A 115,866-nucleotide genomic window follows, 5' to 3' on the forward strand; every position below is an offset into this window, starting at 1 on the left:
ATTTTCCTGCCTCAGCCTCCCGACTAGCTGGGATTACAGGTGCAAACCACTACACCCAGCTAATTTTTTTGTATTTTAAGTAGAGACAAGGTTTCACTGTGTTGGCCAGGCTGGTCTTGAACTCCTGACCTCAGGTGATCCACCTGCCTTGGCCTCCGAGGCATGAGCCAACCTCCTTGGCTCTCAGGCGTGAGCCACCGCACCTGGCCGTCATTACTTTCAATGTCAAAAACTACAATTACTTTTGTAGCAACCTAATAATTTACATTCCCACCAACAGCGTATAAGGGTTCCTCTTTTGCATATCCTTGCCAGCATTCATTATTGCCTTTCTTGAGGATAGAAGCTATTTGAACTGGGGTTAGATGATATCTTATTGTAGTTTTGATTTGCATTTCTCTAATGATCAATGATGTTGATCACCTTTTATAGACCTCTTGACCATGTCTTCTTTTGAGAAAAGTCCTATTCAGATCTTCAGCTCATTTTTAATTGATTAGATTTTTTCCTATAGAGTTGTTTGTGTTCCTTATATATTCTGGTTATTAATACTTCGTCAGACGGGTAGATTGCAAACATTTTCTCCCACTCTGTGGGTTTCTCTTCACTTTGTTAGTTGTTTCCTTTGCTGTGCCAGAAACTTTTTAACTTGATGTAATCTCATTTGTCCATTTTTGCTCTGGTTGCCTGTGCTTTTTGGATATTACTCAAGAACTCTTTGTCCAGATCATTGTCCTGGAGAGTGTCCTCAATGTTTTCTTTTAGTAGTTTCCATAGTTCTATGTTGGGAGCTGAAAAGGCCAAAGGGATCGTGACCAACTCAGCATTCCACTGGAGGCTATATGATCAAACAGAAAACCTTCTATCATGAATGCAGGATGTGGGCAAACTCACACTGCGCCTGCTGCCGGAAGGTTTGCTGAGGGCGGTCACTCCCTGGCACCTGGCTCCCTGAGGTTATCTGCTGGGACATCTAGAGCCTATTGTTTGAGGAATACAGTCTTGCAAGCCTACTCTGGACTGAGCAGCTGACTTTTTCTGCCACCCCACTTCTCACTATCTCTTTTACCAATAAGTACTAAGGGCTGTGGAAAGCCTGGGCCCTTGTCCACTAGAGTCAAGGTGCCCCTGACCCCTTCTTCCAAACATACTTGTTTGTCTTTGTCTTTATTCCTGCATTCATTCTCTTTGTTCAGTCCACCAGGGATTGAGGTCGGTAGCAGTTTTAGGTCTTAAATTTAAGAACACAGTTTCAGTGTTATAATATTCTTTATTTGTCTGTGTACTTACTGTTACCAGTGAGTTTCCTACCTTCAGATGATGTCTTTTTTTTTTTTTTTTTTCTTTTTTGAGACAGGGTTTCACTCCCATTGCCCAGGCTGGAGTGCAATGGTGCCATCTCGGCTCACTGCAGCCTCTGCCTCCTGGGCTCAAGCGATTCTCTGCCTCAGCTTCCCAAGTAACTGGGACTACAGCTGCACACCACCACGCCCAGCTAATTTTTGTATTTTTTGTAAAGACAAGGATTCACCATGTTGCCCAGGCTGGTCTCGAACTCCTGGGCTCAGCCTCCCACCTCAGCCTCCCATGGTGGTGTGAACCACCATGCCCAGGCCAGATGACATGTTATAGGTTGTTAATATCCTTTTCTTTCAGATTGAAGAACTTCCTTTAGTATTTCTTGTAGGACAGGTCCGGTGTTGACAAAATCTCTCAGCTTTTGTTTTTCTGGAGAAGTCTTTATTTCTCCTTCATTTTTGAATATTTTCATTGGATACAATATTCTAGGATAAAAGTATTTTTCCTTCAGCACTTTAAATACATCATGCCATTCTCTCCTGGTCCGTAAGTTTTCAACTGAGAAATCTCTTGCCAGACATATTGGAGTTCTTTTATATGTTATTCTTTTCATTTAAAGGAAGGAAGGAAAGAAAGAAGGACTCACTAGGCCAGGCACGGTGGCTCACACCTGTAATCCCAGCACTTTGGGAGGCCAAGGCAGGTAGATCATGAGATCAGGAGATCAAGACCATCCTAGCTAACACGGTGAAACCCCATCTCTACTAAAAATACAAAAAGTTAGCCGGGTGTGGTGGCGGGCGCCTGTAGTTCCAACTACTCAGGAGGCTGAGGCAGAAGAATGGCATGAACCTGGGAGGCGGAGCTTGCAGTGAGCCAAGATCATGCCACTGCACTCCAGCCTGGGCAACAGAGAGAGACTCTGTCTCAAAAAAAAAAAAAAAAAAGAAGGACTCACTAGAGGGACCCAATAGTTTATTTTAACTAACAGAAGAAAGAATTAGCAAATTTGAAGCTAGGTCAACAGAAATTATGCGATCTAAATAATAAAGAGAAAAAAGAATGAAGAAAGATAAGTAAAACTCAGTGACCCACTCAGAAGAGTGTGGGTCATGGTTAGGCACACCAATGTCAGTGTATTGAGAATATCAAGAGAGGGGGAAAGGAGCAGAAAAAAAGAAATTATGGCTGAAATTTCTCCAAATTTATTGAAAAGCAATAATCTTCACATCCTGAAGCTCAACAAACTCCAAATAGGATAAACACAAAGAGATCTACAGACAGACACATCATAATAAAAATGCTGAAAGGCAAAGACAAGGAGGAAATCTCGAACATAGTAAGTGGAAAATGACTCATCACTTAAAAGATTAAGAAATGACTTCTCAGCAGAAACAATGAAAGCCAGAAGGCAGTAGGATAACATATTTAAAGTACACAAAGAAAAAACCTGTCAACCAAGAATTTTGTATCCAGCAAAGCTACCTTTCAAAAATGAAGATTAATAAAGACTTTCTCAGATAAACAAAAACTGAGAGAATTTGTTGCTAGCAGAACTGCTTTATAAGAAATGCCAGGCTGAGTGTGGTGGCTCATGCCTCTAATCCCAGGACTTTGGGAAGCTGACGTGGAAGGATCGTTTAAACAGAGGAGTTCGAGACCAGCTTGGGCAACATAAGGAGACCTCTTCTCTATTAAAAAATAAAAATAAAAAATAACTACCCAGGCATGGTGGTGCACACCTGTAGTCCCAGCTACTTGGAAGGTTGAGGCAGGAGGATCACTTGAGCCTGGGAGGTTGAGGCTGCAGTGAGCTGTGACCACACCATTGTACTCCAGCTTGGGTGACAAAGTGAAACCCTGTCAGAAGAAAGAAAAATAAAGAGTCTGGGCGCGGTGGTTCACACTTCTAATCCGAGCACTTTGGGAGGCCGAGGCAAGCGGATCACGAGGTCAGGAGATCGAGACCATCCTGGCTAACACGGTGAAACCCCATCTCTACTAAAAATATTTTAAAAAGTGGTGGCTTGTGCTTATAGTCTGAGCTACTCAGGAGGCTGAGGCAGGGGAATCGCTTGAACCCAGGAGGCGGAAGTTGCAGTGAGCCGAGATCGCACTACTGCACTCCAGCCTACATGACAGAGCAAGACTCCATCTCAAAAAAAAAAAAAAAAAAAAAAAGAAGAAGAAAGAAAAGAAAAGAAAAAATACTAAAGGAATATCTTCAGGCTGAAAGCAAGTGGCCCCCAGATGAGAATTAAAATTCCCATGAACAAAAACCAAAATGCACTAGTAAAGGTGCACTCCTTGTAGCTGAATGGCGAGTTTTTTTTCTGAAGGAAGTTCTAAATAGCACAACCCTGTGTCAATACACAAAATTCCTCCTCATTCCTTTTCACAGTTACCTAGTACTTGCTGAGTGATTTTATATCATTTTATTCAGTCAGTCCTTCGAGTTGTTTCCAGTTTTGCTTTTTGCTTTTTGTTTCGTTTTGTTATCTCATTATGGTAACAAATAGTCTTCTTCATAAGTAATTTTTTATTTTTGCAAGTATATCTTTGGCATAGATTTCTACCAAATGGGATAAATAGCTTAAAGGGTAAATGCACATATAATTTTGCTATATATTGCTAAAATTCCCTCCATGAGGGTTGTGCCATTTTGACTTCCGTTAAGCAATTTATGAAAGTGCCTTTTTCCTTGGATCTCCATCGCCAATAATGTTGTCAAACTTTTGGATTTTTGCCAGTCTAATATCTTAATGTAGTTTAAAAATGCATTTATCTTTGATAAGTGCGCTATGTTGAGTATGTTTTCATAAATTTAAGATCCATTTACGTTTTTGTTTTTTTTTTTTGAGATGGAGTGTTGCTCTGTCACCCAGGCTGGAGTGCAGTTGCATGATCTTGGCTCACTGCAACCTCCGCCTCCCAGGTTCAAGTGATTCTCCCGCCTCAACCTCCCAAGTAGCTGGGATTACATGTGCACACCACCAGGCCAGCTGATTTTTGTGTTTTTCATAGAGTCGGGTTTCCCCATGTTGGCCAGGCTGGTCTTGAACTCCTGACCTCAAGTGATCCGCCTGCCTCAGCCTCCCAAAGTGCTAGGATTACAGGCATGAGCCACTGCACCTGGCCTCATTTGCATTTTTTTCTGTGAACTTTTTGTGCATATATTTTGGTCAGTTTTCTATTGTATTAGTGGCCTTTATCTTCTCTTTTTTTGGTGCTTTCTGTATATTAGGGATAATATCTCTCTCTTTTTTTTTTTTTTTGTAACAGGGTCTCATTCTGTCACCCAGGCTGGAGTGCAGTGATGTGATCGTGGCTCACTGCAGCCTTGATCTCCCTGGACTCAAGCAATCCTCCCACCTCAGCCTCCCAAGTAGCTGGGACCACGGGTGTGTGCCACCACATCCAGCTAATTTTTGTATTTTTGTAGAGATAGGGTTTTGCCATGTTGCCCAGGCTTGTCTCAAACTCTTGAGCTCAAGCAATCCCCCCCACCTCGGCCTCCCAAAGTGCTAGGACTAAAGGTGTGAGCCACCGCGCCTGGCCAATAATAACTCTTTAACTATGAAATAAGTTGCAAATCTTTTCCCCAATTTTTCATATGTCTTTTTTCATTTCTTAACAATATGAACTTTTTAATCAAAATACAATTTAAATCTTGATTTTGTCCCATTGTGTTTGAGTGACCTGGATCAGGTGGTCATTTAACTTTTCAGAACCTCTTTTTTTAATTGGTAGAATGAGGATAATAATTGTCTTTTTGCCTTAAACTTTTGCTATAAGGACTAAATGGTGCTTGTTGAAATGCTTTGTAATGAGTTATTCAAATTTAAGTCATTTCAAAGTGATACTTAGCACATCTAATAGTACAATTTATACAGATAAGAGAAAGCTGTTTTCTCTTTTCTCTCTTGCTCTCTGCTTAGAGGTAATCTACATGTAATATAATAGTGGTCTTCTAGAATCAGTAAATAAACCTACCTACTGCCTTGTCCTCAGGGGTAACTAACTTAGAATGAGATAACCCGCTCTGGTCCCCTTCCACGCTGTGGAAGCTTTGTTCTTTCACTTTTCACAATAAATCTTGCTGCTGCTCAAAAAAACAAACAAACAACAACAACAACAAAAAAAAACTAACTTAGAATGAAGGGGGAAAATAATGCCTTTGATTACAAATTACTAAAAAGTAGTAGGCAAGTTTTAGAGCCAACAAACTGCTAACATGGCAGGCTTCATCACTGTTTTTCTCTTTCAAATTATAGTCAGAAATTGATCATTTGATTATGTGAAATCAAGCACTGCTTAAACCTATAGAGTAGAAAAAGAATCCTGTGCTGGTCCAAAGGTAGTGATTAATCTCAATAGATTGTTCACAGTCAGTTACAGATTCAGTTCCTTTTTCTACTCTTTACCCCCTTCTCACTACTGTACTTGACTAGTCTTAATAAATAAATAAATAAATAAATAAAGGGAAAGAGCCCTGGACTGGGTGAGAAAGAGATTTTGAGACTATATAAAATAAAAGACACAACTCCTGTCCTCACTTTGCTTAAAGTCTGGTTGAATGATCTAATATATACACCCTTATAAATAGCTGAGATCTTCTTCATTCGATGTCAGTTAGAATTATTGGTTACTAAAACAGAAGTTAATTTTGGCTAATTTAAGCAGACTGGAAGGAAACTGGATAATCCACAGAATTGACAGAAAACATGAGCTAATGGAGGCAGCAGGAACCACAGTCAAGGTCTTGCCTCATAGTCTTCTTAGGGCATTGCCGTGGACAACGCCAGTAGATACTGGCCTCTGTTCTTGGTTGCCATGAGGTAGGGTGCAGGCAGATCCTCCCCATACCAGCTTTGGCTTCCATAGTGGAAGACAGCACACCTTATCCCCTGCAACACCCCACATAGTGAGAAATCCCTCCAAAATAACAGAGTGGATGTTGACTGTCACCCAAAACGTGTCTAATACACACCTCAGACTTAACTGACCCCCACAGAACTTTTGTTTTCTTCATCTAAGCCTGCTTCTTCCTCACTTCAGTCTACATTGTGTATGTGTGTGTGCGTGTGAGAGAGAGAGAGAGAGAGAGTGGCACTTGGATTTCACTCAAATGAACTATTTCCATACCCTTCTTGATAGCATTTTTAAACACTATCCTTCCAAATCTATAGTGACTATTTTCTAAGTGAAATTGGGAGAGATGATCTGTTACAATAGCTATAATTTTATTTATTTATTATTTTATTTATTTATTTTTTTGAGATGGAGTTTCGCTCTTGCCACCCAGGCTGGAGTGCAATGGTGCGATTTCAGCTCCCTACAACTTCCGCCTCCCTGGTTCAAGCAGTTCTCCTGCCTCAGCCTCCTGAGTAGCTGGGATTACAAGAGCCCGCCACTAACCAGGCTAGTTTTTGTATTTTTGGTAGAGACCGGGTTTCACCATGTTGGCCAGGCTGGTCTCAAACTCCTGACCTCAGGTGACCCACCTGCCTCGGCCTCCCAAAGTGCTGGGATTACAGGCATGAGCCACCATGCCCAGCCTATTTGTTTATTTTTTGAGTCGGAATCTCACTCTGTTGTCCAGGCTGGAGTGCAGTGGTGTAATCTCAGCTCACTGCAACCTTTGCCTCCGGGGTTCAAGCAATTCTCCTGCCTCACCCTCCCGAGTAGCTGAGATTTCAGGCACCTGCCACCACGCCCGCCTAATTTTTGTGTTTTTTTTTTTTTTTTTTTTTGGAGACGGAGTCTCGCTCTGTCACCCAGGCTGGAGTGCTGTGGCCGGATCTCAGCTCACTGCAAGCTCCGCCTCCCAGGTTCCCGCCATTCTCCTGCCTCAGCCTCCCGAGTAGCCGGGACTACAGGCGCCCGCCACCTCGCCCGGCTAGTTTTTTTTTTTTTGTATTTTTTAGTAGAGACGGGGTTTCACCGTGTTAGCCAGGATGGTCTCGATCTCCTGACCTCGTGATCCGCCCGTCTCGGCCTCCCAAAGTGCTGGGATTACAGGCTTGAGCCACCGCGCCCGGCCAATTTTTGTGTTTTTTAGTAGAGATGAAGTTTCACCATGTTGGCCAGGGTGGTCTTGAATTCCTGACCTCAAGTGATCCACCGCTTTGGCCTCCCAAAGTGCTGGGATTTCAGGCATGAGCCACTGTGCCCCGCCTGTAATTTGCATTTTATTTTATTATTTTATTTTATTTTATTTTATTTTATTTTATTTTATTTTATTTTCAGACGAAGTCTTGCTCTGTCGCCCAGGCTGAAATGCAGTGGCGCGATCTCGGCTCACTGCAAGCTCCGCCTCCCGGGTTCACGCCATTCTCCTGCCTCAGCCTCCCGAGTAGCTGCGACTGCTGGGACTACAGGTGCCCGCCACCTCGCCCAGCTAATGTTTTGTATTTTTTAGTAGAGACAGGGTTTCACCATGTTAGCCAGGATGGTCTTGATCTCCTGACCTCGTGATCCGCCCGCCTCAGCCTCCCGAAGTGCTGGGATTATAGGCGTGAGCCACCGTGCCCGGCCTGTAATTTGCTTTCAAATATTTCAGTCTACTGGTGTATTATTAAGTATTTGTCAATTAATTTAAGCTTTAATTTTAGGGGGTGGTCAGCCAATAAGAATACTGGAATGATTGCCTTAAATCAGAAAGAGCTGCACTGTAAAAGTAGCTACCACAAGACCTTCTGCTATTATCATTTTGATAGAAAACCAATGATTTGCAAATTAGCATACTGAATGTCAAAAACTGGGTTTTATTGGTTTGTTATTTAGCATGATGAATGTTAGAAATAAGCTATCATTGGTAAAATGCAGGGTATTCAATAGAGGTAGATTGGCTGAAATAATTCAGAGATTTTCTCCATCCTTGGATTAACAAACTAAAGAATCTATTGAGATTATAACTTATACCCTTGGAATGGCGCCTGAGCTTGGATTCCCTGGCTGTCTTGGGGAGAGCCTTTTCTAATTTCATGATGCCAAGTAGAGGGCATTAAAAATCCTGCCTCGGGGATGTTGTTCTCCTTGAGTGAACCTTTCCTATAAGGTATCGTTAGAGGCCCTAAAAGGACAGAGAGCTAGAATGTCATCAAATGTGCAGTTCATACTATGTACTAAATTGAATCTCTCCCCAAATTTCAAATGTTGAATCCCTAAACTTCAATGTGACTGTATTTGGAGATGAGGTCTTTACAGAAGGAATTAAGGTGAAATCAAGTCATAAGGGTAGGGCCCTGATTGAGGATTTGTGTCCTTATAAGAAGAGAAAGAGATGTTCATTGCGGCACTATTCACAATAGCAAAGACTTGGAATCAACCCAAATGTCCATCAGTGACAGACTGGATTAAGAAAATGTGGCACATATACACCATGGAATACTATGCAGCCATCAAAAAGGATGAGTTTGTGTCTTTGTAGGGACATGGATGCAGCTGGAAACCATCATTCTCAGCAAACTATCGCAAGAACAGAAAACCAAACACCGCATGTTCTCACTCATAGGTGGGAACTGAACAATGAGATCACTTGGACTCGGGAAGGGGAACATCACACACCGGGGCCTATTATGGGGAGCAGGGAAGGGGGAGGGATTGCATTGGGAGTTATACCTGATGTAAATGACGAGTTGATGTGTGCTGATGAGTTGATGGGTGCAGCACACCAACATGGCACAAGTATACATATGTAACAAACCTGCACGTTATGCACATGTACCCTAGAATTTAAAGTATAATAATAAAAAAAAAAAAAAAAAGAGAGACCAGAGCATGCGCTTTCTCTGTCCTCTGCTCTCTCCCTCCCTCCACATGCACACATTGAGAAAAGGCCCTGTGAGCACACAGTAAAAAGGTGGCCATCTATAAGCCAGGAAGACAGCCCTCACCAGAAACTGCTGGAGTTCCAGCCTCCAGAACTGTGAAGAAATAATTTTTGTTGTTTAAGCCACTCAGTTTCTGATATTTTGTGACGACAGCCTGAGTAGACTAAGAAATATGAGTTGTTTTGTGTCTGCTTTTTAAATTATTTATTTTTTATTATTCTTATTATTTTTTGAGACGGAGTCTCACTCTGCCACCCAGGCTAGAGTGCAGCAGCACAGTCTCAGCTCACTGCAGCCTTGACATCTCAGCTCACTCCAGCCTCAAGAGATCCTCCCAACCCAGCCTCCCAAGTAGCTGGGTCCACAGGTGTATACAAACACACCTGTCTAATTTAATTTTAAATTAAATTTAAATTTAATTGGTAGAGACAAGGTCTCACTATGTTGCCCAGCCTGATCTCTATCTCCTAGGCTCAAGTGATTCCCCTGTTTCGGCCTCCCAAAATGCTGGGATTATAGGTGTGAGTCATCATGCTTGGCCTGTGCCTGCTTATTAATGAATATTTGCTTCATGAATGTTTGCATACATGGCAGAATTTGGTCTGGGGCTCGTTTTTAAAACCTCTTTGGTACTGTGAGCCACCTGAAAGTACCTATTTTGGGAACATGTGTCCAAATTGGTTTAGGTTAGCTCACGACATGGTCTGGAGTTGAGACAGTGTATCTGGAAGAAAGATCATATCAGAAAATCTAGAAAGTCTAATTACCTTACCAATAGCTCTAATAGTTTTAGTGTTTCTGATTGGCAAACCTACATCCTGAATCACCTGCTATGTTAGTCTGGGTCATCCAAGAAGGAACATCTCATCCAAGATGAGAATAGACATGCTAGTAATTTTTTTTGGTCTCTTGAAATAGTGCAGTGGCACAATCAGGACTCACGGCAGCCTTGACCTGCTGGGCTGAAGCAATCCACCCTCCTCAGCCTCCCGAGTAGCTGGGGCTACAGGGGCACACTACCATGCTGGCTAATTGTTTGTATCTTTTGTAGAGACGAGGTCTCACTGTGTTGCCCAGGCTGGCCTCGAACTGCTGAGCTCAAGAAATCCTCCCATATCAGCTTCCCAAAGTGCTAGGATTACAGGCATGAGCCACCGTATCCAGCTGATATGCAAGTAATTTATATGAGAAGAAATGTCTGTGAAGGTGGGGAGGGAGCCAGGAAGAGCATGCGAGAGCCTTCATAGCATCATACAGATCTGATCCCAAGTGAAAGAGACAGGAAAGGAAGAGAGGTTGAGTGAAGAAGTGCCTTAGGTTGAAGTACAGTTCTGAGCTTGGCAAGGCTACGGGGGAGGGCTTGGGCTAAAGCTACACATCCGAGGAGTCTCCTGTCTTCCAGGAATAGGCCTGTCATACCATCCCTGCTGTGAGAAATCACTGGCTAAGAGCAGCCCACAGGAGGCATGGCTTCCACATGAGAGCCACGATGAATTTCAGAGCGCTGCAATTGGAGATGGTAGTTACTTGTATTCCCAGCAGTTTGAGATCTGCGAGGTTGTAAGTGTAATTTTTAGATCAGCTTGAGAAAGAAAATCATTTGTTTTCAAAGTTGCATTCTATTCAGTTTGGACACAGACCAGGTGGTATCTGAGGTCCACACTGTTCAGGATTCAAGAACAGAGCAGTTGTATTTGGGGAAGTACGTGCTGCTGACCCACTGCTTTTGCTGAGGTATCTGGGTGTTATTTACTATAGAGGCAACGAAAGGCCTTTATTGGTCTGGCTACCTGTTTCAGCCTGTATGCAAGTTGGGGCCTGTATTTCACCATGCCAGCCCTCCCAATAAAGAAGCATGATGGACTTGTTAAAAAAATGGTATAGGCCGGCCGGGCATGGTGGCTCACGCCTGTAATCCCAGCACTTTGGGAGGCTGAGGTGAGAATCACCTGAACTCAGGAGGCAGAGGCTGCAATGAGCTGAGATCACCCCACTGCACTCCAGCCTGTGTGACAAGAGTGAGAATCTGTCTCGAAAAAAAAAAAAAAAAAAAGAGGTGTAGGCTAGTTTTTCTCAACGTATTCTGGTAAAAGAAAGGGCCCTTTGGGCCGGGCGCAGTGGCTCAAGCCTGTAATCCCAGCACTTTGGGAGGCCGAGACGGGCGGATCATGAGGTCAGGAGATCGAGACCATCCTGGCTAACACGGTGAAACCCCGTCTCTACTAAAAAATACAAAAAACTAGCCGGGCGAGGTGGCGGGTGCCTGTAGTCCCAGCTACTCGGGAGGCTGAGGCAGGAGAATGGCGTGAACCCGGGAGGCGAAGATTGCAGTGAGCTGAGATCCGGCCACTGCACTCCAGCCCGGGCGACAGAGGGAGGCTGCGTCTCAAAAAAAAAAAAAAGAAAAGAAAGGGCCCTTTGATGAAGGTGATGGATTCTCTCCCTCCAAGAGACACAAGCATAGGATCATGTATTATTTCAGGGGCTTTGTGGACTCCCGGAAGCTATTCATGAATCCTGAGGCAAAAAAAGAACTTTTATCTGAGGGTCTCAGTCGGTATTTGTTATTATATAATTCCCCCCTTCATCACAAAATCAACATACATCTCTCCTGATTTAGTATTTTAACATTAGAGTCTCGGTGTTTGTGTGTGAGAAGTGGGGAGAAGAAAAGGCGATAGAGAATTCCTTTAGTATCATAATTAAATCAAATAAGGAGAGGAATAGGGTAGGAAGCTGAACAAAAGGGAATGAAAAGCTGAGGAGCAAAACTAGTACTCCATATGTGAATTTAAGTCCAACAGCACATTCCCAGGGGATCAAGTATTCTGGAGAGAGAGAGAGAGTGTGTGTGTTAAGGTTTATATTACCAAGTTTCAAAAGTGTCCTATACATAGAGCCTTTAAAAACAAGACCATAAAGCATTTTATGCATAAGAAAATTTTACTAAGAAAATATAAGAACACACATCTCATTACAACATGTCACAAAAGAGAAAAAATAATTCACATAATTATGAAGTTTTAAGACTGATTCTTGGAGCCATTTTTAACAAGTCAATCTGGTATAATATGTCCTATACAAGGCATTCCTCTTAAACTAGCATTCCCATAAGCAATTACTACAAGACTACCCATTCCATCATCTTATCAACACAAAGATGTGACAGGCTAAGCAATGACTTGCAATACGTGGCTTCCTTAAGTCAATAATTAGTGCTTGGGATGTTATCAAAGGGAACACACAAATATCAACTGCAAAAGTACGGTTTTAATTTCGGTTAAATTTCAAGGTCATTAGGCAAAGTATAATAAAACATTGGGCAGACATTTTATATGGTCATTTATTCAGCTAAACTAGGTCTTTTAAGAAAGTTCTTATTTCATACATATTTTAATATTACTACTTTCTAATTATTCTCACCTTTTGATGGAATATATATATACAATACATAGATATCACTTAAAATATGCCTTATAATTGAATTGCAAATTGACAGGTAGATTCCTAAAGTGAATATTATAATATATAAGCACAACTGAAACTGATTTGCACAGAGGTGATAACAGTTGTTGATTCTGCGAAGATTACTAAATCAAAAGATGTTAGTGAATTGGCTACCGAGATTTTTGGTGTAATTTATTAAATTCAAAACCAAATATTTAATGTTTGTGTCCAGTACTTACAATGCTGAACACTAAATGAATAAACGGCTTGTATTATATTTGAATTAAAAATGGGAACAAAGTAAAAATCAGATGAACTGGTAAAATGTATTAAAAAGGACCTAAGACTAATCTCATAAGAATAGGTAAGAGTTCTCATCTGAAGTAACAGTTCCTGAAGGTATTAGATAAAATTGCCTACACAGAAGCCTTTCTTCACTGAGAGGGGTCTGAGCTAAAAACCCAGGCTCTGCCACACATCCTAAGACCTTTGACAAGTCACTTAGCCTCTCTGTGCCTCTGTCCCTATCTGTAAATCAGGCACAGAAACAGAGGTTAGGAGTGAGGATTAAATTATGTCAGATCCTTAGAACAGCGTCTGGTATAGAGTAGGTATTATCCATAAACTTTAGTTTGTCATTATTAGCCCATTGTATATACCAAATGTGTTGGTGATAATCCAATGGCTGCATAGGAATCAATGATTTGCTAGAATATACAATTAAAACTAGGAAAGGAAAAATTACTTTTCTAGAACATAAAAGAAAATCCTGAAAACCAATGAATATATACCCACAAGTTTCCCCTAGTCTTAACATTAAAAAGTGTGCTGAATGGAGGAATAACTTTCCCAATTGCAAAGTTTTTATTTGGAAAAAACAAGATCCTATAGCCATATGAAAAGTTTGTTGACAAAATGCTGTTTACCAAAAGATACTAAGCATTCAAATCACTTGACTTAATGTGTCTATTTTATGCAACTGAACTATGAACATATTTCCATATTTACTTTTCTCTTTGTGATGCACAATTTTCCTTATTCAAGAAAGGAAAATGTTTTTAAAATCCAATCGCTAGTCTATCTAAGTAACTTCTGGCAAGAATAGGATTTGTAGTAATAGTCATGTCTTAATTAGGCCCACCTGAACTTACTGAAATTTGAAATAAAGCACTGAGTTTTTTCTCTGCTTACATTAAAAAAAAAATCTTATCCTGATTTCAGATGAGAAAGTTTTCTATGGTCAAATTGCTGTGAATATTTTAAATATGAAGTATGTTACTTCAGCTCACCTGTAGAGAGCTTCATTTTAATAATTAGATGCACAAAGTGGAAACCACGAATCAGTTGAGAGCTACATGAATGCGTGGTACCTGAACACGTGTGGTCTTGTCTTGGATGGAAACACGATGCTGGTGCCATTTCATTCTCAGGACTTCCCTTTAAATGGAAGCCCAGTATAGAGCTATAGGTTTATATTAATGCTCTCGAGTATTACGTAGGCTCACCAGAGCGGACTCCATTTTGGTGAATTCAACAAAGCCCTGGAGCTTTTTTTTTTTTTTTTTTTTTTTTTTTTTTTGAGATGGAGTCTCGCTGTGCCGCCCAGGCTGGAGTGCAGTGGCGCGATCTCAGCTCACTGCAAGCTCTGCCTCCCGGGTTCACGCCATTTTCCTGCCTCAGCCTCCCGAGCAGCTGGAACTACAGGCACTCACCACCATGCCTGGCTAATTTTTAGTATTTTTAGTAGAGACGGGGGTTTCACCGTGTCAGCCACGATGGTCTCGATCTCCTGACGTCGTGATCCGCCCGCCTCGGCCTCCCAAAGTGCTGGGATTAAAGGCGTGAGCCACCATACCTGGCCACTCTGGAGCTTTTTAAGAGTATGAAGAAGTTAAAAAAAAAAAAAAAAAGAAGAAGACAACGTAACATGTCAAAGAAGAAGAGAGGAGAAAAGAGTATTATAACCTCTGTCATAAAGCTAGCAGAAACAAACCAAAAAAAGTATGAAAAAGTTATCCTTGAAGGATACTGACTGGGCTTGAGAAAAAAGCTGCAGGAGCACTTGAAGTATTTTTCCCAAGGAAAGGCTTTCTTCACTCCCCCACCATCCCTTTTGGGTTTTCTGTTATCTGAGAGCCAGTAAATAATGCTTAATACTCCTTAATAATGATGTTTTGGTCTTAATTCATTGGCAACTCATCGGCAAAAATGCAAAATCGTGTTTCTCCAGAGGCTGACAATTTATAGAAAAACGACAAAGGATAAGGTAGGTCATGTCCTAAGAAAGCTGATAACAGAAATAAATGTCCACTTGATAGCTAATCTTTTACAAATGAAAATTGGTTGCTAGGTTCACTAAGTATGCTACAAATCTATAATTTAGAATTAAAGAGTATTCTAGTTTTTATATGTTTTCAGAAAAGTATGTTCAAAAATTCTCTATTAATTTTTGTTCTTGTAAACAGTCTGTAAAAACATAATAAAACTAGATGAAAACGATTTTGTGTAAGAACATAATTTCAGTTGATCTTTTTCATGTAAATTGAAGTATATGGTACATGAACAATAAAGAACTGCTCACTACATGCAGTACCTTGGAGCAATGCCTCTTAGCATGTTGTTCACTGTACCAGCAGCATAGGCATCACCTGGGAGCCTGTCAGAAACGGACATTCTCGGCTGGGTGCAGTGGCTCATGCCTGTAATTCCAGCACTTTGGGAGGCCGAGGTGGTTGAATCACTTGAGGTCAGGAGTTCGAGACCAGCCCAGGCAACATGGCAAAACCCCAACTCTTCTAAAAATACAAAAATTAGCTGGGTGTGGTGACTTGCGCCTATAGTCCCAGCTACTGAGGAGGCTGAGGCGGGAGGATCATCTGAACCCAGGAGGTGGAGGTTGCAGTGAGCGCGTGCCACTGCACTCCGGCCTGGGTGAGAGAGGAAGAGACCCTGTCTCAAACAAACAAAAAAGTAGAATCTGAGGCCCTATCCCAGGTCCCCTCCATCAGCATCAGAATCTTGTTAGTTCTCCAAAAGATTCTGCTGCTTGCTTTAAGGCAGTGATTGTGAAGGCAGAATCGGTGTGTCAGGGGGACCTCCTGAAGAGACACCAGCCAGGACTCTGCCCTGGGGGCCTGGAGGGAAGAGGGGCAAAGGCACCTGCATTTTAAAGCTTCACAGTGATCTGAGGCAACTTCTTGGTTATGAATCCATCCTTTAAAAATATTTTAACTAAAATCTTGGACTAAAACTTCTCATTATTGTCAATAAACCTTACCCTTGCTAGTAATCCAATTTGTTCCATACAACAGGTGGTCGTGGGAGATTAGAAACACATGTATTCTCACCTTTTTCTCTTACTGACACTCTAATCATCAGAATTTCTTCTCAATTCAAAATAGAAGATTCTCTATTGCTGTTATTCAAAATAATTACCTTCTTGCTAGGTAAAGTCTCATCGAAGGTAACATTTTAATTTCTTTTCCAGCTTGATGCCATTCTGGCCTCCCCCGACTTCCTCAATGCTAATAATCCTTCCTGTATTCTTAGCTTAATATTAAGCAATTTTACTTTATTTACATCTAATAATTGATACTTGTTAAAATATTGACTGGTAAATAACAATGAAAACAGGGAGCTTTTAAAAAAAATAGAAGTTTTATTTAAGTAGGCTATATGCCATTTAGCCTATTTTTTTCCTTAAAATACTTAATAACTTCCATGAAGACTGTACCAGACATACTTAATAAGCAAACTTCTTAGTAAAATTACTTTAATTCAGCATATGTTCCTGCCTTCAATAAACATTAAGCAAGAAACAGGTTTATACTTATTATACTTCTTAGGTTGAACTAAAATCAAGATTTCACACAGAGAGTATTTTTAGGCGTGATTTTGTTTTGACAGAGGGAACATGAGAAACAGAAGCCTCTCAGCCAGGTGCAGTGGTGCACGCCTTTAGTCCAAGCTGCTCAGGAGGCTGAGGCAGGAGGAGAGCCTGAACCCAGGAGTTCCAGGCTGCAGTGCTCTATGACCCACGCCTGTGAACAGCCACTGCCCTCCAGCAAGGGCGACACAGCAAAACCCCGCATCTAAAACAAACAAACCAAAACCCACAAACCTTTCATCTTTAATTAAAAGAAAGGAATTGTGACCATATGTTATGAAAAAGACTTCTGACTTTACTCATCTGTTCAATGAATTAACCAACTGCACTTTCCCATACTCCAAATGGCAATGCCATTGCAACCATTTTAAAATTATCAAATTATATTCAAAATTATTATGAATTGGGCCAGGTGTGGTGGCTCATACGTGTAATCCCAGCACTTTGGGAGGCCAAGGTGGGTGGATCACCTGAAGTCAGGAGTTTGAGACCAGCCTGGCCAACATGGTAAAACCCTGTTTAAAAATACAAAAATTAGCTGGGTGTGGTGGCAGGTGCCTGTAATTCCAGCCACTTGGGAGGCTAAGGCAGGAGAATCGCCTGAACTGAGGAGGCAGAGGTTGCAGAGATAATGCCACTGCACTCCAGACTGGGCGACAGGAGCAAGACTGTCTCAAAAAAAAAAAAAAAAAAAAAAAATTGGCCGGGCGCATGGCTCACGCCTGTTAACTCCAGCACTTTGGAAGGCCAAGATGGGCAGATCACAAGGTCAGGAGATCGAGACCCTCATGGCCAATGTGGTGAAACCCTGTCTCTATGAAAAATACAAAAATGAGCTGGGCGTGCTGGCACGTGCCTGTAGTCCCAGCTACTTGGGAGGCTGAGGCAGGAGAATCACTTGAACCTGGGAGGCAGAGGTTGCAGTGAGTTGAGATCACCCTACTGCACTCCAGCCTGGTAACAGAGCGAGACTCTGTTTTTAAAAAAAAAAAAAAAAAAAAGAATCAATTTGTACCCATAGGCAGAAGATGAAAAAAGTGAAGTCTCTTTTTTCCTACAAAGCAATATAAAATACTGTGCATGCTCATATTATCAATGAATATCTGTTGTTGTTCTGTCCTAGAATGAGCATTTAAAAGTTTTCTTCCCTCAAAGCAACCACGGTAGGCAGATACATTTTCCTTTAGAATTCTTCAATATGCAAGCTACACAAGAAAACTGTTCTCATTAGCCATAATTGCCCATTTTACTGGGATTAAAAAGGGCATTTCCTGGATGAACACCAACCTTATTCATTCCCGCTTAGCTCTAAATTAATTTTGGTGGCTTAAAAAAATTAAGTCTGCCTTCAATGGAGAAAGAGATGTCACTACTAATGACATTCAAAGAAACAGTATCATAGTAACGTTCCAAAATTATCTCAAGTAATAAAGAGCATCAGTTCTGGAATAAGGGCATAGTTTCTCCAGTTAAATATGACTCATTTTGATGTGAAGCATGACTAACTTAGATTTTAAAAGTCATGTGATGTTCCCCATATGAGTTACGTATCTTATACTCCCTCCTAGAATCATCTAGAAGTAACAAAAATATGTGTTTTTCATAAGCAAATCTAAATTTCTAGTTGGGCAATAAGATAGCATAACTGAAGCAATTAAATTTAAGATATTTATTAAATAAAAAGGTTACATTATGATTTTTATACACTGTTGAAAACAATGACTTTTATTTATTTAAAGCCAGCAGTAGTTCCCATTACTCTCAAAATGTTATAGTTAAGCCTTGATTTAGTTCCAGAAAATAAATAGGGTAAAATTTTAATGTTTCCCTAGCTCTGTCTGCTATAAGGGAATTTCAGAGTATGAAGGTAAGATGAAGCAGATGTAGAAGAACATTTTTAGATGCTGACAATTTTTCCTTAAAATTTAGTTTCTTCTTAAAATTCTGTACTTCTATCCATAAAAGTAAATTTCTATTTTAGTAGCTCTAAAACAACCAGGCGAGAGAAGATTATTACCCATAATAGTAAATAGCAAATACTTTGGCAAGTCCGAATTAGAATACAAGTGAAGACATTCACAAACACACTTTTTACATCTCCTGGATGTGGTATGGGCTGTATGTTAGAATTAAAGCATCACAACTATCTGATTGTAGGGTGCTGGTGGGCAATGCAATCAATCAACACGTCTACCCCAACAGATGTGGAGACGCATGGAAAAAAATACATCAACCAAAGTGGCTGGGCAGAACAAAACACAGAAAACACCATAAAACTGAGGACATTATCTCTTCTTGTCTGAAAAAAGGGATTCCCTGGAGCACAGAAAGTATTTATCAGGGGAGTGCTTCTATTCTGTTATCACAGGAGGGCTTGATGCAGATTCCGGCCATTCATACACATCTGGCAGCAGGGAATCATATTCACTCCGCCATATTCTTTCTTTAACATATTTGGCCTTGTCTTCAGGTTCTGGGTATCGGAAAGCCATTTTATTAGCATATAGGTATTCTGTAACCTGAAAAATAAATAAGGTTATTGTGTAGGCTCTGAGTATTAACCTATTAGAGAGACAACGTACTATTATAACACAGGAAAATAAGTTTAAAAGAATGGCAGTTTTCTTTTTTCAAAATAAAAAGTAACATTACTTTGACTCCTTTCAAAACATTTGGAAACTATGGAAAGTTTAAAAGATAAAACCAAACACATTTAAGTTCTACTGTGTATGATTCAAGTAAATACATTTAGGTCATCTGCCCGGCCTATGTCATTCCTCCCAGTCTTGCTGAAAGGGTGGCCTTTCTAGAGGGCCACAGAGACTGTTTCCTAATCATAGCCAACTTGACCAGGATGAAAACCCAACCCAAGGTGAGGAGAGGTTTCTACTCTAGAATTTGGATTAAGAGGCATAGTAATTATTATAAATCAGGAGTTAGACACTAGAACTATAAAGTCAAGTAAATTCAGAGCTACAACCTATACATGGGAACTGACACCACTATCACTGACTGCCAGGCATATTCTGTGTGTTTTACAAGGATACCTCCTTTACTCTCCACAAGAACCCCATGAGATAAGTACTATCTTTATTCTCATTCTGCATATGAGGAATGAGAGGAATTTAAGTAATTTGCCCAAGGTAGTTACGTGAGAGCTGTTTCAAACCCAAAGCATTCTGAGTCTAGATATTAGACCCTCAACAGTAAGCTTGATTACTCCCCACCAACGGTGGCTTGAATTTCAAATTTTGCACCCAAGCCACATACCATGATTGGTGGTGAGAATAAGCCCTTGAGCCTCAGTTCTGATATAAAATGAGGAATGTGAAACGCTTCCTCACAGGGTAGCACAGTGCCTCTCACACAGTAAAGTTCTCAAGTCATGGCTTTATTTATTTATTTATTTATTTATTTGAGACGGAGCCTTACTCTGTCACCCAGGCTGGAGTGCAGTGGCGCGATCTCAGCTCACTGCAAGCTCCGTCTTCTGGGTTCAAGCGATTCTCCTGCCTCAGCCTCCCCAGCAGCTGGGACTACAGGCATGCGCCACCACACCTGGTAAATTTTTGTATTTTCAGTAGAGATGGGGTTTTGCCATGTTGGCTAGGCTGCTCTTGAACTCTTGACTGCAGGTGATCCGCCCGCCTTGGCCTACCTAAGTGCTAAGATTACAGGCATGAGCCACCGTGCCTGGCAGGTTTTATTTTAACTTAAAAAAATGTAGTGACATAAGGTAGAAAAAATTCAAACAATTATAAGGTGTCATTCTCCTCCTCTAATTCTCATTCCAAATGGTAACCATTATTAAAGTTTCGTATTTCAACTTTCTAAAAGAAAAATCTCAGAATAAGATGGTGATTAAAAAAATAATCCTTGGTACCAAGAGCTCCATCTCAGTGTATTTTGTGATAGAAAATGTGTTCAATTGTTTTCTGTTCTATTATAGAAAACATATTTTACTAATATTTTATTATTGACTAAGAAAAAGAAGTAGGGAAGGGCTAGATCCTCAGTGGCAGGTAACTGCAATAAAGATCTGAGAAGGTTAAAAACCTAAGGGCTGGCTGGGCGCAGTGGCTCACACCTGTGATCCCAGCACTCTGGGAGGCCAAGGCGGATGGATCACCTGAGGTCAGGAGTTTGAGACCAGGCTGGCCAACATGGTGAAACCCTGTCTCTACTAAAAACATAAAAATGAGTCGGGCATGGTGGTAGGCACCTGTAATCCCAGCTACTCAGGAGGCTGAGGCAGGAGAATCACTTGAACTTGGGAGGCAGAGGTTGCGGTGAACTGAGATTGCACCACTGCACTCCAGCCTGGGCGACAGAGTTAAGACTCCATCTCAAAAACAAACAAACAAACAAAAAACCCAAGGGCCAATAAACATAACACATGTCATTAGTAGTTTGTTGACCAAACTGCTCTTCTCAGTTTTTGTACTAAACAGGAAAAACAGGAATGATATAAAAAGACAGGCAGAGATTTTTGCTTCCAGAAAGATGGAATAAACACACTTTTCCTCATTCCTTCCGACCTTGGAGAGCTGAGCACGTGGCCTGCCTGATGTGAGGGGTGGTGGGAGGTGTTCTGAAGCCAGTAAGCGGTATAATTAACATAAGTAAATAAATATAAATTTATAAACAAATGAACGAAGGAGAGAAGGCAGCAGAGTAGACATACAAATTCTCACTTATGGCACAGCATGGGAGGGAGAATGAGGCAGTGGCCACCATGCATACAATAAGAAGTCAGCTAAAATTTTAAGGAACTGCCAAAGGTCAATGAGAGCTAGTGTTTTATTCCGGAACAACTGCAAGCTTTAGCCATAAGGGGCGCCCACACTCACTGCAAATCTCTTTCCCACAGGCTGCTGGTACCCACAGAAAAAGATTAGGGACAAGGCATGAGATTGGAGAAAGCTCCCCTTGGTCCTGGAGGCATGCAGGAGGTGACTGGTGGCTGTCAGAGGAACACACACAGCCCTGCTCATAGAACCAAAGGGGTGAATCAATGGCTGTTTGAGGTTGGGACAGACACAAAGCTCTGCCTCCTCTACTCACCACTTTCTTCTTTGTTTCTAAAAAGAAAAGCCTATGCCACTGCAGATGCAGCACACTCTCTACTCCTGCCTCTGGGGAAACGCAAGGAGACGTGAACCTGGGCCTGTGTTCCTATACTAATCCCAAGCAGAGGTCTTCTATGACCTCATGTACTACCTCTCATTTGGACATACCAATTATTTCTCTCTCTTTTTTTTTTTCTTAGAGACAGGGTCTTGCTCTGTCATCCACACTGGAGTGCAGTGGTATGATCATAGCTCACTGCAGCCTTGGCCTCCTGTGTTTAAGTGACCCTCCCACCCCAGCCTCCTGAGTAGGTGGGACTACAGGCACATACCACTGTGCCTGGCTAATTTTTTTTTTGGTAGAGGTGAGATCTTGCTTTGTTATCCAGGGATGGTCTTAAATTTACAGCCCCAAGCCATCCTCCTGCCTTGGCTTTTGAAAGTGCTATGATTCTAGGAGTGAGCCACTGTGTCTAGCCCAGTAATCTCTTAACTGACCAGTATCTTCCAAAATCTCCCCCACCTGTAATATCATTCTATAAATTCTAAAGTCGGACTCATCATCCTAGTTCTGGGTTCTAAAATCTTCAATTGTTTTGCAGTAGAAGGTAATCACACTCCTTAGGCTGGCATTTGTATATCTGTACAGCTGTCTTTAATATAACTTTCAAATTCTCTTTTATGCCATTTCCCTACCTGTTCCTTAGACTCCAGGCTCAACTATTATTCCCTAAACATACCATCCTTTACCAATTCCCAATCTTTGCTTAGGTGACAGGCACCAAAATAATGCAATAATAAAACTAATAGTCAAAGCTGGCCACAGTGGCTCATATCTATAATCCCAGCACTTTGGGAGGCCAAGGTGGGCAGATCTCCTGAGCTCAGGAGTTCAAGACCAGTCTGGGCAACACTGCAAACCCCTATCTCGACCAAAAATGCAAAAAAAAAAATTAGCTGGACATGGTGGCACACGCTTGTGGTCCCAGCTACTTGGAAGGCTGAGGTGGGAGGATCGCTTAAGCCTGGGAGGCAGAGCTTGCAGTGAGCTGAGACCACACTGCTGCACTCCAACCTGGGTGACAGGGTAAAACCCTGCCTCAGAATAAATAAATAAATTAGTCAAAATGATAAAATTTTATGATCACCTGTACAGAAGTGAAATTGTGGTTGATAAATTCCATAGTCAATCCTCATGTTTAAGAAAAATCTTAGTAATCTAGAAATAGAAGACTACTTCTTTTAAAAAGAAAATACTTATTTCAATCAAAAGCTAGCATCATATTTAATATTAACATACAAAGATGTTAGCCAGGTGCGGTGGCATGTGCCTCTAGCTACTCAGGAGGCTGTGGTAGAAGGATCACTTGAGCCTAGGAGTTTGAGATCAGCTTGGCCATATAGACTCTGTCTCTAAATTGAAAAAAAAAAAATATGGGCCGGGCGCGGTGGCTCAAGCCTGTAATCCCAGCACTTTGGGAGGCCGAGACGGGTGGATCACGAGGTCAGGAGATCGAGACCATCCTGGCTAACACGGTGAAACCCCGTCTCTACTAAAAAATACAAAAAACTAGCCGGGCGAGGCGGCGGGCGCCTGTAGTCCCAGCTACTCGGGAGGCTGAGGCAGGAGAATGGCGTGAACCCGGGAAGTGGAGCTTGCAGTGAGCTGAGATCCGGCCACTGCACTCCAGCCTGGGCGACAGAGTGAGACTCCGTCTCAAAAAAAAAAAAAAAAAAAAAAAAAAAAAAAAAAAAAGAAAAAAAAAATACAAGAATACCCTTACTAACCTAATTGCCTAAGACTATTCTGCAGTTTCAGCTAATTTATAGTTAGAGAAAAACAGACTATGCATATTAAAAAAAGAAAAAATTACTTGCAGACAAAACAATTCCAAATGAAATGAAAAACTATTAAAATAAGATTGTTCAAAAAACTGGTCATCAAGTAAATTCATAAAAATGAATGTTTTCAAATTAGTATTATTATTCCTAACTTTTCCTATAAATTAGAAATGATCAATGAAAAAATATTTGGAAAGAAAAAAAGTCTTTATTATATTAGAATAACAGAAATTTAAAAATATTTAGGAAAAAGTAGCCATATTCAGATGAAGAAAACAAAATTATACTGAAAAACTTTTTAAAAAATATCTTAATAAACAGAGATAGTGATTAGAGAATACTCAATACTGAAAGACCCAATTTCACCAATTTATAAATGTAACAATTTCATACAAAGTTGCAAAGTTTTTTAAAATTAAAAAAGCAGATACAAAAATTTGTCCAAAAGAAAACAATTTAGAACAGTCAAGAAAATACTGAAAAAGTATAATGATGGGAAAGATGAAGTACCAAATGTTACCACATTACACACATTACAAAATTTAAAACAGTGTCAGATAGTAAACAAAAATGGTCAGGAATAGAAATCCCAGGAACAGATTCAATTCCCAATTAACTGTAAACAACGGAGGCATTAATCAATAAACAATTGGCATTAATCAATAAACAATGCTGGGGCAACTGGTTAACTACTCAGGAAAAAATGTTTCCCTTTCTCATATCATACATTAAAATAAATCCCAGAGAGATTAAAAAAGTTTTATTCTAGATAATGCAAGTAGATAGTTATGATTTTGCGGTGAGAGAAGGCATTAATATTCATAAAAGGTGAGGACAGAATCCACAAAATAAACAAATAATTCCATAAAAAACTTTAAAAAGACATGTCAAACAATTCTATAAAGTTAAAACAAATGACAAATGGGAAAATATCTGCACCACAGCGAACAGGAAGATCACTACACTTAATATATAAAAAGCCCGGGACGGCGGAGGGGGAAGGGATGGCATTGGGAGTTATACCTGATGTAAATGACGAGTTGATGGGTGCTGATGAGTTGATGGGTGCAGCACACCAACATGGCACAAGTATACATATGTAAAAAAACCTGCACGTTATGCACATGTACTCTAGAACTTAAAGTATAATAATAAAAAAAAAAAATATATATATATATATATAAAACAAGCCCTCAGAAATCAATGCCAGAAAGTAGGAAAGCAAATATCCAATATAAAAAAGAGCAAAGGTCATGAAAAAGTAGTTCGTTGAAGAAATACAATTGTTGAATAAACAAAAAATTATTCAATCTCACTAATAATGCCTTAATAATGAGAAACAATTTTACCTAGTAAATATGCAAGATTAAAAAAATAATTGTAAGTATTGGCAAAAGTGTGGAAAAACATACACTCATATCTAATTGCTGCAATGTAAATCAGTACTTTTTTTTCTGAAGAGAGTATTTGACAATATGCATCAGAAGCCTTAAAACACCTTAAAAACCTTTGTTCTTAAGCTTAGAATTTATTGCAAAGAAAAACCATCACAGTACGGGTGTGGTGGCTCACACCTGTAATCCCAGCACTTTGGGAGGCCAGGTTGGGTGGATCACCTGAGGTCAGGAGTTCGAGACCAGCCTGGTCAACATGGTGAAACCCTGTCTCTACTAAAAATACAAAAAATTAGCTGGGCCATGGGGGTGGGCGCCTGTAATCCCAGCTACTTGGGAGGCTGAGGCAGGAGAATTGTTTAAACCCTGGAGGCAGAGGTTGCAGTGAGCCGTGAGCTGAGATCCCGCCACTACACTCAAGCCTGGGCAACAGAGTGAGACTCTGTCTCAAAGAAAAAAAAAAAGAAAAAGAAACCATCACAAATACACACAAAGTACACACAAATATTTAGCTGTAAGGATAAATGTTCACTACACTGTTCTTTCTTTCTTTTTAAAAAACTTTTTATTTTTATTTATTTATTTTTTTGAGATGGAGTTTTACTCTTGTGGCCCAGGCTGGAGTGCAATGGCTGGATCTTGGCTCACTGCAACCTCCTTCTCCCAGGTTCAAGTGATTCTCTGGCCTCAGCCTCCAGAGTAGCTGGGATTACAGGTACCCAGCACCATACCTGGCTAGAGATGGGGTTTCACCATGTTGGCTAGGCTGGTCTCAAACTCCTGACCTCAGATGACTCGGTCTCCCAAAGTGCTGGGATTACAGGTGTGAGCCACTGCACCCAGCCTACAGTGTTATTTCTAACAATAAAAAGCTAAAAACTTAAATGTCCAAAAACAGAGAAATGATGAAACACATTTTGATATAAAGAGAACATCATGCAGCATTAATGATCACATACATGAGAATTATTATTAACTTACATGGAAAAGGCTTACAATATATTAAGTGGAAAAAGTGCAGTAAGAAACCAATTATAAGAATGGGCACAGGCCACTTTGGGAGGCCAAGGCAGGAGGATCACTTCAGGCCAAGAGGTTAGAGACCAGCCTGGGCAACACAGGGAGAGCCCATCTCTATTCTTTAAAATAATTTTTTAAAAAGGCACAAGTGACTACATGCATGTGTATATGCATGTATGTGTTTGCAAAGAAAAAAGTCTAGAAGGCAACAAGCCCAAAATAATCATGTGTGTTATATTCTGGTAGTAAGAATACGGGCCTAAAATTTCTTCTTTGCAGCCTTCTAAATGTTTCAGATTTATCTCTAGTAAACCTGTATTTCTTGTATAAGAAAATGTCATTAAAATTAATGTGAAGAAGTTTAAGTTATTACTTACTTTAATAGCAATGTTAATAGAAACTTCCTGAATATTAGCAAGTGGTGGGTAAAGTCTCCCTTGGGCTAGCTCTTCATCTGTCAATTGGCTTGTCAGTGCCTGAAGAGAAAAACAGCATTTTGCTCTTTGTTTAAATAACAGAATAAGGACCCAGGAAAATGGAAAAAGCATTGGGGAAACAGAGAGTAATACAGGTAATATAATTCCTGTTATTTCTTGAAGGAATACACTTAAACCACTGCAGAAATTAAAACTGTTATCATTAAACAATAAATAACCAGATTTAAAGACTTATTGATTATATTCTACTTTATATTATACATGTAGAGCGTGGCTTAATTGCAGTGGCTACTTTGAAAACAGACATTAATTGTATTAATGCGAGTTCTTCAGAAATACTTCAAAGTCTGGAGCTCCCATAGGCCAGCACTCCAAATAATACCAGTACTTGTCCATTAAAAGCATGCAATGAGTTATCTATGCTGTCAAAATATATCTAGATATATATAAAGCAAGTATAGTCTAAATGTTCTTAAAATGAGAGGATTCAGTTTACAAACATTTGAAAGGTCATGATTAAAAAAATCAATTCTATGCATAAATAGGCAAACCATAAAAGTAATATATGAGTAACTTGCTTTTCATTAATAAGGCAGATTTAACCCATTCTCTCTCTGCTTTTAATTTTCAGATTTATTCACCTTCATAATTCATCCTTTATAAAATAAGCAACATTTAAAACATTTACCTTTGCAGCTTCTAGGAAAACACTGTCACTAATATGCCGGGTGTTACAGAGAATAACAGCTAAAGCCACACCTAGAATACATTTTAAAGTTTACTTAGTAAGGTCACTTTTCAAATTATGAAAGAAGTCAATTTCTATATTCAGGCAAATAAATGGTATTACATCCATATCCCAAACAGCTCCCCCCAAAACAGAAAACAGCCAAGAAAAAACAGAAATCTGAGTTAAAATCAAACGATCTTTAATGATTCTTATTTGTAAGTAATTTCAGAAATATCAAATGGCTTTTCTCAGTTTAGTTTTTACATTTATGAAAATGACAAATACACACAATTCATCAACGCTTGTTTTAACACCAGTTCCCAGCCCACCTCTAACACTCCATTTATTGCTCTACAGAGGCAATGACTTTCAATTTTTTTTTTTTTTTTGAGGCGGAGTCTCGCTCTGTCACCCAGGCTGGAGTGCAGTGGCGCGATCTCGGCTCACTGCAAGCTCCGCCTCCCGGGTTCACGCCATTCTCCTACCTCAGCCTCCCGAGTAGCTGGGACTACAGGCGCCCGCCACCACGCCCGGCTAATCTTTTGTATTTTTAGTAGAGACGGGGTTTCACCGTGTCAGCCAGGGCGCGGTGGCTCACGCCTGTAATCCCAGCAGGTTGGGAGGCCGAGGCTGGCGGATCACCAGGACTTTCAATTTTTTTTTTAGCTGATTGTTTATCTCTCTCACTCTTAAATAACTTGTTTCTTGTGATTTTTTTTCTCTTTTTTTTTTTTTTTTTTCCTTTTTTTGCCTTCTCTTACTGTGCTGATCTTGCATTTTCTGTTTTGGAGATCACTGACTCCTTCCTATAAGAGTAAGTAGTGCTCTTTCATATTTTCAGCTTTCTCTCTTCTTCCCGATATAGTTAGAGCATAATTTTGGTTCAATCAATATTCAATGCTTATATCATAATTACTTTTCGTTTTCTGCACAATTTTGTCTTTCTTGAAGTTAATAATTATCCTTTTTCCTTTACTTTGATTTTTTAGTATTTAACATTGTTATTTCACTCTGGAACTCTCAATTGTCTAAATTTTCTTCTGTTTTAGTTACTTTATATATTCTCGAATTTCATGCTCTAGAATAAATCTGCTAAAGCTCCATTCTGGTCTGGTTGTCCCCCATTCCAGCTATGGAGCTGTCATCCTAGAAAATCCCTTTATCATCATGGGCCTCTTTGCTTCTAAGTTGACTCCATTTCCTAAATTCAACTTTTCCTAGTTTGTTACTCCCTCTTTTGGTAGGGTACATTCTCCCATAGCTTTCCGAAGAACAGTGCATGGGAGATATATATTTTTTGAAAACTTGCATTTCTGAAAATGTGTGTGTTTACTTCTTTCTACTTACATTTGATAGTTTGTCTAGGTTTAGAATTCTGGCTTGGAAATATTTTTCCTTCAGAACTGTGAGGTATTATTCCAATACTGTCTAGCTTCCTGTGCTGGTAAGAAGCATCAATCTGAGTTCAGATCCTGTTTAGGTGATTGTTTTTGTTTAATCTCTGGATGCATGTAGGATCCCTTTAAAAAAATTTTTTTTGGCAACAGTCTCGCTGTGTCACCCAGGCTGGAGTACAGTGGCACAATCACAGCTCACTGCAGCCTCAACCTCCATGGGCTCAAGCGATCCTCCTACCTCAGCTTCCTGAGTAGCTGGGATTACAGGCATGTACCATCACACCTGGCTAATTTTTTTATTTTTTGTAGAGACAGGGTTTTACTATGCTGCCCAGGCTGGTTTCAAACTTCTGGACTCATACAATCTTCTTGCCTCAGCCTCCCAAAGTGCTTGGATTACAGGCATGAGCCACTGTGCCCAGCCAGATCCTTATTTTTATACCTAACGGTCTGCAATTTCTTAACACTGTGCCTTGATGTGCATTATTTTAACTCATCATGTTTAGCATTCAGTGAGTAGGTGCTTCCTATCTGAAAACATGAGTCTTTCACTTTTGGGAAATGTTCGTGAAGCTTTGAGGATTCACTTCCCTCCATTTTTCTGTTCTTGTTCCCTGACATTTATATTTTCTGATACTGTACCTCTTGGATTGGCTAATTTTCTTCTTTATTTTCCTTCTCCTGTCCTCTGCTCTCTTTTTAGGTAACTTACTCATCTTTTTCTTCTAATCTTTCTACTATCAAACTTTATTTTTAGGAGCTTGTTTTGCTAATTTTTTTTTAAATAAAATTCTGTCTTGTTTAGAGGATATAATATTTTGTCACCCTGAGGATACTGATAATTTTTAAATTTTCCCATTATCCTTGTTTTTTTCCCCAATATGTCTTTTTCTGTTTGTCTGCTTTGGTCTTTTATGAAAATCTTTCATAAAGAGACTTTCCTCATATGACTAGTAATCTTCAAGCATTTCTCACATTTAAGGGTTAAGAACTAGAGAAAATGATTGGAAGCTATGAGCGTGAGAGTGGGGTTTGCCTCCCCTGAGCATCACCGTACAAGCCTTTAAACTTCCTATTTTCTAGCACCTCTGTCCTCAACTATGTCTGGTGTCTCCCAGCCTAGAAACACTGTTTTATTCTATTCAAAGAATATCCCAACTGGCTTTGAGGAAGGGTAGTCATCCAATTACCTCATGGCTGAAAAGAACACATGGTTAATAGCATTTTTTTAAGTAGATAATTTGGTCCATCTACATTTAATGTAGTTTTTACCTTTTTTTTAAGTGATTGGGGCAGATTTAGCCCCCAAACACTTAGTCTCATCACTCTCATCTCATCTTGCCTTGCTTATTTTATGTTCCTTTTCCTCTTCTTTCTTGCTTTTCGGATTTTTGTTGTTTCATTTCATCCCAACCTTACCATAAACAGGAAGTCTTTGTAGTGTTCTAATGGTTATCCTAAAATTTATATCATGCATCTTTAACTACCAACATTCCACATTAAATTTTTTTTTTGAGATAAGGTCTCACTCTATTGCCTAGGCTAGAGTGCAGTGGCACGACCAAAGTTTGCCACCTCAAACTCCTGGGCTCAAGTGATCCTCCGTCCTCTGTGTCTGCAGTAGCTGGGACTACAGGCACATGTCACCACACCTGGCTAATTTTTTTTTTTTTTTTTTTTTTGTAGAGACAGAGCCTCCCTATGTTGCCAGGGCTAGTCTCAAACTCTTGGCCTCAAGTGATCCTCCTGTTTTGACATCCCAAAGTGCTGGGATTATGGGTATGAGCCAATGTCCCCCGTTCCACATTAATTTTTAATTTACCTTCCTGCCAATCAATGTAAGTCCCTCATAACAGCTTAACTCTATTTAACAGAGCTACTGTTATTGTGCATTTTAATTCTTTCTATATGTATTTTTCAAAATCCCATGTCATGTTTGTTTCATTCTATATAAACAACATTCATTTTGTTGTACCCACCCACTTATTCATAGACTTTCTTTGCTCTTCATACCTTCCTACACCTTAGAGTTTCTATGTGGGATTATTTTCTTTTTCCCTAAGGAACAAAATTTCCTTTCCTTTAATATAAAAACAGTCTGCCAGGTGGTGAATCCCCGGTTTTTTGTTTTTCTGAAAAATGTCTTCACTTTGCCTTAATTCTTGAAGGATATTTTCACTGTGTAATGAATTCTAGGTGGCAAGTATTTCCCATAAGCAACTTTCATAGGTCATTCCACAGCCTTGGGATCTTATTGTCACTGAGGAGCCTCCCTCCTGTCAGTCTGTTGGTCGCTTCTTTGAAGGAAATCTTTTTGTTCTGGCTGCTTTCATATTCTTCTCTTTGTGGTGATTCTGAAGCCTCACAGTAATGTGCCTAGATGTAGATTTCTTTTTATGCATCCCACATGGGTTTCTGCGAGCTTTTTGAATATTGATTGTCAATCATCAGTTCTAAAAATAACTCAGCCATGAGGCCAGCACATGTTGCCTCTGCTTCATTCTCATTTATTCTAGGACTTCAATTAAAGATCTATCAATGAAATGTATGTCCCTTACCTATTTTTTTTTTTTTTTTGTCTCTCTGTGCTGCATTCTGGATTGTTTCTTCAGAGATATTTTCCAGTTGATTAATTCTCTCTGGTCTAATCTGCCATAAGCCTCATTCACTCATTTTTTTTTTTTTTTTTTTTTTTGAGACAGGGTCTTGCTTTGTCACCCAGGCTAGAGCACAGGGGACCAATCATGACTCACTCCAGCCTTGACCTCCCAAGCTCAAGTGATCCTCCCATCTCAGCCTCCTGAGTAGCGAGGACTACAGGCATATGCCAGCATGCCTGACTAATATATATATATATATATTTAAACTTGTAGAGATGGGGGTCTCACTACATTGCCAGGGCTGGTCTCAAACTCATGGGCTCAAGCAGTTCTTCTACCTTGGCCTCACAAAGTGCTAGGATTACCGGCATGAGCCACTATACCCAGCCCACTCAATTCTTACAGATTACTACATTTTTCAATTTTAGAATTTAATGGTACTTGTCTAAGTTTTCAAGATTGGCTTTTATCTCTATAAATATAATAAGCATATTTGTTTCATAGCGTTTGTGTTATATCTAGGGTTTCAGTATGTGTGTTTTTCTTGTTTTCATTGGTTTTGGCTTCTGTTGTTATGTCTCTTTATGTGCCTCATTATCTTTTTTTATTTTTCCACTTAGGTTGTACTTGAAAATTTATAAAAATAATTTGAGGACTAGGATAGCATTATCTGATTTCAGAGAAATTTTTATTTGCTTCTGCTGGGCGCTTGTGGGCACTGGCAGTCTCGAACAGAGGCCTGAGGTTTTCTAAATCACCCATTGCTGCTGCAAACTATACCCCCAATCCAAGGTATAGCACTTTAGGGTTTCAGTCCAGAGTGGGAGGTGGTGCCAGACTTGGACATGGTGCTGATCTTGTCCACCTTCCATGAAAAGCACAGCTGTACCTCTTAGCCACTTTCTTCCTGGTCTGTGTTTCCACTGTAAAACTGGCTTCAAAAGCTGGCTCTGTGCCTTAGTTCCCTCCCTAACCTTGGTCCAGAATTCCCCAATATTCCATTAGAGTCAGTATCTTATCCCTTTGACCCTTTTATGGTCTTAAAAAAAAATTTCATCCAGTTGTTACAGTTGCTGAACTAGGTCATTCAAATATTAACAGTTTTTTTTAAGTTGCTTTATAAACAGACTTTCAGCCAATCCTCCTATTTTTAGGCTCATTTCTACCTCAAATGCCAGGTCATTTTATTTTATTTTTTTGAGACAGTCTCACTTTGTTGCCCAGCCTGGAGTGCACTGGCATGATGATGGCTCACTGCAGCCTGGACCTCCCAGGCTCATGTGATCCTTCCACCTCAGCCTCCTGCCTAGCTGGGATTAGGGGCATGCACCACCACACCTGGCTAATTTTTTTAATTTTTGGAACAAACAAGGTCTCACTATGTTGCCCAGGCTGGTCTCAAATTCCTGGCCTCAAGCAATCCTCCTGCCTCAGCCTCCCAAAATGTTGGGATTACAGGTGAAAGCCACCATGCCTGGCCAGGTCATTTTTAATGTCCATGTTTATGGTATCCCTGTTATTAAAGTTAGGACTTTAAAGGGTTACATAAAAATAATCAACTGCTAAATTCCTTAATACTCAGATATGATATAAAAAACGGTTTTGCTGAACTTAGAACAACCATTCGACTCAGCAACCCTATTATTGGGTATTACTCAAAGGAATATAAATCATTCTACCATAAAGACACATGCATGTGTATGTTCACTGTAGCACTATTCACAATAGCAAAGACACAGAATTAACCTAAATGCCCATCAATGGTAAAATGGATAAAGAAAACGTGGCACATACACACCATGTATATAAATAAAAAAAAATCCTATGCAGCCATAAAAATGAATGAGATCACGTCCTTCGCAGTAACATGCACGGAGCTGGAGGCTATTATCCTAAGTGAACTAACACAGGAACAGAAAACCAAATACCATATGTTCTCACTTATACATGGAGCTAAGTGATAAGAACTCATGGACACAAAGAAGGGAACAACAGACACTGGGGCCTACTTAAGGGTAGAGGGCGGGAAGAGGGTAAGGATCAAAAAACTACCTATCGGGTACCATGCTTATTACCCAGGCGACGAAATAATCTATACGTGAATTCCCCTGCAACACACAATTTACCTAACAAACCTTCATATGTACCCCTGAAACTAAAAAAAAAAAAGTTAAAAAAAATAGCTTTGTTAAAATCAGCAGAAAATTATTGCCTTTCCTGCCCTCATGCCTTTTAGGCCATAGAAATGTTACTGAATAGAACATATTGATTTTGAACATTATCAAGTTCTAGAAAGAGATCATGGATGACGGGACAGTTTCTATTATAGAAGTTAGGTCTCAAGAGATAACAGGAAAACATGAAGGGCAAAAAAAAGGAGAAAAATATAGAAAAGCACTAGGATATTCACAGACTAAATACCTTCTTTACTCTGACAATAGTTATACATGCTTGCCTGATGCCAGCCTATATAAACTATAAGACTACTTGTCATATCTTAATTAGAGCCTGCTGTCAGCTAGTCAGGGAAAGACCTACCAGAAGAAAAAAGACACAAGTGCAAAAGAAAATCATACAGAATTCCTGTTTTACTCAATATAGTCTTGCTTAAAAGAAAGAGACAACTGAGGATTACCAGAAATTTATGGAAAATACAGCACAAAGGAAGAAATATTAAAAGGTATCCCAATAATTCTCCAGAAAAAGCTGAAAGAATACTGTAGCCGTTTTTATTTTTAAAGTAGTTATTTAGAAAGAGCAATTCTAAAATTAAAAAAAAGGTATTGGGAATAAAAATAAGTTGTTGAACTGAGTTAATAATAAATTATATTAAGCAGTTATTATTAATTTCCTTTGGTGTGATACCAGTATAGTGGTTGTATCTTAAAAAATGAGAACACCTGGCCGGGCGTGGTGGCTCACACCTGTAATCCCAGCACTTTGGGATGGGCGGAATATCTGAGGTCAGGATTTCAAGACCAGTCTGGCCAACACGGTGAAACACCATCTCTACTAAAAATACAAAAATTAGCCAGGTGTGGTGGTGCATGCCTGTAGTCCCAGATACTCAGAAGGCTGAGGCAGGGGAATTGCTTGAACCTGGGAGACAAAGCTATCAGTCACGATGGTAACCACCAGAAAAACTCCCAGCAAATTACTGACAACGGTTCTGGGAAGTATGATTAAGGAGGTACACCAAGGGGAGATAGAGAGGGTTACAGAATTTTGTGCCATTCTGTTCCTCTGCACTTTTACAAATCATGTAATACATTATTTCTATAATAAAAACAAATTTAATTAACAATATGAATAAATTTTCAGAGAAAATGGAGCATGCTGAATTCAATGAATTCCTTCAGTTTCCTTGTACATTTATACCAAAATTCTCTAATACTGTTGCTCATTTTAAATCTTCCATTCCAAAGAATTCCATTAAGTATATTTACATAATTAACTATTGCTCTATAACATAAATAATGACAGCATTTACCTGGAAAAATATATACATTGTTTCCTTGACCTGGTGTAAAGACTCGCCCATCTGCGAGTTTCACTGGCCCAAATGGACTGCCACTGGCAAACAAACACCTGCCCTGTTAAGAAGATGGAATAACTTCAATTTTGTTATTTTCTGTGGATGACAAAATTGGGGTGAATTCATACAAAATCAAGTCCTGGAGTAAAGTAGACCAATATATTACTTGGAAACAAAGCATAATATACTATATAACAATCTTTTCATTACAATCCTTTGTTAGAATGAGGTTTGTTTTATGTGTAGTATACATTCAATAAATAATTAATAAAGTTAAACATCATTTATTACTAAAAATTTAAAAACCAGACACTTATTTTTAAGAAATTTAAGGCCAGGCACAGCGGCTTACACCTGCAGTCCCAGCACTTTGGGAGGCTGAGGTGGGCAGATCACTGGAGGCCAGGAATTTGAGACTGCCTGGCCAACATAGTGAAACCCTATCTCTACTAAAAATACAAAAAATTAGCTGGGTGTGTTGGCCCATGCCTATTGTAATCTCAGCTACTCAGGTGGAGAATCACTTGAACCTGGGAGGAAGAGGTTGCAGTGAGCCGATATCATGCCACTGCACTCCAGTCTGGGCAACAGATCAAGACTCCATCTCAAAAAAAAAAAAAAAAAAAGAAAAGAAATTTAAAATGTAGATAGCCAATAAATATCATTCCATATTATAAAGACCAATATAAACACCTATGAATGAAGGGGAAATACCAAAACAAATGGCCGTCATTTACTGTATAACTGCTAAAACTAATAACCAAGTACTTTGTATGTGTTAACTCAGTTAATCTGCCATCATGAAAACTTCATCATCATCTCCATTTCACTAATTTTAAAAAATCAGAAAACTAAGGCTATTTTCAAATACTTTGTCAAAAGTCACACATCAAAACTGTAGTAGTTAAATCTTAATCTAGATTTTTTTGTAACTCCACAGCCACAGGTTTTCAATGATGCTGTAATACCCAGCAGTAGGCAGTTTATAACACAGGCATATGGCATGACCATAGTATCACTCCAGGAAAGCAAATGGCCTGATGCCTTGTTAAAGAAGAATACTTCTCCAAATTTGTCACATCTATCCAATTTTGATACTATGCTCTATAATGGCATATAATAAATGTTACTGGCATATTCAGTATTTCTAAGATAATTAATTGTATTATTATTCTTTATAGTATTGTAGACCCTTGGCTTTAGTGGATTTAACATTCAAGAATTTGAATCCAGGTAATCTGAAGGTCAACAATGCAGAGTAAGCATTACTTTTACAGGAAATACTTTCCATTTCAAAATGATACAAGGTTTAAGAGTAGAAGCAAGCTAACTATGCTAGTAGGGCACAGCTGACTATCTTAGACTTGCAACTCTATATTGTTTTATCATTTTCTACCTGTTCTATGGATAGCTATTACAATTCTCTATCTGTTCCAAACATTACTTATGACTAAAAATTTTGTTTCTTTGACGATTAAGGTTAGTTCATGGTTAATGTCATACATGTTATCACAATAAGCACATACTTATTTTTCTGGCACCATTAATTTTAATAGTCTTATAAGGTAGATTATACAATATAGCACGTCATGGAAAAAATGTTCTCATGATATCAGTTAAGTTTGGAAATTTAGAAAGATTTTGGTTGGCCAGGCACAGTGGCTCACACCTGTAATCCCTGTACTTTGGGAGGCTGAGGTGGGTGGATCATGACGTCAGGAGATCGAGACCATCCTGGCTAACACGGTGAAACCCCGTCTCTACTAAAAATACAAAAAATTAGCCAGGCCTGGTGGCGGGCACCTGTAGTCCCAGCTACTCAGGAAGCTGAGGCAGTAGAATGTCATGAACCCAGGAGGCGGAGCTTGCAATGAGCTGAGATGAGATCATGCCACTGCACTCCAGCCTAGGCAACAGAGCGAGACTCCATCTCAAAAAAAAAAAAAAAGACAGGTCTTGGGAATCTCTTCAATAATGACAACATTCTATAGCAGTTCACGTTCTCCAGGTCATTATCCCTGCCTCCCCTGCCCATTTAACCCAATAATTAATCCATGGCTTAAACGTGGCCAGGTTTTAATAATAGTATATTCTTATTCTGAAGTCCAAGTTGCCCTATGTAAGCAGCTGACAATTCAACTATGAAGATTTTTTTTTTAAAGTATTTTTCTCGCTGAGCAGCAAAGGGTGTTGGAATAACATCTCCACAGTGAAAACAAAAGGGGACTAAAAATTTAACAGGTGATGACTACTCAAAATTCTATGCCATTATTTCATGTAACACTAAGAAATAATTTATGTAAAAGTAAACTATGACACAATGCTCTTTTTATTATTACTTTTTTTGAGACAGGGTCTCATTCTGTTGCCCAGGCTGGAGTGCAGTGGCACAATCACAGCTCACTGCAGCCTCAACCTCCTGGACTCAAGCAATCCTCCCACCTCAGCTTCCCAAGTAGCTAAGACCACAGGTGTGCATCACCATGCCCCCCTAATTTTTAAATTTTTTATACAGACAGGGTTTCACTATGTTGCCCAGGCTGGTCTCAAACTCATGGGCTCAAGTGATCCTTGATCTTAAAACTGATGAAATACAGTATATCAAACTAGTCTTCTTGGGGAATTTTTATGTATTCCAATAATGTACATTTATTACAATATTTATTCAAAAAATAAAATTCTTAAATGAGCAGTCTTCTGGTGATACACTACTACTGCTCGAAATACTTAAATTTTTTATATTTTGGAAATGTCAATGATCCATGATGCATTTAATATACTTACCAAATAGTCATTGTAGATGACTAAGATTTAATTTGGGGAGCAATAATCATTAGTTTTAAGTAATGATTGGTGAAGCCTGGTGAAGAGGACAGGCAATCAAACTAAAAGTAATAAAAAGATAAGACAGTATACTAAAGAGACTAATTTTTAAATATCTGTATGATGATTCTGTGATTTATTTAGAAGAAGAGATTTCAATAATTATTATATCAGTTGGAAACCAACAGTCACGTCACGAGAATTTATTCATCACGAGAATTTATTTTGACTAACAGAGTGGCCATATGGAAGCAAAAGAATTTTGAGAGAATACATGTGTCAACATAAAGTTTTTTTTTTTTTTTTTTTGAGACACTTGCTCTGTTGCCCAGGCTGGAGTGCAGTGGCATGATCTCGGCTCACACAGCCTCTGCCTCCTGGGTTCAGGCTATTCTCCAGCCTCAGCCTCCTAGGTAGCTGGGACTACAGACGTGAGCCACCACATCTGGCTAATTTTTTTGTATTTTTAGTAGAGACAGGGTTTCACCATGTTGGCCAGGCTGATCTTGAACTCCTGGCCTCAAGTGATCTGCCCACCTCGGCCTCCCAAAGTGCTGGGATTATAGGCATGAACCACTGTGCCTGGCCTACACAGTGTTCAACAATGGGAAAAAGAGAATGCCAAATATATCAAGAGTATGAATATTAAGTTCAAGAAGTTCTGAGAGTTCTGCTTTGGCAATGATTTTCTGGGTTATTTCATACCAATTTTTCCTCTGGTTACAATTTTGAAAACCAGATAAAATACATTTTTAAAAATTTTTGTAAGGAAGTAGAGACCTAACAAGATAGTGAGAGTTTGGTGTTGGGGAAGAGTGGTTTCCAAGATCCAAGAGAAGAGGGAAGCAAGATATAGGAGCCTAGCATTTGAAGCTCTTCCCCTCAAGATGACTGCTGATTTCCAAATCAAAAGCTGTGGCTGAGACCCTGAACAGCAAAGCTACCCAAAGTCTCATGATGACAGAGAGGAAAATGGATGTTCAGGGACCATTAAGGATGAGAGGTGCTGATAAATACCTCAGGACTTTTGATGATTCATACCCAAAGCAGTGGATACCAGGAGAAAGGGCAAACTGGAAATACCCCAGGTCTCATGTGGACCACATCCTGACTGGATTAAGGTGATCTACTCGAAAAAGTAAAGTCCCTTTCTCCAAAGATAACTTTATCCTCAGCCTTAAATTATTGCTGTAGTTCTTTTTCTACACTATCCATCACTCAATTAAAAAAAAACAAAAACAGGCTAGGTGCGGGGGCTCACGCCTGTAATCCCAGCACTTTGGGAGGCCAAGGCAGGCAGATCATGACGTCAGGAGATCGAGACCATCCTGGCTAACATGGTGAAACCCCGTCTCTACTAAAAATACAAAAAAATTAGCTGGGCATGGTGGCAGGGGCCCAGCTACTCGGGGGGCTGAGGCAGGTGAAAAACAAAACAAACAAACAAAAAAACAAAACAAAAAACAAAGTACAAATTAGCCTCATAAACAAACCTGATAACCAAGACAGAACAAAAGATAGATAATAAAAATGGGTGAGATATTTGTTACCATCAGAAAATTTTAATTGTAATTCATATATTCAAGAAATTAGGTGGGACACAGTGGCTCATGTCTGTAATCCCAGCACTGTGGGAGGCTGAGGCAGGGAGATCACTTGAGGTCAGCAATTTGAGACCAGCCTGGCCAACAAAGCAAGACCTTGTTTCTACAAAAATAAAAATTAAAAAATTAGCTGGGTATGGTGGTGCTTGCCTGTAGTCCCAGCTAGTGAGGAAGTTGAGGCAAGAGGATTACTTGAGCCAGGAATTGGAGTCTGCAGTGAGCTATGATTGTGCCACTACACTCCAGCCTGGGCGACCAAGGGAGACCCTGTCTCAAAAAAAAAAAAAAAAAAAAATTAAATGACAAGATATAATTATTGTTCAAATTATAAGGTATAACAGTACTGTGGTTATACATATATACACACACACATATATACATACACATATGTGTGTGTATGTATATTTATATATTTTTGAGATAGAGTCTCGCTCTGTCGCCCAGGCTGTAGTGCAGTGGCGCGATCTCAGGTCACTGCACGCTCTGCCTCCTGGGTTCACGCCATTCACCTGCCTCAGCCTCCCGAGTAGCTAGGACTACAGGCACCCACCACTACGTCCGGCTAATTTTTTTTTTATTTTTAGTAGAGACGGGGTTTCACCGTGTTAGCCAGGATGGTCTCAATCTCCTGACCTCGTGATCCGCCTGCTTCAGCCTCCCAAAGTGCTGGGATTACAGGCGTGAGCCACCATGCCTGGCCCTGTGGTTATATTTTTAAAAGAATCCTTAGCTTTTAAGACATATACTATAATATTTTTCTATTATAAAAATCTTTTTTTTAAAGGAGTGAAGATTAAAAAATGTATCAGATTTATTACTTAATCTCAAGGATGTAATCTAGCAATTACAGTTGCTAGACATCATTGTAAACAAGCCTTTAAAAATCACTTCCTAGAGCCAGTTAGATCACTTACCAGAACAATATAGAAAGTAATTGTGGAGATTAAAACTACATCCTTACAGACTGGTAGGAAAAAAACCCAAATGTCAAGTGATTTATAGGCAGATATTTCTAATTGGGCTATAACCCATGCTAGTGTCAAAGATCTAAAAGTAGTCAATCTTAAACAGTTTGGATGTAAATAAAAATTTGTTCTCCACAGCTGTCAGATGACTCAAAAAAAAACAGCCCTAGAAAAGACAAACACTGATGGTGATGACACATTTGAAGAGAGTAAAAAGAAATGTTTCATGAAATGTAAGTACAAAAAGGCAATATTTAGAAATTGATTGTTTCTACAGTACATGATTTTAAGTCTGTTACTAAATTAATAAATTACTATACAGATAAAACAGAAATTCTACAAATGAAAAAAACACAGTAACTAAAATTAAGAACCTAACAACAGATGAGCACAGCTGAACACAGAATCTGCAAACTGGAAGATAGGGCCAAAGGAAATCACCAGATTGAAACACAGAGAGCAAGAGGGATAATATATATAGAAAACAGTGTAAAAGATATGTGAGATATATCTCTGACCATATAGTTAGAGTCCCATAAGAGGAGAAAGAGAATGTGGCCAAAGCAGAGATACTGGCTGGTATTTTTTCAAAACAGAAAAAACAAAAACCAAAAACAGACATCAAGCCACAGATTCAGAAGCAGTATAATCCCCATATGGAATAAATACAAAGAAAGCCACCCAAAGGTCTGCCGTAGTCAAACTGTTAAAAACCTAAGACAATGATATGTCATCAAAAACAAAACAAAAGTCAGAAAACAGTAAAATATCTTCAAAATGCTCAAGTATTTACCAACTTTTACTTCTATGCACAGTGAAAATATCCTTCAAAATGAAGGCAAAACAAATTACCAAGAGAATTCATTAGATCTACACTTAAATAAAGGAATTCTTCTGGTAGAAGGAAAATGGTCCTAGGTAGAAGCAGACTTGCAGGAAGAATAGTGATAAATAAATTAAAATGTAGGTAAATCTGAATAATTTTTGTAAAATATAACAATCATGTATTTTGGGTTCAAAATACATAGAAAATTAAAATTTGCAACAATAATGCAAACAGTGTGAGAGCATTTCAATGGAGTTATAAAGTACCTGTTTCCCATAATTGGCATAAGCAATGATTTATATCAGACTTTGATCATCCATAGATGCATGCTGTAATCTCTAGGGAAACCACTAGAACAACTGTGTAAGAATGTATAACTAATAAGCTAGTGGAGGGAAAATAATACACATATCAATTCATGTGATTAGTAATACCTCTGTAAGTGTATATGCTTCTTCAGCCGTGCACTCTGCCTGTGCTGTAGGATTACTTAATGCAAATATTACAGGCCTTTCATTGATAGAGGCCATGGCTCTGATTACATCAGGAGTGAAAAGACGGCCAGCACCTGCAACTCCTGTAGTAAGAGGGAAAAACAGCAACTTCATTATAGGTATAAAAGCAATGCTTATCAATAGCATTTCTACAATAGGCCTGCAATAACAAAAACACAGGTAATATCTCATCACAAAGACAGCACTATCTCAGCAATGCAAAATCTATGAGAACGCAATCTCAAATCTGAAAAGAAAAAACAAGATGCTGAAAGTTCTCACTTAAATATTTATTGTCTACTATACACACAGTAAATTATGAGAAATTTTATTCTTTTAACTTTTTGTTTTTTGAGACAGAGTCTCGCTCTGTCACCCAGACTGGAGTGTAGTGGCACAATCTCAGCTCACTGCAACCTCCCCCTCCTGGGTTCAAGTGATTCTCATGCCTCACCTTCCCAGGTAGCTGGGATTAAAGGTGTGTGCCACCACACCTGGCTAATTTTTGTATTTTCAGCAGAGACGGGGTTTCGCCACATTGGCCAGGCTAGTCTCAAACTCCTGACCTCAGGTGATCTGCTGCCTCGGCCTCCCAAAGTGCTGGAATTACGTGAGGCACCATGCCCAGCCAATTTTTAAAAAGAGTATACAACTATCTTCATCACTCTAATTAGGAAGATAAAACTTGCTACCTACCACATGGATGAAACTTGACATTATGCTAAATAAAATAAGCTGGTCACAAAGAGAAAAATACCATGTTATTCCATTTATATGAGGTAGTTAAATTAATAGAGACGAAAAGTAGAATGGTGGTTGTTAGGGGGTGGGGGGTGGGGAAAATGGGGAGTTGTTTATTTTTATTTATTTATTTTTTGAGATGGAGTCTCACCCACCAAGGCAGGTGGATCACCTGAGGTCAGGAGTTCGAGACCAGCCTGGTCAACATGGTGAAACCCCATCTCTACTAAAATTACAAAAATTAGCCAGGCATGGTGGCAAGCACCTGTAATCCCAGCTAATTGTGAGGCTGGGGCAAGAGAATCACTTGAACCTGGGAGGCAGAGGTTACAGTGAGCCAACTCCAGCCTGAGCGATAGAGCGAGACTCCATCTCAAAAAAAAAAAAAAAAAAAAAAGAAAAAAAAAAAAAAACAACTTACAGCTATATAGAAAATTAAATAGCTCCTCTTTTAAACATTTTTACATTTTCTGCTGAGAAGGTAATGCCATGATGGCATAGTCTGATGGCAGCTATGCAATGTCACACTCAAAGTTTTCAGCTTTGTTGCCCACGAAAACTTTGAGTCTGCACAGAATTTCCCTGGTAAAATCTGCAAATGGCTTTGGTCTTTTTCATGTTTTGAGTCCAACAGTCATACCAACTCTAAAAGCAAAGCATGATCGACCGCACAGTGTCTAGGACCTAAAAGTATAAAGCAACATCTGGTAACTGAATTTCATGCATGGTAACCAAAAAGTTATCATAGAAAAACATTGTACAAGCTGAAATCTAGGTAAAACATAAAACTGCCAACTCATTTTTAGTAATCCTACATGGTAATTATGACTGGCAACATACAGTTAGGAAGTAAAATTATTTAACAGAATAACTTTACCTACCGATTATAGTTGAAGGCTTCAGTATATTCACTGCATCTTCAAAAGTATCAGGTATGCTCTCTGGGACTGGGTGAGTAAATGGTTCCTGATAACTATCTATTTTTGCTTTCCGCCCCTAAATTTTGAGATAAAATACAGTATTTTTTTAGTCAACGCATGTTAAGGATGAAATAAAAAGACATCATTATGAGTTACACATTGTTTCTACAATAGAAATGTCTTCTCATTTTCATTTACTTTCCTCTTCAACCTGTATCTTCCAATTCTATCTTCATCATGTCCATAAACTCAAATATAAAACAAAAATCCAATCTCCCATTATTCCTAGAAACTTTCTGGTTCCTCTAAAAAATGCATTTACTCTATGAGGTCTTCCTAAGTCCAATATGGCACAAAAGCCTACAATCCTTTATCTGAGGTAGATGAGTTTTGGAATTAGGAATTTTTCATTTTAATTTAATTTGGTTGGTTTGAGATGGGGTACCACTCTGTCACCCAGACTTGAGTGCAGTAGTAGCCTCTACCTCCCTGGGCTCAGGTGATCCTCCCACCTCAACCTCCAGAGTGGTTTAGGTACACTAAACTACTTATAGTTTAGGAACTATAGGCGCACACCACCATGCCTGGCTAATTTTTTTTGTAGAGATGGGGTTTTTCCATGTTGCCCAGGCTGGTCTCAAACTCCTGGGCTCAAGCTATCCGTCCACCTCAGCTTCCCAAAGTGGGAAGCTGAGCCACCACAGGCATGAGCCACCACTCCTGGCTGAGAATTTTTCATATTTTAGAAATACAATATGGCATATATCAAATATTACATATTCTCCCTCCCAACAGATACTCCACAACTGAACAAACTTACGAATAGTCACATCAAGTACAAAAGGTTAAGATTACCAAGAGCTTCTTTGTAGTGTGAGTCAGGTTTTGCTACTAGGTAAGTTCAGGGCAATCAGATTGGTCACCAAAATAAATTTCGGAAAAAATTTTGGAATTTCAAGGCCTTTAGGATTTCAGAATTGCAGACAGCCACCACGGACTTGTACTACCAAGAGTTCAGAAACAAGAGGAACAGGGAATTCTGGTTAAAGATGGCTGAATGAAGAGACATGCTTTCTTTTCCAAATCCCAGGTCAAAAACCATAAACGTTAAATTCTTAGTAGTGCCACAAAGCCAGAAGAGATACCACTGACAGACTAGAACAAGGAAGAGTTTCTCAAAGATCTGAGGCAGACAAAAACATACTGAATGCAAAAACCACCTGAGAAGTTCATATTCTTATTTTGGTAAAAAAGAAGACTTCTCCTGAAAAAGTGTGTTTCCATCAGAACTCCAAGATAACCCCAGACTGCAGGGGCTAGAAAAGCAGCACACTATCATCAGTCAGCTCAGAAAACCAGGCTGAGCAAACAGTGACATAAGAAGTCACTGTTTTCAAAGTTTCAAAATGAAGGGCAGTGTTTAGGGTCACCAGGAGACACTGGAAGCCTAATGCCCATAGGCCAAGCTACCTGCACACTGGAAAAGAAATATATAATCTGATAACGAATATGGAGATGGACAGGGTTCTCACTTTGTGCTAAGTAAACACATTGTAGCTACCAATACCGTGTTAGACCTGACCTACCAATAAGCTAAAGAATCACAACATATTTGATGAAAACCAACATTACAAAAAGTACCAAACTAAACTGTGTACTAGTCAAAACATACATCCCCCAATAGCCTTCTAAATATGTGATGTTTTATCCTTGTGCCTTACATACTAGTAAATATGGTAGTTAAATATGGTAGTTACAGCCTCTTTGGGAGGCAGCACAGTTTAATTATTCAGAGCACAGACTTCACAGTCAGGATACTTGGTTTCGAATCCTGCCTCCGTCACTTATAAGCTGATGACTTTGGATAACTCCCTTGACCTTTTAAACTGTTTCTTCATTTGTAAAACTTCACAGGGGTTTTTGAGATGATTAAAGGAGATAATACATGTAAAGTCTTATAACAATGTCTGATATATAACTACTATTACATTTTAAATTACATGTAGTTTAAGCACTCAAGATTTTTCATTCACATACGTCAATTTTTCATTTTATTTTTTGTACTAATAGAATACTCGTTCTAATTAAGAAGAAAAGATTTTAGAACTGGAGTAAAGTACATTTAGATAGCTTGCTCCACAGACATAAATGCCAAGGAACAGCTATACCATTATATTTTAATGTGTACATACAAAAATATAATAGCATTGTGTACTGGATTGGTTTATGAAACAGTTACTTATATTTCAATGTGTTACACAGTAGAAGATATATGACATTCTTAAGCTAGTGAAAATGGTAATCAATGCCAACAAAGATAGTCAGGCCCAAAGGTACTAAGTTAATCTGGGAGATAAGCTCTTTATTATCCATAAATTGGTTTCAGGAGCACATGCTTTTTTCCTGGGGAAAGGGTCCATAGATTTTTACTAGATTGCTTCAGGGGCTTATCATCTCCAAAGGGTTAAGAATTTCTGCTCATGGCTAGGCACAGTGGCCTCAGGAGGCTCAGGCAGGAGAATCACTTGAACCCAGGAGGCAGAAGTTGCAGTGAGGTGAGATCGCACCACTGCACTCCAGCCTGGGTGACAGAGAGAGACTTCATCCCCCTTCCCCCCCAACAAAAAAAATTAAGAAAATTAAAAAAAAAAAAATTCTGCTCAAATATCAAAAGTTCTGCAATACTGTAATTTAATCAGGAAATTCTCAGTTCCTATTAAAAACCTAGTTTTAAGAGTGTCAAACACAATCATACTTGTACAATGGCCATTTGATCTCTTAAGAGCAAGAGAACAAAGCAAGAAAGAGTAAGTCTGATGCCAACATACAGATTAATTAAATATGAAGCAGGAGTCTTTGTAAAAGACAACAAGACTGGGGACATTTGTTAAAAAGAGAACGGAAGGTCCCAATTGGTATAATTTGGAGACTCCAATGAGAAATAAGATTTTAAGGAATAATATTTTTAAAATCCAACTAAAAATATAATACACTCTTTTGCTTCTCCAAATTTTAAATACCTTACCTTAACTAATAAACCATACTTGTCAAACATCCAGATTTTCTTTTGTGCCTCTTGTTCTGACAGGCCATTTTCTACCATAGACATAACTATAAGATTTGCAATTCCAAGAGCAGCCTGTTCAACAAAACATAAATTTCAATATATACTAGAGTATGATGCAATGCTTGAATTACTTTATATATGAAGATTATATAGCATATAATCTTATATAATCTTATATATATGCTATATGCTAAAGAATCACAACATATTTGATGAAAACCAACATTACAAAAAGTACCAAACTGTGTACTAGTCAAAACATACATCCCCTAATAGCCTTCTAAATAGCAAACTTATATGCTATAATAAGAACTATTTGGTTTATTTTTCCCTTACGAATCAAACAAAAATTATTTGTGATATTCTCTCTAAACACATTTTAAATTACCTGTTTTACAGAAGAAGTCTTGATTTCATACCCTCTATCTCAACAAAATTACAGGGTCATTATGCTCTTTTATAAATATCAATATTCTGCCCATTTTCCAATTCTAGAAGAGAGGATGGCTTAAGTTTTAAAAAGCCTACAAAACTTACCTCTCCTGCTCCAAGGAATAAGATTTTGTGTTCGGAGATTGGTTTACTAATAACTTTTTGTGCTGCAAGAAGACCTGCTAGAGCTACTGCAGCTGTCCCTATAAGAAAAACAAAGAGTTTTACAAATAAAAAATGGGCACATTAAAAATGTTTAAAAAGTAGGAATCCAAACCCTAAAGTTTTTTTTTTTTTTTTTTGCTTTACCTTGAATATCATCATTGAAAGTACAATATTTTTCTCGGTACTTTCTCAAAAATCTGAACGCATTATGATTTCCAAAGTCTTCGAACTGAATGAGTGTGTTCCGGCCATATCTAAAAACAGCAAAACCCACAATAGTTGTGATGAAAATAATACTATTAAACAGCTTTCCACCTAATATTCCCTACAATAGCATTCCAAAATAATGTATTATGTTAATTCAATTAAGGCCATCTGAAAAATTTTAGAGCCTGTAAAAGACTAGATCCAAAATGTAGAAATTATTCAATAAAAAAAGTATGAGGTGTTTAAAAAGAACGTGGCACCATGATAAACCCATGGGATATCAATCTATGTAAACTATTTTCAAGTGTCCAGGAGACACTTCCTTTGACTCTGAACCTCAAAAAATATATATTTGATATGCATATTCTCATTACATTAATAGTTAAACAGCAACACAAGAAAGTATATATTAAATAAGTAACTGAAAAATAATTGCTATTTGAGTTCACTGACATTCAGCAAAAGAAGATGTCAATCGTTTAGGTGAGCTAAGTAGTAAGGGAAGGCTTGAAAAGGAGGTGGGCCCTGAAAGAACAAAAAGTAAAGAGGTAGAAAGAAAAGCAGGCTATTATTAGGGTGACCCTGAATTTTCAACAGTCTGGCTATACATTTCATGGTTTACATTAAGAGATAAGGGAGAAGTTGGTTAATGCAGGTTGGGACCAAATAAGGGAGAATCTCTAATGCTAAATTAGAGAAGAGGGACTTTCTTCTGCATCCCATGTAGACACAGTGAAGGCTGCCAAGAAAGGAAAAAATTCACATATGACTCCCTTTAGGAAGGATAAACCTGCCAGTGATACGTAGCACATACTGGTGTGGGGAGAGATGCGAGTGGCAGAAGCAACTAGGAGGCTACTGTGATACGAAGACAAGAGATCTGAAGCAGAAGGTGCAGGAAGCAAAAGGAGTAATTATGAGCTATTAGGATGAATAAAAATTGATAAGGATCAACTGGGAAATGAGGAAGAAGCTGTTACAATGTCAAGGTAACTGGGATAACTAAGAAGATACTATTTGGTTGTCCAAGGTAGGAAAGTGAGAGGAAGAAGGAGAGATGACAATTTCCGGGAAGATGTAAAGTTCAGTTTTAGACTTGTTAACTTCGACTCTGAAAAGGAATTAATTTTTAAATACCTTCTACATGCCAGCAATTTTAAAGGTAGGCCAGGGTTAGATCATTAAGGTAAAGAGTTTGACTTTATCCTATGGCAATAGGAAACCAATGAGAGATTTCAAGCAAAAGAATGACATAATGAAGTACATGTTTCAAAACAATTAATCTGGTATTAAGGTGGAGATGAACTGGAGAGGAGAGAAACTAGAGGAAGAATTAGAAAACTTCAGAAGAGACATAAGGAGAGAGCAAGATTGTGGTAATGGAAAACAAGAGACATTTAAGTGGTAGTACCCACTGAATTTGAGGAATATCTGACTGCATGGGAGACTGATGGAGAAGGCAGAAGGGTCAAAGATAACACCAAGATCAAAGTTTTGGCAATAGGATGAATGTTACTGCCAATAATAGAAGGTGGGAATACAGAAAATAGGTTGTTTGGAAAGGAAAGGAGTTCAGTGTGGGATATGAATATGCACACACAACAGAATATCCAGATGGAATATTCTGATTATTAGAAATGCAGGCCTCAGAAGAGCAGGGGCACTACAGATGGGTTTTTATGGGTTTAGTAGTAACATGCATAAAGGTCATAGTTGATCATGGCTGAAAGAGAAGAGGACTAGGTGGTTATCCACATTTAATAAGACAGCAAGAACCTGTGAAGATGACAAAAAAAAAAAAAAGAGAGAGAGAAAGGTGGGAGGAAGACCAAGTTAGGAGGAAGCTGTTTAGCAATCAAGAGAAGAGAGAGTTCCAAGGACATAGAAGTGGGAAAACCTTAGTCGATGTTGCAAAGAGGTAGAGAGGTGGGAGGACCAAATGGTCAGAGAACTTAAAATATGAAAGCAGCACAAGGTCAAGGCTGAAAAAGGTACTGAGCAGTAAGGGTTTGACAGGAGCAGTGAGGGCAGACTTCCCTCAAAATGTCAGGTAACTCAAGAAAGCAAGGCAGACCATGGGTACCACCTCAAATCAGCACATCTAATCAGGCAGAGACAGCCAGTAGAACAAAGTTCTCAAAAATTTAATCGCCTCCTGCTTATCTTCACAAGAAATAAAGGAAAACAAAACAAAACTTTAGTTTTTACCCCGCCCCCACCCCCATTAAAAGTGCTTTCATATACTCAAACTTTTAAAAAATACCTGTCAGTAATAGCTTTCATAAACTCATCAATCAGGTCATCATACTGTTGTGTGCGATCTCGTTTCTGGTACAAGCCCATGTAAAATGGGTCTTTTAAGAGTGCCTACAAAACAAAACAAATGTAAAAATAAAATAATTTATATTATATAATCAGTTTAAACACATACAATAAAAATTGCAAAATAAAAAAATACTAATACAATTTTTTAAATGTATTGCCCTTCAAGAAACTTTATTTTTTCTTTTTTGAGACAGTCTCACTCTTGTCACCCAGGCTGGAGTGCAATGGCATGATCCTGGCTCACTGAAACCTCCGTCTTTTGGGCTCAAGCGATTCTCTTGCCTCAGCCTCCCAAGTAGCTGGGATTACAGGCTTGTGCCACCACGTACGGCTAATTTTTTTTGTATTTTTAGTAGAGACAGGGTTTCACCATGTTGGCCGGGCTGGTCTCAAACTCCTGACCTCCAGTGATCTGCCCGCCTCGGCCTTCCAAAGTGCTGGGATTACAGGCAGAAGCCACCATGCCCAGCCCAAGAAACTTTTAAGAGACTTAATTTACTATTATTTATATAAATATTAAAAGTGGAGTTTAAGAAAAAAACTAACATTTAATCATAAAACTTTCCCTTCTTAAATTATCATTTTCAAAAGAGGGATACTATACAAATTTTTAAAAATACAGGAGGAAGATAAAGGGGGAAAATGATGTTACTCACGATATTATCAGTTCCCACATCAATACACACTGGCAGGCATCTATCAGGCTGTATTCCTGCACAAGCTGTATACAAACAAAGTTTTCCTACTGGAATTCCCATTCCATAGACACCCAGATCTCCAAGACCCAGAATTCTCTCTCCATCAGTCACTACAACAGCCTTAAACACAAAAAAATGCAAATTAAAAGTTGTCAAAAATGGGGCACTAAAGAAAAGCATTTTTAAAAAGATTGAGTCACTTCACATATATTTACTCTTTGCTCTTAAAAACAAAATTGTTTCTTGGCTAATTTCCAATATAAACCAATCAACCATACTTAAAATTCTAGGATTTCTGACTATTATGAGACATTAACTAGATTTGATTTCCCTCTGACTTCGGTTTAGGAATAGAATTCTTCTGACTAAAGGACCAACTTAAATATCTTCAGAAAGATTAAATATGGCAGAGATGAACAAGATGGAGAGATTACCATAAGAGAAAAATAAGAGTTTAGAAATAAACAGTATGGTACTCCAACACAATAACCTAGGCCAAACAAGAAAAACCTTAGCAACTGTGGAAAAGAAAAGGTCTAGAACAAAAAAAAACATACCTACTTATAAGGAAGGTCTTAAGATGATACTGTCAGTTTAATTATTTGACCAAATTTTTGCTAGATTATTCAAACCAATGATCATTCATCAACGTTTATTTTGGAAAGGAGTATAAAGGCAGGTAAGATTGTTGCCTATAATAAAATTTACAAAAGCCTACCCAAAAATCTTGAAATAAGTTATTACATTTCACTTTATGAAAGATAACTAAATAGGCCAGGGCTTCTATTTGCTATATTTAACACTTTCATATTTGCTAAGGTTCTCAATCTTAGATTTAAAAGAAAAAAAGGCATAATCAAACTTTTCTAACACCATAAACAAAAGTTTTTATGGTATTTTAAAGTATTTTCTTTACCTAGAATAATATTAGATAAATAGGAAAGGATATTGAGAGGGCAGGAGACACCAGTGGTGCCGATACCGACAGGGCTCACCTTGTATTCTAGCTCCAATTTCTTTCTCAGAGTCAAACTCTATACCGGTAGCCCATTTTATAACTACTACTATTATCATCGCCTCAGCTGCAAAGCACTAAATCTGCATGTATATAAGTGCAAAATAAATCAGAGCAACAACGAAAAACTGTTCTTGGAGATTTAGAGGTAATTTACAAGAAAAGAGAAAACATTGTGAAAAGGAGGGTTGCACTATTAGTACCTTAACATGATTTTCTGGCCAGTTATCCACAATTGATCTAACATGACCTCTGTCTGAGATCGAAATAAATAATCCCCTGCAACAGAACAAAAACACCTTTGCATTTCACAACAGCTTTGTTTCTAAGTTTTTGTTCATAATTGAAATATTTTGATATTTTAATAAAATATCAAGACATGGTATAATTTCCAAGCAGATTTACCTAAGTCACATTGGTTTATTTTCAAACATTTTCAAGTACTTCAAACTGTAATTACAATGTTCACAGCAGATGCAACAAAGATTATTGTTACATGATACAATCATTTTACCCAAGAAGAAATATATCCACATCTCATGTTCAAATAAACTCAATACACCAACAGGAAAAAAAACAAAAAAAATCTGAAGCAAGCCACCAATGCAGGAGAGCATTACAAGGCCAACTAAACTACTGTTAAAACTTACTGAAACTGAAAATTTGAAATTTGAAGGAGCAGGAAGGGAAAGAAGAAAATTACAATAAATTCACACAAAAGATGAGCTACCTGAAGCATAAGGAAAAAGTGAAAAGTTACTTTTACTTATTTAATATTATTTTTTTGACAAAAATTGGATATACGGTTGACCCTTGAACAATGTGGGTGTTAGAAAATCAAGTCAAAAATTTACATGATAAAAATTTACGTACAAAAATTGTATGATTTTCCAAAAACTTAACTACTAATGTTGCCTACCACTGGCCAGAAGCCTAACCAGTAACACATAGGTTGACTAAGAATTTTTTTTTTTTTTGACTTGGAGTTTTGCTCTTTCACCCAGGCTGGAGTGAAGTGGCATGATCTCGGCTCACTGCAACCTCTGCCCCCCACGGAGGGTTCAAGCAATTCTCCTGCCTTAGCCTCCAGAGTAGCTGGGATTTTACATGCCCACCACCACGCCTGGCTAGTTTTGTATTTTTAGTAGAGACAGGGTTTCACCAGGTTGGCCAGGCTGGTCTCGAACTCCTGACCTCAAGTGATCCACCCACCAGGAATGAGTCACCATGCCCAGCCAACTAACACTATTTTATATGCCATATGAATTATATACTGTATTCTTACAATAAAGTAATCTAGAAAAAAGAAAATGTTATTAACAAAATCAAAAAGAGGAGGAAGAGGAAGGGTTGGTCTTGCTGTCTCAAGGGTGGCAGAAGGACAAGAAAACCTGAGTAAAAATGGACCTTCACACCTGTGTTGTTCAAGGGTCAACTATATTTATCATGTAAAACATGTTTTGAAATCTGTATAAATTGTGGAATGGCTAACAAAAAGTCATTTTAAACACAGTATGTTGTTACCTAATTCAGATAATCAATCCAGATTTCAAAAGAGAAAGCAAAGAAGGAAGGAAGAGAAGGAGGAAAAAAAGAAGAAATGCAGGTTCAAGAACACAGTTCAGGCAGACATGAGGGCCAACGGATCCTCATTGCTGTCAAACTGATCTTATGTTTAACTGTCTCATTGGTATCTTAAATTTGGCACCACTATTACAGTTCAAATCAGTTTAGTTCAGCAATATCTCAATCATGGCTATATAATGGAATCATCTGGTACGCTGTAAAATGCCAGGGTCCCATCTCCAAAGATTCTGATTTAATTGGCTTAAAATTTAGATCAATCAACCAACCAAGATTTAATGACCATCTACAAAAACAAAACGAACAACAACAAAAAAACCCATAGCACAATACATTGCATAAATAATAAACAGTATTTGCCCTCACACATAAGCCATGCTCTTCATGTTTCAAGTCAGTTCTCAACTCTGGGTACACATCAGAATCACACCAGGCTCTTTTGTGAAACTCCTAAGTCTAGACTAACTGAATCTGAATCTCTGGGGGTGGGGCTCAGGCATCAGTATTTCCAAGTTTCTCTCTATCTTTTAATCATTCTAATAAGGAAACTATAAAATAGCTGAACAGCATGGTTATGTCACAGAAATGTTTTAGTTACAGTAATTGTTGGCAGCATATAGGTTAGAACAGTCTGCTTCTCAGTGTCTTCCAGGGAATACCTGCAACACAATCACTGAGGGTGCTCACTAAAATCCGGACCTCCAGACCTTTTTTCTTTTTCATCAGAAATCTTGGGGATGGGGAGGAGAGGAAAGTTGGCAGAGATCAACATTTTGAGTAAGTCCCACAGGTATTTCTTATACACATTAAAGTTTGAAAGCCACTAGACTAGATGACAGGAGACTGAATATAAAAGCTGTCATACATTGTTTGAATTTCCACACGTGGAAGAATGTGTTAATTGGGCATGGGGAAAATATTATAAGGATTGAGAAAAGTAATAATAGATTAGAGGAATAAGACAAGAAAACTCAGATTAAGTAAAAACAGCATGCGTGTGTGTGTGTGTGTGTGCATGTATGTGCGTGTGTGTGTGTGTGTGTATATATATAGAGAGAGAGAGAGCTTATAATTTTCCAAAGAACTGTCACATTGGTTTCTCTAATAGCTCTTTGATAGGTCCTGCTATTCCCATTTTACACAAGGAAACACATTCATGGGGATCATGTGACTCATTCAAGGAATACAGTCAGTTCTTGCCATTTCAGTACTCTTCCCATTTACAATGTTTGTAGGTGCTAGAACTATTTGAAATGAAAATTCATTAAAAAAAAAAAAGGAGAACAGGCTGCAGTGGCTCGTGCCTGTAAATCCCAGCACTTTGGGAGGCTGAGGCAGGCTGATCACCTGATGTAAGAAGTTCAAGACCAGCCCAGCCAACATGGCGAAATCCCATTTCTACTAAAAATCCAAAAATTAGCAGGCGTGGTGGTGTGCACCTGTAATTCCACCTACTAGGGAGGCTGAGGTACGAGAATCACTTGAACCTGGGAGGCGGAGGTTGCAGTGAGCCAAGATCATACCGCTGCACTCCACTCCAGTCTGGGTGACCAAGTGAGACTCTCTCAAAAACAAAAAACAAACAAATTAAAACCGATCAAAAAATGAGAAAAAAAATCTCTTAATTTGGCTTTATTGACAAAAATTTTAATAATTCCGGATTCTCTCCCACCAGAATTAAGACTTTTTTTGGTGGGGGGGCAGGTTCTAAAAGTATATAATTACTCTAACAATCACAATAATTTAAAGAAGATTAGAAATGAATGATGCTATTTTTACAAAGATAAAAGTTATGAATATGTTGGGTTTTTGTTAATCACTTTTAATAAAAATTACATTTTTGTGAGGTAGGAAAGTGATTCGGCTAAGATATCTAAAATAAAAATGTAATAGCTGTTATGGAATGATGTTTTCCTTATTCAATAACCATTTACAAGTTTTCTTTTTTAAATAAGCCTTACTTAGGTCTTCTAAAGATGTGTCCATACTGGGAGCAGGCAAGACCAACCGTTGGTGTATATACAATTGGCATTAAACTCTCAATGTCATCTTGCAGTATTCTATAAAACAATTTCTCATTTCTTTCTTGTATTCCCATTATGTAGATATATCTGAAATTAAGCACAGTAAATAATGTCTCAGTCAGCCTGCATTACATTAAAAGTCTTGGCTTATGAAAGTTAAACCTAAAATTGAAATTGAGCACCGCTCACATCACATTCTAAAAAAACCCAAAACCTCAGATTATCACTATTTAACACCCAGGACTAAAAATTAACAAAAATATGAGGGTACTTAAATGGTAGATGATGATGATGACGATGAAGTAACAATAGAAACAATGTTTACTGAACCCTTACTGTGGGTCAGGCTCTGTAGAAGGCACTGGAAATGCAAAGATCACTATGAGGTCCCTACCCTTAAAGAATCATTCTTCAAGGACACTGACATATAAACAAGGAAGCAAAATAAAGTGGCATTAATTCAAACATTTGCTTAACACTATCTGCTTGGCACTATTTTCCAGAGATATAAGAAGTGACCCCTGTTTTCAAGGAGTTTATAACCCAGGAGGGTTAGAAGCATTATAAGGTCTACACAGAGTGCAGAAGCAGCACAAAAAAGGCAATTGTCAATTGATGTCAATAAATATATAAATAACTTCTTTTTAAATTTAGAGAACAGGGAACTATCGGCTTGAAAGCTTGAAAGTCAGTAATCATCTTGAATTAAATATGTCTAAAGCAGACTTATCTTTCCCTGACCTTGTTTCTTCTGCTATCATATGACCAAATGCAAAACCCAGATTCCATTCTTGATTTCTTCCTCTCCTACCCTCCCCAACACCAATCCTATAAATCACCAAGTCCTACAGAGTCTACCTGCTAAATAGCTTTCAAATACATCCATTTGCTCCTTCCACCGTCACACAGTACAAGCTACCACCATTTCTCAGCTGGGCTACCTCAAAAGCCTTCTTACCAGTCTTTATAAATACAATTTTCCTCCTATGCTTCAATTCATTCTTCTCTTAAAAACCTAACTGTGATCATTTCGCTTCCAAATAAATTGTCGTAAAATAAGGCTCAAGCTCCTAAAATAGTTAACAAGACCTCTGCCTACTTTTCAGCCTCATCTTCTTCATGCTGACTTACTTAGCTCCTCAAAAGGATCACAACTCAACCTGGACTTGCTGTGTTTGATGCACCCTTTGCCTGCACTCTCTCTCCAGGCATAGTCCTATACACGTGCGCTCCAAATGCAGCTCAGGTGGCGTGCTCTCTGGGGGCCCTTTTCTATCCACTCCCCTCCCCTATCATGTATACATACACGTTTTAGACTTTCCTGTTTTCAGGTCCCATGATACGCTACTTCCCTCTGTAACTCTCACTCCACTTCTTGACTTTCTGGATTCCTCCAGTCTAGACAATACCGTAAGTTAGAAACGATCACCTCATATACTTCTATAGGTCCAGGAACTATTAATAGCAATATGTGGCATACAACTGGTGTGCAAATATTTGGTGAATAAATGGGGAGAAGTGATCCCTTCAATTATATTTTCTACATAGCTAATAGTGGAAGCAATGGTATCAATAGATAGAAATTAAAGGGAAGAAGATTTCTCTGCAGTATAGGGAAGTAAACAAACTGGGCTGCTAAAATGGAATGGATGGCTTTGTGAGATGGAAGTAATGTTAAGGGAAGAACAGATGACCTACGAGGCATGTGATAGAGGGAAGCTGTGCAAGTCATGGATCTCTTCAACGTTACCATTTTCTTTATTTCAGTTTAGTCACTCTTCTGTGTACCTCAGTGATGGGCAGCACTCACCTAGGATTGCTACAGCTCAGTAATGGTGAATGCCCTTATCCACTCTCGGATCACAATCCTCTACCACTTTGGGTAACCATATGATGCCCTCACTTCATCATCCTTCAGAGGGATCTCTAGCTCTGACTGCTTCATTCTCTCCCAATTCTATGGGCTCCCTTGGGGATTCTCTTTGTTTCCTCCTCTGAATCCCAGGATCAAATCTCTCACTCTGAGCAAATATCTCCCTGTCATTCCTGTTTAGGAATCCCCACATGATTTTTCACTGTACTCTCCTTCCACAGTGTCTGCCTTTCCACCAGAGACAGTGAACTCTCTGAAGAGAAGGGCTGAGTGTTTTCATTTTTGGAGTTCCAAAACTTAGAACAGTGCCAGGCACATAGCAGTCCTGAATATTAACTGAATGAATTGATGTAACCTTTGCCAGCCCAGCAAACTCCAAGCCTGAATCAATGTTACATTTCATCCTTTCTGTGGAAAAATAACATTGCTGTGCAGAATGGCACCAATATAAACAAGATCTTGCCACCAGGCCATCAGGGTCCGCTCTCATCCCTTTAACCTGCTCTTGTTCGGCCTTTCTCTTTTCTTTTTTTTTTGAGACAGGCTCTCACTCTATCACCCAGGCTGGAGTGCAGTGGTGCAATCATGGCTCACTGCAGCCTTGACCTCCTGGGCTTAAGTTATCCTCCTGCCTCAGTCTTCTGAGTTGCTGGAACTATAGGTGTGTAACAGCATGCCTGGTTAATTTTTTTTTTTTTTTAATTTTGTAGAAACAGGGTCCCACTGTGTTGCCCAGGCTTGTCTGGAACTCTTGGGCTCAAGCGATCCTCCCACCTTGACCTCCCAAAGTGCTGGGATTACAGGCATGAGCCACCAAGCCTAGCTTTTGTTCAGCTTTATCTTATAGCTACGTGGCTCTTCCAAGCATTTATCACTCTCTTCACCAACTCTACTCAACCTTGGCCCTTCTACATTTGAGTGATGACTTTCATATTCTATTTCATAAAGGAAAGCAAGGTCATCAGCTAAACTGAGAGTTCATTACTTCTGCTCAATCATCTCCATACTTATCCTTACTAATATCTGTATTTATCTTTCCTCCAGCTTTGGAGAATGAGCTGTTCTTTGTTCCTGCTCAAGGCCAGCCACTCTATCTCTGCATTTGACCCTATGCCTTCTTCCTTTCCCTGAGACCTTGCTCCATCAATTATCCTTTCTCCTGGGCTCATTCCTCATAACTACGATGAAACATTAAACTTTCTCCCAGCTTGAAACATACTTAATCCCAAGTCTTGCTTTACTTATTGTTTAATGTCTTCCTTCCCTCCTTATCTGAACTTCTTGAGAGGGTAGTTTACATTTATTTCCTCCCCTTCCATTCATTTTTCAGTCTATCACAGTATCTCTTTTGCTCCATCACACCAAAGAAACCACTCTTACCAGTCACCAATAATCTCCTATACTTAACAAACTCAATTGATACGCTTAGTTCTACATGCAGACTTATCCCTCTACCCAGAATACTTGGCCTGCTACCTGTAACATGCCATTTACAATTCAGCTTAGGCATCATTCCCTTCAGGAAGCTTTTATCTGATTCCCCTAAGTTGAGCTAGATGCCCTCTGCAGGCTCTCAGAATATATCTGCATGTACCTTTTTCTCATTGTACTGTACATTGTGGTCTAGAGACCAATAACAATCATAGCATAACTATCTGTTGATGACCTTTTAGAAGACAGGGCTGTGAGTTACTCGGTTGGTCATATATATTAAGTTTGCTGCCTGGTGCAGTGGCTCAAGCCTGTAACCCCAGCACTTTGGGAGGCCAAGGCAAGTAAACTGCTTGAGTCCAGGAGTTCGAGACCAGCCTGGGCAACACGGTGAAACCCTGTCTCTACTAAAAACTACAAAAACTAGCCGGGTATGGTGGTACACTCCTGTAATCCCAGCTACTTGGGAGGCTGAGGTGGGCGAATTGCTTGAGCCTGGGAGGTGGAGGTTACAGTGAGCCAAAACTGTGCCACTGCACTCCAGCCTGGGCAACAGAGTGAGAACCTGTCTCAAAAAAAAAAAAAAAAAAAAGAAAGAAAGAAAAAGAAAAAGGCTAGGCGCAGTGGCTCACGCCTGTAATCCCAGCACTTTGGAAGGCCGAGGCGGGCGAATCACCTGAGGTCAGGAGTTCGACACCAGCCTGGCCAACATGGTGAAACTCCATCTCTACTAAAAATACAAAAATGAGCCAGGCATGGTGATGGGTGCCTGTAATTCCAACTACTCAGGAGGCTGAGGCAGGAGAGCTGCTTGAACACGGGAGGCAGAGACTGCAGTAAGCTGAGATCGCGCCACTGAACTCCAGCCTGGGCAACAGAGTGAGATTCCGTCCAAAAAAAAGAAAAAAAAAAAAGTTTGCCAGGGATAGCTTTAGGTACACCTCTTTTTTATTCTCCAAAGTATCCTGGATTAGGTGATATAGCATATGGTCACCCTATCTATTACCCACTTTATAGCCTCAGTGGCTGGTACAGTGTCAACACAAAGTAGGTGATCAATAAAAGTTGTTGAATAAAATGATTGCAAATTAGATGGTATCCTTTCCTTCTAATATTCCATTGAAATCTGAATTGCTCTGACTGTAAGCATAAAAACTAATTTGTTAAGTTTTACAACAGTGAATACTTGTGAAGTATTCACTGAAGTAAAAGAAACACAATCATTATAAAAGTAGTTAACTGACAAAACACAAACTTATATGAGATTGTATATTTCTCATGCCATAATAACCATAATGCTCACAAGTTTTCTAATCAGAATACCAATAAAAAAATGAAACAGCTAACCAACTCTTACTTTTCCAAAGGGCTAGTCATTTTCTTTAAGTTTCTATGGAATCGTAAGGCTTGAATATCTTGTGTCTCTATTTTGGGAGGTAGAAGTCCTTGAAGACCAAGCATTTGTCGTTCTTGTAAAGTAAATGCCATTCCCTAAAGAGGAGAAATAAAAGGATTAAAAATTATTACTTACTGGGGTAGCAACGACATTGTTCTTCAAAACATAATCTAAATGCAAATTTGAAAAATCAATGACATATTATTTTTGCCCAGGCTTTCAAAACTTTGTAAGACTGATGTCCAGTATTGGTCAGGGTGTGGAAAAGAGATATTCTCACAAACCACTGCTGGAAATATAAACCAGTTTAGGCCTTTGGAAGACAGTTTTAAAGTATTCTTAAATTTTTTTAATGCACATATTATTCATCAAGCAATCTGACTTCCAGGTAGCCATTCCAGAAAAACATTCTTAATGGCATACAGAGGCATATACAAAAATTTAGTTGTAACATTGTTTCTAGTTCTCTTGGCTATTACAAGCTAACAAAAGCCCATTAACTATGAAAGAGTTAAGCATACTATAGTATATTCATACCATGAAATACCATAAAAAAGGGGATAGAAGAAATGATGCTTTAGAAAAAATTAATCTATATCATAAGAAAATCTTTTTCAATTTCTGGTATTTGACTATGGGTTAAATTCTTCATATCAAAACAATGTCAGTGAAAATGCTGGAGCAAGGCCTTTGGAAAATCTCTTCCTCCATAAAAGCAACAAGAACACTGGACAAATAACCAGAAACAACTTCTTCAACATTCTGGAAATCTACCAAAGGAATGTAGCAATCAGGGAGCAGTTATTCAGGAAAAATGGCTGGATTTCAGTAAGCAGCAAGTTTTGTGCCAGTTTTAAATTGAAAACTAACACCTCACAATTACTGTGAAAATCAGCAGCCTGGAAGCCACTGGAGCAGGGAGAAGGGGCTGGAGATTCTTCTAAAACCCCATTCCAGGAAAATGTCATTATTTGACCTGTCAGGTGGCTTCCTGGAAGACCCCACTTGCAAGGCTGTCTTCATTTGACCTAACTTGGTGCTCACCCAGTGTGAAAAGCCATTTCCCCAGAAGTGCTTGTTGGAAACAATCAAGAGGCAATAATTTAGCATAGCAGCTGCCCAAGACAGTGGATAACAGTTGAGGAAAACAACAGGGTAACCAAAAAGCTGACAAGGAAAAGCTAAAGAATGAGATGACCATGGGATTGGAGCTTTGAAAAGCCATGAGGTATTACTGGGACTCTAGAAGGTCACATACATGAGCTATGGACACACCCAGGAAACACCTGAAAAAGACCCTAGCTCACACCTCTGGCTAACCTTGAGGCTCTGTGCAAGCAGGAAGTGAAGGCTTTTGGGTAGTTGTAAACTGCCTGGCTCAGTGCTGGAGGTATGCCGCAACATGCACACAGAGCCGCTTGGCAAAAAATGGGAAATTTACTAGTTCCAAGCATTTAAGTCTTTGTCTAATTATCAGCTGACCACAAAACTAACCAATCAGAGACTTCAGTGGGCATGTACAAGGATACAGACTTTATAAAGAATTAGTTTGGAGGCCGGGCACAGTGGCTCATGCCTGTAATCCCAGCACTTTGGGAGGCCAAGGAGGGCAGATCACCTGAGGTCAGGAGTTCGAGACCAGCCTGGCCAACATGGTGAAACCCCCGTCTCTACTAAAAATACAAAAATTAGCTGGGCATGGTGGCACGTGCCTGTGGTCTCAGCTACTTGGGGGGTGGAGGCAAAAGAGTCGCTTGAACCTGGGAGGTGGAGGTTGCAGTGAGCCAAGATTATGCCACTGTACTCCAGCCTGCACAAAAGAGCGATACTCCGTCTCAAAAAAAGAAAAGAATTAGTTTGGAAATATCACTAAACAAGCAAAAGGAGCAGCAATACAACAAACCCTGGGAGGAGTATTTGATTTCCTGAGCTGCTACCCTATTTAAAATGTCCAGTTTTCAACAAAAATCATTAAACTGTCCTTGAGGAAGCCTAAACATTGTACTTACTAGATAAAGACTTTAAATTCACATCTTTGAATACATTCAAAGACCTAAAAGATGTCTATGTCTAAAGAACTAAAGGAAAGTGTGAGAATAATGTCCCACCAAATTCAGACTATCAACAAAGAAATTAAATGGAAATTCTGGGGATGAAAGTACTGCAAACCAAAAATAAAATTATAAGGTCCCCCAACCACCTGAATGGACTTCCTCCTTGACCAGGGCACTCTAACATTTAACCTGAAAAGACTGGTTTAGGTTATGATAGCAAGTGGGGGGTTGGACATGCCTCACTGTACTCCTACAGCATTAACATCAACACAGACCTTAAGCCTGATAAGAAACACTTACAATCTATTCTCTGAAGCCTGCTACCTGGAGGCTTCATCTGCATGAAGAAACTTTGGTCTCCAAAACCTCCTATCATAATCCAGACATTTATTTCTATTGATAGTAACTCTTTCAACCAACTGCCAATAAGAAAAAATTTGAATCTACCTATAACCTGGAAGCCCCCACTTCGAGTTATCCCACCTTTCTGGACTGAACCAATGTGTATCTTAAATGTATTTGATGTCTCATGTCTCCTTAAAATGTACAAAACCAAGCTGTGCCCCCACAACCTGGGGCACGTATTCTCAGGATCTCCTGAGGGCTGTGTCACAGGCCATGGTCACTCATTATGTGGCTCAGAATAAATCTCTTCAAATGTTTTACAGACTTTTAATCTTTTCATCAACAGTACAATAAATGAAAATAAAAAATTTACCCGAGGGGTTCAACAGTAGATTTGAGCAAGTGGGACAAAGAACTAGCAAACTTAAAAATAGGTCGCCCAAGATTATCTAGTCTAAGACAGAAAGAAAAAAGAATAAAGAAATACGAATTGCCGGGCATGGTGGTTCATGCCTCTCTCTAATCCCAGCACTTTGGGAGGAGGCTTAGTTGGGCGGTTCACGAGGTCAAAAGATCGAGACCATCCTGGCCAACATGATAAAACCCCATCTCTACTAAAAAAAACAAAAATTAGCTGGGTGTGGTGGCGTGTGCCTGCAGTCCCAGCTACTCAGGAGGCTGAGGCAGGAGAATTGCTTGAACCTGGGAGGCGGAAGTTGCAGTGAGCCGAGATTGTGCCACTGCACTCCAGCCTGGGGACAGAGGGAGACTCCGTCTCAAAAAAAAGAAATATGAACAGAATCTCTGAGACCTGTGAGATACCATCAAGTATGCCAACATATGCATAATGAAGTCTGAGGAGAGAAGAGAAAGAAGCAGAAGAATATTTCAAGAGATAATGCCCCAAAACTTCCCAAATATGAGAAACATTAATCCAACAAGCTCAACAACTCCAAGTATGATAAACTCAAAGAGATCTACACCTAGACAAAGACAAAAACAAGTTTGCAGATGGAGCATAGTTAAATGCATTACCATACTTCTCTAAAGAAAATAACGTCGGCCAGGAGCAGTGGCTCAAGTCTATAATCCCAGCACTTTGGGAGGCTGAGGCAGGCAGATTACCTGAGGTCAGGAGTTTGAGACCAGCCTGACTAATATGCAGAAACTCTGTCTCTACTAAAAATACAAAATTAGGCCGGGCGCAGTGGCTCATGCCTGTAATCCCAGCACTGTGGGAGGCCGAGGCAGGTGGATCACAAGGTCAGGAGTTCTGAGACCAGCCTGGCCAATGTGGTGAAAAACCCTGTCTCTACTAAAAATACAAAAAAAAAAAAAAATTAGCCAGGTCTGGTGGCAGGTATCTGTAGGCCCAGCTACTTGGGAGGCTGAGGCAGGAGAATAGCTTGAACCCAGGAGGTGGAGGTTGCAGTGAGCCGAGATTGCACCACTGCACTCCAGCCTGGGTGACAGAGCGAGACTCTGTCTCAAAAAAACAAAAAACCAGAAAAAACAAAACATAATCCAATTATATGCTTTCTGCAAGGGACACAATTAAGTGGAAAGTAAAAGGATGGAAAAGGATATACCACACAAATTGTAATCAAAAGAGAGCTGCAGTGGCTATACTAACAACAGACAAAACAGACTTTAAAATGAATGCTGCTACTACAGAGGACATTTTACAACGATGAAAGGGTGAATCTATTATGAAGATATAACTATTATAAATATAGACATACCTAACAACAGAGGTCCAGAATACATGAAGCAAAGCTAACAGAATTGAAGACAGAAAGGCAATTCAACAAGTTGGAGACTTTAATACCCACTTTCAATAATGGAGGAGACACTAGACAAAATAAGGAAACAGCAGACTTGAACAACAGCATCAATTAATGAGTCCTGACAGATACACAGAACACTCAACAACTGCAGAATACATATTCTTCTCAGGTGCTCACAGAACAGCCCAGGACAGATCACGTGTTAGACCATAAAACAAGTTTCAGAAAATGTAAAATAATTTAAGTCATTCGATGTGTGATCTCAGACTACAATGCAAGGAGATAAGAAACCAATAATATGAGGAAATTTGAGGAATTCACAAATATTTGAATAAATAACATACTCCTAAATAACCAACTGGCTAAAGATGAAATCACAAGGGAAATCAGAAGATACTTTGCATTAAAACATAACGTATCGGCCAGGTGCGGTGGCTCACGCCTGTAATCCCAGCACTGTGGGAGGCTGAGGTGGGCAGATCATGAGGTCAGGAGATTGAGACCATCCTGGTTAACATGGTGAAACCCCATCTCCACTAAAAATACAAAAAAATTAGCCAGGCGTGGCGGTGTGCGCCTGTAGTCCCAGCTGCAGGGGAGGCTAAGGCAGGAGAATGGTATGAATCCGGGAGGCAGAGCTTGCAGTGAGCCGAGATTGCACCACTGCACTCTAGCCTGGGTGACAGAGCAAGACTCTGCCTCAATAAAAAAAAAAAAAAAAAGAAGAAACATATCAAATTATTTATTAGTTTAATATTAAGCTGAAATGATCATCCTCTCACCTACTCTTCTCCATCTCCCTTTGCCACTTCTCCCAAGTCTCCCTTTTTCTCATCTATGCAACAGCAATTCCCTCCCTCCCAATTTACATAGCAGAGGTGTACTTCTTCTGGCTGATCCTGAAAGATCCTGAACTATTTTCCTTTAGGCACATGCAGTTTCTCCACAGGAGTCAATACCGACACAAATCTCTTAAACAGACACTTGAATATTCAGGTAAACATGCTAGGGAGCCAGTAAGGGTGTAAAGTGGGAGTCTCATCAGCCATTGGAATTCCAAATCCAATGACTATTACACTATTATGTACCCATGTATTTATTATATGGCTTATGAAACATTTTGGGGATATATTTATAATATACTTTTCTCAGTGGTAAAATTGCATATAAAAGTATATGCTATAATCTTAAAAGTAAGTATACTTTTAAGAGAATCATGGCCAAATAAAAATAGATGATATTTTTTTTATCTTTTATTAGTCATATTATTTGCGTAAATAAGAACCAGAAGAAAATTCTAAATTTATTAAAGAACTAGCCAGGAGAAGTTAAAATAAAAACAAATAAATTAACAAAACCCTCAGAGAACTAATAACCAGAAAACCAGAGTTCCAGATACAAAGCTTGAGCATGTCCTTAAATCTTAGGGATGGAATCTACAAAATAAAGGAGTTATTGATTCTCTTCAACACTCCTTCTTGAATTAAGTTAATGGTTTGCATAGGTATTTACTATGTACTTAGCTCTTTTAGTTCTGGCAATCTATGGTTCATTATTCTAAATAGAGTCCATTAGGATATTTTAATTTGGCTGAAATAAATTAAAAATCTGTAGTAAAATCTCTTTACAATCTTACATCTTGAAGAGAATATTTGGTTTAAAAGAGATGCTCAGTACTATTATGGGAGGAACTGGAAAAAGAAAAAAATGTAGATAGAAGGAGTGATTTGAGAATTACTAGCTTCTATCAATAGTGTTCAGGTGTTTTTAAAAAAAATTTCAGAAGGACTCTTATACCTTTAAATCACTGGGTCATCAATAAAAATGCTGGCGTCTCTCTTGCTAAGGCAGCCAACACAGAGGTAGGAAGAACAAAAGTGAAAAAAAAAATTGAGGGTAGGAGGCTATGTACATAGTTTAGAGTTGGCTCATCTTGTAATCAAATAATTGTACACTTTTACAGTTGTAATCATAATAAACTTCAGCCTGAATCCTCTCCAAATTTCTTGTTTGAGAACTCTACTCTATGGAAGCATTATTAAAGTGTAAAAGAAAGTATCACTTTTATCTACCTCTAAAGGCTTTAAATCCACACTAAAAATGAATAGCCAATTCATTTATTATATATTTTATTATCTCTATGATTCAACCAAATATTTATTTACTGGTACTCATTTCATACTTTAAAGCACATTTTATCTATATCTTTAAGCCTTTTACAATCTAATATAAGACATATCATGAGTGTAATAGAAATAATCTAAGACTAAAACAACTTTTCAGACTCTTTAACACTGATTTGGGTTTGTACTGAGAAATGTAAGAAGGCAAATGATTCAGGAGATAGAATCCATTTATATACATTTATATGCAGGAGATAAAATGCATTCCCTTAACCTCAATACGGATAGGCACTACATAGCCAGTGCCTCACTAGCATTCAAATGCATGTTTACATTTCTGAAAATGTGTTAACTGAGATGAACTTGCACTAAAAAGGGCAAATTATAACTAAGTGGAAAGCTCTGTTCATCACAAATCCACAATTACTCACATTGCATGTTCTATTGCTTATGTTGTTTTGGTATAGGAATTAGGTCTTAATACATAAATTTGAAATAAAATATACTCATTGTATCAGCCCATTCTTATGCTGCTATGACGAAATACTGAGACGGGGTAATTTATAAGAAAAGAAGTTTAATTGACTCACAGTTCCACATGGCTGGGGAGACCTCAGGAAACTTTCAATTATGGTGGAAGGTCCCTCTTCCCAGGGTGGCGGGAGACAGAATGAGTGCTGAGCGAAGGGGGAAGTCCCTTATAGAACCATCAGATCTTGCGAGAAAAGCATGGGGGAAACCACCCTCATGATTCAATTACCTCCACCGGGTTCTACCTTTGACACGTGGGAATTATTAAAATTCAAGATGAGATGTAGGTGGTGACGCAGAGCTAAATCATATCACTCATCAACTGAAAACTTTTTAACGTAATTTAAAATTATTCTTACTTTTTTCCTTCTTCTTCCTCCTATTCTTATTTAAAAAAAAAAAAAACTCTATCACTCAATTTTTAAGACTTTGTAAGATGAAGTGGGCTTAAGAAAAACACAAAAAAATGACAAGAAGACATATAAATCAGTACATTGGGAAAAAAAGGTGTGAATAGGGGTATTTCCTAACTTGTTTTACAAGAAGTAGGTAACAAAATTCCTACCTAATCCAAACTTCTTTTCTGAAAACAAAACCCATGTTTAATTATCTGTGAAACTCTGAGCACCAATCATGTCAGATTTTGTTTTCCTATGTGTTCATTTGTTCATGCATTCATCCATCTATCCAGCATGTACTGAGGCTCTGTGTGTGCTAAGTACTCTGGGGTAAGATATTGAGGATACAGACCAAGATATGGTCCTTGTCCTCAAGGGAGGAATGAGATAATTCCAACTGAGTATGATAAATGGTATTGACAGAAGTGAGCACAAGAATGCTCAAAGAACAAACAGGGAAGTAACTCATCCAGTGTGGTGAGGAAGTAGAAAAAAGGGTCAGTGAAAACTTCCTAGAGCAGTGGTCCCCAACCTCTGGCACCAGTGACCAGTTTCATGGAAGACAATTTTTCTTTTCTTTTTTTTTTTTTTTTGAGACAGGGGCTCACTCTGTCACCCAAGCTGCAGTACAAGTGGCACGATTTCATTGCAACCTCCACCTCCTGGGCTCAAGTGATCCTCCCACCTCAGCCTCCTGAGTAGCTTAAACTATAGGCATGCACCACAATGCTTGGCTAATTTTTCTGTATTTTTGGTAGAGACGAGGTCAGGCTGGTAGAGACCAGGCCAGGCTAGTCTCAAACTCCTGGGCCCAAGCAATCCACCTCAGCCTCCCAAAGTGCTGGGACTACAGGTGTGAGCCACTGCACCCGGCCGAAGACAATTTTTCTTTTGATGTCTTAGCTGTTATTGAAGTCATTGATGATAGTTATATTTTCATGAGTTTTTATCTTGTTGACTATATTTCAGGGGGTGGGGAATGGTTTCAGGATGAAACTGTGCCACCTCAAATCATCAGGCATTAGATTCTCATAATTAGTGCACAACCTAGATCCCTTGCATGCACAGTTCACATTACGGTTTGTGCTCCTCTGACAGGAGGCAGAGCGCAGGTGGTAATGCAAGCCATGGGGAGTGGCTGTAAATACAGATGAAGCTTCACTTGCTCAACCACTGCTCACCTTCTGCTGTATAGGAAAGGATGCAGAGCTGAATTTCAGAAAATTATTAGAAAAGTTAGCCAAATGAGCACGCAGAGAAAAGGAGAAATACAATTTTATACTTGTATAGCACTTTAAATGTTTCCAAATGCTATTACCTATATTATTTACATGAAAAAACTAAGGCCTAGAGAAGTTGAAGGGTTTGCCAAAGTTTTATGGCTAGTAAATGGTAAAGCTCAAATTAGCACCTAAACTCCTGCTTATAACCTAGCATAATGGTGCCCCACCTTTTAAAGTATAAGAAATTTTGGCCAGGTGTGGTGGCTCATGCCTGTAATCCCAACAGTTTAGGAGGCCAAGGCAGGTGGATCGCTTGAGCCTAGGAGTTCAAAACCAGCGTAGGCAACATGGCAAAACCTCGTCTCTACAAAAAAATACAAAAAGTAGCCAGGCGCGGTGGCATGTGCCTGTAGTCTCAGGTACTCGGGAAGCTGAGATGGGAGAATCACCTGAGCCCAGGGAGGTCAAGGCTGCAGTGAGCCGTGATAGTGTCACTGCACTCCAGCCTGGGCAACAGAGTGAGAACCTGTCTCAAAAAAATATCATAGGCCCGGCGCAGTGGCTCACACCTGTAATCCCAGCACTTTGCGAGACCGAGGCGGGCAGATCACGAGGTTGGGAGATCGAGACCATCCTGGCTAACACAGTGAAACCCCATCTCTACTAAAAATACAAAAAATTAGCCGGGCATGGTGGCGGGCGCCTGTAGTTCCAGCTACTCAGGAGGCTGAGGCAGGAGAATGGTGTGAACCAGGGAGGCGGAGCTTGCAGTGAGCCGAGATTGTGCCACTGGCTCTAGCCTGGGTGACACAGCGAGACTCCATCTCAAAAAAAAATAAAACATAAAAAATAAAATAAAATGAAATAATACTAGGTTTCTACTTGGGATAATAAAAAAGTTCTGGAACTAGATAGTGATGATGGTTGCACAACACTAAATGAATTTAATGTCACTGAATTGTATACTTTTAAATGGTTAAAATTGTCAGTTTTGGCCGGGCGCGGTGGCTCAAGCCTGTAATCCCAGCACTTTGGGAGGCCGAGACGGGCGGATCATGAGGTCAGGAGATCGAGACCATCCTGGCTAACACGGTGAAACCCTGTCTCTACTAAAAAATACAAAAAACCAACCGGGCGAAGTGGCGGGCGCCTGTAGTCCCAGCTACTTGGGAGGCTGAGGCAGGAGAATGGCGTGTACCCGGGAGGCGGAGCTTGCAGTGAGCTGAGATCCGGCCACTGCACTCCAGCCTGGGCGACAGAGCATGACTCCGTCTCAAAAAAAAAAAAAAAAAATTGTCAGTTTTATAATATGCTTCCTTTACCACAATAAAAAAGTTTTATAAACAAAGAGCAGGTATACCTTGAGTATACAGTGATTACAGACATACATTTAAAAAGATTCAGAATTCAATACTGCCTTTAATTACTATTTTATTAACTATAGCAGCAACATATCCTTAAAATAATATTTACAAAAATGTGAAAAGTTATTAAGTCTACAGTGTTTGAAGTGCAAACTTGATTTCTTTACATGGTAAGTTCCTGAGGAGTCTATAACCTATGACTTGGGAATCACTGGTCTATGTTCTTCAAACAAAAATTAAACTCTTCCTGATGTTTAAGGGGTTTCCAGAAGTGGTCCTTCAATGATGTGACCATACAGATGCTATTCAATCTTAGAGATTTCAGAAGGCCAGATGTTAGACATTATCTTCTTTTTTCTTTTTCTTTTTTTTTTTTTTGAGATAGAGTTTCACTCTTCTTGCCCAGGTTGATGTGCAATGGCACAACCTAGGTTCATCGCACCCTCCACTTCCGGGTTCAAACAATTCTGCCTCAGCCTCCCGAGTAGCTGGGATTACAGGCATGCACCACCACGCCCAGCTAATTTTGTATTTTCAGTAGAGACAGGGTTTCTCCATGTTAGTCAGGCTGGTCTCGAACTCCCAACCTCAGGTGATCCACCTGCCCCGGCCTCCCAAAGTGCTGGGATTACAGCCATGAGACACTGAGCCTGGCTGACATTATTTTCTTTAGAGAAGTATGGTAATGCACTTAGACTATGCTCCATCTGCAAACTTGTTTGCCACTCAATGTACTTTATAAATTTCTTATAATCTCTAAATCCCCAGAGTAGGTTTTAAATAAATTATTTCCATAAGGATAACAGATAAAATAAAACCAATATATTTATCAAATGTACCCATAGCACTATAAAAGATACACAGAAGTATTTGAATGGTCACTGCCCAAAAGGAACCAGAAATATAGTCAAGAAGATATAAATTCATGAAAATGTAACTACCATAAATGACTTCAATAACAGCTTAAAACCATGAAAAGAAGCACAAAGCAACACATATTGATTACTTGCCACAGGTACAGGAAGAAACTGCTATGGGTTTTCAGAGAAGGGAGTAATTACTCCTCCAGGGTGGTATAAAAAGGTTCTACAGGAGAACTGGATTTGAAATGAGGTGCATCTTAAAGAGCAAATGTGATGTGGAGAGGTCAAGCACAAAGAAGAGAGGATTAGAATATCCTTCATTAAGCTTCATTTAACGCACTAACTGCTTGCCGAACTCATTCTGTGTCACACACAAGAATACAAAGGTGAGGTGCTCTGTGTTACCCATGGTCAAATTCCCCTTTGTAGGCCTGAAACCCCTCATTACTTATCATATGATAACAATAAACTATTTTCCCTGATAGTGGGAAACAAATGGGACTGACAAGTTTTTTATGACTGCTCTTTTAAAATAAGTCACACCTTTCATTTGAATTTACCTTTCCCCCAAAGGTAAATTTCATATATTGCAATGTATCCTCCTCTTGCAAGCTTCTTGTAAAAAAATCTCTTCCCAGAACTTTTACTTACCATTTAATATTGCCACTAAAAAACAGACAGGCACTTGTCCACTGAACTAAACACCGATGAAGGACGAAGTCATGACTGGATCTCAATACTGCGCGTCACTTTTGTCCCAAGAGTATAATAGAGTCAAGAGTCTCTCTCTTTTGAAGCCGTCATCTAATCATTCTAACTAAGGGGGAAAGTTTTTTGTGTGCAATGGTTTGTGTCCAAAAAGACAGGTGGAGGTGGGGTGATGTGGACTTTACATAGAGGTTCATTTCACAATTTTGACCCTACCTTCCAAGGACCTAACTGATTAGCTCAGGGTGAGTACCTGATGTGAGCTGGGGAAATGTAAATATCTCACATGTGGCCCAACGTCCTGGCCAAAGCACTATTCCAAGTTTTTATTTTTTATTTTTTAAAGCTAGAACTAGGAATCAAAGTCAATCCTTTTCTGGTGGTAAAAGTCATGAGGATGAAATTTAGGGGGTATAAAGCAACCACGATTTTGCCATGTAGAGAAGCGTAAAAAGTTCATGTAAACAACTATCTCTGAACAGCCTTAGCATAAAGCTACAAAAATATGTCACACCTTATCAGTCTTAAATATATCAAACCTTTAACAGGAAGAGAGCAAATGTACGTTGGTATTAATGTTACCACCTTGTTGGTTCTCGGGTTCAGCATAAGTGGCTTGCCTTTTTCTTTTATGTGCAAACGTCGACACGCCAAAGTGCAAGTGGTAGAAACTACTCTTAACCGGGACAACATCTTTTCTTTCACCTGAAAAAAACAAACCAAATAAACCACTGTTGAGAATCATATTATAGGCCCCCATGTCCACTGGGTATCAGTTTTCAAAACACATTCATGTTTCCATAGGCTGCAACTGTTTTTTTTTTTTTTTTTTTTTTTTTTTTTTTGAGACAGAGTCTCGCTCTGTCGCCCGGGCTGGAGTGCAGTGGCCGGATCTCAGCTCACTGCAAGCTCCGCCTACGGGGTTTACGCCATTCTCCTGCCTCAGCCTCCCGAGTAGCTGGGACTACAGGCGCCCGCCATCTCGCCTGGCTAGTTTTTTTTTAAAAAGGTAACAAAAGGCGAAGGTGAAAACTTAACTTTTTCTGATAACACTCTTATGTTCTTGGGAAATAATCACTGCTACTCTTTATGTACCACCTACTATGTATCAGACACTGCAAAAAACATTTAACCTCTTTCTAGACACACAAGTGTGGCAAGGTATGCATCTCCTACTTGTGAGAGAAACAAATTAAGAGGTTAAGAAACAAGGTAACATAGTAAATAGCAAAGTGAGTTTCATTTTAGTGAGTGAGAGTTTAGCTTGAAGGTAGAAAAGTAAATAATAGGAAAGTGGAGACACACACAGAGGAAGAAAAACTATCCTGATTCTTAATCTAGACCTAGAATTTCAATGTACTATGTTTAATGTTTAAATTTAATATACTAGAATTTTTTGTCTTAGCAAACCTGTTATTTAATATAAATAAATAATATAAATTGGCTAGAAAACATATAAATTGTGTATAATTACTTTATATGAAATAATGTATAAAATAATTGCATCCATCATAAACATGGACATTTTTAAAGAGAAAACTATACATTAAATATAAAATATTTAGTGACAATAGATTCTTCTGCTTACCAATTACCTCACCAAAAATCAGAATTTGAAATGCCTATTTATTTCTTTAAACATTACAAATCATTGCAATGATTATGCTGTTAAGTTTTTTTAAATGGAATTTCTATTTGTGGAGAAATCCATGATCTGTGTGAGGGGGCAGCAAAACCATTTACATAAGGATTTTTTTTTTCTTTTTCAAGCTCATATACCATAAAAGTAACCATTTTAAACTGAACAATTCAGAGGCATTTCAGAAATTCTTTTTTTGTTTTTGTTTTTGAGATGGAGTCTCGCTCTATCGCCCAGGTGGAAGTGTAGTGGCACCATCTCAGCTCACTGCAAGCTCCACCTCCCGGGTTCACGGCATTCTCCTGCCTCAGCCTCCTGAGTAGCTGGGACTACAGGCGCCCGCCACCACGCCTGGCTAATTTTTTTGTAGTTTTAGTAGAGAAGGGGTTTCACTGTGTTGGTCAGGATGGTCTCGATTTCCTGACCTCGTGATCCGCCTGCCTCGGCCTCCCAAAGTGCTGGGATTACAGGCATGAGCCACCGAGCCCGGCCAGAAAATTCTTATAGTTGTACAACCACCACCTCTATTTATTCCAAAATAACTTTTTACCCCAGAAAGAAACACTATACCCATTAAGCAGTTATTCCCCATTCCTCCTTTTGGTCCGTTACAACATAAACTCTTTATTACCATTATTCTGTATATTTATGCTTTACAACAAAAGTTTTGCCAAGCTCTACTATAAGTGTTACAAATCCCTGTGACCCGAAAGGCAGGAAGGAAACTATCCTGCCTGTGTTGTACACACACACACACATATGAGGTGGGGGGGTTGTTCAGTGGCAGCATGATTTCTGGATTACTTTTACGCATATTTCAATCCAGAGGTCAGTGAGAACTTCAAAAAAGGGAATTTATTTATTTATTTATTTTTGAGAAACAGTCTGGCTCTGTCATCCAGGCTGGAGTGCAGTGGTGCCATCTCGGCTCATTGCAACCTCCGCCTCCCAGGTTCAAGTGATTATCCTGCCATCCTGCCTCAGACTCCTGGGTAACTGGGACAATACGCACATGCCACCGCGCCCAGCTAATTTTTTATATTTTTATTAGAGATGGGGTTTCACCATATTGGCCAGGCTGGTCTGGAACTCCTGACCTCATGATCCACCTGCCTCAGCCTCCCAAAGTGCTGGGATTATATGCATGAGCCACCGTGCCCAACCAAAAAAGGGATTTTTTTTTTTTTTTTTTTTTTGAGATGGAGTCTCTCTCTGTCGCCCAGGCTGTAGTGCAACAGCGCGATCACAGCTCACTACAACCTCTGCCTCCTGGATTCAAGCTATTCTCCTGCCTTAGCCTCCCGAATAGCTGGGATTACAGGAACCTGCCATCATGCCCGGCTAATTTTTTTTTTTTTCTGTATTTTTGTAGAGACAACATTTTTACCATGTTGGCCAGGCCGGTCTTGAACTCCTGACCTCAGGTGATCCACCTGCCTCAGCCTCCTAAAGTGCTGGGATTACAGGCGTGAGCCGCCACGCCCGGCCAAAAAGGGATGTTTTAAAGGTGTTGCATGATCACTTATTCCTGGACACTGAAACACTCCAGTTTGCAAGTAACTATGCTGAAGTTGTTTTCTGCCTCCCATACCACTTCCATCCACCAACCTTTGAAATGAAGTGCGATTTGATGTTTCAAGACCACCTGCATGAGGCTTAGCGTTTCATCAACACATCCATGTATGGATGGTAAGCCTGATATTAAATATGACGCAGTCAGAGTGAGAAGTCCTTCAACATTGCCAAGAATGTTTCACTCACATTAAATAGTCATTGATGCAATTAAACTAAATAATCAAAGCATTAAGGACATGAATGAAAAGAATGTGTGAATGATTTAAAAGGTTTCCTGTTCTTTGTCAAAAAAGTGAAAAACACTGTACAGGTAGCCAGGCCAAGATAGTAGGGATGGTTTTGTTCACAGCTTCAAAGAAGAAATTTAAGAATTAATTATGAGCCTTAACAAAACACTGACAAAGAATGTAGAAAATGGGAAGAGCAGAAAGAGTAAGAGGAAAAGGCAGTAATAGAAAATCTTCAATGTACTGTTAAAAAAAGATTTAATTTCTGAATATGTTGTTAGTAGAATAAAACTACAAAATCACACATAGGAGATTTGAGACCCTTTTAAGAAATATTTGAGCTGTTCAAAAGACAGTAAGACAGAAAAATAACCAGTAGCTGAGCCTACACAAACCTTTTGAGTCAAACACAAGCAAATTACTTTCTCAATTACCAAGGCTGACTACTGGGGAGGCATCAAACTCTAACAACTTCCTGATAGCCTTTTCAGGGGAAAGGTAACACAAATTATTGAAATTATGTATTTTACTCATCTGACTGGTTTTATTCATTAAGCAGGTGCTACATCATTATCCTCATCCTTTTTCATTGCTGCATTTCTATTATAGTCATAATAGAGTAGCAAAAATAACCATGATGAAAAATAAGTGTTCAGGTTATCTTTTTAGAAATTAATTTATGCTACCATCTTGATGCTTTAAGTTCAAAATACTATAAAATTACGATTTTGCATATACACTATTACTATTATTCTGTATATTTATGCTTATTATTTTATAATAACTCAAGTATTCAAGCAAATTTAAAGGGTTGTTTTTTTTTTTTTTGAGATGAAGCCTCACCCTATCGCCCAGGCTGGAGAGCAATGGCATGATCTCAGTTCACTGCAACCTCCGCCTCCCGAGTTCAAGCAATTCTCCAGCCCCAGCCTCCCAAGTACCTGGGATTACAGGCATGTGCCACCATGCCCAGCTGACTTTTTGTATCTTTAGTAGAGATGGGGTTTCACCATGTTGGCCAGGCTGGTTTCGAACTCCTGACCTTGTGATCCTCCTACCTCAACCTCCCAAAGTGTTGGGATTACAGGTGTGAGCCACCGCGCCTGGCCTTAAAGAGTAATTTTTTTACTATACTTTTCACTTCATGACTCCACTGAATTGTTTTTCTTAGAATAAAAAAGCAGCATTATTTTGGGCCCATTTACAACACAGGTCTAAAGCTGCAGATGATATAACTGCCATCTAGAAAATCTGAGACAGTCAACCGAAAAAAATACTAGAACTAATAAGAAGACTTCAGCAAAGTGGCTGATTATATCAGCAATAAGATCTTTAATAGGATAAAAGATTCTATTTATAATACTAATACAAATTATAAAATACCTAGGAAGTACACCAACAGAGAAACTAATAGACATAAAGAAGTCCTAAATACATGGACAGAAATACCCATTTCTGGATGGGAATAGTCAACAGTAAAAATATCAGTTTCCCCTGAAACAATCCACACAGTTCTAAGGCAATTCCAACAAAAATTCCACGAATATTTATAGAGCTTTGTTTTTTATTTTTTTAGAGACAAGATCTCATTCTGAGCTCAGGCTGGAGTGCAGTGGCCCAATCATAGCTCACTGCATCCTTGAACTTTAGGGAGCTTTAGACTCAGCTTGAACGAATATTTGAAACAGCAAATGTGAGAAAATCCAAGAAATTTTGAAAAAGAAGAGGTAGAAGGATTTGCCATTACAGTTAGCAAAACCTTTCAAACAGATTAAAGATGTTAACATTTTTTCAGAAAGTAAAGAAACTATAAAGAATTACGAGTCCAGGCCGGATGCAGTGGCTCACCCCTGTAATCCCAGCACTTTGGGAGGGCAAGGCAGGCAGATTGTTTGAGTTCAGCAGTTCGAGACCAGCATGGTCAATATGGTGAAACCCCGTCTCCACCAAAACACACACACACACACACACACACACACACACACAAATAAAATTAAGCTGGGTGTGGTGTACACCTGTGGTACCAGCTAAGGTGGGAAGATTGTATGAGTCTGGGAGGCAGAGGTTGCAGTGAGCCAAGATTATGCCATTGCACTCCAGCCCTGATGACAGAGTGAGACCCCATCTCAAAAAAAAAAAAAAAAAAAAGATGTAAGTCCAATTCCAGGTGGTCCAGGTAGGCCTCCTGGTGTCATGGAGAAACGGGTCTGTGACTAGTGCCCCCCACAAATTTCTGTGATACTGGAGACACCATGAACAAACACCATCACTGTCTATGGCAACAAGAGTCTTCTGCTATCTTAGCCTATTTGTGGGAGTGAATTCTTTTGGGGATCATGCGGAAACACATCTGTGCCATTTAAAAAATGTCACTCATGTCTATGGTATTCTAAACCTGCAGAGTTACCTCTGGGACTTTCCATGAAAAAGGCTCATTGGCTTAGGTACTTATGAAATAAATTAATTGGCTGTATTTATGAGAAAATTTTTCAGAGACCTCTTATCTTTTCAGAGATCTATGAAAAGATACAAAAGGAAAATCGCAAGCAGAATTCAGATTTACAACAAAGTAAAACTTCTTTGTATGCTCAAACTGTCTGCTTTGGATCCCCTGTGGGATTTATAAAGAAGACCACTCCACCTTGTAGTCTGGTAGTTCAGATTAACCTTCCTCAGTGTCTCCTCTGACCTATCCAAACTCCTTCTTGAAAAAGCTTAAATTCTATTTGAAATAAAGCTAGTTTAAAAATTGTTGGTAAAATAAGAATGTCTCAAAATTGTCAGTATTAAATATAATTCAGACATTTTTGCCTTGGGTCTACTGGTCAGATTTACAGTTTCTTCTTCGTTATTTTAAGGTCATCAAACTGTCGCTCCTGAGATATTTTAAATATTTGTTTGATTTGTCTGAACTTACGTTTTTGGTTTTGAGCCTTTAAATTCTGCAGTCTACACAGGTGACCATGGTGAGGCCCAGGTACATACATTTATCTTCAGTACCTGGGCCACCAGCTGCAGGGCAGAGCCAGGCCCTATATGGTCCTGCCCTCCTGGTCCAGTAGTGCCTCCTGGCCATGCTAGAAGGGGCTGGGTCCCCCAGACAGACGTAGTCTTAATAGCTCTGTCCAGGACTCTGTACCTGGTACATAGCAATTAAAATTGCTTCCTGCTAGGTTTTATACTGGAAATTAGTAAGAGTCAAAATTGCAATATATGTAATTAAAACAACTAGATATAAAGAAAATTATTTTACAAGAAAGGCAGGATGCTTTTTGGTGAGGAAAGTTATAAGAAAGACAAAAGATGTGTTTTTTGTTTAAAAAAGTAATTCCGTCTAGTTTAGAGGTTATTTAAAAGTTTTACAATGAAGGAAAAAAATGATATAGATAAAACTAAATTGATAAAATAAGTTAGAGAAGAAAAAAACCTGAAATAATTTTGTAAGTAGTTGTAAAAAATTTACAGAAATCTTATCTTGTGTGGTCAAAGTTGACTGAGATTGAATTTATTTATAAGGCTTTATTAAAATTCACTTTAATAGTACTACATTGAGGCCCTGCACAGTGGTGCATGCCTGGAATCCCAGCACTTTGGGAGGCTGAGATGGGTGGATCACTTGAGTTCAGGAGTTCGAGACTAGCCTGGGCAACATAGTAAGACTTTGTCTCCACAAAAAGTACAAAAAAGGAAAAATAATAATAATAATAATATATTGAATTTGTTTTTCTCTTCTGAACAAGATTTTTGTGTAGTATTAATAAAAAAATAACAAAAGACTATAATTTGCCTTTTGAGTAAGCTGCAAAATAGAAGAAACATTCTGTTTGCATCATACTGTCTTTATTGAGCCTTTTGATTTTTTTGGAAAATGGGGTTGCTTTTCTTTTTTTTTTTTTTTTTTTTTTTTTTTGAGACGGAGTCTCACACTGTTGCCCAGGCTGGAGTGCAGTGGCGCAATCTCGGCTCACTGCAAGCTCCGCCTCCCGGGTTCCCGCCATTCTCCTGCCTCAGCCTCCTGAGTAGCTGGGACTACAGGCGCCCGCCACCACGCCCGGCTAATTTTTTGTATTTTTAGTAGAGACGGGGTTTCACTGTGGTCTCGATCTCCTGACGTTGTGATCTGCCCGCCTCGGCCTCCCAAAGTGCTGGGATTACAGGCTTGAGCCACCGCGCCCGGCATGGGGTTGCTTTTCTATCAAAGAGTGAGGATTCTTGATTTTTGAAATCTCTAAACTATCACCAAATCAAATTTCAAATTCCAAATTATATCTTTTTGACCTTAAACCAACTCTTGGACATTCCAAAAGGGCACGCAGAAGCCCAAGCGAAACACATTAGGCTTACTGGGCATGTTAAATTATATGGGAAGCATTATCAAATAAGAATAATGTTTAACCATGTCCTACAGTCACATTAACATGAACAGGTCAATATGTGTTCCAAAACTGCATGAGATTCCTGGAAATCTGATACGTCTTAGGAAATGTAGTCAGTCATAATTCTAATGCTAAACTGTTGTATGTCACAGAAATAACTAAATTTCCTTGTCAATTGTATCATTATTATTATGAACTCTTATCAAGTCTTTAACCATGGCCCATTTTTAAGTCTTATTATCCGTGGTAAATTGCTTTTTCCTAATACATCTTCAAAAAGATCCCCCTTTATTACAAAGGATACAGATGAAGAGCCAGATAAAGAGATGTAGATGGCAAGGTATTGGGGGCAAGGGGATGCAGGGCTTCCATGCCCTCTATGGACATGCCACTCTCCCAGCGCCATGTGTTCAGCAACCCAGAAGCTCATCAAATCTTGTTGTTCAAGAGTTTTATAGAGCTTAATGTTCAGCACCCCAAAGCTCATGGATAGGGCTGAAAGTTCTAACCCTCTAATCACTTGGTCTTTCTAGTGATCAGCCCTATCCTGAGGCTGCCTAGGGGCTCTACCTAGGCAGAGTAGAGTCACCTCATGTGACTAGCATACACTCAGGTGTGATCAAAAGGGGATCATTATGACAAAAAACATGCCTATCATGGGGGGGAGGGGATTAATGGATACAAATATACAGCTTGACAGAAGGAATAAGACCTAGTGTTAGATCAGTAAGGTGACTATAGTTTATAATAATCTACTGTACATTTTAAAATAGTTAAAAGAATGTTTCTAGCATAAATACAAATATTGAAAGTGATGGCTAACCAAAATACACTGACTTGATCTTTACAAATTATATGAATATATTAAATTATCACATGTACCCTGAACTATGTACATCTATTATGCATCAGTTAAAAACATTTTTTTAAAGACATTCCTATCATTCAGGAAATCCAAGGGTTGGAGGAGCTCTGTGACAGAATTGGGAAGATCAATATATTCAGTACAATACCACACTATTTAATGCATCTTTATGACCCTGATACCCTTTATAGAGCTTCCTTCCTAAAACAGTATATATTACCAAGTACATAAACCTTAAACTAAATAGTGCTTTATTCTAATTAGATTTACATAGATTTTTCTTGAATCATAATTATAGTTATCACAAGTCTTAGACATCACCTAGTTTAAATATCTTAATTTAAATGAAAAAAACCCTAAAGCCCAGAGATAGAAATGGACAGTCCAGTATCACTCAGCTTATTAGTGGTAGTCCATGGTTTTTATTTGCTTTCCCTTCCTCTTCCAAATTTTTCAGCTTCTGAGCCTTTGGTTATATTGTTTTTGTTTCATAAACGTATTCCCTCCCATTCCTTTCTAAATTCCATTTTTAAAGACAAAATTTCATTTCATTTATTTTCTTTTATTTTGAGACAGGATCTTGCTCTGTTCCCCAGGCTAGAGTGCAGTGGCATAATCACAGCTCACTGCAGCCTTGACTTCAAAGGCTCAAGCAATCCTCCCACCTCAGCCTGTCAACTAGCTGGGATGACAGGCATGTGCCACCATGCACAGCTAATTTTTGTAGGTTTTTTTTTGTTTTTTTTTTTTTTTGGTAGAGAAAGAGTTTCACCATTTTGCCCAGGCTGGTTTCCAACTCCTGGGCTCAAGTGATCTGCGAACCTCAACCTCCCAAAGTATTATGGTTACAGGCGTGAGCCACTGAACCCGGCCTCATTTCTTGATTAAGCAATTTATCCACCATCTAACTTCTTATACAGCTCTTTAGTTATCTATTTCTGATATTCCATTTTTTCACTTCAATTATTTTATGTCTATATTTCTATTTGGTTCTGTTTTACAGTCACCAGTTCATGCTTCATAACTTTAAATTCTGACCTCATTAAATAGATATTTTTTATTTTTATTTTTTATTTTTTTGAGATGGAGTCTCGCTCTGTCGCCCAGGCTGGAGTGCAGTGGCCAGATCTCAGCTCACTGCAAGCTCTGCCTCCCGGGTTTACGCCATTCTCCTGCCTCAGCCTCCCGAGTAGCTGGGACTACAGGCATCCGCCACCTAGCCTGGCTAGTTTTTTGTATTTTTTTTTTTAGTAGAGACGGGGTTTCATTGGGTTAGCCAGGATGGTCTCAATCTCCTGACCTCGTGATCCGCCCGTCTCGGCCTCCCAAAGTGCTGGGACTACAGACTTGAGCCACCGCACCTGGCCTAAATATTTATTTTAAAGACATTTTCTAATGTCTTTAGTGCCTGAATATAAATTTTCAGTCTCTTTCAATGGCATAATTTTTGTCTGTAAGCTCACTTTAAAAAAAAATAAGAGCAATCTTTCACGGTGGTCCCATACATGTTGTATGTTGTGGAAATCAACCCTTGGGGGCAGTTTTAAGTTTGCCTCTATATGAGATCTAGAGGGTCTACAGGCTAAAACTAGCTTCTACGTTAGTTTCTGTGTTAGATGGTTACATACCTCGGGTAGAATTCCAAAGTCAAATTCAAACAAGTTGAGGCTTAGGATTCTACCTATGGTGTGGGATGGATGGTTTAACTCTTGTCTCAACCCCAGTGAGGATACAGTCTTCATTCATGGAGAGAAAAGTGTTTCCCCATTCTCAGCTTCCCAATATATGTCTAATTTTGGTTCTGAATGTTGAACAGGCCTTGGGAACTCAGTTTCCATCTCCTGGCAAGCAATAAACACTTCAGACCCTAAGTAGTATTTATGTACTGTATTTCTTCCCTGTCTACCCATGGAACATTTGTCTTCAATCAAGCTCACTGCTATAGGTTCTTTCTTCATTCCTGCATGCGGAGATTTCTCTCTTGCTTTCAAACTTGGCTCTGTGTTGTTTCAATTTTACTTACCATCTCTGTGTTTTTAGAGCAAGAAAGGGAGATTCTGGCATGTGACTAATTGATCACTTTAAACTGGAAGTTGATTCAGTTTAAACCTATATCATAATTATTTACTCATCTATTGAGCACCTACCACACGCCAGGGCCGGAATGAGGCCTACGGTTAGTATTGCTCTCATAATCCTACTTAACACTACAGGAATCCATGTCTTTTTAGCCTCTATGAAACTTACACCATCAGATTTGGTTTTCCTTTTTCTTTTTGAGACAGAGTCTCGCTGTCACTGTCACCCAGGCTGGAGTGCAGTGGCACGATCTTGGCTCACTGCAGCCTCTGTCTCCTGGATTCAAGTGATTCTCCCGCCTCAGCCTCCCAGGTAGCTGGGACTATAGGCACACACAACCATGCCTGGCTAATTTTTTTGTATTTTTGGTAGAGATAGGGTCTCTTTATGTTGCCCAGGCTGGTCTCAGACTCCTGGCCTCAAGCAATCTGCCAGCCTTGCCCTCCCAAAGTGCCAAGATTACAGGTGTGAGCCACTGCATCCAGCCAGATTTGGTTTTCTTTAGGTAAACATCAAAAGCATTCAACAGAATCTATTAAATCACCACCATGCAATATATTCTGTTAATGTTCTATTACCAGGAAGTTATAAAGTCCTATATAAAGCTCACCTTTGTGCTTTTTAAAAGAACTATAAACATGAACAAAACCAAGAAAAAGAACTTGGCCAGGTGCAGTGGCTCACACCTGTAATTCCAGCACTTTGGGAGGCTGAGGCGAGCGCATCACTTGAGGTCAGGAGTTCAAGACCAGCCTGGCCAACGTGGTGAAAACTCACTTCTACTAAAAATTCAAAAATTAGCCAGGCAGGGTGGTGCATTCTTATAATCCCAGCTACTCAGGAGGCTTAGGCATCAGAATCGCTTGAACCAGGGAGGTGGAGGTTATAGTAAGCCGAGATCATGCCACTGCACTCCAGCCTAGGCAACAGAGTGAGACTCCATCTCAGAACAAAATCTAACTCACCCTTTCTCAGTTTTAAATTAAAAAATAGACATATATCTGTATAGGCTTCCCAAGTGTTCCTTTTTTAAAAATTTTAAATTTGTATGGGTATTCAGACACACACACACACACATAGAACCAGCATTGTGTACTTACAAAGTATCTTCGCTATCTGAATCTAATAATTGATATCTATTAAATACGTACAATCTAGAAGGAGAAACAGTGGCAGAGCCTGCTTCGAACAAACTCCGTTGATTTTACTTTTAAGAGAGAGAATTTGCTATATAAGAGAATTCTTCACTGGATTTCTTTAAATAGCAAGATTTTTCAGGCTATTTTTAAATTTCAAGTTACTCAAATTTGACTTTTATACATCGTTTCAGGATTATGTTGCATGAAAGGTCCATGGCACTTCATTTCCATTTATTAGCGTACTCCAGAAAGTACCAGCAGTTGGTTCTACAAGTACAAATTCTATATACATCATGTTTCTACACTTTTAAAATTAATCAGTATCAAATTACTAATAATGTTAATTATATCAGCACAGTGTTAAAAATATGCACACCAAGTAGCTTTCTCCCCAGAATCCCCAACATGGCGACAAAAGTATTATTAACAAAATTGGGATGGTTGATACTCTGCTAAGTGGTGAAAAAAACCTATTTAAATTTTAAAAATTGTCATTTAAAAAAAGTTTTTTTTTTTTTTTTTAAGAGATAGTATCTCACTCTGTCACTCAGGCTGGAGTACAGTTGTATAATCATAGCTCACTGCAGTCTTGAACTCCTGGCTCAAATGATTCACCTGCTTTAGTCTCCCAAGTAGTTGGGACTATAGGCATAAGCCACTGTACCTGGCTGATTTTAATATTTTGTAGAGCTGGCATCTCACTATGTTGCCCAGGCTGGTCTTGAACTCTTGGCCTCAAGCAATCTTCCCACCTCAGCCCGTGAGTTGCTAGGATTACAGGCATGAGCCATCACATCCAGCTAAAAAGAAGTTCTAAAGTAATTCATCATATGTTTGTGTGGCTCTTCCGGGAGAGACAGCATTATTTACTACAGTTACAACTTTGGGCCTGGCGTCGTGGCTCAAGTCTGAAATCCCAGCACTTTGGGAGGTTGAGGCAGGCAGATTGCCTGAGACCAGGAGTTCGGGACCAGACTGGCCAAACCACGGCAAAACCCTGTCTCTACTAAATATACAAAAAAATTAGCTGGGTGTGGTGACAGGCACCTGTAATCCTTGCTGCTCGGGAGGTTGAGGTGGGAGAATCGCTTGAACCCGAGAGGCGGAGGCTGCAGTGAGCGGAGATCATGCCACTGCACTCCAGCCTGGGCAACAAGAGCGAAACTCCATTTCAAACACACACACGCACACTTTGGTGATTAGTACTGCAAACTAGGTAAATCTAAAATGGTATGGAATACATTTTATTTTGAATCAAAGGCAATCCCCCAAAAAATGCATTTTGGAATCATCAGTTAAGATCAGGTTTCTGATATATGAAATATTCTATTTTCAACTCCTAGTTAAAATCTTGTTCCTATCAAATAATGAATTTGGGCCCAGCACAGTGGCTCATGCCTGTAATCCCAGCACTTTGGGAGGCCAAGGCGGACAGATTACGACATCAAGAGATTGAGGCCATCCTGGCCAACATGGTGAAACCCCATCTCTACTAAAAGTACAAAAATTAGCCAGGCGAGGTGGTGCGTGCCTGTAATCCCAGTGACTTGGGAGGCTGAGGCAGGAGAATTGCTTGAACCCAGGAAGTGGAGGTTGCAGTGAGCAGAGATTGCGCCACTGCACTCCAGCCTGGTGACAGAGTGAGACTCTGTCTCAAAATAAATAAATAAAATAATGAATTTGGCTTGTATATAAAGACAACATCACCTCTCAAATCTACCTCACAGAAAACTGTGATGATCAAATAAGAGAATATATGCAAAAGAGTATTATAAAGATAAAACATATTATTCAAAGTATTAGAGAATTTAATTTTATTAGCAAGTGATAGAGTAAAATAAAATATAAAAGTAATTTTAACAGTGTCTTTAGTAGGCATAAGCAAAAAAATAACTTAAGGAAAAAACCAATCTTTGCAGAAATCAGAACTCAGAACACTTACAGAGAGAAACAGACAGGTGGGCTTAATATCTGCTGGAGACAAGACAGAACGCGGAAAACACACACCTAACTCCTTATGTTACACAAAGATGACAGAAGGAGAACTACAGGAGCGAGGGAAGTAAAAACAGCAAATAAAAGAAGGTGGGGATTCTAATTTTGAATAACTAAGTAAAATCAAGCTATTCACTGGAGTTTCTTTCTTTTGTTTTTTAGACAGAGTCTTCCTCTGTCACCCAGGCTGGAGTGTAATGGCACGATCTTGGTTCACTGCAACCTCCACCTCCCGGGTCAAGCAATTCTCCTGCCTCAGCCTCCCGAGTAGCTGAGATTACAGGCACCCACCACCATGCCTGGCTAATTTGTATTTTTAGTAGAGACAGGGTTTCACCATGTTGGCCAGGCTGGTCTCGAACTCCTGAGCTCAGGTGATCCATCTGCCTCAGCCTCCCAAAGTGCTGGAATTACAGGTGTGAGCCACTACACTTGGCCGGAGAGTTTCTTGAATACTGGAATATGCCTGTGGTTTCCTGCCCTGGTATGGCCACTGCCTTGCTCTTTCCATGAGTAAGCATGGACAAAAGAACTACTTCAAACAGGGAGGCAGTGGAACTCACCCTCTGGGTGGTATTTATAAACTGCACTGGGACTAAAGCTGTGAAGACATTGGCTGTTGGAGACTATTCTCCCTGGCCCCCTACCTGGGGGGAGAAGGAAACAGTCAACACCTGAGAAAGACTGTTCACAGGAGACCAAAACCCTAGACACTGTTCACTAGAAAGAGCTCAAGACAGGGCAACAAGCACAGGCCTTGCGGTCAGACAGAGTGGAGAGTGAATCTGGACTGGACTCAGCTAATTACCAGTTCAGAATCAGTTGTGTCACCCAGGCATTCCCAAATGGTCTCTGAATTGGTGTTAGTTTAGGACATGTTTTTGACTGGTCTATGACCAAATGAGGAAAAACTAACACAACGTAATACAGTTTTTCATAATATTATTCTGTTTTTATGTTGTAATTATGACCTTCCTACCTTTGTGGTGGTAAAAATGTCCCTTTTTAAAGAAAAGGATCAGGACAGTAGATTAAGTAGGTTTTTTGTTTGTTTTTTTGAGACAGAGTCTCAAAAATCACTGTCGTCCAGGCTGGAGTACAGTGGTATGATCTCGGCTCACTGCAACCTCAGGCTCTCAGGTTCAAGTGATTCTCCTGCTTCAGCCTACTGAGTAGCTGGGATTACAGGTGTGTGCTAACACGTCCAGCCAATTTTTGTGTTTTTAGTAGAGACGGGGTTTCACCACATTGGTCAGGCTGATCTCGAACTCCTGACGTCAAGTGATCCACCCACCTCTGGCTCCCAAAGTGCTGGGATTACAGACATGAACCACTGCGCCCAACCAGATTGCAGTAGTTTTTAAGAAGGTTCTTAACCTTGACATAACTAAAAGTTGGAGATCTTATGTCTGGTCCCAATTGTCCCCCACACATACAGTTTTTCACTTGTCCACTAAGTCCAAAAGTCTGGAAGCCATTGACTTAGATGTCCCATTTTTCTCATCAATAAAGTGGGGGAGGGGAAACTTACAGAATTCTGTGTAGTAATATCGATATACATATTATTAATATACTCCTTAGAGTTTTACAATAGTATCAGTATAAAGAGCTTGACTACTTGACTTGAAAGTTTGCTTAATAAAACCCATACCAAATAGTCTAGCAGAGTGGTCAAAGGGCGAGTTCTGGAGTCAAACTGCCTGGATTTAAATCCTGTGGCTAACACCTGTAATCCCCAGCACTTTGGGAGGCCAAGGAGGGTGGGCTGCTTGAGCTGAAGAGTTCCGGGTCAGCTTGGGCAACATGACAAAACCTCATTTCTACAAAAAATTCAAAAATTAACTGGGGGTAGTGGCATGCGCCTGTAGTCCCGGCTACTTCAGAGGCTGAGGCAGGAGGATGGCTTGAGCATGGGAGGTTGAGGTTGCAGCGAGCCATAATAGCACCAGGGCACTTCAGCCTGGGTTAGAGTGAGACCCTGTCTCCAAAACGAAAACAAAACAAAACAAAGCAAAACAAAATAAATCCTGGCTTTGCCATTTACTAGCTCTGTGATGCTGAGTAAGGCACAACCTTCCCGATTCGCATTTTCTCATGAGTAAAATGGGAACATTAAACAACAAGACCTATTTAATAGGCTGTTTTAAGATTTAAATTAGATAATCTATTTAAGATGCTTATCACAACACCCTCTAGGTGCTCTAGAAGCTAGTTATAAGCATTACTATTAGCAGTTATAGACTAAGGTGGTCGCAAGGTGCCTTCTAAATGCCTGCTAGTTTCTGCATCAACATCTTTTAATGATGAAATTAATATAAGAGACTGAAAGGATAATCATGATTAACATTTATTTAAAATATTTCAAATCAAATCTCTAAGTCAAGAATGAGAATTTGGATGGCATACAGATACAGGCAACATTAAATGTCATCCTAAACAAGTATATACAGAATCAATGTATTTTTTATCACTTTTGAAATCTGTACATATTGATCAAAGGAGGTATAATATGCTACCATAAAATCAAAATGGTAACTTTCAAATAAAATAATTTCTAATAAAAGATATCTTTTTATAAAGTCAATGTAATTTTTAGTGTGAATTTTGTCCTCTAACATTAATCCCTAGTAAATATAGGTTTTAATGTTATTTGTGTTTCAAAATATGGCTCACGCCTGTAATCCCAGGACTTTGGGAGGCCGAAGGAGGTGGATCAGTTGAGGTCAGCAGTTCGAGACCAGCCTGAAAAACATAGTGAAACCCCGTCTCTACTAAAAATACACACACACACACACACACACACACACAATTAGCCGGGCGTGGTGGCGCATGCCTGTAGTCCCAGCTACTAGGGAGGCTGATGCATAAGTGCTTGAACGCGGAAGGCGGAGGTTGCAGTGAGCGGAAATCACCAACACTGCACTCCAGCCTGGGCAACAAGAGCGAAACTCCGTCTTAAAGAAAATAAAATAGGTCTAGTTTGTCTGAAATTCACCAAAATCAATTAGAGTTTTTAACTTAATATACAAATTATACATATATAACTAGAAGTTTTTAATTTTACAAACTAAGATCCCAAATGGTAAATGGGTTTTTTCCTTTATGAATATTTTGTTTTCATAAATATATTAAGACAAAAACATACAAACACCCTCTAAGGGTGTCACCCATAAGCAGTTCTCAGGAATAGCTATTAAGCATAAATATATTACTCTCAAGAGAATATTTCTACAGAAGCATAGCCCAACATTTGCTATTAATGCCCGATAAAAGTCATACTGGGAGCCAGGCGCAGTCGCTCACGCCTGTAATCCCAGCACTTTGGAAGGTCAAGGTGGGTAGATCACTTGAGGTCAGGAACTCGAGACCAGCCTGGCCAATATGGTGAAACCCCGTCTCTATTATAATTACAAAAATTAGCTGCCCTCAGGTGATCCACCCACGTCGGCTTCCCAAAGTGCTGGATTACAGGCGTGAGCCACCGCGAACGACCTATATGTATGTTTTTAAAAACAACCGTTTCTCTCATCTAACAGAATATTTGCAAATTGAAAATCAAAATCATGGGTACAATATCGCAATTAGCTTAACAACATGAGCAATGCTTAAGGAACACGCACGTTTATGGGAGTGGGGGTGAAGGATGCAGCTATGAAGTTATACCACTTGAGTTTGAATCTAGGCTTTGTCACGTTAAAACTGTGGTCTTGGGCAAGTTACTCAACCGACATAAACCTTAGTTTCCTGGTTTGTAAACTGGAGACAGTAACAGTATCAACCTCAAAAGGGTTATTTTGAGATAATCCGTGTAGAAACTAGCGCTCTGCCTGTCACCAGCGATTAACACATGCTACTATTGTTATCGTTATCAACTGCAACACTAACAGAAATAGCAATGCTATTAACCGCTTTGCTTAGAGGTGATAGCCACAAGCATCAGGAAGGTAAATCCACAGACAGAAGATGTTAAAACCTTTTGTAAGAAAGCACATGTTAATTTGATCACGCTTCTCACCACAAGCAACATAAATTTTCTAGAATTATCTCTGGAACCAAAAAAGAAAGTCGAAACCTAGGACCACCTAGATAACACCATATGCAGAGATAGTTATCTCCAGCGTGGAAGAAACACGTGCCAATCCCGATCCACAGATGGCATTTCATAAGAATAGACGAAATCAGTCCAATCTTATAACTCTCCAGCCCGCAGCAAGTCTTTTTTTTTAAAGGGAGGAGCCACACACAGCCTAACTCCTGCCGTTAACTCGGCCCGACTGAATAAAAGAGATAGACTTGCCAAAGGGGTTTCCAGCCACAAAAGTCCTTCTGCGGAGGGGTGCAGAAAGAGCGAGAAAGAGATGCTGGCGTTTGGGAGGCCCAGGGCCTCGCTCCGGGGCGAGACGGGGGCGCCCCGGCATCAGCGTGCGGAGGAACCTGGAAATCGCGCGCAGGGATGAGCCGCGGTCGCTGGAACCCGGGTCGCCGCGACGCAGCCGGTCTCTCGCCCTCAGCGCGGACTCCGCGGGCCGCTTCCCTTCCCCCAGCCCCCACCGCCAGGCCGGGACCGGCTGGGGCCGCACGCACGGAAGCCGGAGGCGCGGCAGCGCTGGGCTCTCGGGGCCGGGCCAAGGGAAGCCGGCGCGCGCTCCTCTCCCGGACCCCCGCCCGGGCCCCACCTCGCCGGGCCTTACCAGAGGTCTAGCGCCGCGACAGGTGGTGCTGCCGGCGGAGAGGCTGCGCCCTGCCGCCCGCCCTGGCGATGCTCAGCTCCCGCGCCGCCCGGCCCTCCCCTTCTGCGAGCCTCCCGGAGCCGCCGCCAGCTCAGGCTCGCACAGGCGCGGGCGGCCCCACACCCCGAGGTAGCCCGAAGAGCTGCAGGGTGAGAGGAGGGCGAGCGGAGCCGGCTAGGCGCGGGGCCAGGAAGGCAAGGCCCACGGAAGGCGCGGCCCACGGCGGAGACGGACGGGTTCGCGGGCCAATGGGAGGCAGGAATCGGCCTGAGGGGCGGACTCCGTCTGGAGGCTTAGCGAGCGGCGCCGGGGTTCCTGCCCTCAGCGCCTTCCTCAACTCAGCTCTTGGAGGTTACGGTTCTGAGGCGGGGCGGGTGCCTTCGTGAACGCGATGCTGCGGGTGTGAGAAGTGCAGTGCAGAGTAGGAGGAGGAGCTCCGCCGCTCCCTGAAGGAAGCCGGGGCTGGCCGACCGCGCCCCCAGCACTCCCGGCCCTGGGGTCCTAGTCTCCAAACCCGCCGAGGCCAGGGAAGCTGGGAGTTGGGGTCCGTGCTGCCTGAGCCACAGAGGAAGGGGGAGGACGGGAGGGCAGGACACTGCAAAGGAAGGAGGAAGAACACCCAGGAAATGCGAGGCTTCCGCACTTCAGCGACGCTTTCACTTTCCGAGCTGTTTTGTGTGCGGAGGACTTGCTCTTCCGCAGAATTCTTTGCCACTCCTTGTGGCTGCTGGCAAGATTATTGGCCTGCGGGGAATTTACCAATCACCTTCACTGTCACAGTCACCATACATAGATGTTCAATGTTCTGCCTCAGAAAAGCAACGGAACACTTAATTGTCTTGTCCTTGAAAGCAGCAGGGACCGTGCCTTCCTACATCCCTACCCCCGCCCCCGCAACTGTTGTGACATGGGAGGATATTTCTTCACCCTTAATTCAGAAAATGTTATCACCCAAAACTCTTTACTGTAATGAGTTCGTGTACTCTTAAAACAAGGCAAGGTAATGTTAATTTCAAAAATAAGATGTAAAATATAAAAAAGAGGCAAGGCAGAATAAAATGAAAAGTGTTGGAAATGTAGGTTTAAGAAGATGGAGTGGAAGTAGAGAAGAGTGAATTTCTCCCTCCTAAACTCTGACAATTATGTAAAATCTGGGGCAGCCGCCCCTCTCTGAACATTGAAGGGTGGGGCGGAAACTCCAGTTAGGTGATAACCCATAGGTGTGGTTGCTATAATAACCACCGCAGGCGTGGAGAAGTTATAAATATGCATGACCTAAAGTAACCCTGCTTGCCAGGAACTTACAAGATGCAGCAGGTTGGAGGAAGGAAACGAAACATTTCAAGTATCTTTCTACATAAACGCTTCATTAGTCGAGGTGAAATTCTTTTGTCTTTGAAAGACAGTTGTGGGGGTGGGGAGGGTGGACGGGAAATGGGGAGATGTTGGTCAAAAGGTAAAACGTTTTAGTTAGGAGTAAGTTTTAGAAATACCGCACAGCGTGGTGACTAGAGTTCATAGTGTATATTTCACAATGGCTAAAAGAGTAGATTTTAAATAGTCTCACCAAAAATAAATAAGTATGTGAGGTAATGGATATGTTAGCCTAATTTGATCATTCCACAACGTATTGAAACATTACATTGTACACCACTGCATAAAAGTATATACTTTTTTTTTTTCTTTTGAGATGGAGTCTCGCTCTGTCGCCCAGGCTAGAGTGCAGAGTGCAGTGATGTGATCTTGACTCACCGAAACCTCTGCCTTGCTTGTTCAAGCGATTCTTTTGACTGAGCCTCCCAAGTAGCTGGGATTACAGGCACCCGCCACCATGCCCGGCTAATTTTTCTGTTTTTAGTAGCGACGGGGTTTCTCGCCATGTTGCCCAGGCTGGTCTCAAACTCCTGGCCTCAAGTCATCTGCCTGCTTCGGCCTCCCAAAGTGCTGGGATTACAGGCATGAATCATCCGCGCCCGACCATAATTATATGCAATTATTGTTTGTCCATTTAAAAAATTTAAGGACAGTTTATTCTACATTCAAATACTCCCAGGTTGAAGGTTGTAGAGAGCTATCATGGAGGGAATTTATTTTGCTTAAATTGAAGTCAATTCATTCCTTATTAAATACCTGCTACTGTCAAGGAGGTAGACACTGCTGTTTTCTGGTCTGCTCTGACAATTTATTTCCCCTTAGCCACTTCCCGTGATTGGTCAAAGACTTTCTAATGAAAACAGAACTATATCCTGGCTAACACGGTGAAACCCCGTCTCTACCAAAAATACAAAAAATTAGCCGAGCGTGGTGGTGGCCGCCTGTAGTCCCAGCTACTCGGGAGACTGAGGCAGGAGAATGGCGTGAACCTAGGAGGTGGAGCTTGCAGTGAGCCGAGATCGCGCCACTGCACTCCAGCCTGAGTGACAGAGCGAGACTGTGTCTCAAAAAAAAAAAAAAGAAAAGAAAAGAAAACAGAACTAACTTTTTCTGCTACTGTGCACACACAGTCACCACAGAATACAATACTTCACCTCTAGTCACCAAAATGTGTATAGGTTGCTCCTCACTAACAACCAATTCTTCAGCTGTGACCTGGTGGGTGTCCTATCATTTAACTCCATTCTGATACTATCTATCAGGAGATAGTGTCTCATCGCACAAGTTGAGAGCTCAGTCTCACAAGAGTGTCCCCCACTTTGGATGCCAGTCACAAGTCCCAGGTTGCCATTACCCTGTCACTGGGTTGTATTAATTTGCTAAGATGGCTCACAAAACTCAAGGAAACGCTTTACTTACATTATAAAGGATGTCATAAAGGACACAGATGAACAGCCAGATGGAAGAGATGCATGGGGCACAGTATGTGGCAAGGGGTGTGGAGTTTCCATGCCCTCTCTTGGCTTCCCACCCTCCAAATGCTTCACGTGTTCAGCAATCAGGAACCTCTTTGAACCCTGTCCTTCTGGAGTTTTATGGAGGCTTCCTTACATAGGTATGATTTATTACATCGTCGACCATTGGAGATCAATTCAACCCCTATCTCCTCTTCCTTCCCAGGAGTTCAGGGGGCAGGGGATGGAGCTAAAAGTTCCAATCCTCTAATCACGTGGTTGGTTCCCCTGGCAACCAGCCCCCATCCTGAGGCTATCTAGGAGCCCACCAAGAGTTGCCTCATTAGAACAAAAGATGCCCCTGTCACTCAGGAAATTCCAAGGGATTTAGAAGCTGTTTCTCAGGAACCATGGCAGAGACCAAATATACATTCCTATTCTATCACAATGTCACAGGCTTCTTTTCCTATCCAGTATAGTGACATATGGCTACTGAGTACTTGCAATGTGGCTATTTTAAGTTGAGATATGCACTGGATTTGCAGACAGTGCAAAAAAAAATGTAAATAATGGAAATAACTTGATTTTTAAAATATTGATCACACGTTGAAATAATATTCTGTATATTTTGGGTTCATGCGATGTATTATTAAAGTTATTTTTTAAATCTCTTTTACTTTTTAAATGTGGCTACAGAAAATTTAAACTTATATACATAGTTTCCATTTGTGGCTTGCTCTGTATTTCAGTTGGACAATGCTGGTCTAAGGTGACCCTGTTAGAAACACATACAAGGAAGCCGATGGCTGGGGCTTCTGGAAAGGCTTTTTTTTTAAAAAAAAAGAACAGATTCAACTAGCATGTGTCTTTGGCTTTTTTGCTTCATCTCACTTTTTGCCAGAGATGTTTAGTTGCATGGCACTCATCATTGGGCCATAGGATGACAAACAAGAGAATGAAGGCCTGCACTCTAAGGATGTCAGAGGAGTAGAAGAGCCCGGGTTCTTCTCCTCAGTGCACACACATACATATGGGAAAAGTTAATATAGCAACCTAACACGTTCCTTTTGTGTAACAGCTGCTGAGTGACATACTACATGTATTAGGATCTGAGCAGTGAAAAGGCAGGAAAAAGACACATGTAATTGGAAAACATGAGTAATCATTAGTAGAAACATAATGTCTAAAACCTTCTGAAATTTCCCTCTGCTGGTTTCTACAGGCAAGAATTACACTGCAGATATAACTCCTGGGTTAAATAAAGTGGTCATTACCCTGCAACTGGTTGTGAATTTTCTGCGTGATTGAAAACAGATGTGCGGAAAGTCATTCACATACTTTAAACACAATACTCATCTTAAGCTTTGAAAAATACTGTGCTTTCTTGCATTTACCTTTTATCCCCTATCTGTCCAGCATTCTTGCTTGAATTGAGCTATTTCATCTTTAAATGGTGATATTTTGGGCTGGGTGAGGTGGCTCACTCCTGTAATCCCAGCACTTTAGGAGGCCGAAATGGGCGGATTGCTTAAACTGGGCAAGATGACAAAACCTCATCTTTACACACACACACACACACACACACACACACACACACACACACACACACACACACAATTAGCCAGGCCTGATGGTGCATGCCTGTAGTCTTAGCTACTTGAGAGGCTGAGGTGGGAGGATCACTTGAGCCCAGCAGGCGGAGGTTGCACTGAGCTGAGATCGCATCCCTGCCCTCCAGCCTAGGTGACAGTGAGACACTGTCTCCAAAAAAAAAAAAAAAAAAAAAAAAAGAAAGAAAAGAAAAAAGAGAAAATAAAGGCTGGACACAATGGCTCACATCTGTAATCCTAGCACTTTGGGATGCTGAGGTGGGTGGATTGCCTGAACTCAGGAGTTCAAGACCAGCCTGGGCAACATGGTGGAAACCCCATCTCTACTAAAATACAAAAAATATATATATATATATATTAGCTGGACCTGGTGGTGTGCACCTGTAATCCCAGCTACTCAGGAGGCTGAAGCAGGAGAATTGCTTGAACCCGGGAGGCAGAGGTAAACTGGAGTTGCAGTGAGCGGAAATGGCACCACTATACTCCAGCCTCAGCGACAGAGTGAGACTCTGTCTCAAAAAAAAAAAAAAAAAAAAGCTACTTTGATCCAGTAATAGTTATAGTGAGACACTAAAATGTCTCATCAGTTAATGCTTAAAGGACCAAGGGGAATTATATACATCCCTAGGTCTCCAGAAATAATGTAAATGTGTAGTTATTTTTCAAGTGTAGAATTTTTTAAAATGAATGTTAAAGTCTAATATATAGTAGGTCGGGGCACACAGAACCAAAACAGTACTATGAGTATCCTTACTACTATTAATACTACTCAACTACTAGCAGTTTATACTTGACATCCTCAATTTGACCTAATAAGAGTTAATGAGCTATTTTAAAGGAAGAAGTATAAATGAAGATACTATGACAGGTACAAGATTTTTGTGCATTTTAACAGTAACTGTTAGAAATTATTTTTAGCTCCCAACAATGGAAAACCCAATTAGAGTTGATTTATACAAATATGGGCTTTTTCACAAAAATATGAGGGTAGGATTTAAGGCTAAACATGGCTCAATCACTTTCTGGATAATCCTTGAGAGAAGGAAAGAATCTCTTCTAAATACAAGGTCTCTCCAGTAAATGAAGATAAAACCTGACAATTTTCGACTAGAACTATGGCTGAGGAAGAAATATAACTCCAAGCAGAGTATAAGTTATCCACAAATTAGACATCCCCATTATAGATAATCAGGGAATGATAGAAGGAAGGTTATTTGGATTCTTAAGGGATGGGGGTGGGAGACATGGAGGGAGTGTTAGAAAATTATCTGGACAAATGCCTCAGTTCTTCAAACTTTTTTTGCTTTTGTTTTATTTTTGTTCATTTAATTATTTACATAGAAGGAAAAAGCACACTTTGGGAGTGTGGAATACTTGAATTCTAGGGCTAGCTCTCACACTGTCTTAATAAGAGGCTGGATGTCTTTTTCTCCTGTTAGGTGAACACAATTAAACTTTCCCTACATATCTCAAGGGGCATTGAAAAGAGGAATGAGACGAAAAAAATATGCAAGGGTTTTGCAAAGTTTAAAAGGATACAAAGTATTCTTATGCAGGCTCTCTGCCTGGTATGTAGATGATGTTCCATAAATAATAATTACCATTCACTGAGCACTTACTATTTACTAAGCGTTACTCTAAGGCACCTAATGTATTTTATTTATTTTTACTTTTTTTTTTTTTTGACACAGAGTCTCACTCTATTGCCCAGGCTGGAGTGCCTGGTATGATCTCAGCTCACTGTAACCTCCGCCTCCCAGGTTCAAGTGATTCTCCTGCCTTATCCTCCTGAGTAGCTGGGATTACAGGTGTGTGCCACCATGCCCCGCTAATTATTGTAGTTTTGGTGGAGACAGGGTTTTGCCATGTTGGCCAGGCTGGTCTTGAACTCCTGACCTCAGGTGATCCACCCTCGGCCTCCCAAAGTGCTAAGATTACAGACATGAGCCACTGTACCCTGCCCACCTCATGTATATATTAAAATTATTTAATTGTCCTAACAACACTATCAAGTAGGTATAATTATTTCTGTTTTCTTTCTTTTTTTATTTTATTTTAGAGATGGGGGGTCTTGACATGTTGCCCAGGCTGGTCTTGAACTCCTGAACTCAATGAATCCTCCCATCTTGGCCTCCCAAAATATTGGGATTATGGGCATGAGCCACCTGTGCCACTCCTGTTTTTGCTGTTGTTGTCGTTGTTGGAGATAGGGTATTGCTCTGTCACTATTGGAGTTGGACAGTTGTATTGGAATTGTTGGAGTGCAGTGCCAATTGTAGCTCATTGCAGCCTTGATCTCCTAGGGTCAAGCAATCCCCCCGCCTCGGCCTCCCAAGTAGCTGGGACTACTGGCATGCACCACCACAACCAGCTAATGTTTTTTATTTTTAGTAGAGACAAGGTCTCGCTATGTTGCTCAGGCTGCTCCTGAACTCTTGATCTCAAGCTATTCTCTCACCTTGACCTCCCAGAGTGCTGAGATTACAGGCATGAGCCACTGTGCCCAGCTGGTAGGTATAATTATTATCCCCATTTTACATGTGGGAAAACTGAGGACTTAGAGGTTGATTCATCCAAGGATACCACTAATAAGTGGAAAGAGGATACAAACTACACTGTACGGACTGAATATTTTAAAATATGTTTATGTACAGTTCAGTGTCTTGGAAAGATTTGAAAGTAAGCTTGGAGCATTATGTCACCCCACTCCCCAACCTGGGAAAGCCTTCCCCGCTGTAAGCTGTCAATTAAAAATTGCTTCATAACTCAAGGACAAATTCTAATCTCACCTCTTCAGTGAACACTGGTGTAATAGTATGTAAATGCACACTGGAATCACCAGGGAGCTTTAAACAAATTGATGCCTACCTTATACCCATAAAATAAGAATGTTCTGATGTGGGTCTCCAAAATCCATGTTTCTTAATAGTTCTCGTGTATTTCTGTTTCATATACTTTTTGTACAGCATATTAGAAACTCCATGAGAGTAGAGATTTATAAAAAGTGTTTCTTCCTGTATTCCTAAGTCCTCACATATGATTGATGCTTGATTAAAGGATAAAACTGTCTGTTTTACTGTGCAAGTCACTCAATGTTGACATCTAACGCAGGAGTTCTCACAGTGTGGTCCCAGGCCATCATCATCATCTTGAACTTGTTAGAAATGCAAATTCTCAGGCCCCACCCGACAGCCTCTGAATCAGAAACTCCAGAGTTGGGGCCCAAGGGTCTTCCTTTTAACAAGCTCTCCTAGTGATCTGGACATACACTCAAGCTTAAGAACCACTGTTTGATGTGCATTCATCAAGCATTCCTCAGGGCATAATTTATTTTCCTGTATTAAATTTCCTGCTGAGAAAAGGTAATTGGGAAATAGGAATGAAAAAGACACAACATTTACCATCAAGGAGTCTACATTACAATATGGAAACAAAGTATTTACTCATGTAAGTATTTAAACAGGCAGTGTGTTATTAAATAATTAAATATGTACAGGTGAAGTGATACAATCATTATATTTCTAATGAGACTGTTGAGGTTGGATGAGGTTTTGTTGTTGTTGTTTGCTTTTGTTTTTTGGTTTTTTTGAGACGGAGTTTCACTCTTGTCACTGAGGCTGGAGTGCAGCGGTACAATCTTGGTACACTGCAACCACTGCCTCCCAGGTTCAAGCAATTTTCCTGCCTCAGCCTCCTGAGTAGCTGGGATTACAGGTGGGCACCACCACACCAGCTAATTTTTGTATTTTTAGCAGAGAGGGGGTTTCACCATGTTGCCCAGGCTGGTCTTGAACTCCTGATCTCAGGTGATCTGCCACACACTGGCCTCCCAAAGTGCTGGGATTACAGGCATGAGCCACTGCACACGGCCCCAGATGAAGTTTTCATGGGGTTCATTATACTACATTTTCTACTTTTGGGTTTAATCAAGCATTTCATCGTGAAAAGTTGTTTTTTTTTTAAAGTCACCATGTGAAGAATAAGCTCAAAGTGTGTAGTAGTTCAAAAGAAGTAGTCACTTCTTAAATTTGGATTACCTCAGAAAGCTTTGTGGAGAACATGGATATCAGAATGAGCCTTGCCTCAAGCAGAAAAGTCCCTTAAATGATATATTATCAGCTGGGTGTAGTGGCTCACACCTGTAATCCCAGCACTTTGGTAGGCCCAGGGGGGGCATGGATCACTTGAGGTCAGGAGTTCGAGACCAGCCTGGCCAATATGGTGAAACCCCTTCTCTACTAAAAATACAAAAATTAGCTGGACATGGTGGTGCATGCCTGTAATCCCAGCTACTCAGGAGGCTGAGGCAGGAGAATCGCTTGAACCCGGGAAGCAGAGGTTGCAGTGAGCCGACATCATGCCACTGTACTTCCGCCTGGGTGACAGAGCAAAACACCATCTCAAAATAAATAAATAAATAAATATAAATATTATCTACTACAGGTCCACAAACTATTATCTATACTTCCAAAATCCAAAAAGTTTTTTTTTTGTTTAGTTTTGTCATTTTGGTAGTGCCAGAATTTATTTGGTGACAAATAAGAATTTGTCACAAGGCTATCTATAGTCTTTATTTCCCCAACATAGTGTAAGTATCTATTTATTTCTCTTCAAAAATGTGAATGTGTTAATAGGCACTGCTCCGGATCCCACAGTGGGTATTATGTAACAAACAGTATATGCTCCAAAAGTGTCTAAATTCTGAAACCCAGCTGGCTCCAAGGGCATCATTCATTTGTATGATCAAAAAGTAAAGCTCTTGTGGTAAAAGAAATTAGGAAAAGGTTTTGTGTAGTTCTCAATTTCAGTTTTCCAATTTCTTAATTAAATACTGCTTATTATAATGCTTGAAACCTAACTTTATTGTGAATGAGAAATAATTATCACATTTTATTTGCTATTGTGGACACAGAAATGACTCATTTGAGTTTTAAGAACTTAACCTTGGCTGGGCACGGTGACTCACACCTGTAATCCCAGCACTTTGGAGGATGAGGCGGGCAGACTACTTGAGCTCAGGAATCCAAGACCAGCCTGGGCAACATGGCAAAACCCTGTTTCTACTAAAAATAGAAAAATTAGCCAGGCGTGGAGGCACGCACCTGTGGTCCTAACTGCTTGGGAGCCTAAGGTGAGAGGATCGTTAGAGCCTGGGACGCAGAGGGTGCAGTGAACTGAGATCACAGCATGCCACTGCATTCCAGCCTGGGCCACAGAGCGAGATCCTGCGTAAAAAAAAAAAAATAGTCTTTAAGGTAATATTTATGATGACAGAAGTCATTAAATTGGTTACCGTTAAGATAGGTTGGCTGGAAAGAGACATAAAGGAAATTTCTGGAGGCTGAAAACATTCTATCTTTTAGTCTGGGCAATGGCTACATAGGTGTGTACATATGTAAAAATTCATCATGTTTGAAATTTGTGTACTTTGTATACCTCACTGCATAAATTTTATATCCACCCCAATGAATATATAAAACAAGCCATTTACATTGTGCATTGCTGTTTCTTTGGGAGTAAAGGTTCACTGCAACTCAGTTGTGAATTCAATATCTTCCTAATGGACTTCCTCCTTGGTGTCTGATACTAAACTCTCTGAGAAAAGGGAAAGAGCCATCCTTGGCACATTCTTGATTGCCCAGAATAAAGCTCACAGGGCTTTGTCAGCGTGGTCAAATGGCATTGCAAACAATACAAACAATGCTGGCCCCAGAAAGAAGACACAAGCTCTTCTTGGAAGAAAGATGGATTACAACACAGAGGATCAGGTAAAACAAGGTGCCAAGGCCCAAATGAACATGAAACCAGAGGAAGAAATAGGTGTTTGGTTTGATAACCAAACAGACAGAGGAAGGCAGGGGTGTGGATTAGTTGTATGAATTCTGTACTGTTGGAAACTGAGGCTGCTATTTTGGGCTTTGTTTTCAGTTCAGCCTATTCACCTGTGAATGGGGAGGAGTCTTAAAGTGGCAGTCTGCGGGCACACACCTGGTCATGTGACTTCCCTGTAAAATCCTTCCATTGGCAAAGTGTAAAGCAGTATATGTGCCAGTTATCTCAAGATGGGCATATATTCACAGCTTTTCTTAAAATTAAAGGAAGATGCCTAGAAAAACTTTTGTATCAAGTATCAGTTGCTGTGAGAATGGAGCAGACTTATCTCATCCAAGCACCATGATTCCTTTTTATTAATTTATTATTATTTTTATTATTTTTGTGGCAGGGTCTTGTTCTGTTATCCAAGATGGAATGCAGTGTCCCAATCATGGCTCACTGGAGCCTCGACCCCCCTGGGCTGAAGCGATCCTCCCACCTCAGCTTCCTGAGTAGCCAGGACTCAGGCGCACACCACCATGCCTGGCTAATTTTTACATATATATATATATATTTTGCCATGTTGCCCAGGCTGGTCTCTTACTCCTGAGCTCAAGAAATCTGCCCTCCTCAGCTTCCCAAAGTGCTGGGATTACAGGCATGAGTCACCCTGCTTGGCCAAAATCCATATTATTGAGATTTCAGAGACTTACAGAAGGTTATTCTCTTTGTGATGAGAGTAGTATATGAGTAAGATTGTTGGCTTTAGGTTGACACATTATCTACTGCAAAAGCAGATAGATTGTGCTACTCACATCTTTACAGTTGTATAACTCCATCTGCTTTAGAATAGAAGATATTAATAATGAATACTGACTGCACCACTGAGAATTATTCTCTAATAAATTAGGATCTTTAAAAATGCAAACTCTAAAAATACAGGAGTAAGTAAACAGTATATCTAAAGGCATTTTTTTTTGCTAGACATACTGCAAAAACAAACCTTTTGTCAGCTTAGTCTGAAAGTGAAGCATAAAAGCATTTGATGTAGGTAAGTACGATCATTAAGAAAAAATCATGTTTTCCCCAAATACGGTGAAGTGCTGATGGTGGTAATTACCTCCAAAAAAGTACTAACAATTCTTTATATAATTAAAATAAATACAGCTTTCAAGCTGCCTAAAGAGTAAACTAGTGCCATAATAAGCAGTGTCTTCATTATCAAAATATTTTAAGATAAGTTCTAGAAATTTTTGTGAAGAATAAAGAAGTTAACATGACAGGCTTATTAACAATAGAAGAACCTTTATTCCTTAAGGAAAAATAGCATGTTGATATTTATGGATAGTATTGTACTACATTTGATTTTTCTCTTTGGGCTTTAGGTAACCCGGAGGGAGTGAAGGAAAAATTGACTAGCATCATGGCATAGTGGAAATACCCTCTTCTTTTATAAAAAGTGATTCAATCTTGCTGAAGCCCCACCCCTAAAATTTTCCTGAGTTGTAGGCTGCTTATTGTTACTTATTCTAAATCCTAGTCCTGGCTCCATCATTATCTGGAAGTCCTTACCTGAGGACTCCAGAAACAGTAATTTGGCATCACTTGGCAGCTTGTTAGAAAAAGCCACTCCAGGGCCTGGCGCGGTGGCTCACGCCTGTAATTCCAGCACTTTGGGAGGCCGAAGCGGGCGGATCACGAGGTCAGGAAATCGATACCATCCTGGCTAACACGGTGAAACCCCATCTCTACTAAAAATACAAAAAAAAAAAAGAAAGAAAGAAAGAAAAAAAGAAAGAAAAGAAAAATACCTGGGCATGGGGCGGACACCTGTAGTCTTAGCTACTCGGGAGGCTGAGTCAGGAGAATGGCGTGAACCCGAGAGGCAGAGCTTGCAGTGAGCTGAGACTGTGCCACTGCACTCCAGCCTGGGCGACAGAGCGAGACTCCATCTCAAAAATAAAATAAAATAAATAAATAAATAAATGAAAAGCTACCTCTGAGATTCTATCTCTTGGGGGCAGTACAGGGACATTTTTCTGTAAAGTGTTCATAATTTCTCTGGCCAAGAGAGCAGTTACAACAGGTACAGTAACTTAAGGACACCAAAATGGATAAATTATGTTTGATTATCCAATATCTTTTCCTACTAAGCAACAAATGGTAAGTTCTTTTGTGCATGGGATATCAGAACCCTAAAAACAGCTTTGACATTGTACATTGAATCTTTCAAATATTTTACATGAACAAGATGTGGTCGAACCACAAAAGGAACCTCCTAGGTGTGCCTTTCCTTCCAATAGGTTTTGTTTTGTTTTGTTTTGTTTTGTTTTTTTGAGACAAGGTTTCACTCTGTCACCCAAGCTGGAGTGCAGTGGCACAATCTTGGCCCGCTGCAACCTCCGGCTCATGGGTTCTTCTGCCTCAGCCTCCCGAGTTGCTGGGATTACAGGCATGTGCCACCCTGCCCAGCTAATTTTTTGTATTTTTATTAGAGACTGGGTTTCACCATGTTGCCCAGGCTGGTCTGGAACTCCTGGGCTCAAGAGATCTGCCCACTTCAGCCTCCCAATGTGTTGGGATTACAGGTGTGAGCCACCATGCCTGGTCCCAATAGTTTTTTACTTTAAACTTGCTAGCCTTCTGAAGTGCTTTCTGAATTGAATTACCTCCCACAGCAAGCTGTGCTCCTGCACTGAAGATCCTTCCAAATGTTCTTCTCATGGCCATTAGCTACCTTAGGAATGTCTGTGGGACTCCAAGACCTCTTTAGAGGTTTGACTCAATTCCAGTGTTTCACCTTGGGACTTGGCCATTTTGGGGTCTGTGCCAGCCCCAGAAATTAACTGGGAGCATTCCTGAATAACAGGCATCCAAAGGAAAGTGGTATGTCTTTCCTTCCTTGCACTGGAACCACACGTTCTGCTTAAACCATGAGCAGTACAATTGTATTGTACTATTCACTAGATGTGTAGTAATGAACAAGGCACGAGGTAGAAGGTTTCACTAAATAGGATAGAGGCAAAGTCTCTGGCTGACATCTGGAAAAAAATCCCAGAACGGGAATTGTACTTAGATTGTAAAACCAAAATTGAACCAAAATTGTAAATTAGATTATACAGAAAGACATAGATTATTCCTAAATAATACTACTTTGCAAAAAGGATAATCTAGATTCCAACTTATTAAGGCCACCAAACGGTGCAAATAGAATTTCTTGTTCAGATCTTTGTGCCTGCAACTAAAAGATGATGGCCTAAAAACTTTATTCATAAAGTCCTAGATCAAGGGTTTCCTAACCTTTTTGGTGTGCTGGACACCATTGGCGGTCTGATGAAACCTACAGACTCCTCAGAATGTTTTATTAAATTCGTAAAACAAAATACATAGAATAACCACAGAATCCAATTATAATGAAATAAAGTTACCAGAATAATTTTTTAAACCCCAAATTTCTGGTGTAATAATATATATGCTACTTTTTAATGCATTAAATAACAGTGGCTATAATAACTAGTGATAAAGATATTTCAAAGTATTAGGTTGGTGCAAAAGTAATTGTGGTTTCTCCTCTTACTTTCAATGGCAAAAACCTCAATAACATTTGCACCAACCTAATATCTGCAACAACCGTAAAGTGACATAAAAAAATCTGTAATTTCGGCTGGCTGTGGTGGCTCACGCTTGTAATCCAAGTACTTTGGGAGGCCGAGGCGGACGGATCACCTGAGGTCCGGAGTTCGAGACCAGCCTGACCAACATGGAGAAACCCCATCTCTACTAAAAAAATACAAAATTAGCTGGGTGTGGTGGCACATGCCTGTAATCCCACCTACTCGGGAGGCTGAGGCAGGACAATCGCTTGAACCCAGGAGGCAGAGGTTGTGGTGAGCTGAGATGGCACCATTGTACTACAGCCTGGGCAACAAGAGCAAAACTCTGTCTCAAAAAAAAAAAAAACAAACAAACTGTATTTTTTGTTAATTCTAGCAGTTTGTTCCCTACATTGAAAATTGAAGAAAATGTTAAATTCCAGTTAGAAATTAGTGTAAATAAATACAGATACTCGTCAGCCTCTAATAGGGCTATACCCTGATAAACTCATCATAAAAATATTGTTAAGTTGATAATACACTTAATTCACCTAACTACCGAACATTATAGCTTAACTTTATTTACCTTCAGTGTGCTCAGGACACTAACATTAGCCTACGTTTGGGCAAAATCATCTAGCACAAAGTCTTATTTTATTTTATTTTATTTTATTTTATTTTATTTTATTTTTGAGACAAAGTCTGGCTCTGTCACCCAGGATGGAGTGCAATGGCATGATTTCAGCTCACTGCAACCTCCACCTCCCAGGTTCAAGCAATTCTCCTGCCTCAGCCTCCTGAGTAGCTGGGATTACAGGTGTGCGCCACCAGCCTGGCTATTTTTTGTATTTTTAGTAGAGATGGGGTTTCACCATGTTGGCCAGGCTGGTCTCAAACTCCTGATCTCAAGTGATCAACCTGCCTTGGCCTCCCAAAGTGCTGTAATTACAGACGTGAGCCACCATGCCCGTCCACAAAGCCTATTTTATAATAATGTGTTGACTTTCTCATGCAATTTATTGAATACTGTACTGAAAGTGAAAAACAGAATGGTTGTATAGATGCTTGAAGAATGTTTTCTGCTGAATACGTGTGACTATCCCAGCATCATAAAGTTAAAAAATCTAAAGTCTGGGACTGTTTGTGTATTTTTCCCAGTCCAAGTTCACATACCACCTATGGTTAAGAACTCTTGTACCAGACTATCAGTTTTTATCTAAGTTCAACTAGGAACCCTGTTTTATCTGTCAGCAGTTTATGAGTTCAACTTGTGATCATGGAAAACAATCTGCCGTAGCAATTTCTTTTGTCAGATCCGCAATTTCAAGGTGAAGTGGGGACATTCTCCGTCAACAGGTGTTTTGTGACTTTCAGTAAACTCCACTCTTTCAATTTGTTGAGCTTTGCCAGGGACAATGTTACATTACCTGGGCTTTCCAGTTACTGGGTGAATCCACACTATGACACAAATGCAGGTTTAACTGATTAACATTGCAGAGGTTACTTTCAAGTTGAAAACTGGACAAATTTACCAGCCTCCTAGGTTTATAATTTAGGAAACTTGTCTTAGCTATCTTCTGTTCCATGTGAAGAGGAATTTGTTTATGTCTTTCCTTCTGCCAGGGGCACATATTGTTAGGTCAAGAAAGTAATTTATTACTGACATACGGACTTTCAGAATAATTGCTGTAGAATATGTTTTTGAAAGCCTCCCACAGAGGAATTTTTTAAAAAGCAGTTTACAACTTTATTTTTGATACAAAAATATATTTTAACTTCTTTTGTGAAGAAAAATGACATTTATTATTATTATTATTATTATTATTATTATTATTATTATTATTTTGAGACAGAGTCTTGCTCTGTCACCCAGGCTGGAGTGCAGTGGCGTGATCTCGGTTCACTGCAACCTCCGCCTCCCAGGTTAAAGCAATTCTCCTGCCTCAGCTTCCTGAGTAGCTGGGACTACAGGCATGAATCACCACGCCCAGCTAATTTTTGTAATTTTAGTAGAGATGGGGTTTCACCATGTTGGCCAGGGTGGTCTTGAACTCCTGACCTCAGATGATCCACCCGCCTTGGCCTCTCAAAGTGCTGGGATTACAAGCGTGAGCCACCGCACCTGGCCTCAGTTGTGAAAATAATATTCAAAAAGCATTATGCCAACAGTGAGGAAAGGGAAATGGAACTGTTCTCAGGTCACAAACCCTGTGACTGTCAGTTCGTTTTGTACTTATTGGGGCAGAAAGGAGAAGTGAGAAGAAAATATGAGAAATAACATTCTGGGGCTCACTGTACTCCATCCAAATGGGGGAGCTTAACTCACCTCCTTATTGCCAAACCATTTCCACAAGCAGCCTACAGACTCCTGTGAAAGCAGTTGCATCTGCAGCTCAGGGAATCTGGCTTCTATCCCCACAACTTTTTCAAAACTGTGCAAAAGTTCCTCTTTTTTGGTGACATTCAAACCTTTTCTCAGTCCTCAATTTCCTGATTCTTTCAGCCAAATTTGGCCCAACTGATCTTCCCTTCCTTCTGGAGACACTTTTTTTTTTTTTTTTTTTTTTGAGGTGGGGTCTCTCTCTGTTGCCCAGGCTGGAGTGCAGTGGCTCCATCTTGGCTGAATGCAACCTCTGCCTTCTCCGGGTTCAAGCCACTCTCCTGCCTCAGCCTCTCAAATAGCTGGGATTACAGGTGCCTGCCACCATGCCCAGCTAATTTTTTTATTTTGTAGAGATAAGGTTTCACCATGTTGGCCAGGCTGGTCTCAAACTCCTGACCTCAGGTGATCCACCCGCTTCAGCCTTCCAAAGTGCTGGGATTATAGGCGTGAGCCACGGCGCCTGGCCTGGAAACACCTTTTTTGGTTCCCCTGGCCTGGGACTCTTCTGGATCTCTTGCCTCATCTTTGCCATCTCCTCTCCCTCTTTTTCATAATTAGAGGTGATCCGCAAGGTTCAATTCTAAACTTAACCCCACTGAGAGGACTCTAACATCTGGGTGCCTCACTGTGAGTTTTCACTTTTGATCCAGTCCTTTTCCCCCAGTTGGCACCATTCTCTCAGCAAACACCTTTGGAGTGCCCACTTGGTTTCAAACAAATATATGATTGCCCCTGACATGACAGAGCTCTCAGGAGATGGCAGAGAGGTGAAGAGAGGTGGGAGGCAGATACATCTACCGATAATTATAATGTCAGTGCGATAAGAGAAGTGTTACAACCTGGGCATGGTGGCTTACGCCTGTAATCCCAACACTTTGGGAGACCGAGGTGGGTGGATCACCTGAGGTCAGGAATTCAAGACCAGACTGACCAACATAGTGAAATCCAGCCTCTACTAAAAATACAAAATTAGCTGGGCATGGTGGCACATGCCTGTAACCCCAGCTGCTCGGGAGGCTGAGGCAGGAGAATCACTTGAACCTGAGAAGTGGAGGTTGCAGTGAGCCAAGACTGCACCATTGCACTACAGCCTGGGTAACATGAGTGAAACTCTGTCTCAGAAGAAAAAAAAAGTGTTACAGTGTATAATGGGGACACAAAGAAGAGACACCCACCTAACCCATTTGGGATGGGGGTAGGGAAATCCACTAATTTTTTTTTTTTTTTTTTTTTTTGGAGACAGGGTCTTGTTTTGTCCCCCAGGCTGGAGTGCAGTGGTGCAACCAGGGTTCACTGCTGCCTCCACCTCCTGGGCTCAAGCGATCCTCCACCTTAGCCTCCTGAACAGCTGGGATTACAAGTTCATGCCACCACGCCCAATTAAGTTTTGTATTTTTGGGAGAGATGCAGTTTCACAATGTTGCTCAGGCTGGTCTCGAACTCCTGAGCTCAAGCAATTCTCCTGCCTTGGCCTACCAAAATGTTGGGATTACAGGCAACAGCCACCGTGCCCAGACAATTGCAGAACCGAGGACTGGAGGTGGGTCAAGCAGGAAAGATGACAAGTTCTGTTTGTAGCCTATTTAATTTGAAGGCCATCAGGGCGGACGTTCCCAGAAAGCAACTGATGAAGAAATGTGTCTAAAACTCAGAAGAAAGGTCTGCATTGGACAAATGGATTTGGATGTCATGGGCATATAGGTAGTGGTTGGAAGCGTAAGGGTTTATTCCTGGAAAATTGAGACCTCTCCTAGAAAGTGAATTTAGTGAGAAGAATGGTGAACCCAGGACAGAGACCCAGGCTCGTCATCTGTGTATTGTCTCTTGGCTCCAAATCTGTCCTTCTGGACTCTGTTCTTTGAGGCTATGATTGAGGTTTGCAAACTGTTTTCTCCAGTCTCCCACTATTTCTGGATGTGTCGGTGAGGGTGTTTCAGGAAGACATTCACATTTGAATCAGTAGGGTCAGTAAAGATTTGCTCTCACCAGTGTGAAAAGGCATCATCCAATCTGTTGAGGGCCCGAATAGAACATAAAGACAGAGGAAGGGAGACTTTACTCTCTGCTTGAGCTGGGACATCCAGCTTCTCCTGCCCTTGGATGTCCATCTTCTGCTCCTGGATATCAGAGATCCTGAGTCTTGGGCCCTTGGACTCTGTGACTTACACCAACCCTGGCACTCCCACTCACCCTTTCCCAGCCTCCCATTCACAGGCCTTTGGCCTCAGATGGAATTATACCATGGGGTTTCCTTGCTGTCCAGCTTGCAGATGACACATTGTGGGACTTCTCTGCCTCCACAATCGTGTGAGCCAACAAATTCTCTCTTCTCTCTCTCTCTCTTTCTCTCTCCCCTATTTGTCTGTCTGCCTGTCTGCTTGCCTCTGCCTTTCTTTCTTTTCTTTCCTATCTTTTCTTTTCTTTTTCCTTCCTTCCTTCCTTCCTTCCTTCCTTCCTTCCTTCCTTCCTTCCTTCCTTCCTTCCTTCCTTCCTTCCTTTCTCTCTCTCTCTTTCTTTCTTCTATCTATTTTTCTCTCTCTGTCTCCTGTTGGCTCTGTTTCTCTGGAAAACCCTGACTCTAATTCTCTAATTCAAGGGTCAAAGCCCAGCTGTGCAGTAAGGGAGACAGGTCTCTGAGAGCCTCTACAGGTGGGAGTGAACCTCACCTCTTTGTTTTTCAGCTGTAGGAGTGGGAGTGACTTCCTGCAGTTATTGATCTGGGCTATCTCAACACTCCCCTGTATATTCTTTCAACTTTCCAATGGCTATTTCATCAATTCCCTGTATTGAACACCTTCTTTTTATAGGGAAACTTCTGTTTTTCTGATTGTACTCTGATTCAGACCCCTATGGCAGGCAGAGGGAAAACCTGCAGAGGAGGAGACGGAAGGGTAAGAAGGGTGCCAAGAGAACTGGAGGTGAGAATAAGGACTGTGTCTCATGGAGAAAATGTAGCAGGGAGCTTCAGGAAGGAAGCAATGATGGCCTTTTTAAAAAAAAAAAAATTTTTTTTTTTTGAGACAGAGTCTTGCTCTGTCGCCCAGACTGGAGTGCAATGGCACAATCTTGGCTCACTGCAACCTCCGCCTCCTGGCTTCAAGTGATTCTCCTGCCTCAGCCTCCCAAATAGCTGGGATTACAGGCACGCACCACTATACCCGGCTAATTTTTTTTTTTGGTATTTTTAGTAGAGACAGCGTTTCACGGGTTGGCCAGGCTGGTCTTGAACTGCTAACCTCATGATCCGTCCACCTCTGCTTCCCAACGTGCTGGGATTACAGGCATGAGCCACTGTGCCTGGCCTAATCATGGCCTTTAAAACATGGAGCAGCTGGGTGCAGTGGCTCACGCCTATAATTCCAGCACTTTGGGAGGCTGAGGCGGGTGGATCACCTGAGGTCGGGAGTTCCAGACCAGCCTGATCAACATGAAGAAACCCCTGTCTCTACTAAAAATACAAAATTAGCCAGGTATGATGGTGCATGCCTGTAATCCCAGCTACTCAGGAGGATGAGGCAGGAGGATCACTTGAACCTGGGAGGTAGAGGTTGCAGTGAGCTGAGATCGCGCCATTGCACTCCAGCCTGGGCGACAAGAGCGAAACTCCATCTCAAAAAAAAAAAAAAAAAGAAGGAAATGATAACACATCCCATGACATGGATGAACCTTGAAGACATTATGCTAAGTGAAATAAGCCAGACGCAAACAGATAAATACTGTATGATTCTACTGATATGAGGTATCTAGGATAGTCAAATCCACAGAGATAGAAAGTAGAGTGGTGGTTGCCAGGGGCTGGAAGAGAGGGGAGAGTGGGTAGTTGTTGTTTAATGGGTTTGCACAATAATGTGAATATATGTAACACTACTGAACTGTACACGTAAACATTGTTCAGACAGTAAATTTTATGTTATGTGTATTTGACCAGAATTTAAAATAAAAATTTTAAAAAAGGGAGCAGAGTGGCCCAGGAAGATTAAAATAAGATGTGTCAATTAGGAGGGCATTTTAGATCTTAGGGGTATAGTTTCTTTTTTTTTTTTTTTTTTTTGAGACGGAGTCTCACTCTGTCGCCCAGGCTGGAGTGCAGTGGCCGGATCTCAGCTCACTGCAAGCTCCGCCTCCCGGGTTCACGCCATTCTCCTGCCTCAGCCTCCCGAGTAGCTGGGACTACAGGCGCCCGCCACCTCGCCCGGCTAGTTTTTTGTACTTTTTAGTAGAGACGGGGTTTCACCGTGTTAGCCAGGATGGTCTCGATCTCCCGACCTCGTGATCCGCCCGTCTCGGCCTCCCAAAGTGCTGGGATTACAGGCTTGAGCCACCGCGCCCGGCCAGGGGTATAATTTCAAGAGCTAATGGAAGTGAAAGTCAGACTGCAGCAGGTTGAGAAGCAGGTGTGAGGTGAGGAAGTCAAGGCTTTTTCTCTTTTGAGAAGTTTGGAGAAGCAGGGATGGAGAAGTTGTGGGGTGTGGAAGGAGAGGTTGGAGCACATTAGAAGCTGACAGAAAGGAGGCATCAGAGGAAGAGAGATGACACTCAGTGGTGTGAAGAAGCAGAATCCTGGGAGGCCCAGGAGGGCAGGTCCTGGCCTTGGGCAGGAGGGACAGTGGCTTCTCTGCTGAGGGGAGGGAAAGCAGTGGCAAGGCTATGGACGTTGCTACATTTATAGGTAGGAGGGTGATGGAGAGAGAAGGTGTGAAGCTCTCAGGCTTTTTCTATGAAATGGGAGGCAATGAGGGAGAGACTCTGGGCAGGGGAAGAATTGAGGGGTGCTCAGGGCCCAGCTGAAGTTGGAGATTGTGAGTGTTCTCAAGAAGACTGAGAAAGTTTCCCCTGGCAACTAAGTAAAGGTGAAGACAGGTTGTAACATCCAGCCAGACTTGGGGTATTGTCTTGAGAGATGTTACAGAGTAACATCTGTACTTCTCCATTGGGGTACTGGGAAATCAAAGGCAAAAGTAGGCTTTGGATAATGAGCTAAGGCATCTGGGGTTATTTGGGGAGATAGAGATGTCTGGAGGAACTAACAAAAAAAAGACTGGGGCCGAGCACAGTGGCTCACGCCTATAACCCCAGCACTTTGGGAGGCCAAGGCAGGCAAATCATGAGGTCAGAAGTTCGAGACCAGCTTGATCAACATGGTAAAACCCCATCTCTACTAAAAAATGCAAAAAATTAGCTGGGCGTAGTGGCCGGTGCCTGTAATCCCAGCTACTTGAGAGGCTGAGGCAGGAGAATTGCTTGAACCCGGGAGGCAAAGGTTGCAGTGAGCCAAGATTGCGCCACTGCACTCCAGCCTGGGTGACAGAGTGAGACTCTGTCTCAAAAAAAAAAAAAAAAAAAAAAAAAAAGACTGGGAAACCAGTACTTTGGGAGGCTAAGGCAGGAGGCTTGCTTGAGCCCAGGAGTTCAAGATCAGCCTGGGCAACATAGTGAGCCCCTATCTTTACAAAAAATGAAAATATTAGTAAAATTAGCCAGGAGTGGTGTTGGGCACCTGTAGTCCTAGCTACTCGGGAGGCTGAGGCAGGAGGATTGCTTGAGCCCAGGAACTTGAGGTTATAGTGAGCTGTGATCACACCCCTGTACTCCAGTCTGGGTGACAGAGTGAGAGTCTGTCTCAAAAAAAAAAAAAAAAAAAAAAAAAAAAAAGAGAGAGAGAGAGAGACTGGGAGAAAACAAAAATTAAAAATATCAAGGGACTGATGTTTCTAAAAAATTAAAAATATCAAGGGACTGATGACTAAAAAGTCAAAAGCATTTCAGTGTTTGTAATAGGAATGAGAGAGCTGGAAGCCTGGAAAGTTGGAGAGTTGTAGACAGAAAGTGAAGTTTTAAGTGAGCAGTTGCCTGAGATGGCCGAGATCCAGTGTGATCCAGAGGGAGTCGCGCAGTGAAGGTCACTGGTTTTTATGTGAGTCAGGTTGGAAAGCAAGACATCAGCCAGGTCAGTATGGAACATCAGAAATTGGATATCCTACCACAGCTCAGATCCAAATCAAAGCCAGTGTATTTCCCCTCTATGGGCCACTCCTCCCAGAAGTGCCATTTCTTTAAATGCCACTGCTTTAGATCCATAATGTCATGAAGAGAACATGGAACTTGGAATCAGGATGCCTGGATTCAAATTCTCTTCTACCACTTGCTAGCTATGGACCATGGCATTTCTCTCAGTATCTCTTACAAAACTTAAATTTATCTCTGTAGGGCCGTTCTGAAGACTAAATTTAAAGAGCACATGAAAGCACTTAAGAATATAACTAGGAATAGAATAAGAGGCCAGGTGCAGTGGCTCACGCCTGTAATCCTAGCACTTTGGGAGGCTGAGGCTGGCAGATCACCTGGGGTCAGGAGTTCAAGACAAGCCTGGCCAGCATGGTGAAACCCTACCTCTACTAATAATACAAAAATGAGCCAGGCATGGTGGCAAACACCTGTAATCTGCTACTCAGGACGTGAGGCAGGAGAATCACTTGGACCTGGAAAGCAGAGGTTGCAGTGAGCCAAGATTGCGCCACTGTACTTCAGCCTGGGCAATAGAGCAAGACTCTATCTCGAAAAAACAAAAAGAAAAAAGGAAAGAAAAGAGAAGAAATAGAATAAGTGTTCAATAGATGTCAGTGGAATCTGAAAAGAATTTTTCCTTTTTCCCCTATAATGCATTTGTCACCAAGACCTGCTTCCTGTCTTTGCATTGCCATCTCCAGCCCTTATTAATTGTCATACTTCCTAACTGGCCACATTTCTGTCTTCCTCCTCTTCCAATGCTTGCCCATCTTACGAATGGTTGCTTAACTTACCTTTCTTTCTTTCTTTTTTTTTCTGCTCTGTTGCCCACACTGGAGCGCAGTGGTGTGATCTTGGCTCAGTGCAACCTCCGCCTCCCGGGTTCGAGTGATTCTCCTGCCTCAGCCTCTCGAGTAGCTGAGATTACAGGTGTGCACCAACATGGCTGACTAATTTTTGTATTTTTGTTTGTTTGAGATGGAGTCTTGCTCTGTTGCCAGGCTGGAGTGCAGTGGCACGATCTTGGCTCACTGCAACCTCCGCCTCCTGGTTTCAAGCAATCCTTCTGCCTCAGCCTCCCATGTAGCTGGGACTACAGGCGCGTGCCACCATGCCCAGCTAATTTTTTGTATTTTTATTAGAGACAGGGTTTCACCATATTGGCCAGGATGGTCTCGATCTCTTGACCTCGTGATCCACCCACCTCAGCCTCCCAAAGTGCTGGGGTTACAGGCGTGGGCCACTGCACCCGGCCAAAGTTTTGTATTTTTTTTTTTTAGTAGAGACGGGAGGTTTCACCATGTAGCCCAGGTTGGTCTTGAACTCCTGACCTCAGGTGATCTGCCCACCTCAGCCTCCCAAAGTGCTGGGATTACAGGCATGAGCTACCACACCTAGCTAATTTACCTTTCAAAAACAGTACTTTGACCATATCATGTCTCCAGCTCAAGGCAGTACAAAGACGCACTGCACCTTAAATCAGAAGTCTGGGTAAACATTTCATTTCTTCCATTTCAGGTTCTTCATCTTTCTTGAGTGTGGGGAAGTGCCATACAAAGCCAGTACTGGTGTCATGCCAGCTTAAGTTCCTGGAGCTGGATAGCCCAGATGAGGACCTGGAATTAATCCCTCATCAAGGTATTCAGTTGAGGCATTATTGTTGGAGGGCCTGAAATAATTTGATTCACATGTAGATTGAACCTGATGGCTGCCCCTGTATCTTGCACAATTCTTACCATACTGTGAGGCTCAGATGACATGAGGGATGTTTTGTTCAAAGTCTGAAGTCCAAAGTCTGAACCTCCTTCTTACCCACCAGCCTCCCACTCTGCTCTCTCTTCTAAGTCATGGTCAGATTTCACAGCCTGCCTCTCCAGAGTCTCCAGACTCTCCAGGAGTTGGTCCTGTTTTATTCCCACCCAGTTCTATTCCCCACTGAGCTGTTAATTTCTTTTCAGGTGTTAGTTTTGCCCTGGAAATTGCCCTTAGGCTCTTTTGTACTTCCCAGGGTTGTAAAAAGCCACTTGCTCAGAGTGTTCATTACTAAGCGAATGAATTCCTCTGCCACAGCTTGAAAGCTAGAAAGGGCCTATTGGTTACCTAAGTAAGTTCAACATTTTTCCTTCTTGGAAGGTGAAGTGAGGCTTGTACAGGTAAGTGAATGAGTCCCCTCAAGACTGACTGCAGACAAGGGCCACACTGCCGGCCAGAACTTTCCGTTTTCACCCACCACACTGGCAGGGCAGTCATCAGTCAACGAAATGCCTTTCTTCAGCGTCCTGTGGTGAGATGCCGCTCAGATCTCATAGTTCATTACTCAGCGCCTTCATAGTTGACTCACTGACTGCTCTGAGACCCAGCACTCTGGGAATATCAATGCAACCCTTCCCTCAACCTTGCAAAGCTCTAAATCTAATCTCTGTCCTCATTTGCCAGGGACCTTGAATGTGTTCCTTTATCCTTCTGGTTTCCTCTCCTCCCCTGACTTACAGGGAATACAAAAGAATTGATTCTTATGAAAAGTGCCAAGTAGACACTACTACCCGGTTATCTGAAATGTAACTCACTTGAATGTAAAATGAAAGCTCCTTTCTGCATAGATTAACCTCTGGACTGAGGATATGATTGTATGATAAATGATTAACATCATTTCTAGACAAAACGGGCAAATTTAAAGTTTGAAGTTGAAGTTACTTAACTATATAAAAAAAGCTGTTGACAACATTCACCACTAGTGTATTAATGAATTTTTCTTTCTTATTTATTTATTTATTATTTATTTGAGACAGAGTCTTGCTGTGTTGCCCAGGATGGAGTACTGCAGTGCAATCTTAGCTCACTGCAACCTACACTTCCTGAGTTCAAGTGATTCTTGTGCCTCAGCCTCCTGAGTAGCTGGGACTATAGGTGCATAATTTTTGTATTTCTAATAGAGATGGGGTTTTGTATTTTTAGTAGAGACAGGGTTTCACTATGTTGGCCAGGTCGATCTCTAACTCCTGGCTTCAAGTGATCTGCTCACCTCAACCTCCCAAAGTGCTGGGATTCCAGGCAAGAGCCACTGCACTCGGCTGGATTAATGGACTTATAATTAACTTTATGAAAGGGAGTGTGCTAGGCATTGAAAAGGATATAAAATTCAATAACACTGTCCTTGGCCTTATGGAGTTTGCAGTTTGGAATAAGAACTAGGTTGTATGCACAAGTTACCGTAATACAAAGTAAAAGGTGACAAATGCTTATAAGGGGGAGGTTCATGGAAGTGCCAGGAATAGGGGGAAAACATTTCAGGTAGGGATTATCAAGGAAGGCTTGTGTAGTACATGTTGTTTGTCATTTTATCTGAGTTTTGAAGGATAGCTATAGTTCTGATAGGTTGAAATGAATTCCAGACAGAGAGGTGGATGTGAAATCTTAGAGCTTATCCTGTTAGCAGGAATTTGGAACATAAGAATGTAAGCAAGACTAGATTGTCAGGTTGGGGCTCAAATATGGAAGGAAACCTTCAATACCATGCTAAGTAATTTGGTCTTTGTTCTGTAAGCAATGGAGAGTTAGTGAGAGATTTTGGAGGTTGCAAAGGAACGGGGTGACAGTAGTGACATGATCAAAATGTGCTTTAGAAGTATCATTCTGGAGTGAATCAGGAACCAGATGACCATGTAGGAGGGTAGAACAATACCCTAGACTAGACCAGGGGAATGGGAATGGAAAGGAAGAGATGGAACATAGAGCTCTGCAAGTTTGACAGAGAGAGGGAGTCATTTTTCTAAAGTTTTAAGAGTTGTTGGTTTTTCAAAAAGATGTGAGAAAATGGGAAGTGACCATTCTTTGGTCAGACAGAGTAACAGAATCAGGGAGGCCAGGCATGGTGGCTCAGGCCTGTAATCCCAGCACTTTGGGAGGCTAAGGCAGGCAGATCACCTGAGGCCAGGAGTTCAAGACCAGCTTGGCCAACATGGTGAGACCCTGTCTCTACTAAAAATGCAAAAAATTAGCTGGCCACAGTGGCGCATGCCTGTAGTCCCAGCTACTTGGGAGACTGAGGCAGGAGAATCAAAACCCGGGAGGCAGAGGTGGCAGTGAGCTGAGATGGTGCCACTGCACTCCAGCCTGGGTGACAGAGTGAGACTCTGTCTGAAACAACAACGACAACAACAAACCAAAAAATAGAATCAGGGAGAGTCTTAGAAACGCAAACAGACTGCTTGATAAAGGGCAGCCCATGTGTTCTGCAAGCTTGCATTGTCCTGGGTTGAAAGTCAGGTCAGAAGGAAGCAGGTGATGAGGCACTGGTTAGCTTCCCTTTGGAAACAGAAGCAAACTATGAGTTTATCTATAGTTTACCACTGGTTTCCGTGCTATGGGAGTGGTGATAAAAAATATCCCTAGGAAAAGGGATTGGTCATTCTTTTCTTTCACTTAACTTTGACTTTGGCGATAACCCTTGGGTGAGAAGGGGAACCCTGGCTTTAATCCTGGAGTTTGCAGCAAAGATGGGAGGAGACTCCAGCAGCTGAGTAGGCCCAG

The 115,866-nt window shown here is 40.3% G+C and overlaps 1 protein-coding gene across 2 annotated transcripts; it reads right to left on the minus strand.

Annotated features, from left to right (window-relative positions):
* Positions 1-18,121: 18,121 nt before the first annotated feature.
* On the minus strand, positions 18,122-89,284 carry ME2 (malic enzyme 2). 2 transcript variants are annotated; one of them, XM_015121988.3, is made up of 16 exons: positions 89,064-89,284; positions 71,063-71,182; positions 59,043-59,176; positions 54,319-54,468; positions 50,977-51,052; positions 49,717-49,878; positions 48,999-49,102; positions 46,673-46,782; positions 46,469-46,566; positions 45,890-46,003; positions 42,826-42,940; positions 41,144-41,286; positions 34,447-34,549; positions 26,918-26,988; positions 26,170-26,268; positions 18,122-18,986 (listed from the first exon to the last, which is right to left on the minus strand). In XM_015121988.3, the coding sequence occupies exons 2-16, from the start codon at positions 71,168-71,170 to the stop codon at positions 18,819-18,821; spliced, it is 1,755 nt and encodes a 584-aa protein (XP_014977474.2). In that variant the 5' UTR covers positions 71,171-71,182; positions 89,064-89,284; the 3' UTR covers positions 18,122-18,818. The 2 variants fall into 2 exon arrangements, with proteins under 2 accessions (XP_014977474.2, XP_077831584.1); XM_077975458.1 differs by having other exon boundaries at positions 88,670-89,073.
* Between the last annotated feature and the right edge of the window lie 26,582 nt (positions 89,285-115,866).

Source organism: Macaca mulatta, chromosome 18 (assembly GCF_049350105.2).
Source record: "Macaca mulatta isolate MMU2019108-1 chromosome 18, T2T-MMU8v2.0, whole genome shotgun sequence".
NCBI classification, from domain to species: Eukaryota; Metazoa; Chordata; class Mammalia; order Primates; family Cercopithecidae; genus Macaca; species Macaca mulatta.

What these genes read in the sequence shown, in the direction of transcription:
- ME2 (XM_015121988.3), bottom strand. Translation starts at nt 71,170, where the DNA reads ATGTTGTCCCGGTTAAGAGTAGTTTCTACCACTTGCACTTTGGCGTGT. An exon ending in TGAACCCGAGAACCAACAAG is followed by an intron (nt 59,177 to 71,062) that starts GTGGTAACATTA and finishes TCTCCTCTTTAG; the next exon opens with GGAATGGCATTTACTTTACA. An exon ending in GAAGCCTTCAACTATAATCG is followed by an intron (nt 41,287 to 42,825) that starts GTAGGTAAAGTT and finishes CTCTTACTACAG; the next exon opens with GAGTTGCAGGTGCTGGCCGT.